Source organism: Camelus dromedarius, chromosome 31 (genome assembly GCF_036321535.1).
Source record: "Camelus dromedarius isolate mCamDro1 chromosome 31, mCamDro1.pat, whole genome shotgun sequence".
NCBI lineage: Eukaryota > Metazoa > Chordata > Mammalia > Artiodactyla > Camelidae > Camelus > Camelus dromedarius.
Window position 1 is genome coordinate 17,992,114 of NC_087466.1, and position 117,745 is coordinate 18,109,858.

General features: G+C 41.8%; 2 protein-coding genes across 5 annotated transcripts; one reads left to right on the top strand and one right to left on the bottom strand.

The window, feature by feature from the left end:
* The first annotated feature begins 2,064 nt into the window (after positions 1 to 2,064).
* On the top strand, positions 2,065 to 21,271 carry ANAPC7 (anaphase promoting complex subunit 7). Of its 2 annotated transcripts, none has more exons than XM_010995873.3 (11): positions 2,065 to 2,265; positions 5,879 to 6,065; positions 8,001 to 8,120; positions 11,347 to 11,458; positions 11,779 to 11,932; positions 12,680 to 12,822; positions 14,514 to 14,631; positions 15,223 to 15,419; positions 17,651 to 17,875; positions 18,539 to 18,689; positions 20,405 to 21,271. In XM_010995873.3, exons 1-11 carry the CDS (start codon positions 2,066 to 2,068, stop codon positions 20,592 to 20,594), a joined length of 1,797 nt encoding a protein of 598 aa, XP_010994175.1. In that variant the 5' UTR covers position 2,065; the 3' UTR covers positions 20,595 to 21,271. The 2 variants fall into 2 exon arrangements, with proteins under 2 accessions (XP_010994175.1, XP_031298540.1); XM_031442680.2 differs by having other exon boundaries at positions 2,138 to 2,265; positions 5,854 to 6,065.
* Positions 21,272 to 35,928: 14,657 nt separating this feature from the next.
* ATP2A2 (ATPase sarcoplasmic/endoplasmic reticulum Ca2+ transporting 2) lies at positions 35,929 to 88,939 on the bottom strand. Of its 3 annotated transcripts, none has more exons than XR_004133610.2 (21): positions 88,259 to 88,939; positions 87,525 to 87,542; positions 87,356 to 87,438; positions 80,106 to 80,210; positions 77,040 to 77,178; positions 59,959 to 60,039; positions 57,899 to 57,984; positions 56,574 to 57,038; positions 52,516 to 52,604; positions 51,916 to 52,018; positions 50,951 to 51,082; positions 46,496 to 46,618; positions 46,179 to 46,397; positions 45,159 to 45,494; positions 43,955 to 44,175; positions 43,323 to 43,525; positions 41,903 to 41,988; positions 41,515 to 41,648; positions 40,801 to 40,918; positions 39,128 to 40,711; positions 35,929 to 36,730 (listed from the first exon to the last, which is right to left on the bottom strand). XR_004133610.2 is itself a non-coding variant. In XM_031442673.2 (21 exons), exons 1-21 carry the CDS (start codon positions 88,374 to 88,376, stop codon positions 36,717 to 36,719), a joined length of 2,994 nt encoding a protein of 997 aa, XP_031298533.1. In that variant the 5' UTR covers positions 88,377 to 88,938; the 3' UTR covers positions 35,929 to 36,716. The 3 variants fall into 3 exon arrangements, 2 of the variants coding, with proteins under 2 accessions (XP_031298533.1, XP_064337304.1); XM_031442673.2 differs by having other exon boundaries at positions 40,591 to 40,711; positions 88,259 to 88,938; XM_064481234.1 differs by having other exon boundaries at positions 35,929 to 40,711.
* Between the last annotated feature and the right edge of the window lie 28,806 nt (positions 88,940 to 117,745).

Below are 117,745 nucleotides of genomic sequence, written 5' to 3' on the forward strand. Positions count from 1 at the left end.
AGTAATCATGGCACAGTCATTTTGTTTAACAAGGAGTCTTTCTCTTTTAGAGAATACTGAAATATTTGTGCATAAAATTATATAATGTCTAAAATTTGCTTCTCTTTTGAAGTAAATTATTTTATTTCATGCCTGGGGAATGAAACAAGATTGGTCATATGTAGATAATTATTGAAGCATGGGGACTCAATACACTAATATCTAGTTTTCAATATATTTCAAATTGAATTATTTAAAGTAAACCGTAGACATCCTTTCTTCCATAAATGCTTTAGTATGTTTTATTACTTTCTCATATACTATTTGTATTACTTATTACTGTTTGTGTTCCCTCATTGGAATGTCAGCTCCATAAGAACATGAATTTTGTTCCGCTATATTCTTATTGTCTAGAACAATTTGTGGCACTGAGTAGGTGCATAATAGATATATGTTGAATGAATGTACAGTGAAGAACCAGAAGATGGGAGGCAAAATCAATTAACAATGAATGTGTTATGATTTATTACATTCATATGGTGTTTCAGGATTTATAAAGCATTTTTACATATAATTAAGTGATGAGGCAAATGACTCATGCTTCTCATTCATCCATTATCAGATATTTATTAAACACCTACTATGTGCCAGACATGGAACACAGAATTGTGAATAAGATTGAAAAGATTTCTGTTTTCTGAGTTGCCAGTCATCCAATTGGGTGTAGGATTGTCAGGAATGGGAAGAAGCATACCACACTCTTCCCCCTTTCATGAAACAAGTTTTACAGAGATAAGAAAAGTTAACTAATAACAACAGATTTAAATATAGTGAAAAAAGAGGTATTCAAGGCAGAGAGGTCATTAGTTATCGAATGAATTGTCCAAACTATAATTTTCATTCAGAGAATCAAGGGGTTAGAAGAAAGAAATTATTTTTTTTAGGAAAACGTATAGTAATTTCAACTAAAAATGTTTCTTGAGTGTATGAGTGTTGGCTTATTCCAGGTCCAGCGGATATGTGACTTTGCAACAAAATATCAATCTAGATATGAACCTGACTATATTTTGCATTTACAGTGCAGTATGGAGAAGGTAAAGTAAAAAGTATTAATTCATTATTTTTTTTTTGGTCCTAAAATCTTACTGACATCATTATTTCTGGCTATTATTATTAATCATTTTATTTCAGGATTATTCTTGAAAGTAAAAGAGAGGGGGGTGGTCAAGAGAATAAGAACACCAACCACAGACTGGGAGAAAATATTTGCAAAACATGTATCTGATAAAGGACTGCTATCCACAATACACAAAGAATCCTGAAAACTCAATAATAAGAACACGAACACCTTGACTAAAAAATGGGCAAAAGCTCTGCAGATACCTCACCAAAGAAGATACACAGATGGCAAATGGGCATATGAGAAGCTCAATTTTATTTATCACTAGGGAATGGCGAATAAAAACCACAATAACACTACAAACATAAGAGGACATCTAAAACTCAGCCTAGCCTTTATTCACTCTGAGCTAGTGAGTCATTTCACAGGGTACAAATACGCCTCTTTGCACCCAGGGCGTCTATCCAAACCGTGAAGCCCGACTCCCACAGGTACGCACAACACCTGAGAAGAGGGGGCGTGGCATTTTCAGCCTAGTGCTCAAGCGCTGCTGTAGAAGCAGTTAGGACTGTCCCTGGCGCCTGATTAAAAATTTTAACTCCAGCTTTTGGAGTCTTTTCTTCACCTGCACTCTACTATCATATTAATTTTTATTTATGATAAATGTTAATACATTTTTTAATTTCTGAGAGACATAAATTCCTCTGACTCGTTTCAATTGAACATGTACTCATCCTGAGGTGTCTCTTCTTCCCAGCTCATTGTGAGCCCTCAATAAAGTTTGCAGCTTAGAATGATGACATAACTTTTGCTAAAAACAAAAAAACCCAAAGCCAAATTGTTTCGCCTTACGGGGGATGGATTGTAGGGGTAGGGCACGGGGAGGCGCTGAGAGTTTTTTTTTTCCCCCCTCAGGCATTTCAGTAGTTGCCTATCATCCTGGGGGCGGCGCCGCGTGTGGACCTGATGGACCCCGGCGAGGCCGCCATTTTGGAGTCTTCTCCGAGGAGCTTCAGCCGGCTTTTCGCGCTGTTGCCGCAGCTCCCCGCGGCTTTGCTGGGCAGAATGAACGTGATAGACCATGTGCGAGACATGGCGGCCGCGGGGCTGCACTCCAACGTGCGGCTCCTCAGCAGCTTGTTACTTACAATGAGTAATAACAACCCGTGAGTTGAGGCGGGGAGCGGCCTGGGGATGAGGAGAAAGCGGCGCCGGTTTGGGAGAGGGGGTGAGGGGAACCTGGGGACTGGCGGGAAGGAGCGGCCGCGGGCCTCAAGCTGAAGTTCCGGGGTCAGCGAGGGCCTCGTCCGGCGGAGCCGACTTCGGAACGCCCATTGAGCTCACTGGGCCCCCGCGTTGTGCCGGGCGCCGGCATGAGTTCCCTGCGGGGGATGCGGCGAGCGGCGGCCTGGAGAAGTGGAAGGCGGAGGCTCTGAGGACGACCCTGGCGAGGGTTTCCGGAAAGTTGGGAGCAGAGGTTTTCCTGAGGCACCTGTCGCCAGGCATAGAGATTGTTCCATTTCTGGGCTGAGTCCTCCCTGCTCGGTTCTTTCCCGAAGGACGTTTTCTTGCTCGCTGAGGCTCAAAGAAGCCCAGTCCCCTGGTTTTAGACCTTCGTCCCACACCTGGGTTGAAGTATTTTCCCCCCTTGAGTGTTTTAGTCGGATTCACTTTCTCGGCCCCGCAGTCTCTGACAGCGGGAGACTTACTTGGTGGATGGGAGTGGCGCTTTTTAAGGACTCGCCGTGCCCCTTTCACGTTTTCAGAGCTGCCGTTGACCTAGTCTTATTACGGATGAAGCATAGGGCTATCTCTAGGCTTGCGTGGCTGTCGCCCCTCTGCTTTAATTTCTCCATTGTTCTTAAATTAAAATTCCTTCTCACCGCCTATGAGGCCAAACATCTTTCTCCCCGACTCTATAGCATTTATTTTGCTCACTGTACTCCAGCTTCCATGGCTGTTCTGTTAGTTAAACACACCAACCTCGTTCTCACCTCAGGGCTTTTGCACTTGCTGCTCTGCTTGGAGTCCTCGTCTCAGAGCTGCCTCCTCATTTAGGTTTCAGCTCAGATATCCCTCCTAGAGAACTCTTCTCTGGCCATCAGAATTGTCCCTTACCATCACCATTCTGTCCCTTTACCCTGTTTATAGTATGCATCACTTTTTTAACTGAGATTTAATTGACATGTATTAGTCTCAGATGTACAATAATCATTTGAATTTTGTGTGTATTGTGAATGACCATAGTAAGTCTAGTTAACAGCTATCACCACACATAGTGAAATTTTTTTCGTTTTCTTGTGATGAGAACTTTTAAGATCTATATTCTGTATCACTCAACACCTGGTGAAATCAACACTGCGTTTGTGCAGTAAGCACTCAGACGTTTATTGAATGTGCTAGGGAAGTGCAGGAAACCTCAGGAAGGCGAAATACCATGTTCAAGTTCATACATCTAGTAAGTGGAGGAGCTGCCATGTCTGGATTTTGGTCTTTCTGAACTAAAGTCTCCATTCTGACCCACCACAGTGTACTGTGTCTAAATGGCATTATAAATGAATCTTCTACTAAGGGTGGACCCATGTGTTTGGCCTGTTCTAGAAGCTGCCTGGGTCAGAAAGGAAAGGCCCCTTAAGTGCATTGCAGCTGCTTTCTATTTCATTTCCATTAGTGTGCTTTTGGACCTCACCACGTGAGACCCATCATTTCACCACCATCCACTTTAGTGTTGACAGTGAGGAGCCCTGGTCTGTGTCAGCCTTCTGTGTTTATTCTGGAGCCTTTCACCTGGTTCTGAGTGATTGTCAAAGCATACAGTGTTTCCCAGTGGGAATCTATGCACCAGTTAGTTACTATTGTTTCTCAAAGATGTTACAGGATAGTTAGAAGCAGTTTGATTGTCTGATTAGGCTTAGCCCATGCTTCTTCGTGTTAGATTAAACTGCCAGGTTCCTAGTTTCAGGAGGTGTTTAAATTCTGACCTTTATCGTTTATATTTTAAAATTTCTTACTAAATTGCCAATACACAACATTAAAAAAAATCAAACAGTACTGAAGAGGTATGCAGATAAGTGTCTGTTCCTGAGTTGTGTCCCTCACTCCACCAGTTCCCTTCTCCAGGGGCAACAACTTAACAGTTTTTCATGAACTGTTTCAGAGATAACTTGAGCATTCATAAGTAGCATTCATATGCTGCAATATGTAAAAATACCTGAATGCTTTCTCTGTAGTATTTCTTTCAAATCAAGTATTTTCTTTTAAATCTTTATTTCTCACTAAATACACAGTCTCAGTTGAAAGAGATCTTAATGTCTGGACTGTTCATTCACTCTTTGCTTTCTTTGGTAACTGTATCCAGTGCTTAGCCTTCCTATCCTTTTTAAAAAGATTTTTAAAAAATTAAAATTCACATACCATCAAATTCACCCTCTTAAAGAATACATTTCTGTGGTTTAAAGTATATTCACAGAGTTGTATGGCCATCACCACGGTCTATTCCAAAATGTTTTCATTACCCAAGAAAGAAACCCCAAGTCTATTAGTAGTCACTCCCCAATCCCACTTTCCCCAGCCCCAGGCAACCACTGGTCTAGGGTACCTATTATTGAGTGTCCTTTGTCTGTTGAGAATTTAACAGTCTGCAGAATTCTTTGACTATTCTTTCATTTTAAGTGGATGTAGCTTTTCCCTGTCAAAGAAAAACATGTAAACTCTAACTGGGGAAGGGATGGGATTAGAGATTAAAAATGAGTTTCCCATTAAGAATGGTGGCCAGTTCTAGGCAGTTATAACACTTGTGAGCAATATTCAAGGTTAAAGAAAAAGTTCTGAAATATATTGGTTCCTTTACGCTGCCATTTAAACCCCTGAGACTCAAGGAAACAAAAATTCTAGTGCTAGTAAAGTTTACTTTTATTAAAAAAAAAATTCATCTAATAACGCTAATCCTCTTTCATTCTGTCCCACTCTGTCCCATTGGCTTATCCTGTTCTATTCATACTTCAGTATTTGAGTATTCCCATTTTCTTCAGTATTTGAAGAGTTTTTGGTTCTGTCCAAACCTCTTTTTGTTCGGCACTTAGCTAAAAGGGATTCAGAGTAGTGAGTTTCTCTTATCCAGGTTCTTTAACCCTTCTTTGATGATATTCGTTAATATTAGTTAAGTTGTGTTTTGTGTTACCCTAAAAAGTCGTGTTTAATATGAGTATGGATATATATCCAACCCTTAAATTCAGAGGGTTAGAGAAGGGGAGGAAAAGAGGTACAGTTAACCCTTGAATTTGGGGTGGGGGCTAGGGGCAAAAATCCACTTATGGCTAATAGTTGGCCCTCTGTATATGCATTTCCTGCATATTTGCAGGTGCGCATCCACAGATTCAACTGAGGATGGTGTAGTACTGCAGTATGTTTTACTGGAAAAAATCTCCATATAGGTGGACCCTTGTTCAAACCTGGGTTCAAGGGTCAACTGTATTGCATTTCTCTTTGTATATCTCTGTATTACTGAATTTGATTTAGAGGTATCATTGCTTTTATAGTAAATAAAGGAAAACATTTAAACAGAACAGTTTTAAGGCAATTTTCTACATATGTTGACGATATTAGCATGAAGTACAACTCATGTCTCATTTTAGGGACTAGCACTTAAGGTACATTGACTTTTTTGTAAACTGTCATTACGTAAGGTTCTGTACTAGTCTTATGTAGACACTAAGGAGGGTGTTCTTTGTAACATTTCAGAATAACCCATGTAGGGGGTGTACTTTCTTTGTTTTCTAGTGAGTTATTCTCCCCATCTCAGAAGTACCAGCTTTTGGTGTATCATGCAGATTCTCTGTTTCATGATAAGGAATATCGGAATGCTGTGAGTAAGTACACCATGGCTTTGCAGCAGAAGAAAGCTCTAAGTAAAACTTCAAAAGTGAGACCTTCAACTGGAAATTCTGCATCCACTCCACAAAGTCAGGTAATTAGAGATAGACGTGTGATGTGTTTTTGTTTTGTTTTTGTTTTGAGAGCAAGAGAGGTTCATGGAATTTAAAAGACCACTGATTAGATGTAGACTAAAAGTAACTTTAAAGGGGAGCTGACTGGAGAACCAGAGATGAAAAACCACTTAGATGCAAGAATGCATTCAACCAAGCATTAAGGACTAAAAGCAAAATTCACTTTGTAAATGAATCTAAAAATAGAATTAAATGTGAATTATCTGGACTCTAACCAGAGTAATGCATTGTTCCTCCCTTTTATACAAACACCTCAAAATCTAAAGTGCTTTTTTTTTTTAATGAAGGTACTTGGGATTGAACCCAGGATCTCATGAATGGAAAGCTTGCACTCTACCGCTGAACTATACCCACTCCCCTAGAGTGTTTTTATAATTTTAATGAAAGTACACTTTTAAAATGTAACTCAGTTCTTGGGACTGTGATTACCTGGGGAAATTTATATAAAATAATCTTACGAATATCCTGCCAGATAATTAGTTAAGTAAATGAAGCGGAGAGAACTCTGATTTCTGCATCATCCCATTGCTAGACATTAACCCTTAATAGTAGGTTCACAAAGGTTTACAGGGTAGATAAATAACTAAGGGTGCTTAGTGAAGCATTGTTTATAACGGTAAGAAACTGGAAGCAAAAGTTTTCATCAGTAGGGTCTAGTTAAATTATAGAATAGCCTTAAGAGGGAATGAGTTGGAAATGTTGAAGAAAGGAAATACAAGATAGAGGTGTGTGCTCATTTGGAAAGAACTGTTATGTATTAGTAAAGAAAATAAGGTTTGAAGCAGTGCATTCAATATTTTTGTTTAAAGGGGGTAGTTTGTAGATACATATGTATGTCTAAAATATATGTGGATAATATGTGAAAGATTGTGCGTGTGTGTGTGAAGGAAATAAATTTAATGGAAAGCTTAAGGGAGAGGGGAACTTTTACTTTTCAGTTTGAACCTGTCTTTAGATTTAAATTATACATATGCAACTTATATTTAAAAGGAATGTCAGTAGAATTAACTGGGAGTGAAATTGTAAGTCATGTATTGTTATGTAAGTTATGTATTTTTCCACATTAAAAAAAGATGTAAATTAATGTAGTTGCTTTTTTTGAAAACCTGCAGCTTTTCATCTTGTGTTATTTCTCTTTATGTAAAACCTTTATTTTTTATTATTAAAGAGCTGATTGCCAGGATTTTCCTCTGTTTTCCAACACTAAATGGGAGTCATGTGTATTATGATCCACATAGGCTCATTCTTAGAAGCAGTTAACTTTTTTTGAGCATTCAGTATGCCATGCACCATACTAAATCTTTCACGTGAATTAAACACATTTAATCTTTAAAGAATTTTTTAAAAATTGAAATACAATTCACAACATACAGTTCACAGTTCAGCGAGTTTTAGGAAAGTCAAGAAAATTTTGCAACCATCACCACTGTCTAATTCCAGAATAGTTTCATCACCCTTGAAAAACCTTGTGCCCATTACATCCTCAGCTCCTGAGAATCACTAATCTTTCTGCCTCGATTTGTCTGTTCTGGGTGGAATTGTACAGTATGTGGCCTTTTGTGGCTGGCTTCTTTTACTTAGCATAATGTTTTCAAGGTTGATCCATGTTACAGCATGAATCAGTTCTTTTTTCCTTTTTATTGTGGAATAATGTTCCGTTGTATGGAAGTGCCATCTTTTATCTGTTAATTAGTTGATGTGCATTTGGGTTATTTCCAAAAGACTTTTTGTTTGTTGATGCTGCTGTGAACATTTGTGTGCAGAATTTTGTGTGGATATATATTTTCAGTTCTCTTGGCTGTATACGTAGAAGCAGAATTGTTGGATCATATGGTAACTATGTTTAACATACTACTGAAGTAATATTTTGAAGAGATGTTTTCATTTCCTCTTAGTGTCTTCCATCTGAAATTGAAGTAAAATACAAAATGGCTGAATGTTATACAATGCTAAAACAAGATAAAGATGCCATTGCTATACTTGATGGGATCCCTTCAAGACAAAGAACTCCCAAAGTAAGTTGAATTAATAATTTGTTACATATTTTTCTTTTCCCCAGTCCTTCCAGCCCTCTTCCTCCGTGTTTTCTCCGTGCATTAGGGAGTCCATCTGAACGTTTCACCCTTGTCTCCAGTTCTCACTTTTCCCCCTGTTCTTTCCGTTCAGAGATAGAAGAGTAACTTTCTTATGAGAACGTGAAAATTCGGCTGATGAAAATGGTAGCTGAAGAATATAAATGTTTATTCTTTGGTGTTTCTTGTTGTAGGAAATATTATTTGCAGTACACTTCCAGGTGGCAACAATACTTTTTAAGAACCTCATTTTTTTGCATTCTCTAGGTATACCCATTTGATAATGTGTATTAATCTGTTCATTTTCAGAATCAAGACTACAACATCTGTTTGTACTTATTTGTGTGTAGAATTGTATTTGTATTGGTTTAGCAACATATTATAGTGTATAGAACACCTTCAACTGAAATGAAAAGATCTGGTGTTTTGTCTGAGTTTAGGGCATACAAGCTGTGTGCAGTGTGAAGTTGGGCAAGTTATCAATCTGGCTTTACCGTGTTTTTTCTTACTTATAAAATGAGGATACTACTACTTTCTCTGTTATAAATTAAGTTCATGAATGTGAGAATACTTTCTAAAGTATTCTATGAGGAGTACTATATTGTGCATCTTTGATTACAGTCTTTTTTTGAAGTTCAGTTTAGAAAAACAAAAATCTCTGCTCTTAGGATTGAATTCACATCAGTATTTAGTATTCTAACACATACTCTCATGTCACCTGCCTTCCTCATTTCATTGAAAAGCTGTTCTGTGAAACTTGTACTTAACAATAAGGAATTTTATATATATGATACCTGTGTACATTTTCTTTCCCTTAAAAGAAAAGAAATCTAAGCAGTAGGGACTTGGTGTGTTTATTAGTTAGTGTGTTTTTCACCCAGTGTTGCTGAATTTTAAAAGTAACCAATCAGACTTGATGAGAACGTGTTTAAGCATCTGCTCATGTTGAGGATTTACATTTACATTTTTAAAATTAAGCTATTTCCTCAGTATGTTTTATGGTGGTAGCTGTTATTAAAAACATCTGTAAGTACGTTACAGACTAATTTGTTTCATAATAAACTGGATGCTATATACTAACTTACGTTCTGGTATGCTACGAAAGTCTTGTCCCAAGAGTAACTTTTTGTGCATATGAAGAATGTCTTCTTTTAGAAAATGTCATTTGCTTATAAACTTTGAATGGTACCTATTCCTTACCTGATTGGAAATGTACTGTGTTTTCCTCCTTGATGACTTGAGGGAGTTTGGGGACATTTTTTGAAAATGATTAATGACGAAGAAGCTTTGTGGTATCCAACATTTTGGCGTTTACAGCCATCATTTTAGGAGGGGCTAGAGAAGTCCACATTTGTTAGGAGTACATATCCTTCATTCTGTAGAGCTATTGTAGCCAGGAGCAAACAAAGATGTGTGCTCAAACATAAACATATAATATTTACAGTTTTTCTTTCTTGTCCGTTAGGGAGTTAACTGGCTTCTCAGTCTGTGTAAAGGACAAGGAAGTGAGTCAAAATACGTCTAAATGAACGTCTGTTAATGTATGGTAAACACCACCACACATTCCTTCACATTTTAAAGGAAAATTCCAGTGTAAGATTATTATATCTTGGAAAATCTCCAACTTTTAACAGTAAACATACCAACAAACAATTTCTCACTCAGTTTTTAAAAAAATGACTGCTTGTGTTTGTAACTGGCAGAACACAGCTTTATGATGTACCCAAGTAAGGATCTATTAAAAAATTGACTTTCTTACTAGGTAGTACTCAAAACTCACTCTTTCAAAGTGTTAGGTAGTTTAAAGGGAATTTTAATATTTGTTGAGACAGGTGGTTAGTCAGTCACGGTTTGTTAATAACAAGCAGTCAAGAGAGAATCTTAAATTTGCCTTTTATTCTTCTAAAGTATTGATACCAGTACTGGAGTTTTCCTTTAAGTATCTTTTTTTTGCATTTCAACATAGCCTAAAATGGAAAAAATCTGAGGCCAAATAAAAAGTAGTTTTTATTTCTACTATTTCATTATTTCATTGTTTGAATCAGTATGGATTAATGCCATACTAGATTGTTTTATATACTATAAGTTCGTAGTTGGAACAGATGTTCTTCATCTTCAGAGTCACTCTTTTGAGTAAATACCTGGCATACCAAGCTACAGATAATTGAAGAGATTGGGGATTGACTTTTTTCTTTTGTGCCCTCACGTTGACTACTTCCTTAGGTTAATGATCTGGCAAACATTATGTTGCATTTAAGATTTATTAATTTTAAATTGGAATATTGTGTTTTTCTCTTTGTACCATTGAGATAATTAATCCCTTCCCTGTAACTTCTACAATCTTTGGAACTTTTAAGTTTTCTCAAATTTCCCCTATTGTGTTTTTAGGAAGGGTTATTTTAATAGTTTTACTGAGTTATATATTTGAATTGTGCTAAAAGCGCATTTCCTGGATTTAAATAGTGTAACTAGTCTCTGGATCATTGTTGCCTCTAGAGATTAGTTAGTTTGACTTTCGTAGCATGACTTTGATGAGTCAGACAGTACCTATGGGTCAAAACTTTAAGCACTAGAAAGGCTAGAGTCAAGCTGCTAGACTACATGTCAGAGAGAAGCCAAGTATTTTACTTCTGTATCTGTCATTTCCTTTTTTGGGGAAAATTCGTCTGATATTTTTTAAGAAGCTATGTTAAGAATTCCTTACTTTCTTATGCCTTGATATTAATTACATTTAAAATATGTGAACTTAAAATATAAAAAACAAGTAAATAATAAAGTAATGTAAATAAGCACTTCTAGGGTAGTTCATCTTCTGTCTTAAGATCAATAAAGGATCAAGGTAATTAGAATTCTGTAACATTTCTCAAATGAATGTTACTTCGTTTCCAGAGGCAGCATCTTTGGTCCAGATATTATTGGACCTTTTGGTTGGGTAAGTGAGAGGAATTCGACTTTCCTCTTAGAAATGGGAGGACATAGGAGAAGCAAAGGTAGTAATTTTGTCTTTGGTTTGAAGAATGGGGTTGGACTTTGTTTATTTCCACAGGGCTGTGGGTAGATTTTCTGGTAAAAAGTAGAGTAGCTGAAAATAAAAATCAGGACTTATTGATGGTGAGTTTTTTTTTTTTTTTTCAACGTACACTTACCATACTGTCTGTTTTTATTACAGATAAACATGATGCTGGCAAATCTGTATAAGAAGGCTGGTCAGGAGCGCCCTTCAGTCACCAGCTATAAGGAAGTACTGAGGCAGTGCCCATTAGCCCTTGATGCCATTCTAGGTATAGGTCGCTCTCTGCCTGTTTTCGTAGAGTGTTGACTGACTCTAAGATAATAGCTCTCAATCTTGGCTGTATATTAGGATAACTTTACTTTTTAAAAGTTGCCTATGCCTCTCACCTCCAGAGAGTGAGTCAGTAGATTACTGTTGTCATGAATTCTTTCACTGATCAAGAAATACTGTAGTTCTGTCATATGCATCTTGCTTAGACTAGGGAAAGAGTTGCCTTACAGCCTAGGGAAAGGGTGACCTGTTGCTTCCTGCATCATAGAAAAAGGATGCTATGCCTCACCTTCTTTCTTCTGCTTTCCATTGGATTAGGTTTGCTGTCGCTTTCTGTAAAAGGTGCAGAAGTGGCATCAATGACGATGAATGTGATCCAGACTGTGCCTAACTTGGATTGGCTCTCTGTGTGGATCAAAGCGTATGCTTTTGTGCACACTGGTGACAACTCAAGAGCAATCAATACCATCTGGTGAGAGCCACAAAGTTAATTCAATATTCTTGGGGCCCTTTCTTTGCTTGAAGGTCTGATGTATCTAAATTAACAAAACAAAAATGAGATGCTTATCTCATGGTGTTACAGCCAGTTGTCCTTGGGCTTTGTTAGTCTCTTAATATACTGAGGTCCCAAATGTAATAATCTCTTTTGAGGACCTGCTAAACATAAATTTGAACTGAGTTCAGCTCTGAACTTGCAAAAGTAGTAACCCTTGCAAAACAGATTGCCATGGTGTGTCATTCTTGAACCTAGAAGAAACATCTGTTTGGATGCCCCAGAAGCATGGTTTATTGCAGCATCTGAGCTGAGTTGCCTCAGGACTGGGATTTTCTTTCTAGTCAGGTAAAGTCCAGGGACAAAAGAGTACAGTTTGTGTTGTGTAAAGTCATTTGGTTGACATTACATTTAGTGCCATGTAGTGTATGTTGTCCTCTGAAAAACTGTAACCAGAAAGTTCTTTCTAGGTGATAAGAGAGATATTTGCTTTATTCTGATATAGAAAAAATACTATTTATAACTTTATTGTATCATACTTTGTATAACTTGTTTTAAGTTATAATCTCAGAAAAAGAAAATCTAGTAAAGTGGTTTGTTTAGAAGTTTTTTTTGTGTGTGAAGAACTTCATACATAACACAAAATACCCAAATGCTCATCACCCAGATTCAACAACTGAGAGGATTTACAATAGATTTTAAGGTTCAATATTTAATATCTTAAAGTTCACTAGAGAAAAAGTCCTTATTGAGAGATAACGTGGACCTGCTGGGAAGCTTAGCAGACCTGTACTTCAGAGCTGGAGACAATAAAAACTCTGTCCTCAAGTTTGAACAGGCACAGATGTTGGATCCTTATCTGATAAAGGGTAAGTAATTCTTGGGGCAGGGTGGAAGTGGCTGCAGAGGGGCAAGTCAGAAGATAGGGAGAAAATGAGGCATGATCTTCTGATAGCATTTTTCATAGAAATATTCTATAAAATTTATTGCAGTAGCATTTTACCTTTTTTTTAGCTCCTGACACATGTGTCTAACACTTGGGTAATTCCATTTTGAGCAGTTGTTTTTGCTTGCATTCAAGTGTCATCTCCCCACAGATCATTATTTGGCTTTTTTTCTTTGGGGAGGGATCATAGCCCCTCCTTATGATTTATAAATTTATGATGTGCCTGACTGAGAATTTGGATGGCATCCCCAGAACCATAATATCCTTTTAGGGAATTTAGCTTTACTGTGTCCTTAAATATAGTTAAAAAGGAGTAAGTGACCAGATATTAAGAAAGGGATAAGGTGACTAGAGAAAGTAATTAGAAGTGAACAACAAAAAATCCTTTATCTAAAAGATGATTGCTGCTGAAGGGGCGTAAACCACAAGGACTCCCAGAGGATGGCTGTCGTTGACTGGTAGTGAAGGATATGTGCTTAGGAATAGTGGTGGGAAATAAGGTCGGGTAGACAGGCAAGTCTGCTTGTATAGGCCCAAAAAAGGCCATGAGAAAAATATGGCCTTGTGACAATAAACAGTTTTGTAGACTCTTAAGCCACAAGAATGAGAGAGCAGGGAGGGGAACTTCACAAGCATGTGGATGAAGAAGCAGATCCAGAAAGATGCATTTGTTTGCCCAGGGTCTCTCTCCTGCCCAGTGCTTCTTTCTTTCTTTCTTCCTTTCTTCCTTTCCTTTCTTCCTTTCTTTTTTGGTGGGGGAAGGGGGAGTTAATTAGGTCTATTTATTCACTTTCGGAGGAGATACTGAGGATTGAACCCAGGACCTTGTGCATGCTAAGCATGTGCTCTACCACGTGAGCTATACCCTTCCCACCCCCACAGTGCTTATTTCTCTTCCCCAAACTCCCATAGTCTTAATGAAAATGGTGTTTTAGAAGTACTAGTCTGGCAGTAGTCAGCAACTTGAATTTGCTCAGATCTGATTCCAGGGGCCAGCAGGGAGTGTTGTAGTAATCTGGGTTTGAGAGACATTTTCCTGCAAATCTGAAGGACTAGCAAGGAATGGAGGGGAATGGTGGTAAGAGATGGGTGACAGTGAACATGGAGCCGTTTTTATAGATCATGAGTGAGACTAAAGCGGGAAGTGGGGTGGAGGGCAGGGGGATGATCTTAAATGAACTAGACTCCGGAAGAAACTGGATACTTTTTGTGGAATAGGCTAATTTTTTCTGAGACTAACTGGCATATTAAATGTGTACTCCTGACTATGCCTAGACCTCTTGGAAGAGAGAATTTATTTGGTGCCTTTTTTTGGGCCTTTTCTGGTTATGAGTTAGGATGGCTGTCTTACCACACCACAGGATGTAGGGCCAGATAGTTCCTGAAAATAACAAGCTTTCAAGTTGGGAGGTAGGTCCTCTCTCTCCTTTGCTTTTTTCCCCTTTGGATGCGTTTTCTCTTTTAATAGTCATTCTGTAGGAAACAGAATGCTGGTGGGAGGAGCTCATGATAGCAGAAAGCAGACCCTGCAGGAGCTGGGGCCTCAGTGTGTGGGCTCCAGTGCTGCTTCTTTATAAAGGACCCTTGGTGCTTTGTTTGCTTCTTCCTTTGTAGGAATGGATGTATATGGCTACCTCCTGGCACGAGAAGGGCGGCTGGAGGATGTGGAGAACCTTGGCTGCCGCCTTTTTAATATTTCTGATCAACATGCAGAACCCTGGGTGGTTTCTGGGTATGTTTATGCATTCATTTCTCTTCCCAGTTTTCAGTAGATTTCTTTAGGAAATTGTGGTTCCTCCTAAGTAGAATATAGGTTGAAATCACTGGTTTAAGGGTAATCAGACTTGGATTCAAATCATGGGTCTCTTTGCAACTTTGGAGGCATTATTAACCTCTCTGTTTTCTCACTTGGAAAATGAAAATTAAAAACCCTGCCTTGTGGGGTAGGTATTAACTGAGATTGTGAATGCATCATGCTCAGCACTGGACCTGCTTGCGGGAGTCAGTCAGTCCTGAGCAGGCCAGGAGCTGTGCTGCTGTGTTACTGCCCTGGCTTTACAAATTCTCTGAACGTCTCTCATCTGATAACATATTCAGATCATTTTTTATAATTTTTCCCTTTCCATATCAAGAGTTCCCCTTTAAAAATATTCAGTAGATTTTTTGTTCTGTTTTTTCACTAATATCTTAGGCTAAAGTTATAAGTGGTTTGTAGTAAGGATCATGTAGAATGCCTTCTCTTTGGTTTTCCTTCTCTTTTACTTTTGGTTGAAGTTTCTTTACAGTCTTCTTTCAGATAACATTTGGTTGTTTTCTCCTCCAGGTGTCATAGCTTCTATAGTAAACGCTACTCCCGAGCCCTCTATTTAGGAGCCAAGGCCATTCAGCTGAACAGTAATAGTGTTCAAGCTTTGCTACTTAAGGGAGCAGCACTTAGGAACATGGGCAGAGTCCAGGAAGCAATAATCCACTTTCGGGAGGCTATACGTCTTGCACCTTGTCGCTTAGATTGTTATGAAGGTAAGATGAAAAAATAGATGAATAATGTGAATCTGTAAGTGTGGCGACAGCACTCAGATGGAAGGTTTTCTTGGGCTAGCAGTTCCCAAACTTTGTTGAGATTGGAGTCCTCTGGGAGAACTTCTGAAAATCCTGATGCCAGGTCAATCCAGTATCATTTAAGCCAGAATATTGGGGGTTGGGATATGGGTGTCAGTATTTTTTTTTAAGATCACAGGTAATACCAGTGTGCAGAAATGTTTGGGAACCACAGCATTAGATATCCTAAATTCATTTTAGGGCTTTCAGTGGACTTGTCACTCCATACTTTCAGAATCTATTTTTCTTGTTCTTTTTTTCCCGTGATTTTTGGTAAGGGTGGGGTGGTTTTTTTGTCCTTTATTGTTTTATTTTGTTTTGTTTCTCAAACATGGCCCACTCATTAATGTTACTCTCTCTGCTGGCATTGTGCTAGATTACTTGGTTATGTCTTTATTCCTTTTTTAACAGTTGCCTTACTTTGGGCCAGAAGTATTATTCATTGGATAACTCCATATCCATATGACAGTGTTCATTGTGGGAACTGGTCAGTTCATTGTGACCTCCAGATTGGGCATGATCAGGGTCAGACTTTGTTTCGTTATGTACTATTTTAAGTTCATGTGAACTGACCCTAGGAGTTCAAAGCTCTGCCAGCTTCAGCAACATTTGGTGACTCTGTCACAGATGTTAAAATAGATCTTACAAGATGCAGTTCCTCCAAAGCATATTTTTACAAGAATTTAAAAATAAACCCAGGAGTCTAGAAATGATTTGCTCTTAACAGGAAGGTGAGTTCAAATTTGAGAAAACTTGAAAGTTGAGGGAAAGAACAAATCTGCTTTGATAGCCAGAGAACTATGCCAGTTGTGGATTTGTTCTTAAACTGCAGCAAACCAAGCTTTTGGTTTCAGATTAAATTCTTGATCCTGAAACTGTAGCTTCCCTAGACTCTCAGCTGCTTTTATCAGGCTAACTCCTGTCTGCTGCGTGCCTGTTTCACAAGAGCCCAGGAATGCAGTTGAAGAAGTCCATCACCACAGTGAGTGCTTGGACGCAGGGTGGTTAGAATTGTTCCCCAGTTAGCCTATGAGGCTTTATGGGCTGCCATCACTCAAGCTACAGTTTGGAGATTTGGATCGGAGTGACTGGTTATGCCCTCTTAGTGCTTCTTGCAGCCTTCAGCTGAGCTTCCTTTACTGGTGAGGACCCTGAGTTAGTGAGGTGCATTCTTAACATTTCCCTCTGAAGTTCCAGTGGGGCTTTAGCAGGAAAATAAAGTTATGCAATAAGTAATTGCAAAGAGCCATATTCTGAATCCAATATACTACCCTTAGGAGTTAGGTAATTTCTGGTTAAGTAACCATAGTGTGTGGTAGAATGTGCACAAGAGTTATAAATGCTGCTAGGGTGGAGGAGTATGCCGAGAAAATCTGCCAGGGAGTGTGTGGGTTTGGGGTTTAAGCTGTTTTTTTTGTTTTGATGAGTGCTTTGTACCAAAAAGTACTTCCTCTGTTCCCCTTGACTTCTTGGCATGAAGAGTTGAGTTGACTCTTCTTAAAGTGTCGCCATGGAGCATCTTCCCGTAGGTATGAAAAGAGGCAGGAGCTGTTGGTCTCAGTATATTTGGTCCATCTAGTTCAAGGAAGCCATCAGCAAATGTCTTTTGAGATAATTTCTATGTTTCAATTGTATAAGTCTGCCTTTCTTCTTAGGTTGTTCCCTAGGTCCTTTAGTTGTGAGATCTGGACATTCACTTTAGACTGTAGGACCCTTCCCCCTGCCCCGCCACCTTAAAGGTAGGACTAAAGGGGACTGAGCACAGCTGGAAATTAACAGCTTGTTAAGAGGCAGTGAAACCTTGGGTTTTGTTGGAAACCTCAACTTTGGTGGTTTCAGTTAATGAAAAGTGTCACCCTTGTTCCTCTAACACTCAGCTAGGCTGCCTCCATGCTATGGTTTACTTATGCATATTTCCTTCACTTAATGAAGGTGCCTTTGCAGTGCAGGCTTTTTCCACATCCATCAAGTGCTCTGGGGAAGAGTACTTCTTAGTTATTCCGTCAACATACCCTCCAGTCTGATCTCACTGTCAGTTTTCCCCTGGCCTGCCCTTTGAAACTTGGAAGGTTTGCAGTTTGGAAGTCTTGTCAGAGTGGAAACATGACTGGGAATGGTAATGTGGTTGAACTTTCTGTGTTACATTTTTTCAGGTCTCATCGAATGTTACTTAGCCTCCAACAGCATTCGTGAAGCAATGGTGATGGCTAACAATGTTTACAAAACTCTAGGAGCAAATGCACAGACCCTTACCCTTTTAGCCACCGTTTGTCTTGAAGACCCAGTGACACAGGAGAAAGCCAAAACTTTATTAGATAAAGCCCTGACCCAAAGGCCGGATTACATTAAGGCTGTGGTGAAAAAAGCAGAACTACTTAGTAAGTGTATCTTGTTTTTTTCCGAGTTTGTCATCGTTAATTGTGTAAAACCTAATCTCAATTAAATTACTCAGTTCCAGCTGGTTACAGATGACCAGACAGGTGTGTGCTTTTGCAGCAGGTCTGAGCCCGTGTGAATTGGTTTATATTTAGCACAGCCAGATGTAGTTGGCTTAGACCTGCATGGATTGGCAGTGACTGAGTTTTATGGAGTGGCTCAAATCAGCTATACTTGGTTACTACCTATTCAGCTCACTTTGTCCTGAACTAGTTTGGGCTGAATATAACTGATTTTAGCCAATTTGCATTGTTTTGACCCATATAGATTCTCCTATGACTTCCCTTTTAGCTTGGTTTTTTTAAGTCCTGTTTTATGATGAACTGAATTTGGGCCACTTTGGCAAATAAAATGCACTTTGGCTTTTCATTTGAACTTAGGTTAAGAGTATATTTTTAAAAATCAGAACTCCAACTACAGATTTCCTAATGGAATAGAAATTCAGTGAGCTTGTTCTCACTTCCTGCCACACCACTGTTCTCTTAACATCTATAAGTAGATGTCGGATTATGGTCATTATTGTGGTTTTGTGTATATGACTTGATATGGGAATATATTTTCAAAATGTTGTGTAAGTAGGAAAATGCGGGTCTTTTTCTTTTCAGGCAGAGAACAGAAATACGAAGATGGAATTGCTTTGCTGAGGAATGCTCTAGCTAATCAAAGTGACTGTGTCCTGCATCGGATCCTAGGAGATTTCCTTGTAGCTGTCAATGAGTATCAGGAAGCAATGGACCAGTATAGTATAGCACTAAGGTAGGCACTTAGCCTCCCGCGGTGGGGAAGGTCGATGAGGGGTAGGAGGCAGGAGACAATGTAACAGGAGTTCTGGAAACACAAGCTTTGTGCCCACGGTTGAAAACAGAGTAATAGTAGTAATGGTAGAAGAGCTGTTTGTGAATTTATGACTTCTAAAAATTTTTTCTTAAGGTATCTTAACATTAAAGAACTCTCACTCAAACCAGCCACACCACTATAACATCTGTTTTCATTTGTGTAGATCATCTTCCTGGCCTTCCTGGTCAACACATATACATATTTTTATAGGGTTAATATGTAGTATATATTTTATATTCTGCTTTTTCAAATCAAAATATTGTAAGTACTTTCCCATGTTTCTATCTACTGTAGTAGTTAAGAACTTAAGCTCTGAAGAATACTACCTTTACCACCTGTTATCTTGGGCAAGTTACTAACAAATTTCCTTGTCTATATCTATCTACCTTATTAGGTATTAAGTGATTAAATAAGGATTAAATGATTATTTCATGTAAAGCTCTTAGCACTGTGCCTGGTACATAGTAAATACTAAATAAATAGTGGTATTCTTACTGCTTAATACAGAAGTGATTTCTTTGAGGGTTGTCTGTGTGTCTATAAAGTTATGGGGGAGCCCTGTCTTTAATCGAGTCTGATCACATCCATTTATTTGTTCAGCAATTGAGCACCACTCATGTGCCTGGCATCTCAGTAACCACTGGGGATGCTGCGATTCCGGGAGCTCTCCGTCTCAGACTTGCAGACTGATTGATACCACGTGCTAAGTGCTTTCATAGCAGTCTCTAGAAGGCAAGGTGGGAGTGCAGAGGGTGGGGTGCCCTGGGTGTGGGTGAGAGCTGTATGGAAGGTTTCAGAGAAGAGGAGATGTTACAAAATCAACCTACAGTTATATAAGTAGGAACAGGATTCCAGCATGGGTTTCATCTGCTTTTTGGGAAGCCCAGAAGCAAATGAGAAATAAAATAGCAGACTTTCATTAGGGACAAAATTTGCTAGAGATTGGACACTGGCTGGCCTAGGTGTTGGTCACAACAGGCAAGAGGAGAGAATGTTTAGGAGCCAAGTAAATAAAATGTTCTGGAACACCTGAACTCTGAGGCTTTTTGGCACATGTAATGACTCTCAGCTGCTGAAGTTGAATCCCCAGGTAGGGATAGCTTTGGGTCCTGGGGTCTAACCTAGGAGTTGACAAATCTGTTCCATGGTAGGCATGATGATTTTGGTTGACTACTTAAGTGTTGATATGTTTAATTGTATCATAAGAACATGGAACAATTTTACTCACAGAAAAATAAGTATTTTTTGTAACCTTGTAGCTTAAAAAACCCAATATTGTTAAGAAATTACAGTTGAAATTTTCTGTTAATGATTGCTTGCTACTTTTTCATTGTGTTATTTAATATCTTCCTCTAGCAGAATGCTAGGGGTGAAAAGTGTGAAAAGGTTTAAGAAATACATGGAGAAAACTCAAATTGAGAATTCTAAAACTTAGGACAAGATGCCTTTTTTCACTTCTAGTGGTGGATTCCCTCAGTCCTGCCTATGGAGCTGGAGTTGTTTGGAGAGGCCGGGCATTAGCAGTTTCTCTGTGACTGGGTGGTCATTTCACTGCCGTGCCAGGGAGATGACACATCAGCCAGCAAGAAGCAAGGCAGAGATTCAGGCCTCTCCTTTGTTTTGTTGTCCCCTAGTTTGGACCCCAATGACCAGAAGTCTCTAGAGGGGATGCAGAAGATGGAGAAGGAGGAGAGTCCTACGGATGCCACTCAGGAGGAGGATGTGGACGACATGGAAGGGAGTGGGGAAGAAGGGGACCTGGAGGGCAGCGACAGTGAGGCGGCCCAGTGGGCTGACCAGGAGCAGTGGTTCGGCATGCAGTGAGGCAGGCAGCAGCTCCGTGGCCACACTGGCCTGCCCTGCTCTGAGCACTTCCATGGACTGAAGGAACCTGTAGGAGCCCGCTCTCTGGGAGGACCATGATTCAGCATGTGATTGCAGCAGGGGTCTCTGCCCCTTGCTCCGTATTACTAGTAGCGACTTCATTTTTAAAAACTGAGCCTGACCAACCTTCCATATATCTCCATCCTCCCCTGCTCCAGCCAGGGAGGACCAAGTGAGCACTCAGAGAGGCCCGTGGATGTGTCGGGGCTTCTGGGGCAGAGTGCTTTTTCTAGAACGAATTTCTAAATCTGAAAGCTCGAGGAATAGACAGTGTTTTTGTCTGTGATGTTGTGGATGGGTTTAAAAGAGTGACCTGTTACCCAGAGCAAGAGTGTCATCTCCCAACAGCAGCATGGGCTGGCCCTTTCAGAGAGGCTTTCCTCTTCCAGAAATCATCATCCTGGGTTGTCCAAACTTTCCCAGTAACCTGCTTCCTTCTGCAATGTTAGTAATGCCTTAAGCTGACAGTTGCTATTTTGCAGAACAATTTTCCTATTTGCTAATCTAGTAACTTGCCTATGAGCCTGGCCTGGATCTGAGAAATAAGTGTGACCTAGAGCATGAACAAAGGCCGCACCTGGGGTAATTAACTAATAAAACTGTTTTTTGTACAGTAATGGTGTTGGGTTGATCAGAATGGAAGCCTTTATGGATTCTTTTTTTGGTCTCTTATTTACAGTGCATTGATTGGGCCCTAGAATTATTTGCCATAAATAGACTTCCTTTCTTCCCAGAATGCTGGGAGCCTGGAGGACTCCCAAATGGGAACCTCAGGTGATAAGCTGTTTCATCCATTTGCATTTTCAATTGGTGAATTCCCCAGGGAGAGTCCTTGGCCAGATTTTAGACTGATTCTGACCATCTCTGTCAGGGGTGCTAAAGTTGGTGTCTGGTTTTAGTATTCTATTATGGGGTCAGCAGGGGAGCTCATTCTCTGGCTTGGATACCGGGAGACTTTACCCAACCTCTCCTCCTTGTTTAAGACGCAGTACTTTTGATTATATAGTTAATTTGGAGGTGAAGGTGGTGGGAGTGGTACAGCTAACCCCAAATTCTCATTGAAACAAAATTAGTGAAAAGTACAAAATGTGAATTTGACATAAATGGAAAGTTCTGTCCTAAAATAAAAACAGAAGTGTGCAGTAGTTTAGGAGCTTAGAACATCAGATAACTACGATTTAAAATGGACAAAAAGTTACTGTTAATTCAGTATGAGAACCAAAGCCTGGGCAGCATCGTTTTTGGTGGAGCAGTTCCTAACGAGCCCAGCAGGCAGTGGGAGTCATGCCAGGGAAACCTGCAGCCCAGAGAAGACACTGCTCATTGACTTTAGTGCTCACTGCAGGATGCAGCCTCATGTCCCTCCTCAGCTCGCCTCTGAGCAGCCTTTTTCAGTCAGTGCTCTGGGAGAAAAGGTGAAACCTCCTCCTCTTCTCTGGGAAGAAGCCCAGCCCCACCCTCCTTATCTTGTTTCTGCATGTCTGGCTCACCACCATAACCCCTGAGATTCCCTCGGGGTCAAGCTGTGCCTTGGAGCCCAAGCCTGTGTGTCGCGTTCCATCAGCACCCTCATCCTCCCCTTTCATCTCTGCCAGGACCCCCTGGATCAGTCTGGCCTGTCCATCCCAGACCCCTCCATCCCAGCAACACCCTGCACTGGATTCCTCAGGTCCCTTGCACCTGCAGCATTTCCACCTTGGCAGTCTTGGAATGACAGCTGGGTTGAAAGAGGCAACTGAAACTATCTTTCTAGAGTACCTGACGTAGGACTGAAAACACTCTTGGTCCACCTGAAAGACCCTGCCACCATCACTTGAACCTCATGAGGGTGGGGAGCTCCAGGAATTGGGGGCAGAATCAGGCTTTCCAGCTCTGGCTGTCCCACTGAGCTCCCTGCCAGGAGACCAAGCAGCCTGATGAGGGATGGCCTTCCAGGTGTCTGCAGTCACCACAGGTACTTTCTGCTGTCTGGAGTTTCACGCAGCCAGTCTGGGGATGTTTTAACTGATTCCTGTCATTCCCCCACTCTCTTCCAGTGTTTGAATTATAGGTTTGGAGTCAGTGGGTTGGGTTCCAAAACTCAGCTCACTTGTCAGAGCTGTGGGTCAGGGGCCAGGTAGTTAGTCTCCAGCGTCTGGGCTCCCTCTTCTACCTCTGGGCTGAGCACTGAATAATCCCGTGAGTAGTTCGCCATGGTCCCCGTTGTGAACATTGTCATCCCCAGGGTAATGGTGATGCCAGACTGTCCATTCTTCCCTGGGGGACTGTGGGAACTGATGATATCACTGAAGCCTTTTTGCTCTTTTCTCCTGGCGGTCCCTCTGCTGATCAGGGAGGCAAGGTCCTAAGGAAGGATATTTCCTTCCCTCCAGCTTGGGCCTTCACATTCTGCTTCTGAACCCCTGCTGTGCGCCAGGGACCTGGCAGTTGTGGTCCCTACAGAGCTAATGTCAGGAGCTCTCCTTGCCAGCTTTACTTTGGAGGCCACACTCCTGTCTCTGAATTCTTTCTCAGAGAATGAGGTTAGCCTTTGCCCAAATCTGTAATTCTGAAACTTGAGTATGCTTCTCAGTGGTGCAGATTTCTAGGCTTGGTACCAAACCTTAATCCAAGTTCAGGGCTTGGGCCCAGGAGTCTGCATCTTTAATCCAACCTCAATTTACTATTCTGTGTAGCTGTTCCCTGGCCCAGATATTGAGAACCTTGGGAGGAGGGGGGTTGAGGGCCCCAGAAGCTATAGGCCTGACCCTGAAAGGGTCCCCTAGGGCCCCTACTCTGCAGTTGCCTGTGGGTGGGGGCAACTCCCATGATTAGGGCTCTGGAGCCTATACCCAGGCCTGCTTGAAGCTGTGGGCACTGCCTGCTGCTCAGCGACTGCATTCTCTCTCCTGATGACAGACAGGCCTGATTCAGCAAGCACCTCACCTCGGCCTCCAGGACAGCGACCACAGCCAGGCCCGCCAGGATTCCCTGGCACTGGGAGGGCCCGTTGAGGTAAGTGCCTTACTAAGGTTTTCCATTTCCCTTGGGAACCTCCCTTTCCAGGAGCAGTGGAAGGAGGTACCAGCCACAGGCCACAAAGGGCAGGCTTCTATCATCTAGATGCTCTGACCTGCCTTGGCTGCACCTGGACCTTCACTAGTCGGGGCCAGGGTGTGAGCAAGATGTTGGTTGCTAGCGTCACAGAACAGGTTATTTATCTCACCAACTACATGGTATCAGGAACACCAAGAATAAGCCAGAAGCCCACAAGTCAGTCTCCTTGGCAGCCATTGAAAGAAAGTTTAGAAATAACTACCCTCATGCATTGCTGGTGGGAATGTGAAATAATACAACTGGTGTGGAATACAGTCTGGCAGTTCTTCAAAAATTTAAACATACACCCATATAATACAGCAGTTCCTCTTTTGGGTACATACCCAAAAGAATTGAAGCAGGGTCTCTGAACAGATATTTGCATACCCATGTTCATTACAGCACTTTTCACAATGGAAATCACCCAACTGTCCATTGTTGGATGAGTAGATAAACAACGTAGTCTACATACAAAGGGACCTTAAAAAGGAAGGAAATCTTACCACATGATACAACGTGGATAAACCTTAAAGACATCATGCTAAGTAAATTTTCTGATACTACATTTAGAAAATTAGTCTTGAGCATTTACCTAATATGTATATGAAAGCTACACTAAAGTAGTCATGCTGTACACACAGAAACTTCTGCTGGCGGTGTCTCTGGGATCTTGTTTATTTTAACAGTTCCACAGAATCCCATTCTATGGATGGAATGGATTTGGTAACCCTTCTACTATTGGTGGACCCCTGTTTCCAGCTTTGTATATAATTATTACAGTCTGCACTGTCATGAACATGTTTTGACATGATAGTCCAAAGACATGCTGAAGTCAAGTTCCTTGCAGTGAAATTTCTGGATCTCAGAGTGTGTGCATTTAAGGCTTTGATGGATGCTGTCAGATTGCAATAGATGGGAGTGCTTGTTTCCTGGACCTTGAGTGTGATAAAAACTCCATCATCTTGGTTTGCTTGTGCTATTTCCTGACATTCTTATGAACTGGGCCACAAGGCCAGCCCTATGCCGTGTTATCTCATCTTAGCCTCATACTTCTGAGGCATGAGTGGAATTAACCCCATTTCATAGGTGAGCAAACAGTCTCTGATGGACACATTGGCTGTTTTCATCTGTCCAGGATTTCTCACCCTAGAGCTTTAGTATGTTCCTAACTGTGATCTCTGCAAAATTTTATAGTATGTTAAGGAGAAAATGAGCTCTAAGTACCCCTTGCTGTCCATCTCAGTTCTTGGCCTTGCTGGATTTAAAGGCTGCCAGACCATCTGGCAAGGCCAGCACCATCACGATGTAGCTTTTGCTGGCCACTTAAATCTTCCAGTGTCTGTCTCTTTATAAACAACCTTAGTGTGACCTCCTTTGTGTGCACAGCTTTTTTCCTTCTTTGGGTAAATTTCCTGGAGGGGGATTTCAGAGTGGAAGGGTATAATCTTTTTTTGGAGCTTTCATGGGGGCTGACTAGCTGGTCCTGTCTCTGTAGGCCCTGGCCAGCCCTGCGGCTTCCCCATCCACAGTCGGTGTGCCCTAGCTGTCCCAGTCTACCATCCATTGGCTTCATGTTTGGGGCAAAGTTGAAGCTTTCCAGTCTCTGGAATTCCCACCTCACTTCCCCTTGCTGCAGTTGGGAGCTTGTGGTGGGCTCTGGTGAGGCCTGCTGAGGCCTCGATCCTTGATTTCTCAAGACTTTGGGTTTTGGGGCCCCTTACCCCCATAGGACCCCCTTTGCTGGCTCTGGGTTGGAGAGTGTTACCTGGACCGAGGCCCCATCTCTACTTCAGGGCTGAGGGGGACTGTACTTGATGAGGTTTATTGTGTGTGTGAGGGTGGGGGTTGATTGGTGGCTACTTGTGTCTTACTCTGAGTCCCCATACTTCTTTCAGTTCCTTCTCAGAGGAGTTCCATCCTCCCTATTAGGAGGGATGAACCTCTTGAAGGGAGGGCCTCTCTCTACTACCAAGCAGAAGCCTCAGGTCAGTGGCCTGTCACTGGCTGTGTGGCCCTGGGCAGCTCTCTTAGCCTCTCTGTGCCTCCATATTCTTTTAGAAGACAGCTCAGAGTTGGGACCTCTCTCTTGGGGTTGTCAGCATTTTAGCCTTGGAGTGGGCTGTGTGGGAGAGGAGTGGCCTCCTAGGGTTAAACCTTAGTCCTTTAGGGGTCAGCATCCCTGTGGACATAGCCTTGCCCTCTGGCCCGTGGGCTGGGCCTGGGCCCTCTTTGGTGCTGGATCAACAGATTTGCCTGGAACCCTTCTCAGTGCCAGGTCTAGTCCTACATGGGCCGTGGCCCAGGGAAATTATTTTTAAAATTTTGGATCATCTTCCACTTAAGACCTTGGTCTACTCTGCCCACTGGCCCATCTCCTTTGTCAGTCCCCTGGGGGCAGTGGAGATTTTTGTCCAGGAATTGAGTGGGAATGGTAGCAAGCAGGAATCCATCCTGAGAGAGGCCTCTGCCCTCCTGCCTGGGTGGTGCCTAGACTGAAGCCCCACCCTTGATGGGCTGAAACAAGCTGATCCCCCAAAGCCCCCCAAAGCCCCCCAAAGCCCGAGCTACTCCCCAGTCCCATGCAGCTGCTTTGCTGGGCTTGATGTTGTTTGAGGGGAAGGGACAGAGATAACCCCTATGCACGGTCCCCACCTGGAGCGCCTCAAGCCAGCCATGTGTTGACCAGAAAGGCAGCTTCTGTCAGCTCAGGGGAGGCCGAGGGGAGCCACCTCAGAGGACAAGGCCATGTGGAGACCCCTAGGCTGATCCAGGAGAACCATCTCTTGCAAAGAATAATTGTGCCCATGCACTATGGCCAGAGCCTGCTAAGCGGCCAGATAAGCTTTTTTTTTTTTTTAAATAAAAATGTAAAATTTGTAAAATATAACATACATAAAGAAGTATATGAAAACATCACACGTGCACTTTATCTAGGACAAGAACTGGAACGTTTCAACAGTCCCTGAAGACCCCTGTGTGCTCACACCTGATTGCACCCCTTTCCCTTCCTCCTGGCCTCTAACCCCAGCCCTTGCCGGACGTAACCACTGTTCTGCATTTTGTGTTTATATTTTATTTTCTGACCTTGGAAGTTCTATGAACATTGAGCAAACAGTTTATTTTTCTCATCTGTAATATTATTTCATTGTTTTATTTTCAGTTTTACCATGTTTTTATCCTGAACATCACATTTATTTGCTGTTCTTTAAAATTTTTTTGTAATGGAATTATTGGGAATTGAACCTGGGACTTCATGTATACTAAGCACGCACTCTATCACTGAGCTATATCCCTCCCCCCTCATGTGCTGTTCTTGAACTTTATGTAAATAGAGTCACATTGTCTATTTTTTTAATGATACCTCGCTTAACACTTTTCGAATTGATCCATATTAATACTGTTTACTAGGGGAAAGGTATAGCTCAGTTGTAGAGAGAGTGTTTACCATGCACGAGGTCCTGGAGTCAATCCCCGGTACTTCCAGTAAAAATAAACAAATTAATTACCCACCCCCCAAATTAAAAAACTATTATTGCTTGTTCATTTTTTATTAATAGACATTTTTAGAGCAATTTTAGGTTTATAGAAAAATTGAGTAAATAGCACAGAGAATTTCCATATACCCTGCACACAGTTTCCCTGTTAACATCTTACATTAGCATGGTACATTTATTACAATTAATGAAGACTGATAAAACTTTTGTTGTTATTAACAAAAGTCCATAGTTTATTGAAATTTCCTTTAGTTTTTACCTAATATCCTAGTATTCTTTTCCAAGATTCCATCCAGGACACCCCACTACATTTAGTTACATGTCCCCTTAGGCTCCTCTTGGCTGTGAAAGTTTCTCAGATTTTCCTTTTTTTGATGACCATCCTTGACAATTTTAATGAGGACTAGTCAGGCATTTTGTAGGATACTGCATTTTCAGTGCTATATAATATTCCAATACGTGCATCTGTACACCCCCATCTTATTAATTCTGCCATTGATGGACATTTCAGTTGTTTCTAGTTTTTTTTTTTTTCAAGTGTTGCTGCTATGTATGTTTTTGTATGTGTCTTCTGTGCATAAACACAGATTTCTGTGGGGTTTTGTCCAGAGATGGAGTTGATGTGTGTAGGGTATGTGCATGTTCAGTTTTAACAGATTTCTGTCAAACTGTTTTCCAAAGAAGTTGTACAACTTTACATGCACACCTGCGGTAGTTCTTTATTCCTCACTGGCATTTGGTATTATCAAACCTTAATTTTCTCCTGGCTATGGTGTGACAGTGATTTTGATTTACATTTTTCTGTTTTTATAATAAGACTATCATTTCACATATTTAGGAGTTATTTGTGCTTCTGTGAAAAAAACTTTTTTTGCCCATTTTTCTATTGGGTTGTTTATTTTTTTCTTATTAATTCACAGAAGTTCTTTATATATTCTAGATGTAATTCAGAATGTGAGTTGCAAATGTCTTCTTCCAGTTGCAAATGCTTTTTCATTCTGTTTATAGTGTCTTTTGATTAACAGATGGTCTTAATTTTAATGTACTTGAATTTACTTATCTCTTTCTTTATGGTTGTATTTTCTAATTCTTAAGAAATCTTTCCCTATTTCAAGGTCAAAAATATATTCTGTATGTATGGTGTGAGGCAAGGAGCCAATGTTACTGAGTTTTTTAAATTTATGTTTAAAATGTGTAACCACCAGTTATTGAAAAATTACCTGCTTTCCCACTGATCTATGATTCCAACAGGGTTGCAAATCAGGTATTCACAGACTGGCACCTCTGTTTCTGAGCTCTCTTGTTTCACATCACTGGTCAGTTCTTCTATCCCAGCACCTGTCCCTTACAGTCTTAATTACTATAGCTTTATAAAAACGATTGATACTTGGAAGGTCAAGACCCGCTGATCTTATTCTTAGCAGGTTTTTGGCTATTCTTAGCTCTTTATACTTCCATTAAATTGTTAGTATCCTTTGGTTTAATACAGTTTCTTAAGGTAGATTCACAGTTTTCAAAAGGACATAAAGTGAGATTTCCCTGTTCTCATTTTTTCTCCTATTTCCCTCCTCAGAAGCAACCATAGTTACTAGTTTCTTGTGTATTTTTCCCAGAAATAGTTTGAAATTACGTAAGTCTGTGTATATACCAGCCCCCTTTTTGTAGTTGCATGATTCATCAGCAGAGTTTATTTAAAAAGTAAACTCTCCATTTTCAATGAAATTTTTTTTTAATTTATGTATTTTTAAAAAATGGATGTACTATGGATTAAACCCAGGACCTTGTGCATGCTAAGCATGCACTCTACCACTCAGCTATACCTTCCCCTGGAAATCTGTTTCTCAACAGGTCATGATGTATAAATATCAAAGAGATATAAATGTTAAACTTTATACACTTCTAGTCTTGAGTTAAAGCATTTTGAGTAGTTTCCAAACTTACAAAATATATTTTATAATTTCTACTAATTTTGATGACAGAGCAACCAATTTCAGCTTCTCCATTACTTCATAGCTGACTGCGGGACATGTTTGTCTTTTCCTGCTGCAGGAAGCATGGATTGCTTTTCAAAATAGGAGCATCCTGGTCATGCTGAAGTCACTCTTTCAGAAACAGAGCAACAGGAATAACATATTTAGTATCTTCTTCTAATGTAATAATTACATTTGGGGTTGGCTCTATCATTTTCTATTATCCTTTCTGTATTTTAAAATATCTTTTTAGGTTTCTTTCATTTTTTTCCCCTTCCGTTGAATTGTTAGTTTTATCTCTATTTCTGTCATTAGTGTTTACCCTAGGAATAGCAACATGCTTGTCACTGTTACCTACATCTGAAACTTGCCAGTGTCTTTACCGTGCTCCTGGGTGACAGGCCTGCAGATCACTTAGACTGCGTACTCCTGCCCGCATCTATAATTCCCGTAGTGTGAGTCTGCTGGTGAAGAACTCTGTTTTTGTTTGTGTGTCTGAAAATACCTTGATTTTCTAATTACTGTATATTTTCTCCAGATTTAGAATTCTAGGTTGCCAGTAACTTCAGCACATGAAGCTATCATCCCACTGTTTTCTGGCCTCCACTGACTGTTGAGATGTCAGCAATGGGCTGATACTCCTTTAAGGTAGTGCCTTTTTTCTTTTTATTTTTCTTTCCTTTCTTTTTTCTTTTCTTTCTTTCTTTTCTTTTTGCCTCTGTGGCTTTTAAGATTTTCTTGTCTTTGATTTTCTGCAGTTCACTATAGTATGTCTAAGTCTGGATTTCTATTTATTTACACTTTGGGGGGTTTGTTGGAATTCTTGCATCTGTGGATTGCTGTCTTTTATCAGTTACAGAAAATTCTTAGCCATTCCCTCTTCCGATAATACTCCTCTCATACTCCTTTCTCAATTTGTTTTCCAGGTATTTTAACTCTTTTTCTGTATTTTCTAGCTTTTCTTTCTTTCTCTGCTGCGTTCTGGGAGTTTTCTTCTCATCTTTTTCCACTTCATTTGTTACTTTGCAGTGTCCACTCTGATGCCATGTCCGTCCATCAAGTTTTTTTGTTATGTTTTGTTTTTTATTGAGGTGTGGATGATTTACAGTGTTAGGTGTACAGCAGAGTGATTCAGTTATACATATACATACATACTTTTTTTAGATTATTTTCCATTATAGTGTATTTTAAGAAATCGAGTATGGTTCCCTCTACTATACAGTAGGTCCTTGTTGCTTATCTATCTTATATATAGTAGTGTGTATTCATTAGGTTTTTGATTTTGGTGAATGTGCTTTTCATTTCTAGGATTCCATTTAATTTTTTTCTGCTATGTTCACTTTTAATAGTTTCCTGTCTCCAGCAGATTTTCAAGTATATCTGTTTTTCTTTAAACAAAGTAAGCATGGATATTTTATGATTTATATTTAATACTTTCAATATGTGAAGTCTGGATGGAGCTGTAATGTTTATTTCTGTTGGCTCTCACTCATGGTACCTTGTTTACCATGTACTTGGTTACCTTTTACTGCGTGCTGCTTTGAAAAATAATTGTGTGCTTCTCCGAGACAACATGAAGGTGCCTTCCCACAGACAGGATTCACATTTATTTCTGCTTAGTGCTTGGGGAGTGCTGCCAGTGACTTTACCTTCGTGCCTTGAGGGTTCACAGCGCCTCTAGTGGTGGTGTGGCTGCAGGTGCTCACGAGCCAGTGTTTGCCCCCCCCAGCCCCCAGGTGGGCAGCTATCCTGGTTCTTCTCAGCACCAAGGCAATGCTGCCTGCAGTCCTTTGAATTTGGGGGAAGGAGGGCAGCTTTACTTCTGGTTTGCCTATACCCTGAGGTGTTAGCCCTTTGGGGTCACAGCTTAGTGTCCTGTGAGGTTTCCCACTTTTGGTGGGCCCTGGCTTTTCTTTGCCTTTTGTGCTTTGTGGGCCCTCAAAACCCATGCTTGCTTTCACAGCTTGGTTTATGTGGCTAGGTAGATGCCGCCAGGGGAAAGGTGACCTTGTGTGTTCTGATTCTCTCTTGCTGTCTCGTAGATTTTGGCCTGGAAATTCTCTACTATCTTGTAGTTATCTGATGCTTCTATGAGGATTTAAAAAAATATTTGGAGAGTGGCCAAAATGGCAGAATAAGAAGACCCTGAGCTCACCTCCTCCCACAGCACACCAAAATCGCAACTATTTACACAGTGCCTATTGATGAGAACAACCTGAAGATTAGCAGAAAAGATCTTATACAACTAAAGACATAAAGAAGGAACCCTGAGACAGGTAGGAAGGGCAGAGGCGCAGTATAGTGAAGGCCCGTTCCCCTGGGTACGCAACCCAGCAACAAGAGGATGATTATAATAGGAGAGGTTCTCCCCAAGGAGTGAGGGGTCTCACCCCACATCAAGCTCCCTAGCCCAGGGGTCTTGCACTGGGAAGGTGAGCCTCCAAAACGTTTGACTTTGAAGGCCAGTGGGACTTACTTTTGGGAGAGCCAGAGGCCTGTGGAAAATAGAGACTCCACTCTTAAAGGGCACACACAAAATCATGAAACAAGCTTTACAAGTAGATGAATGGATAAAGATGTGTGTGTGTGTGTGTGTGTGTGTGTGTGTGTGTGTGTGTGTGTGTGTGTGTGTGTGTGTGTGTGTGTGTGTGTGTGTGTGTAATGGAGTATTACTCAGCCATCAAAAAGAATGAACTCTTGCCATTAGCAACACATAGATGGACCCGAGGGTATTATGGTAAGTGAAGTAAGTCAGACAAGGAAAGACAAATACTGTATGATTTCACTTATATATGGAATCTAAAAAGACAAATGAACAAACATAACTAAGCAGGAACTGTGTCATAGACATAGTTGCCAGCAGAAAGAGGGATGGGGAGAGGAGATAAATAGATGAGGGGGTTTAAGAGGTACAAACTTCCAGTTATAAAAAGGTGAGTCGCAGGTATGAAATGTACAGTGTGGGGAATATAATCAATAATAATGTATCTTTGGTGACAGATGATAGTTAGACTTAACATGGTGATCATTTGAAATAGTTCAAAATAGTGAATTACTGTGTTGTGTACGAGGAACTAATACCGTGTTTTAGGTCAATTGTAATTAAACAAACAAAATGGACATTTATTTTATACTTTGGATTATAACCCAATACTCCTTTCTTTTCTTGCTCAAATTGTTCTAACTTTGGCCATTCAAAGCTTCTTCAGTTGGGTCCTGTGTCCCTTTGACATAACTTCATCTTTGTTCATTGTTTTTGTTTTTGAGCACTTCCTTCATTTCTGGCACTACAGTGTTCTCCAGGCATTCGTGCATTCTCTGTCCCAGTCCTAGAATTAGCCATTTCTCCAGGGAAACTTGATTCCTTTTATTGGAGAATGGCATTAGAAACCTAAAACTGGAGCTAAGTGTGCTCATTGCTACTGAAGTGTCCTTGCTTCTTGGCTCACTCAGTTGATAGTGCAGTACATGTTTATATACACATAGCTAGAAATATTTCTATCTAGAGTTGTCTATATTGATATTAATCTAAATGTGAGTTCATCCTGGTGTCTCCGACTGTAATTCATTACCACATGGATTACCCTAGCCTTCTTCCCTTGCTTATCTGTAACCTCCCACTCCAACAGTAAGAAAACTGGCTACTGCCATCTGCCATCTGTACCACAGCATTTTCATTTATTCTCAGCAAGCATCATTACTGGATACTAAACTTCCTCTTGTTTCTTAAAACAAATGGTAGAGTATTACTTAGTCTCTACATGTTTCTTTTTTTTTTCCTTGAAGAGTTGATTTCTAGTCTAATAGCATTGTGAGAAAAGATGCTTGCTATGATTTCAATTTTCCTAGATTTACCAACGTTGGTTTTGTGACCTAACATGTGATTTATCCTGGAGGATGTTTCATATGCACTTGTACAGAATGTGTATTCTGCTGCTTTTGGATGAAATGTCATATATATATGTATGTGTGTGTGTGTGTGTGTATGCACACACACATATTCATCAAGTCCAGTTGTTCTAGCCTATAGTTTAATGACTGTTATCAAAAAGACAACAAATAAGTGTTGGTGAGGATGTGAAGAAAAAGAAACCCTCGTGTTCTGTCAGTGGGAATGTAAACTGGTGCAGCCATTGTGGGAAACAGTATTTCTCAAGAAATTAAAAATAGAACTACCATATGATCCAGCAACTCCATGCCTGCATATTTATTCAAAGAAAACAAAAACACTAATTAGAAAGGATTTATGCCCCTCTGTTTGTTGCAGCATTATTTACAATAGCCAAGATAAGGAAGCAACCCATGTGCCCATTAATAGATGAATAAAGATGTGGAACGTTACAATGGAAGGAGTTTTATTCAGCCATAAAAAATGACATTTTGCCATTTGCAACAATATGGATGGACCTGCATGTGAACATTTCACTGGGCAGACAGCATATATTGGACATCGTTCCTTGCTGATTCATAGATCCACCTCGCACTTTCTGAAGGCTGCATAATATTCCACGGTATGAATGGTCTCAGTTTATTTAACATTTTTATTATTGATGGGCAACCAGATTATTTCCAATCTTTTGCTCACAGCAGTGCAGCAGGATTGTTTGTTTTTATGAAAGTGTGGGAGGATTTCACCAAAGTTAAGTGCTTGATCAAAGAGTATAGATGTTTAAAAATCTCATAGATAATGTCAAATTGCCTCCCGGAGACTGGGCCAATTTATATTTTCACCATCAGCATGAGCTGTTTCTTAATGCCAGCTGCAAAGGAGAGATCAGTATCAAACTTTGATCTTTGCTAATCATATGTGGAGAGAACTTGCTGTCATATTCATAGCCCATCCATTTTCCTGACTCTAGAGAGGTGTATTATATTTCGAATATTTTACATGTTTATGCAATTTAGCATTCTTCTGGGATTCTGTGTCATACTTAGGCTTTTTGTCTTCCATGTTTTCTTCTAGTACTTTATGGTTTACTTAAAAAAAAAAATCTGAGATGTGCAGTCATAATGAACCTTTACATACATGGCACCTAAGCATTTACAGAAGTAAAACTGCCCTCCTTCCCTCTTAAAACTAACCACCATCCCACTCACCACTTCCTGTCCCTGTGGCTGGTGTCTGTGAACTTGTTACTGATGTTTGCTCCTAGTCCAGAGGTGAGGAGCTTGCACTGAATGTAAATCTGTCGCAGAGCTGTTTAGGCGACTTTCTGTGAGCTAGACTTTCTCAAGGAAGCTGGTGCACGTGCCTTTGTGGGCACAGGCAGGCACTGGCCCAAGGGCCAGGCTGAAGACTTTAAAATATGCAAAACAAGACCATATCAAACTATACACTCTGCACTTGGTTGCACTGTGCAGGGAGACTTCTCTCTGTTGATACCTGCAGTTCATTTACTCATTTTCATTGCTGCAGAGTGGTGTCAACATTCCTCAAACATACATAGCAGTTTTCCTGCTGCTGTTGGTCATCATTTAGGTCGTTTCCAATGTTTTTCTTTCACAAACACCCTGTCATGGCCTTCCGGCCATGTGTGAGGAGTTCTCTAAGGTGAGTCTGAGAGTGGCCCTGCTGTATGCTGTAAGTTAAGAGCCAATTGCTGTGCAATGTAAGGATGGCCCATTCTCCACATTCTTGGTATTAGAAGACTCATTTTTTGGTCAGTTGGGCATGAAATGGCGTCTCATGAGATAAATTTGCTAGTGGGGTTGAACACATTCTCTTATTTATAGTCATTCAAATTTTGTGTCACTCAGTCGTCTTTTGGGGTGTAGCTTCATTTTTCGTCTTTTGAGCTATTTGAAAATGACTGGGTGCAAGGGATACAGCCTCTTTTTTCCCTCCCAGAACAATCACCAACATGAGTAACCCAACTTGTACCAGCTAAGCTAAAATGCCTTTCTCAAATAATGCATTTAATGACTGTCGCTTACACCTGAGAGGTTTGGTATCCTTCTTTGCCCCCCTTGCATTTTCTCCCTTCACTTTTGTTAGAATCAGCGTTTGATTAAAACCCCTGTTGGCATTTTTATGTATCATAAATGTATGACATGTATCATTCACACTAAAATGTCACTTCCCTCTAAATTACTGAACTTTCCTAAAAACGAAGTGTCCTCGTTGATCCAGTATGACCGTTGCTCCTTTCTGTTCACTCCTAGGCCTTTTTCCCCTCTTGTCTGACTGCAGTGACTCCCCAGCACAGGGCTGAGTTGTGGGCGTTGGTGGACGGTGAGTGTAATTCTGGAATTCAGCTCTTCTGGCTTTTCCCTTATGTCATAAAAATGGGAATTACGGATACTTCAGGTTTTCCTTTTTTTGAAAGTCAAGAGTGGATGCTAAATTTGATCAAATTCTCCCCCCTCCCATATCTGTAGAGTTGATTTGTCTTTTTGTTAACAATGGGAATGCAGAAATTTACAGATAAATTTTGTGTATGAACAGTATTACAAGCCCAGTGCTTTGTCTCCAAGCTGCTGACAAGTTTTTAATCATGTTAATTATCTCTGAAAAACCCTAGCTTCCTCATCCTTGAAGGGAGACAGTGGAGCCAGGGCAGGAATACTGTGTCACACAAGCAAGCAGACCTCCTACTGTGCTTTCCTGCCCAAGGTCACTGGGAATGCGCTGTTCCTTTTATCCACACAAGGGCAAAACCGTGCAGGGTGCAGGGTTGGAAGCCCTCAGTGCACATCACCCGCCCCTCCCAGAGAACAGTCAACAACACCACACTGTGAACTTATCATAGAATAGATTTATTTACCTGAAACCATGTCTGTGCGATGCTTGTTACCAGCACAGAAATAAACTGATCTCTATTTACAGTCTAAAGTCAAACATGCGTTGTGATAAATTGACATTTAGCATTTTATTAATATAAATGCATGACAATTTGTATTGCACCATCATCTGTCTACTGCTTCTGATTTCATTAAATAAGTTACATTTAATACAGTGCAAAATAGCTGTTTGCACACTCAAAAAAATAGCTAAGTTATGAACTGAAAGCCTACATTTTAACCATTCAACACCTGTAGTGTTTTCAATATATTTATAAATAAGCAAACTGTACAGGGCCAATTAAAAAGTAGCATATTTCAATGACACCACAGAGAAATCTGGCTACTTACAACTGAAGGCATGCATTACAATTGAATATTGTACATTTATTTAAGTTATGACATTTTGCAGAGAAATATGGAGACTTGGCTGATGGCTTCTAAGTTCTTGGATAAGGTTTCAGAACCTCATTTTTCTTGCAGCAAAGAAACCAAGCTTCTCTGGAGAGGCTTTCTGATTCATTAAGCTAAATTGTACATTTGTAATTAGTTTCATTTAAAAGCTAAAAACTCCATTGGTAGTACACGTTTCCTCCACATAACACACGAGTTGGGGATTTTTCCCTAATTTTCTTTTTCCCCCAACATCAGTCATGCAGAGGGCTGGTAGATGTGTTGCTAAAAAAACGCACATGCACGCAACCGAACACCCTTTTATTTCTGCAAAATGGTTTAGGAAGCGGTTACTCCAGTATTGCTGAAAAGGAAAGAGAGAGGAAATCAGCTTTATGAAATACAGGGAGGAAATGTTAGAATAACTATAAAAGACTAAGATTAATAGTGACAGATGAAAAAGGTGAAAAAGGAATATTCAGTTTGATCTCTTAAGATTTCAAGACCAGCATTTCGGATTAACTGTCCCTGAGGCGCTGCCCGCACAGGGTAGCATCTAGAAGCACTGGCTCACAGAACCCCCCCCCCCCCCCGTGTCGTCTTGGCTCCAGAGCAAAGTCACCCCTGGCTCACAGGACAGTCCCACCAGGTACACTTCAGGTGTAACAGGAGAAGGAAAGGTCTCGGTTAGCAGTGCGGAGGGTAAGGAGAGTGAGGAGCGTGGTAATCAGCACCGAGCCTCGGGCTCCCGCCCCTCCCTTCCCTGGGGGGCCTGCTCATTATCATTCCCTTTCAAGAAAGAAGGTGGCAGCTGACCCTTGTAAACCAGGTTAACCCGGTAATCTCAGGGTGGTGGTTTTGACAGAATCTGGTGCCTCCAGGCTGACGAAGCAGGCGTGGCAGACACTGAGCTAATGCTGTGGCCTCACACATTCCTGAGGTCTGCCCACCCAATGTCCGGGGGCAGAGGGCCCAGCTGGGTGGTGATGTGGCCGCAGCTGCTTGTGAGGGAGCTGGCAGCTGCCCTGGTCTGAGCTCCTGTAGTTGCCCCTGCCCAACAGGTCACCTGCCTTGTGCAGATGCAGAACGAGCTGCCGGCATGGGATCCGTTTAGGGGTCATGTAAGATCGCCACCTTCTGGGTAAAGGGCAGAGTTCCATTAAAGAGGTGGGACCAGGCATGTGGTGGCAAAGAACAGAACGCTTTGACAGGACAGATCTTTAGCCCACTTGCTTGTGGGGAAAGGACGTGAAGCACGTTGCAGGCAGAAGCTGCCCGACGGCACTTGCACGGCCGCCCCACCGTTAACGGCCATGGCAGAGCGGGCCTCCCTGCAGGCATCTGGTGAGGGGCCGGGCAGCTCCACCCTCTAGAGGACGGAGGCCAAGGCTGTGCCCACAGCAGCACGGTTGCTGATGAGGTGTCAGTGCAGACGAGGTTTTCGGTGGCAAAGACTGAAGCAGACCAGACAGAGGGACTCTGCTTGCAGCAGCAGTGGTCTTCCCCACTCCCAGCTGTCTGGGCTGAGGCAGGTGGGTGCCCAAAACCACCCCTGTGGGCCGGACAGGTCTGAAGGTGAGAAGCCGCAAGGCAGCAGCCACCCGGGACCATCTAGGGCCGTGCACGTCTCCTGCAACAGCCCACACCATTCAGCTTGTTTTGTAAAGGTCAGTAAATCAAGGAACTGACTCAGGAGAAGTCGACTATTAGGTTAGTTTGGTTTCCACTGAACAGCACCCCACCCAACAAGCTCAGAGAGCCTGTTCTGGTTTGCAGCCAAGACATGCTCCTCGCATTTGACCCACTCAACCTGTTTCTACACCTTGTTAAAACCAGCAAAACGTACCCGCTCCATTCTCTGCCGAGCAAACCAGCCTCCCCTTCTGAGAGCCAGGCCAGGACTCTCTGCATTAAGACTCAGTCTCCATGTGCCACTTCCACCCCCTTACACTGGGACCTCAACTTGGCAGCACCTCGTCCTGCTCAATAACCTGTTAACCTTTCCCCAAACTCCCAGCATTTACATCATGTCTTCTGACCGGGCCAGAAACCAGGTCCCAAGTACCTTCATGAGGAGACCTGAGGCTTCTCGGGGAGGGAGCTACTGCCTAGCCTCCTTCACCCTGGCTAACAACCTGATAACTGTGCTGTAATGTACCCTGAGAGAAAAGCTAAGTCCCAGCCACACGGATATGACCCAGTTGAAAACAGGTGGCCTATTTAAGATGAACCAATGGATGCACGAGTTCACTGGTGTAGTTACCACCTCTCACTTGCTTTTGGCTCTAAACTCCTCGCCCCCCTTAGCGGAGGCACTGGGGACTGAACTCAGGACCCTGTGCACACATTCTACCACTGAGCTATCCCTCCTTCCCCGCTAGCTTTTGGCTTTTTAGTGAACCAGAATTAGCAAAATTCTGGGACAAACCCTTGCAGCTAACAAAGAGGTTTCTGTAAACCCTCATCTCAGCACTTGTGAAGGCACAGCTCCCTCAGCTTGTCAGTCTGACTAAAGCAGTTTTTCTTCCCCCAGGCCCTCCCCTGCCGTCCGGCTGTGCCACTGTTATGGCGGTGTGTGGGGTCTAGGACAGCACTCTTGGGTCAGCCGGCCCGGCCCACGTCTGCACAGGTACCACGTATCCTGCATGCGCTGCTCTCGGGGCACCTGGCACAAGATGCTCATTTGTTAGCGTCACACAGCCAGCTCACTTGGTGGCAGTCACCTTTAGGCTAAAGCATCCAAATTTCAGGGAATACTCACGTTAGTTGATGGATGTTGGAAGGCATTGGAGGAAAACACCACGGTTAGGACTGTTAATGACTTACACACTGTTGGTAAGACTGATCTCCAACATGCACAAACATGTATCATAGTAACAGTGGTGGTTAGTGCCACATTCAAATAAAAATAGTTCTATACAATATGTTCATTTGGTCATGTGCTATTTACAGATTTTACAAAACACACACACACACACACACACATACACACACACAAACACACTTGCCCTTATGCCCCTCTACACCAGGCTAAAACCGGCCAGCAGAGACTTGCATACAATGTATCACAGATGACAAGTGGTGCCTATGCCTTAAAAATAAAATTCCTACAACGACCTATATGCAGCAGAACAGGACCCTTCTTCCCCTTGAGCACAGTAAAACTGAAGTTCTGAGCTAAGGACTTAAGAGAAAAGCTGGACACACCTATTAGTCCAAACTAAGTCACTTAAGATTTAAAAACAAGACAGTTATTTTTCTCTGTCCATTTAAAAGGTTTTATTTTTCTTTTTAAACTAGATTGTGAAGTGCCACTGAAATAGGCAATATTGGCAAAACAATGTCTGTTACAATAAAATACATTAGACGTTTAAATAAATAACCTTAAAAACTACGTGAGGGGACACGAACCCAGTCGATTGAATCTGGAACAATGTTTTCTGCACAAGCGAGAACAGGCATACCTCTTGTTAAGACTGATGTAAACAGAACCATCAAAACCCTACAGGAGAAGCAGCCGAGCGGGGTGAGGGGTGGGGGTGAACGAGGGCTGAGAGGGTGAAGGGGTGGCAAACCAAAAAATACTGACTGAGGTAGCAGTACTCTGCTCAGTGCAGAAAAATTGGCTTACGAATAAAAATCAGACTGTGATCTCAGATTAAATCCAGATGACCATGCAAAAGACACAACACATGCTATTTAGTTTTAGAAAAAACAACACATTCATTTCCTAAAATCTGCTGCCAATTAATTTGCTGCCAATGTCTGCTGGCTCAACTATTTTTTTATACAAGGATGAGTATTAAACAGAACACTGTACATGCTGTTTCATCTACAAAAAAATATTTGCATAAAATAGTGTTAGTTCTCTGTACATGTCAATGGACACTTTATGTGTATAAAAAAAGGAAACTCTTGCCCCACTGGAGTCAGAAAAAGCAAAACAAAATCTAGAATATGAAACCTCCTTCACCAGCCAATATGTTCATGTGAAAATTCAGCAGAAATAAGACAGTTGCTTTAAACAATAAAAAAATTAATTAAGTTAAACATCTTCTTTATGTAAAACTGTCAGTCAAGACCAGAACATGTCACTAAAGTTAGTGTCTGTGCTATAGACCCAGATCACCAGGGGCATTATAAGCAGCACAAAGGGCCAGGAAATCCCATCGGTGCATGCCGAGAACGAGCAGGATTTGGTAGCAGGCTGCACACACTCTTTACCAGGTTCCAGGTAGTTGCGGGCCACAAATTTGAGGGTCTCGTCCATTAGAATCACGGGCAAGGAGATTTTCAGCACCATCAGCCACTGGGTCACATTCAGCGGTGTGATCTGGAAGATAAGCTGAAAACACAAAGAAGCCTCGTCAAGCCCCCAGACTTGCTGGACGGGCAGCCAGGCCAGGCCCCAGCCCGGATCCCCGCACCACTTACTGGCAAGGGTTCCACGTAGAGGATTAGGAAGTGGAGCGACATGGACAGGCAGATGGAGCCCACGAGCCAGATATTCTCCCAAGGGGGCATCCTCAGTAGGGACTGGTTTTCAGACAAGCTGCAGAACAAGGAGAGGTACATGAAACGTGTTTCTGCTGAAATACCCAAGGCCCACGTCTTCACCGAGAGACCGTTCAGAACTACACTGCTCTGCACTGCTCGCTGACCTAAGTCTATTGACTTAGGTTTCTACAGTGACTAAATTACAGAAGAAAGTTCAGATGTAGGACAGATTCCAATTTTAAATCCAGGCTTCAGCACAGAGATCCCATTTCAGTGGGTTCAAAGCTGCTCAATTCCCCATGTCACTTAGGCTATTTTGAAATTTCCATTTTTATCACTGGCTTAATTGGATTATCGATACCGTTTGTCTCAATGCTGAAGGGCAGAGCACCTTCCCTGTGGGCACTGGCACTCGGGTGCTCAAGTCCCTATTTTTGGCCTCTGCTGTCTCTTAAGGACCACGTGGCTGAGCACTCCCACTACTTCCTGGACGTGATAAGGACTTAAGCTCTTAAAACCGGTGCTGCTCGTTCTTTCTTTTGGGAAGGGCGGAGCTTTCCTTTGATTCTCAGTCAACCGCGACACACACACAATCCCCCAGCGCCCTGGCTGTCCGGTTCTCACCCCGGGGTGCCGAGAGGACTCACTGACCTGTTGAGGGCATTACACATCTCTATGGTGACTAGAACAGACAGCGCCATTGTCATCGGGTACGGGGATTCAAAGATTGCACAATCCACTCCTTCGAAGTCCGGGTTGTCGTCTTTACACTGTAGGAAATGACTCTGCAACAACAGTCCCATCAAGTCTGTGATCGGCCAAGTGCACTTCCCAAAGCCCACCGCCCCATTACGCCCAGAACACAGACCCACAAGATCTCACCCCATCTCCCAGAGAAGCTCTGGTTCTTCAGAATGACTAACTGCTTATGCAAGCCTCATGACTGCCTGACATCCAACCCTCAGAAAGCTCAAGGACAACTCTTTGTGAAGGCTTAAGCTCTGCATCTATGGAATAGAAATGAAAGGTGGCTACGTACCAGCTGGTAGAAGGTCACCCTCGGACCACCATCGGCAGCAATGAACCACCAGGCGGCAGCCCCCACAGTAGCAGCGCCAACATAACCTGGGAACAAATATCACAACGCTGACACACGTGGGTTTACAGCCTGCAGCATCCCTGCAGGGGATGCCTCGTGGGCCAACACCTAGGACGGAGATCAATGGTAATGAGCGGGTATTAGCCCAAAGCAGCCAGACTGAGGGTTTCTTCAATGAGAACGCTGTCTGTGGTACAGAAGAACCAGGTACTTTTCACCTGGAAATGGTAGGACCTTCACACTAGCCCCGCCCTTCTCTACCAGCAGTCAATACGTAAAGGCTGCAGGCAGTGTCATCTACTTAAGGCCCTGCTGGGTTGGACCAGATCACACCATCCATGACCTTTAGGCAAACTCATGGTACCACCTGTACACTTATTTGCTCCATCAAAAGTCTGGCAGAACCTTTACATGGAAAGGCCATTAGAGAAATTTGTGCCAAACGCTGAGCACATGGCAGTTGCTGGAGCCAATTGTGCAGCCATCCCCACCAGTCACTGCTGAATACAGCAAACGGCAAGTTTATTACAAAGAAGCACCAAAGGGTAGTGGAGAACACAAGGAGAGTAAGAGACTGTCCCAACATTGCAGCATCCACCACAAGGTCCAAGTGCAACACCCTCTAACGCAGCAATTACAACGGAGTGGCAGAGAGATGACACACAGGAACGAGGCGGCGACACCTGTACTGACGTGAAATCAGCCACCAAATAGGGAGAGAGACAGAAAGGTTCAGCATACAGGTCTGTACAGCAGGCCATCGCTTGTGAAAAGACTACCCAAAATATATCTACTTGCTAGAGTGTCCCTGGAAGGGCATGTGAAAACTTAACGCAAGAGGGGAACTGGCCGAGAGCCTTCCCGCTTTCTCCCTGCGACCCTCGGGAAGTCATTTAACCTCTCTAACCTATGGAACAGGGAAGAGGGAAGCAGCACCCCGGATCAGGAGGATGAGGTCTACAGACACACGCAGAATCTGACCTGTGGCCGGGGCGCTGTGCGTTCAGACCACTGCTGATGAATGCAGTGATCCCTTCTCTCACTTCAGGAAAGTGGCGACTTAGTTTTTTATCTTGGTGAAATAAGGCCTGAGTTGTCCCTGTATTTCCTTTGCCCACAGGTTAAATCTGAAAACCTCATTCACAGAGGCCTAAGGAAGGATGAGGATGCTAAAACAAGAGACTGGCTTTACTGTAAACTGGGCATACACAGCTCGTTAAGCTGTAAGAGGGCAGCCTCCATGTTTTACTACCCTAATATGGAGATAGAAGGAAAATGTGCTTTTATGGGATGAATCTACAAAATCTTGACTCACGAACATTTTGTTTAAAAATTAAGAATATAAAAAAACTCTACTCACAGCCAATAGCCAGGTAGCGGAAAAAGAGCCACCCGCTGATCAGCGGTTCCTTGGGGTTCCGGGGTGGTTTGTTCATAATGTCCAGATCAGGAGGGTTGAACCCCAGGGCAGTGGCAGGCAGGCCGTCTGTCACCAGATTGACCCAGAGCAGCTGGACAGGAATTAATGCCTCAGGAAAGCCAAGGGCTGCTGTCAGGAAAATACTGTCTCCACCAAAGGGAAGAAGAGAAAGATCCCATATTACTTTTGACCGCTATTTAAACAGTATTACCATCTTCTCTCCTCCGTAAATATCAATGGACAGCAACCATCACTCGAAATAACTTTTTTCTGGGGCAATCAGAAAACTCTTATTATGCCCAATTTCGAATTAACTTTTATAAAGCCAAAAATTTTGTTACCTTACATAATTAATTTAAATCCATTTCTATGTTAAAGGGAGTCCTCTGCACACTGGGGTGCCCATGGGCAGCCCTCCTGAGGGCCGGACGGACCTCTACCTTCACAAGGGCTTCCTTCGTCCGGCCTGGCCCTCCCTTGCTCCCGCTGCACTAAGACCAAAGCTGCAGCCATATGAAGAGCAATCTGGAAAACAAGCCAAGGAACACAAGTGATCTGCCACAGGAACCCACCAGACAACCTCCCCCACGTTGGACGAGATGAGGTAGCGGATGAACTGCTTCATGTTGTTGTATATCGCCCGCCCCTCCTCCACGGCAGCCACGATGGTGGAGAAGTTGTCGTCAGCCAGGACCATCTCAGAGGCAGTTTTAGCCACCGCGGTGCCAGAGCCCATGGCAATGCCGATCTCAGATTTCTTCAGAGCGGGAGCATCGTTCACACCGTCCCCAGTCTGGAAGGGAAACCGACCGCTGGTTTACACACACCTGCCACCTAATAACACACGCCTCGCCCTGACCACGCTCAGCCGTCCTCAGCCCGGGGATGAATGGAGCTGTCGGGCCTCAGGCCACAAAACTTCTCTGGGACAGTGTTTGGTTTTGTAAGTTGGTGTCACAAAACATATCTGACCTAGGAGATTTAAAATTGCCAAATGAGTTTATGGGTGGCACTTCAGAGGGAAGTAGAACAAAGGGGACTTCATCTGTGTTTTCTTTTTTTAACCAAACAGCGCAACCTATGTGCAGGCAAGATGGAATACCAGTGTCCACATGGAGAAATCCCAGGTAAAGACACAGACTCCAAAAAGGTTTAAATAATAACGCACCATATAACGGTCAAAAACAGGCAAAAATACTGAGGCATTTACTGTCTACAGATACAAAACTATCAATCTCACGTATGTTTTCTTGACTTCTACTAAACACCTAAAACCGAATTCAGAACAGTGCTTTCCCCTGGGAGGGAGGAGGACAACTGTAACAACTGGTTTCAAACAACAAAATCCACCTGTTTTACAAAGTATAAAGTCTCACAGACAAGCAACGGAGAGCAAATAAAACACCACGTTCGTGTCTGGGTGAAGAGTAACGCGGGGAAGAACATAGCGAGTGCTTCATCAGCGCGCAGCTCTCCACGCCGCGCAGCACGTCTAACCTCAGGTCAGGCCACCCCGAACTGGGTGACAGAGCGCCCAGCACTTGGTCCTAAGTCAATTTTCAGACTTCTAGGTCTTCAGCTACTCTAGAATCTTCCACGCATGCAACATACAGCATGCCAACTACCAGTCAACAGAATCCTAGAGGAACAGTCCAGATCGTGACAAAAATAAGGAAGTTCCAAATACGGGAGCTACAACTAAAAATTTATGAGTCAGAATTGAGCCTAATATTTTGTTCTGCAGTTTGTCACCTGCGCATGTCCACAGAGACTCACCATGGCTGTAATCTCATCAAAAGACTGAAGAAATTCTACAATTTTAGACTTGTGGGAAGGTTCAACCCGAGCGAAACAGCGGGCGTTCAAGCAGGCTTCTCTCTGGGCGGAGGGACTGAGCTCATCAAACTCCCGACCCGTGAAAGCCTTCGTGGTCACATCCTCGTCCTGCCCAAAGATGCCGATGCGGCGGCAGATGGCCACGGCGGTGCCCTTGTTGTCGCCTGTGATCATGATGACCCGGATGCCCGCCTGCCGGCACAGCTTCACAGAGGAGGCTACTTCGATCCTCGGAGGGTCCAGCATGCCCACGCAGCCGACGAATGTCAGGTTGGTCTACGGCAAAAGAACCGCCTCATGTCAGAACAGGGAAGTCGGCTCTTCCCCTAGTGTGGAGAGCAAAGGTTTCTGTATTTCCCTACGACAGAGTTCACACGACTGGTATAAATCCAATGAAGAACAGTATTAATTCCAATAAATCAAAAACAAAGATATCACTACATTCATATATCAAATCATTCTTTGGCTCTCATAGTAATATTCTGGAATGAGTAAAAAGGATATTGAGGAATAAGAACATTTTGATAACAGCCATTTGGTGGCCCATGATACCCAAACTTGTTCCTTGTTCAGGGCTTCAGGAAGTCATATGCCTGATACGAAATAATTCATTGAGGGGGAAAAGTAGATGGACTCTCTCCACTTGGATAATTTGACCTTCAATAACTATTTTTAAAAATACCCTCAAATTAAAAAATATCTTACTTTACTTGAGAGTTACAAAATAGGTTCTTTGCCTCGACGATTCTGCTTTGAAAAGTAACAGGCCTGTGTTAAATTATTAACTATATATGTTTGAAGCAGCAACCTAAAGCACAAAAGTGATGCATTCCACCCGCAGGAAATAAATGACCACACCCCCTTCTTGGCAAAAGCAAGACTCCTTTGACCTTTTACTGAAGGAGTGCTGTTTAAACACAATGAATGTGCCGGGTGTGGGTGAGCCTTTCATTAGCTAACCTCGTATTTAATAAAGTTGGCAGAGTCCTCAAGGTTCATTTCTTCTCTTCTCAGGGGGTTGTCGTGAGTGGCCAGGGCCAGGCATCGCAGTGTGTCGCTGCCGCTGCCCCACTCCCGGATGACAGACATGATCTTCTGCTTGACTCCAGGAGTCATGGGGATCTTCGTACTCCCGACGCGGATGTGAGTGCACCTGTCGATGACGCCTTCAGGAGCACCCTGGAAATGTCACCGATTTAGATCAACAGTCTTACTTATTGGCTCACCCAGGGTTCTCATCCTGGTAAGAAATCTCAGTTGCAATCTGCAATACTTGCCTTCACAAACATCTTGCTCATGGATGTCCGGCTCGGTTTGTTTGGTGTACAATAAACTGACATTGATTTTCTATCCCGTGAAAACTCTAGAGTAAATTCTTTTTTCATCAACTGTTTAATGACCTGTAAAGAGAACATATATGGAATGTTATTAGATGGCAATTTCCATAAGTTTTTCAGTTACTAAACAAATGTGCCAGGCACTGGGGATGTGCTCACGGGCAATTTAAACAGGACAGACGGTTCTTACCCTTGTGAAACTTGCCCTCTAGTTTGGGGAAGACACACTGTGAAAGTAGATTGTAAGTGCCATAGAAAAAAAAACTTTAAAAATAAGGCAGAGAAGAGAGAAAATTATGTCTAGATTGTAATTTCATACAAACTATGTACAAGGCAATGTTTGAGTGAAAACATGAAGGACGCGTAGTGTGAGCAGAGAGAACAGACGTGCAGGCTGGCAGCCTGGCTCGCTCAAGGAGCCTCCAGGCCACCGTGGCTGGAACAGAGTTTGCGAGAAAGCAGCGAGAGGTGTAACAGCAGGGGTGGCACAGGCAGGCTGTTCAATCTTGAAAAAAATCACTGTAAGGCATGTGACTTTTTTAACAAGTGAAACACAAGATGCAGGGTTTCAAGTTCTGGCAGTTGTGTTAAGAATTAGCTGAAGTGGGGGGGTGCGGCAGCAAGGATCACCACTTACATATTCTCAATAGATTTTGACAGCTAGTGGCCGCTCTATTAGCTACCACCCAATAGATGAGATGTCTTAGTCATGAGCCCAGAAGAGCTCCTGGGGCAGCTGCAGACAGGGAGGACTGAGGACGGGCCCCAGAGCCGCCTCACCCCCGGCGGGGTACGGGAGAGCCAGCCAAGGGGACAGCAGTGGGGACAGGGACGGAGGGGGGCGAGGGGAGTTTAGAACTCTTCCAAGGAGGGAGAGACTGACAAGGTAAACTAGCAGCTCAGGTAAGTTACCTTTAGATTCAGATTCTGTTGGACTGCCTATATTCACAATCACGTTCCCTAAAAAATGAAGATACTTCTTCCTTTCCAATTTTTGTACCTTTGACTTTTTCTTCTCGCCTTCCTGCATGGACTAGGGCTGCCAGTGCAACACAGAGTAGAAACGTTGAAAGTGGAAACTCTTCTGTTGCCATTAGGTATGATGTTAATGCAGGCTTTGTATAAATACACTGTCAGCCTGAAGATAAGACTGCTGGTTTTTATCATGAACTGAGATTAAATTTTATCACGTCTTTTCTGCAACTAGTTAAATGATCTTACAGTTTTCTGCCTTTATTCAATTATGTGGTGAGTTACACTGACCCCCACCCCCGCAACTCAGACACATACTTAATAACTGTAGAAACCCCACAGAAACTTGGCATCGATGCAGGCAGTTCTGCGTGGATGGAGCCTGTGGGCTGGCTCAGCCAGGCTGGGCGCACTACCGCCGTCCTCAGCCAAAGGACAGTCACCATCGATTCTACGTTACCTAACTGATAGTTAAGCATTAGTACCAATGGCTCTAGGAAGACTGAAAGAATTTGCAGTGATTCTGAGTAAGCAGGACCTGAGCACCAGATACATCCTGGGGGGAAGGACAAGGCTACTTCTTTCAGCATTAGGACAGTGAAAGGCCTCTCCAGGTGGGCCGCTAGGCCTGAAGACGCTGGTCCTGCCCTATTCACCTCAAGTGTGAAAGGTTCTTGCTTTCTGTGGGGGTGGGAGCTGGTGCAAGTTCCTATCTGGGGACTTGTGGAATGAGCACCATGAGTCATTTCTGATCCCCTCGCTCAGCTGTTGTGGCCAAAAAATGAAGCAAAGGAGGCCATGGAGCAAGGAAATGAGAGAAGGGACAGGCCTGCCCTTGTCTGCAGTGGTCACTGCAGTGAAAATGTATCACTTTTGAGCCCCTTGTTTGAGCTTCTACTTGTTTCCCTTCACTGAGCAGTTACAAGTCTAGAATCAGACAATTCAGTCTCAGTCTCCGTGAAGCTGAATCTTCAGGCTGCCTCTCGGGGACCCAGTCACAACTACTAATAATAGAGCTGTCAGACAACGCGACTCTGCAAGGATCGGCGCCCTGCTTAATGACAATCAGGGAGTCAATGTCCTAAAACAGAAACAAAGGGCCTTCCATTTCATAAGAACCACGTTAAGTCGGGGACGGATGCCACAGGAGCTGCCCGAGAGCCCCGTGGCCGTGAGATTCCTACTTGCGAGGCATGAGCAGGGCTACTGTGAAAGATTCCATACCTCAGCCAAGACATCCTTGATTCCAGTGCATTTTGTTTTCTCAGGATATTACAAAACCATGTAAAGGACAAAGGGTGCTGGAGCAGGCGCCCAAGTCTGCATCACGCTGCAAGTCACTGGGGGCCTCAGTTTCCCTACCTGCCAGTGTGAGACTGGACTAGATGGTCCTAAAGTCCTTTTTACAGCCTGAGATTTGGTGTGGTCACTAAAATGCTTATACAGCTGAGATCCTGAAGAAAATGTGTGCTGTCCCCCACCTTAGGTGGCATGCACCATGCGGTGCGAGCGACCCTACTCCCCCCAAACACACTGCCTCCTCATCTGCCCTGAATACAGGGAAGGATGACAGAAAGTCAACGGAGTGGTAGAAATGAGCCTTGCTTCTTTCCGCGTAACTAGAAAAGGCTATTTATGCGTTTAGCTCTGATTTTCCCATCTTCTCACCAGAAAACCCTGACTAACGAACAAAGAAGTGCTACAAAGAGGAGCCTCGAGTACCAGTTAGCAGCCACCTGGAGGTGACAGGTGCACAGGTCTGACACTAAGATCACGCATGGCAGAACCCAGTCCCACAGGGATCGAGGCTCCAAGGCTGGGAGGCGGCAGGCACTGGGATTCGCTCTGGAGGCCCCACTGCAGGACCTCATGACTACACAGACCCTGCACTGCATGACGGTGTTCACTCCGTCAGGGGGGGGCTCTGCTGTGTTTAGTGGTTTCTTGTGGGGGCGGGGCCAGACGCAGGCCCTGGGCCTGACTTGTTTCCTTCTTAGGTCTCTTCTGCTCCTGCCTGGCACCCCAGTCCGTTCTCCAGCTCGCCCTCTCTGGCTTCTGTGGTTCCCACTTCTGAGCTTCCTCAGCTTGCTGCTTGGCCTCAGGCGTCTTTTCCTCTCTTTCTGCTTCCACCTGCTGCTGCCCGTCACTCTGACCTGCACGGACTGGACCATCTTGTTTGAACCCTGCTTACGCTGCTTCTCATCCAAGCACTCACTCACCACTCTGGCCAGGACAAGGGAGGTTATCATTTAGGTCCAGTGAGCCGGCATCACCATGACCACAAGTGAGAAACTGGCCCGAAAAAGCGAGGCCTGAGCCTCAGCAACCAGAACGAGGTCCCTGTCAAGGAAATGCTGTCCTACTTGAAGTCACCATGCTCAACTGTCCTGCAATATACTGTCATTGGATTCTGTGGTCTCACACACCTGGTGAAGCCAGACCTGAGGAAAACAATGTGCGAAAGCTGCTGGCAGACACTGGCCACGTGCTCAGCCTCCAGCACCCAGATCTCCTCAACAGACTGGTCCACGCTTGCGCAGCCCAAGAAAACCCAAGCTCCAGGGCTCCGACAGGCAGGAGGAAGGTGGCCGAGGGCCACACATCTGTCTGATGTTCTCGCACATGACAGACACGCCTGCACCCTCGCCACTGCCACCCCGCTGACTGACCTCTGAATGTTAAGCTAGCCCTGTCGTTGTGGTGATTCTGCTTGAATAGAGTCACAGGTTTAGTGTATTACTAGACTCAATCTGCTGGTGTGGTGTCGAGAATCTCTACATCTGTATTATGAAAAGTGTTAGTTTGTAACTTCCTTGTCTTGTCTTGTCTTGTCCGAGTGGGTGTGCACACGTAAACACCTGGACCATCGAGCACAAGGTCATAGGCGACTGACTGTAAGAGGCAAAAGCTTAACTAGAATGGACTCAAGAAAATGGAAGGAGTGAGATAATACAATTTACATGAAAGGAGCTTTTTTGAGAAGTTTTACCGTAAAGGAAAAGCAGCAGGGTGCTAAAGTCAAAAGAAAGTTTTCAGATAAAAGACATGGTACTATTTCTCTAACGAAGATCCTGCAGAGATAGGAAACTGATAACGCAGGAGCGAGATGCTGGGGCTCACAAGACAAGGAGCAGCCGGTTTCTGCGAGAAGCAAGGGCCCATTCACAGCACAGGGGAGAAGGTCAACCTTCTGGGCACAGAAGGTTGCATGCAGAGAGAATCTACTGATTACTTTCATTTTCTTGATCTAAGTATCATTTTACCAGATCATTTTACCTGAGAGCGAGTATGGGGAAGGAGACAGAGCAGGTTTGAGGAGATAAGGTATATATTTAAGTTACCTAAAGTTGTGAGAATAAATGGGCTAAATATCTGGTTTGAGTGCTGGGCAGCATAAACAAAACACCAAGCTCAGATACTGACCGAGTTGCAGGCATTGGCTCGTTCTATTTTAGAAAGACCCTTCAATTCGGTATCAAATACATTCATCTTCTCTACCAGGCAAGTGAGAGCAGTCTCTGTAGCTTCTCCAACTTTTTCATACACACCCTTCGCCTGTATTAGTTAAAGGTACAGAAGTTACAAAAAGGGAAAAGTAGTAAAAAAACAAGTAGATTCTCTATAATAATGACTTTTTCCATAGGAGGACAATTTGTCCTCCACTGCATCATTATTCTGTGGGCTGTTTCTATCCTACTCTGGAGCACATGATCCGGATAATTCAAAATAAACATTAGTGTGCATTTTATCTTTTTCTAATAATTACGTTTTTCATTTCCCTTAACTATAAGAAGCTAATAATCACAGTATTAATTCAAATATAGAGAGCTTTCAAGTAGCATTTGTAATTCCATGTCATCATCATTCTAGAGAGTTTATACTCAGATGGGGACCAGCTTGTCTTTTGATAGAAACCAAACGATTTATCTTACTATTATTAAAAAGGGAGGAAAAAAGGTTTTCTGTTGGTTAAATTTTATATTATTATATCATCATCAAAACGACCCTTTAAATCTCAGCACGTTCTTAAGGATATAACGCTACCCATCTTAAAAAGCAGGATCAACACACTACACTTTCAGGAGAAAGCATCCTGGGTTTTATTCATTTACAGAAACCAGACTATAGAGAGCAAGCCCCGTGCACGCAACAACTCCCAGCTAGTAGCTGCAATGCTTAGGCACATAGAACACGGGAAAGGCTCGCAGCTTGCTCTGGGTAGGTCCCGCTGGCTCTGACAGAGACATGCTCTTGAATGGAAAGGGGAAATAGAATCAGGAACCTGTATTTTCAGAAAGGGAGGAAGGAAGGCTGAATTTTCATTCCACCCACCGCACCCTTGAACTGGGAACAGTCAGGTCTAGTTTCTCATTTACGAAGAGCCTTACCTCATTATAATCCAAAGCAGAGTCATTACAGAGAGCACAGATTGTTGCCAATTCCACAAGACCATCATACTGATGACACTTCACTAGTTTATCATCTTTATGTCTGTCAAAAGAAAAAATAACTATTATAGCACAGTGTGGTTACCTCTATTGATTTTTGTTTTATTATTTAATAATATGAATATAATTTTGAGGACAACAGACTGGCAAATATTCAAAACGTTCTGAGTGATGGCTCTTAAAAATCTGAAGCTGGAGAGAATAACAGAATATTGTCTCTGACACCAGGAGTTACTCAGTAATGACCGGAAATTCTTAATGAAATTCCTCTGTCATTGGTATCAATCAATAAAGAACAAGCAGAAACCCTACTTGAAGATTTGGGCTTCAACAGATGAAAAAGGGCTGCCAGTTTATATAACCTGTGTTTCCTCTTTCCTAGTGTGTATTATCAATTCTGCTTAGGAAAATTAATTACTCTAACAACCGACAATATGAGGCACATTCAGAAACCTGAAAGTTTTAGAGACACTGCAAGGCACTATACAAGCACCAAACTGACCCAGCGGAGCCTTTAAAAGACAAGGAGGGTTTACTCACATTTCTCCAATAGGTGCATATGTCGATCCAGTTATGGTGAACTCATTAAGGGAACAAGTATCACCTTCAACTTTGTCCAGAATGAACATCTACAGGAAGAGTGTTTAAAGGTATTAAAAAAATGCCAGAAAGCATATAATCCTTGTTAAGACAAAAAACCTTTCTCATTTAAGGTATCAATTTTAATGAAATTTATTAACTGAAGCTCAGCACCAGAAATACTGTCCCTTGAAGGGATATGCTGTAGAATGCCCCAAATTCCAAATTTCAAATGGCTAGCTGAGAAATGAAATAGGTTCTCCCACCCTGGAGCTAAGATTTACTAAAATAAGCCTGGGAAGAATAAACTCCCATTTCAGAGCTGCATAAGCGTTCTCTTAAGGAAAAGAAGACAAACTGCTTCTCTGCTCCTTCCATGAATTCTTCTTGTGGCAATAGTTCATTTTCTATGAAGCTGCACAACCACACGTATGCAGTAAGGAGCCCACAAAATTGAATGAACTGATGTCACCAAGACAATACAGACGAAAGCATGCTTAGGAAAGAATTCTTACTTTTGGAGAATAATAAAGTGACACAAGTTAGTTTTTTTAAAGATGAAGGTTATCCCCCCCTTGGTTTGCTTTCCAAAAATTATAACCCAGGAGCCTGACTTGGAGGACTTGCGTTTTCATTGCAAACTGAAACTGTAAAGCCTTCTCTTAAAAAAGAACAAAATACAGGAAGAAGTGGTACTTCAACTATACTTTATCATGCTAACGTCTCTCTGAATATGAGCGATTAAGAATATGATCAAACCATTCTACAATAAGAAATTTTAAAAGGTTAAATTCAAGTAAAAAAGGGCCATGTAATGCTTTAAGATGATCTTTTCGGAGCATTCTGATTCATATACAGTAAGAAAATCTGCTTATCTTTATTTTAAAATAACTTTTTACTTCACAAGATTTGCATATTACATAGCTTATTTTATTTATTTATTTATTTACTTATTATTTTTGCACATACTTTTAAGAACTCCAAAAGTTTCAAAAGTATACTCAGAACTAAATCAACCTTGGAACTGACCTAAAGGTGTGAGATATACAGGATTGAAAACTGATGACTCATGATAAAAGACTCGAGTTCAAATACATAAAACTGATGTGTCAAATGAGGAAAAGATTCATTTCCAAGGTCACATGCAGCAAGATCACCAAATTCTAGTTTTTTTCTGACAGATACAGCACCTAAAAAAGCTTCACAGAAAGCTTTTTCCAAAGACGAAGACGTTTGACATTTTACAAAAGAGGAAACAAACGGCTAGAGAATTTAAAGGATGTGATCGAGGTTACACAATTATTAAGTGGAAGAGCGACAACCAGCTTTCCAATCTTTCCTATCAGAAAACGCGATTTTACCCTTTTGTTAAAAGTTGTGTGACCCTCAGACATGTCACAACTTCTCAGAGCTGAAGTTACCTCTTGAGCAGGATGACCATATGATTCAAATAAGGTCACATGTGAAAAACACACTGGCTGCACTAAGCCTTACCAAAGCAAGGGGGCATTATTACTACTATATAGCAATGTTGTTGTTTATAAAAACTGAAACTCTTTGGGTCTATACCACAGTCCAAAATATTCTAAGAGATTCAGAATTCTAACCCCATCAGACCAAATCTGAATGCATGATGCAAGCATCCCGAAGCCAAGGGCAGTTACGCAATCTACTGCAAGAACCCTCCTGTAGAATACTGATCAGCATCAGCCTTCCGTCACTGACACAGAACAAAGAGGCAACAAGCTGTTTCTTTAATAGAACATTTTAAGTCAAACCATTTAAGGGAAAATACAAAAACAAAAAATTATCATGGATTCTGTTTTAGTCTTAGTTTGAAGTCTGATTTGCTGCCACAGCTTTGAAATTAACCATTTTTTAAAGATTACAATTTCACACACTGCTTTACTTTCATGGATATAACGCCTGTTCCGAGGAATTAAAGCTTTCAGGCTAAGTTTAAACAGCAATTTCCTGGGGGAAACCAAACAGGTAACTTAAAATTCCCTTTCTCTCCCCTAATCAGCTTTTAGCCGACAGCTAGCTTTTTAGAAGATATGTCCAAACTTTTTTGGTTCCAAGGAAAGAGAACTTAGGTAGCTCAGTTAAATCACCTACTTGAGAAACTCAAGACAAGCTAGACCCTTCGCACTTGACAGCACTCCAATCTGTTTTAAACACCTGTCCATTCTAAATCTGGGTTTGGACTACACAAAGCATTGGGGGTACATATCTAAATGTTTTCTTGAATTTAAATTCGGTGAGAAAAAGATTCAGGTTTTACTCGTATTTAAACAAAAGCAACTTCCAATGCTTAAAAAAACATTATTTAAAATGTGGAGATAAAGCCAAGAGGATGTCCTTTCAATGTCATTCAGAAGCGTTCCTTAACAGGACCACTCAAAAATTTAGTGTTCTGGAAGAATTCAACACTGCTTCACTGTGCTACTTACTATTAATTAAGGGTGCATGTTTTATGAAGTTGTAAATTTTTGTCCTCTAGAAAAGATAACCTTTGTTTTATTCCCCTAAGGATATTAACCAGTTTTTGTAACCTAACACAGACCAACTCTATTCTAATACCGAGGATTTCCTCACATGCTCTTGTAACCAGTTTTACCACCTTTCTGATTTCCCCTTATTGAATTAATGAGCCAAATAGGATCTCTGATGTATGTCCACTCAATTATTTGTATGAGTTGTGTACCGTTTTGGAAAATTACTTTGACACATACAAAGAAGCAGTGGTAGTTGTTGTTTTGCATCACTTTAAAATTTTTCCTTCCAGTTTATTGAGATATAATTGACACACAGCACTGTGTAAGCGTTAAGGTGTCCGGCATAACGATGCGACTTTCATGTAACATGAAAGGATGACCACAAGTTCAGTGAACATCCATCACCTCACAGGTACAAAATGAAAGAAAAAATTTTTTCCTTGGGATAAGAACTCTGAGAATTTACTCTAACAACTTTCACATATAATGTACAGCAGTCCTAGTTATATTAACACGTTGTACATTACACCCCTAGTACTTATCTTGTAACTGGAAGTCTGTACCTTTTGACCACCTTCATCCAATTCCCTCTCTTCCCACCCCCTGCCTCTGGATAACCACAAATCTGATACTTTTTCTTTTTCTTTTTTGTTTGAGATATAATTGACCTTCAACACTACGTTAGTTCCTGGTGCACAACAGTGATTTCATATTTCTACACGTTTCAAAATGATCACCTTGATAAGCCTGTCATCTGTCACCATAAGAGATATTACATCACTACCGACCCCGTTCCCCGTTCCGTACATTTCATACCCATGACTCACTTGTTCTGTAACTGGAAGTCTGCACCTCAACTTCCCTCATCTTTTTCTCTCATCCTCCAACCCCAAAGTTGTTTAAATAAAACCTAGGGAAACTGAATTATATGAAAGAACTTAACTCAGCTTAATTCAGCTGTTCTTATTTTGCTAAGAGCAGATTTAGTTTCTTATTTTACTCCCAAGTGATGGTCAAAATAACCTAAGAAAGGAAGGATGAACACATAGAATGGAACAAATTAAAGGAAATGATTTACTTTTCAAGAAGAAAACATGTCTCATTCAATGTGTTAAGGAAATACCAATTAGAATTTTAGGTAGGCAGGTAACTAGATGTTTTACAGAACTCTTCCCCTGAAGCTTGTCTGTTAACAAACACCCATTTAGAGACAGAGGAACAGGGAAATAAAAGGAGCTTAGTTACCTAACACTTACAGCTGCCTACAGTTACTTCCCCAATACAAATATGTCAGCCATGCAGATATCCTTTATTTCATGAAATAGTTTTAGGAATTAAATGATTAATTCCTCTTAAGTGTAAGAAATTACCTTGGGCTCAGGCTACACATACAACCCAATTTGTTTAAAGCACATAAAAAGGTATCAAATTTTAAATCAAAGGTTTTGATGGCATAAGGGCATATTCCCAGGATGAATCAACAACCACAACGGGAAAGACTCTTTGACTACTCCCACTTACCCTACAGACTGACATCTGGTTTGTTGTAAGCGTACCAGTCTTGTCTGAGCAGATAACAGAAGTACAACCGAGGGTTTCCACAGAAGGGAGACTTCGAACAATGGCATTTTTCTTTGCCATTCTGCGAGTCCCGAGAGCCAGGCAGGTGGTGATGACAGCAGGCAGACCTTCAGGGATGGCTGCTACAGCCAGGGCCACAGCAATTTTAAAGTAGTAAATAGCACCTCTGATCCAGGAGCCGCCGTGAACTGGGTCGTTAAAGTGCCCAATGTTTATGATCCAGACTGCAATGCAAATAAGGGAGATGACTTTGGAAAGCTGTTCCCCAAACTCATCTAGTTTCTGCTGGAGGGGCGTTCTCTCCTGCTCCGTCGCCACCATTTCATCTCGGATCTTGCCAATTTCAGTGTTAACTCCAGTTGCCACCACCACTCCCATGGCTTTGCCAGCAGCAATGTTTGTACCCTAGGACAGAAGTAGAGAACTGGTCACAAGATTACCACCACCCCCAACTTAAATACTGCCTAGTAAACTCAGACTTGTGTGGATTTTGAGAGAGAACCCAGATTCTCTCACTGCATTCCACTGAGCCTTCCAGGTACTATTATTCAGGCAACCAGCCACCCAACTTTCACGATCAACATCTCGTGCAGGCCACCTCTCCCTCGTTCTCCACAAAATGAGAATGGAAGCTGCTCAGCCCAGAGCAGCTCTATACTGACCCACCCGGAGTCCCCATTCACACCACTGCCCTTGGCCCGCAGACCAGCTCTGGGCTGGAGTAGAGCTCTAACCCCTCTGTGTTCCCAACTTCCAAACTCCCTAGGTTTTATTTAACAGAAAAACTGTAGTACAATGAACATCCGTTTTACTTTTCACTCAGACTCACCAGGTTTTAATGGTTTGCCACATTTACTTTCTCTCTAAAACACACGTTTTTACTGTGAACTACACACAGATTATCATCCACATCATTTTGAAAGCAATCCTTTGTAGGCTAAACCTTCCCCCCCTCAAAATCTACTTTTCTACTATGTTTATAAAGAGCTTAAAGATGTTTGATCTGATCTTTTTAAAAAATCCTCAAAAACTTGCCAATTAAAAGACACTTAGGTCACATGTTGAACCGTTCGTTATACATTACAGGTGTTTCCTGACAGCTGAGACTGACCTTGCAGAGTGTGGTTATCTGATTATCCTTTGGAATAATAGCTAACACTTTCTAAAGTCTGCCCACTGAAGGTAGGCAGTAGGAAAAAAAAAATCTGCAGGCTTAAAACTCTGAAAATGTGTCCAAATAAAAATGCACTTGATAAAGTACTTACAGAAAAGAGCATGTTCTTCTTATCCTGGTTGACAGCCCGTGGGTCAGGGACAGGGTCAGTGTGCTTGATGACAGAGACAGATTCACCTAAGCAGGATGTGATACAGAAGGTATGTTTAGATCTGTGCGTTCTACACCCAGAACCTCAGCTCCCTCATCCACTCGTGCCACCACCACTCTCAGGAAAAGTATAAAAAGGCCCAGTTCATTCAAAGGATATAAACTAGTAAGGTTTAGTAACAGAAACTAATTTTGGGGGGTGGGATTCTAAATAAAAGGAACTTAATTTTGAAGTGAAATCCCAGACAATTATCTTTATTTTCTTAACTATTCAAATTCAGTTCCTTATCAGGTATCATCTTATACTCTACTACTGTAAACACAGATTTGTTGTATATTTATATATACAAACACTCCAATACTTAAAAAAAGAGGTGAAAGTATATTTACTTTTAATAAACTGAACAAACTGTAGACACATGATATGAATAATGAGGATCATCCACTGGAAAGACTGTGTTTGTTCAATCACGCCAAAGATGAGAAATGAAAACACTTTTCTAGGAATATCTGCATGTACTAATCTGACTGTTCTATTGCAATAAAACAAAACTGAAAGAGACAGCAATCAGCATTTGCACTAAAAAGATCACATGGTATAAAGGACTGCTTCTTGGAACTTTCACAATGTCTTACTGACATTTGGTTTCAACTTTACATCATTTATGAAATGCAGCTGATTCCTAAATAATGCAGGGGTTAGGGGTTCCAACCCTCTACACAAAAATCTGCATAAAACTTAATAGTTGGCCCTCTGTATACGCAATTCCTCTGTATCTGTGGTTCTGCATCTGTGGATTCAACCAACTGGTCTAGTGTAGTACTGTGTATTTACTATTGAGAAAAATCTGCACTTAAGTGGACTCATTCAAACCCAGGTTGTTCAAGGGTTAACTGTATGCAACCAGGGTCAGGTTGAATGATGTGATATGAAACATGGCCCCAGTTTTCAATTTCAGGCTGCAAATTTCACACTAAATATTTGATTTAAAAAAAAAATCGGCTTCTTCAATCTAGCCTAAAACTACACCATGATTTTTAAACAAAAATGACACTCAAGAAACTATGGAAGGTTTTAAAATGGCAGTTTTTTTCTGTGGACACAATACGAGAATTTCACGTATACAACCAGTCAATTCCCTGTCGTCGTATGGCTTAATCAGCTTCCAGGCTATCGCTGCTAATGGGAGTTTTAGTAGATAAGCTATTCACAAAGAAACAATAAAAAATACAGAGCCCAGGTATGCACAAGCCCTGCCTCTATGACATTAGCTGCTTTTCAAAACTGATTAGATAAATCTTGATAATCTCTGAATTTTATATTTACTTTCTATTTAATTCAGGCTGGCATTGTGTTTAAGTTAATCTTCTGACCACCTTACTTCCAGTTAATATGAACCCTCCACCCTAGACTGTGCCTTTTTATCAAACAAAAAAAAAAATGGGAAAATGTTCCAAACAGTGCCAAATCTAAATGTGCAAACTTTAGGGAGTCAACACTCACGATTTTTAGAGGGTGCTAACTTTTGTTAAAATTGTACATTTGATTATTGCAAAGTATGTTAGATGTGTGATTAGCATTTCTGGAGCCTATTTTTCCTACTTGGGAAAAAGAACATTAAGCAATTAATTCACTTTCTACAAAACAGAGACAACAACACAACTTTAATATTATTACCTCTGTTAATGAAGGAATTTGTAACCTTTAAAAAAAAAAGTAATTTAAAAATGATGTGCCTTTAAAAATCAAAACTAATTTTTAATAAAATTAAAACACTGGCCTTATGAGATGAGAGCCAATTAAAACAAAATTTAAATCATTCCTTTACTCCACATATTGGCCAAAAGCCTAACTGATAAGGCATTAAGAAATAAGTATCTTACAGAGGATTAAGATGGGATACCATAAAGGGACAGTGGGGCAAGAGTTGACTTAATTATTAGCATGGGACCTGAGAGAGCCTTCAGAAATTCAACAACCTGCCAACATGTAATATTTACCTGTAAGAATTGACTGGTCGACTCTTAGGGTAGTAGATTTGATGGAAGTTAATCTTATATCAGCAGGAACTTTGTCACCAACTAATTGGGGAGAAAAAAGGCAGCTAAGATAAGAACTTTTACAATCATGTTACGTAACAATAAACTTATTTCAAAATCAGTTTTTTGAAAGAAAATAAATAGCCTGCATATAGCACAAATATATAAAAATCTGCTACAATAAGCAAGATAATCAACTTGTCCTCAGGGTCATAGAAACTCTTTCACTAGAGAGATACAAGGTTTGAATTACACAGGAAGAGAACAATGCCTGGGCAAACAACTCTAAGTACACGTTATTTACACACACGTGGCCTGGTGAGGGGGGACTGAACTGTACGAGCCGTGGTTCATTCCACTGGGAAAGCTAAATTATCTTGAATAGGAAACAAACGCCTCTAAAATGGTACTCAGTTAATCTCACTCACAAGAGAAAGGCCAGAGAAAACTACATGGAGATACCACTTTTCAAAACTATCAAATTGATAAAAGGTTGAAAAAATGCACTGAGTTGAAAGGATCTATACAAACAGGGCTTTTCATGCAAGATGACTACAAGATCTGAAAACTTCAGTTTTAATAAGCAAAAAACAAAACAAAACCAGAGGCACAAATCACTTAGAGGCAAGTCCCTGAGCAGATATTAATGAAAATTCTGTTCTAGTGCACTGCTAACCAGGACAAAACTGAACATAATGTCGCTATACATACCATGTAACATTAATAGTCCATTTGGTATTCTTATTTCAACTACATTTCCAGACTCAGTGACCACTCTATATATGCTGCTGAGTACAAAGAAACTTATAAAACTTATATAATCTCTAGAAGACAATCTTCAATATATATATATATATACACACACACACATATATATATATATATCTCCAAATTGCAAAGCAAAATCTCTTTACCCCATAAATTCCACTACAAGAAATGTTTTCTAAAGATACACATAGTACTGATCAGTTTATCAGCAGCAGACTGAAGAGACAACTCTGTTCATACTAAAGTGAACGTTTCCTCTAAGATACACTGTACATTAAGTGGGGGAAAAGCAAGCGTGAAGCACTGCGTACACAGAGCTGCCCTGGTATGAGGAAACACCTCTGGGAAGGCGCACCGTGAACACTGGTTCACAACCACTGTTCAGGTGACACCCTCCCACTGGCATTAGTGGGGGGAGACTTTTTACCTTGTACCCTTTGGCACCTTTTGATATTTGAATTATCAGATATAAACCTCTTGCATAACCTCTAGATCTTTAAGTCAACTGAGTCTTCCTTCTGGGCCAGAGTTCCTTTAATAGCTCTTAAAGGGCCCATGTCTTAGCTCCTTTCTTTGATGTGTTTCAAGTAAATGCTACAACGCAGACTGAGGAGCAGATAAAGTCAGAACAAGGCCCACAGACTACAGGTGCTCAAGTATTAAAGGAGGACGGGTCAGTACCAAAGCAACTGGACAGTAAAAATAAGTGTACAGCTTCCCCTGACTTTCTGAAAGGTACTAAGGCGGTCTGGAAGTCTTACGCAAGGACAGCTAAAAGTTGTAACAAATAAGCATGGTCTCTCCTAGAACTGCATATATTTTTAAGTCAAATCTTAATTTTCCAGATTTATCCTATATAATGAACTGCAACTCCATCACCGGTTACACACAGGCTGGCAAAACAGCCATCTGTCCAAGTAGCAGATTTCTTTCATTTGTTAAACCTTCAATTTAGTTCTGATTTTTCTGTTTCAGAACTTTTAAATTCAGGGAGTATGATGTGTTTTTTTTGAGCTCTACTTCATTAAACAACCCTATAACCTAAGTAGGAAATATGGTCACAAGGCGGAACAGAAAGAGACTGTCAATATAACCTCAAGAGGCAAAGATCATCCGTGCATCTGACTGCAGAGACACATTAAGGTGAAATTCCTGCTGGAAATGCTTATGCAATAAACAGCAATATTCAGACTGAACAAATGACTCTTTCATTTTAATGTAATTCTGCTCATAATGACAAGAAAGTAATGATATTCTTAACTTCAGTGACCTTCAACAGCTAAACTATCCTAACAAGATGAAACTTTAAAGATCAATTTTAAAACTTTTACTACATTACTTCTGGTTGTCATAATTAATCTGATCCTGCATGACCCTGAAATGAAAAGAATACAAGTTCAATGATTACTGTATCACCCTAAATGGAAAACTTATTTGAAAACGTTCCTTTGCTGTCTGAGGCCATTTATGTCATGACTCTACCAGAGCAGAAGACTTGTAACAAGGCGCGTAGGTCCCCACGACCTGTAAGCATGCCTGCACTGTAACAACTGAACATACGACAGCAATCTAAAAGCAGGACATTCCATGTTATACTGCAAGAAGAACCTCTTCTTTTCCAACAATTTCATACGTAAGTCCTAGGTCATACTCTCTTACACCCAGCCACAGTTAACTAAGGCCAGCAAATCTAATATTCAAATTGAGGATCAACCACAAGAGGACCCAAAAGCAGTATCTTCGCATTTATTTTGCTGTGTTTCACTGGAAGGTCAGAGGATTTGAAATGAATGAAAAATGTGTTTTTGAAGCAATAAACACCAAGGTTAAGTTTCTTTCCTGGGTAACAGTCAACATTAAAACTAGTGGTTTAAAGTGGGATCAATACTTTATATGAAGCATTTAAAATTATCCTTATACTGACATTACAAAGAAACCAACTATTTTTCTCCAAAAAGTCTATTTTAAATATATGAAGGCTGTCTCTCTGCTGTACTAAAGTCGTACTGACATACATTTAATTATCTGCCAAATATTCAGTAATGAGTCAAACAGGAAATGCTAGGGGAACAAGTGACTGGGAAGTCCTTACAAACTGATGTCAAACTCTTCTCAACTTTATTTCCATCCTACAGCCATTCTAACTGGAAGGCAATTAAATATTTAGGAATTAAAAGATGACTTGGGGGCCTTTTACAGAATCTCAGAACCTGCTCTTTAAATAAGAGTCTGGTTCACTGCATTCGGGTTGGGGTCCAGTAATCCGTATTTTAAAGTTCTCCAAATAAAGAAGAAAATTAATACCAGGAAACAAGCACGCTTAATAACTGGTGTCACAGATCCCATGAAAAGCCTTTACTAGGTGCTGTTTCTCACGTGCCAAGCATGCCACGGCTCCAGGCCAAGAAGACCCCAAGTCCCCAACACCTGGGACGTGTACTACCTTGAAATTCTACATTTAATTTGTCTCCATTATAAACTGATCTCTTTGGAAAGATACTAAATAACAGAAATTCAAACTGGTTTTTAAAACCTGTCAAATTCCACTGTTCTTAGCTAGAAGGACCGTTCCTCACATCACCTTGACCAACACAGCTTACGTCCTTGTCTCAGACAGGAAACTAAGCCAGGAAGCAAACGGAGCCTGGCCTAAGGAACCTCAGTTACCGAAGGAACTCCTTTGCCTTACTGTGTGACTCCGGCTCATGAATTTTCTAAGTGTCACTTTTGGGTTAAATCTATTAGGAAGCAGGTTCTCTAAGGACGTGAAAGATCCACGAAAGCAAAGAGTCGATGAATACTTTTCAACCAGCACAATTTTCCTTTGTCTGCAGGCTTCCGTGAATTCCAGAGTTCTGTGCTTGAGGAGAAGGCAGCCTGTGCGGATGATCACACCCAGTGATATTTCCCTGATGGGGCATGTCAATGCCCTCAGGGTAAGTGGTAGTGGAAAATTCTTACTCTTGCCAACGGGATGCTCTGCAAGTTTTTCCTCCAAAATTTTTTTTGTCTCTTGGGTTCAAGCAGTGTAATAAAAGAATAAACTCTGCTATAAACTACCTTCTATTTGTTTAACATCTGACACATTTCAAATTCAGCTCTTGGCTCCTTAAGTCTGTAGCTCTTTAAAACCTGCTATCACAATACAGATTTCCACTCTGAACAAATTCCTCAATGTATGCTTTATGCTAGGTAACCAAGAATGCAAGTAAGTCACTTAAAGGAAATTATTACTTGGCCACATTTGAGAACTGAGCGAACACAAGTCTTCTTTACCTTAAAACCTAAGAAGTGTTTATAAAGCCACAATACTTTAAGATTGTTTACATTATTATGGCAAAAATACTGTTGGTAAAAATCAGCATTACTCAGAAAAAGCTTTTTGAATTGGTTACTTGTAAGGAAAAAAATTTATTATGGCAAATTCTACCAGCTATTCAAATCTTTAAGAGAAAACTATATATAAGATCATAAAATTACCTCCTAAATACCATTATTGTTTCTGAGCTTAAATGGCTCTGAGGAAAAGCAAGCCATAATAGAATTAATTAACCTAAATTACTTAAAGACTTAACTGTGACTCAAACATTTTCACTGTTTCCAACTTGAGTCATAATTTTGTAGTCAGGAAAAATGAATGAAATACTTCACTTGAGAAGCCCTACTTGCCTACTTAAAGCCACTTCCAGGCCTCAGAGTGAGCAAGGAAGGAACATTACGAATTGCCACAGTATATACTGTATTTGTTCCCAGTTTGTTTTTGGGGGAGTATGTATTATCTACGATAAGACTCATCTTTTAAAAATGCAAATATATCATTTTCTTTTTTAAAACCTTTTAAGAGCTTCTTCCTATTAGACTTCAGATAAAGTTTAGTACCTTAACCATGGTTTATAACACCCTCCATGACCCAACTGCTGCTTTTTACTACTCTCCTCACCCACTAAGCTTCAGACACAATGGTCTTCAGTTCCTCAAAGTTCTGAGTCTTCACACAGCCTCTAACACAAGCAGCACAGCTTTCCTTGAACTTCCAAGATTAGGCTGGTACCCCTTACAATGTGCCCACAGAGAGCTGTCCTTTCTCTTCCAACACTCAGCACACTAGATATTTTGTTTTGTTTTCTTTTAAATCGAAGTACAGCCGATTTACAACGCTGCTGCGCTGCACTGTACAGTAGGACCTCGTCCACTTGCACAAGTTTGATGTGTCTTCCCCTCTAGACACTCAAGCTCCACGAAGGCAGTACTTGGTCACCACTGACTTCCCAGGCCAAGTCTTGTGCTGGCACACAGTGGGTGCCAAATAAAATATTTGTTAACGAATGAAGTTCCTGCACACATTATTTTTTTTAATAAACAAGCACCAGAAACATAATTACCAAGCCGAAGAATGTCACAAAGATAGGAACAATGAAAAAAACAAGGATCCAAGGAGATCTTAGACATGATTGAGCTGAATGAGACTTAAGTGACTGCTGCTCAAATTCTACATTTGGACTGAAAACAAGAAACATGTATGCTAGGAAAGGATTAGAGATGTAGTAGGGAAAGAGAATGTGTGAGAAAGACTCGGGGGGTAGCTGGTAGGGCAACTAAGACTGCCAAGGTGTCCCTACGCTTCAGAGTGGAGGAAAGAGATCTAGAATAGAGGTCAGACTCTGTTTACATTAACTGCATTCAAGTCTGGGCAGCAAAGAAAGTCATCAAGATGGTAAAGGGTTTAAAAATAATTACATGAACAACTGAAAGAACTAAGACCAACTCGGAAATAAAAACTGTAGATACACACCGCTCTGTGAACACCCGGGACTCCTAGTTCTACTATGAACTGCCACACGCTTTTGGACAAGTCCCACATGCTCAGAGCTCAGGTCCCCTCTAGCTCTAGAAGGGGAATGAGTTTCTCTCTACCTACCTAGGGGGCCATCATAGGAAGAGGAACCAGACTTCTATGTGCCTCCAAAGTGAAAAGCTAATGTACAAAACAGACAAGTTTATTTTAGCTCCTTATAATATTTTATAATAAAACTGTCGTAACATATAACTGCCAATAAAAATGGCATGGCTGTTCCTAGGCAGGCAGACTTCCGGTTACCAGAGTGGAAGACCACGGCGCTTGAGACGCTGCAGAGGCAGACATCACTGAGCACGGGTGCAGTATACAGCATCTGGGATTACTCCTCTTTATTACAGAAGGCGGGCTCTTAAAAGGTAGAAGAGGAGGAGGGTATAGCTCAGTGGTAGAGCACGTGCCCAGCATGCACAAGTCCTGGGTTCAATCCCTGGTACCTCCATTAGAGATAAATAACTAAAAACCTAATTAACCCCCCAAAAAAGTTTAAAAAATAAAAGGTAAAAGAAAACCCATTCCTGCCTCCCCTCATCCAGACATCCAGCTGTTAACATTACTTACCATCTACACCTTTCTCTAAGGATAACACTTACTAAAACTTCACTCAAATAAAAATCACAAACCTTTTCCATTAGTATGCCTGTCTCATTCTTTCTTAATAGCCGCACAGTAATATCTAGAGCTAAAGTAATCATCTCCAAAGCTAAGCTCTGGAGAACACTCACTCTACACCAAGTGCCACCGTAACAGCTTTATGGGTTACTAACCCTTCATCATCACAATTCTAGGGAAGGTATGATTATTTTCATTCCCTGTTTACAGACGAGGAACCGAGGCAGAGGCTAAGCTGCTCAAGGCCACAGGTTACGGATGGACTGACTAGGCACCACTTTCACGGCCAGTGAGGTGTCTCTAATTTTCCTATTACGATGTGATGACATGGTGAACACCCTGTGCACTATTGCTTTTGGAGGGAAGACTTAGAGAAACACCTTTCCTACAAACGCACGCCCTTGCCACCCCGCTCTCAACCTGGTGCTTTTCTCAGAGCTTAACACCAAGCACTTAGTGTTTCAAAATTATTCTATCTTCAAAATAAAAGGTACGTCTTTACATAGTCAAATCTGGTGATCTTGGTGGTTTTGTGTCACGTTTAAGAAATATGCTCCCTATACCACGTGGTTTCCTCTCATTTTCCCAAAATCTTAATCACAGTGGTAAGGATGGAAAGGTTGGCACTTTACAGGTACCGTGACTACCGCTGAGCCACGGGGGTGGGGGGGAGGCGATTACAGGAAATCAGGAAATGCCAGCCCCATGAAATTCAGGTCAGGCTTCAAGATCAACAGGTCCATCGTGATCTGATGGTTGGGGAGACCTTCCCAAGGTCCTTATTTCCCATGGCTCTTAATGTCCTAGCTACTCTGACAGTACTAAATGAAGGGCCCTAGGTCTCAAAACTCTCTGCTTCTGATATATCCACACTGACTTCTGTTTTCCACAATTTGCTATTCTGCTTATATACAAGTTCTTAAGATTAAGAACTTACATCTCCACGAAACAAAGATGTAACTTACACGAACAACTAACACAATGACTTCCACTGTTACCTGGATACAGCAGGTTCAGGTATGCGTCTCTAACTAGCCCTGCTCCCCCTTTCTTCTCACTGTGAAACAACTCCATTCGGGGTAGAAGGAAGAAGACAACACACCTGCTCACCACCCTATTTGGTCAAACGTCTTTGCTTCCACTTCTCTGAGCCAAGGTTATCATTTCAGGAACAAGTGAAAACTGTTTACTCTAACAATGTTCCAACAACACCATCGCTGTTAAACTGTAATTCATTTTCCCCATTTTACTGAGATAAAAACCAACCTGTAACACTGTATAAGTTTAAGGCGTACAACATGATTTGATACGTACATACACTGTGAAATCACCCCAATCAGTTAATATCCACCCCCTAACAGTGTTACGACTTTTCCCTTATGATGAGAACTTAAGATCTACTCTTAGCAACTTTCAAATACGTAATACGTTTTGTTACCTACAGTTATCATGCTGTGCGTCACACTGCGTCCCCAGAACACCTCCGTCTTGTAACTGGGCTCTGTGCCTTCTGAACACTTGCACCCAATTTCCCAACCCCCTGCCTTCGGCAACCACCAGTGTGACAGCTGTTTCTCTGCGTTTACCTTTTCAAATATTTTCGAAGTAAGATTACACAGTATTCACCTTTCTCTGACTTGTTTCACTCAAGGTCCATCCGTATTGTTGCCAACGGCAGGATTTCCTTCATTTTTATCTGAATAATATTCTAGTGTACACATACCACATTTTCTTTATCCATTCATCCACTGATGGGTACTTAGGTTGTTACCGTGTCTTGTCTATTGTAAATAATGCTGCAGAGAACACAGGGGTGCAGATATCTCTTCAGGAGAGTGATTTTACTTCCTTTGAATATATACCCAGAAGTGGAATTGCTGGGTCATATGGTGTACAGCCATACCCCGGAGAGACTGTGGGTTCAGTTCCAGACAACCACAGAAGCAAATATTGCAATAAAGCAAGTCACATGAAAGATATGTTTACACTATGCTGTAGTCCATAAAGTCTGCAACAGCATTGTCTAAAAAAAAGTACGTACTTTATAAAGACTTTATTGCTAAAAAATGCTAATCACCTGAGCCCTCAGTGAGTCAATATTTTTGTAATAGTAACATCAAAGATCACAGATCATCATAACAAATAAAATGAAAAAGTCTGAAGTATTTCAAGAATTACCAAAATTTGACAGAGACATAAAGTGAGCAAATGCTGTTGGAAAAATGTCATCAATAGACTTGCTCAACACCACAAACCTCCTATTTGTGAAAAAATATAGTATCTGTGAAGCACAATAAAAGCAGGCACGCTTGTAACTTCACTTGTAAAAATCAAATAGCTAGAATCTTGGGGTGGATTTCTAGGAAGGAGGGCAAAAGAACCCCTCAAAAATTGCACACAAAATTTTGAATGTGTGTCTTTGGGGGAAGAGTCCACAGTTTTTATTAATTCTTAAAGGAACTGTGACCTAGAAATGATTAAGAACTACTGCTGCAGAGCTTTGGTAAGGTTCATTTGGAAGCTTGGCAGAAATGCAGAATAATCAGGCCTCTCTCCAGACCCAGAGACTCAAATCTATACCTTAACAAAATCCCCCTCCACATGAAGTTAAACAGCTCTAAGCAGCTGGCCAAATCTGAAGGCCTGTTTTTGTTTGTTTTAAAAATAGCCCTCAAGCCAAGAATGATTTTTACATTTTTAAAGGCTTGTTTAAAAAACATTTTTTCCCCCTACAGAGACTGTTTGGGCCAACAAAACCCCAAATGTTTACTGGGTGGCTCTGTACAAAAAGAGTCAGCCAACCCTTCTGCTCTATCTACAGCACAGACTTTTCTGATATTTGTGTTTGGAGGTTCAACAGATATGGATTAAGTGTTTGCTGACTGTTCAGTCAGGCTGCTCCAATCCTTTTTTTTTTTCCTAAAAGCAAAAACGTCCATGTGGACTCCTGGCCCAGGTAAACAAATGATACAGCCACATGATCTGAATCTCGCATCTTTTGGAACCAGAAAGCTCCTTAGAAGAGCCTACTCCAATCACCCAAACCTGCAGAGGTTAAGCTCACCTACAGTGTCATATGGAATTAGCACAGTGACAGATTTGTACATGGGTCAGTCATTCCGCTGCTTTATCTCTGTCTTTCCTTTTCCCCAACGGCTTGGAACGCCACATCATACATGTTACTAAATCTCATTACTCCAAGTTGACTTTCAAAAGTGACTTTTCTTCCCTTAAACAGTTACCAAGCTTAAGAACTATTCTTTTTATTGAATAAACCGTGAAACTGCTGGCACTACTGCTGAACATTTAGTCTTCATTTTAGGAAATATAAAACCAATTTCTCTAGACACTAAATAAAGCAAATGCAGTTTTATGTTAAGATTATGTCATTTCTAACACTTACATAATCTTAAAATATGATTTGCTCCAGAGTACACTACAGGACAGAAGTCATCTGAGGATATTCACGTCCCTGTGCTATTCGTCAACTCTGGGTTACCAAGATACATCAGCTTTGTTTCAAACAATTCTGAAAACAGTGGTCTTGAGAAGTCAATAACACGCCTCCAGTACCTATACTGAAACGCCCCAAATTCTGAAGGTAAGACTTTTATGACTATCATACCTTGATTCACCTCGATAATATTAGCAGAAAATACAGAACACACAAACACTGATGTTCATTTCTCAAAATCTTACACCTGATTTTAGTACTTTTGGTTTCCATCTATTCAGAGAAATAGTTTCCTGGCATTAAGATAATACAAAATTTATCTTACTGTGGCCTCAGAAGATGAACATATGGTTAACTGTCGCCATACTTTTACTTGCCAAATCAATTTTATTTGGCTCCTGTATTCTAGATAATTATAAGTTATACGTAAGAATTTGCCACACGTGCTTATACAGTGTCTTCTTGGGGAAAGGTTATTAGCCAGTATGGTATGGCAACATCTAAAATTTAATTCCCTTAACTCCTGATTGCATCTCCCCCTTAAAAAGCCACTCGGTCTGGTCTTCAGAAAGTTCAGCAGAACCATCCTAACAGATGCCTTCCAGAAGCTAGCCAAACGAAGTTTCATCATCTGAAGCTAGATGATCCTTAATCCACCCAAACAGTGACTACAAAAATGTCTCTTTCCTCAAGTATCAAAATAACACCTCCATACTTCCTTCTTCTTCAAAATAATTCACAATATTCTCCCGTCTTTCAATTCATCAGAAAGAACCTCTTACTCAATTTGATAACTTAATGTAGGTCCACATTGAGAACTGAAGTTCATTTTACAGTTTCACAGAACTAAATTACTGGTTAAATGCCAAATTGCAGTCAATTAGATTACTAATCCTAATAAAAGTAGAAGTTAAAAAGCTTCAACATGCATAGTCTTCAAAGTCTTAATAAAATAAATACCTATTTATCTGGCCCAGGTCAAGGAGTTACATATGTTTTTTCAAAACGTTTCATATAATTCACTTTAGAAGTTTTAGGATTACATCTGGCCCAGTTCAAGGACCCATCGGTCCTATGAATTTAGCAAACTACCGCATCTAATTTGGATATAAACATACAACCACCACGGGAAGTCACCAGAACAGACCAAACAAGAGCGTATGGAAAACCCGAAACTGTGACCAGGCCTCCTTGACATGAAGAGGGCATCTATAAAACCCACAGCTAACATCACACTTCATGGTCAAAGAGCGTTTCCCCCCAGGACCAGTAACAAGACGAGGATGTCTATGTTTGCCATTTCTTTTCCTTTTTTTTAATTAAAAAAAAAATTGGGGGGGGGAGATTAGGATTATTTATTTACTTACTTATTTAATGGAGGTACTGGGGACTGAACCCAGGGCCTCGTGCATGCTAAGCATGAGCTCTACCTACTGAGCTCTACCCTCCCCACCTTGCCATTTCTTTTCAACATTCTATTGGAGAGTAAAAAATAAAAGGCACCCAGGATGGAAAGATATAAAAATATTTGTTTTTAGATGACATGGTCTTATGTAGAGAAAATCTTAAGAAACCTCTGAAAAATTAGAAGAGTTCAGTAAGATTGCCAGGGACAAGATCAATACACAAAAATCAACTGTATTTTTACATACTAGCAAGGAACAATCTGAAAATAAAATTAAGAAAACAATTCCAATTACAAATAGCCCCGTCCCCACAAAACCCCCAAAAACAACAAAATATTTAGGAATAAACTTAAGAAAAGTAGCACAAGACCTGTACACTGAAAACAACAGTTTTAGAAAGAAATGAGACACCTGAATAAATGGAAAGGCACCCCATGGCCATGGATCAGAAGATTTAATATTGCTATGAAGGTTATATTCTCTATAGAGTCAACATAATTCTTATCAAAATCCAAACAGGCTTTTTTTTTTTTTGGCAGAAATTAACAAATTAATCTTAAAATTTACATGGAAATGCAAGGGACTCAGAATACCCAAAATAATCCAGGAGACAAAAAACCAAAGCCAGAGGACTCACTCAATAATTTCAAGACTTACTACAAAGCTACAGTAATCAAGGCAGTGCGGTACTGGCATAAAGACAGACATACAGATCAATGGAATGATAGTCAATTTGTAGTGGAAAATGTACTCGACTGATTTTTGTCCAAGTGCCTGGACAATTCAAACAAAGGTCTTTTCAACGAGCGGTGCTGATACCACTGGATACACAAATGCAAAAGAATGAAGCTGGACCCTATTTCACACCACAGACTAAAGTGTGGTGACTTTAGATTACCCAACAGTTTCTTAGATGTGACACCAAAAGCACAAGCAATGAAAGGGAAAAAATCTACCAATGGGACTTTATCAAAAATTAAAAATTTTATGCTACAAAGGACAGCTAGTAAAAAAGAAACCTACAGAATGGGAAAAAATTTTGGCAAACCCTATCTGATAATCAGGATATGTAAAGAATTCTTACAACTCAACATTAAAGACAAACCGATTAAAATGGACAATGGGTTTAAACAGACATTTCTCCTAAAGATGACATACTAACAGAAAATAAGCACATGACAAGACGCTCAGCATCATTAGGAAATCAGCAAAGTGCAAATTAAAATCACAGTGAGATGTCACTTCATGGCTAAATTCAGAAAGACAAGTGTTGATGAGGATGTGGAGACAATGGAACCTGCACACACTGCTGGTGGGAATGTAAAATGATGCAATCACTTTGGAAAACAGCTGGGAAGTTCCTCAAAATGTTCAACACACAGTCACTACATGCTCCAGCAGTTCCACGCCTAGGTATAAACCTAAGAGGGTGACAGCGTATGTTCATGCAAAAACTGTACTCAAATGTTCACAGCAGCATTCCTGATAGCCCGAAAGGGGCGAACAACCCAAATATCCATGAACCGATGAATGAATAAACAAAACATGGCACACCTAAATAATGGATTATTAAACTATTAAGAAAACAGTATAGCCATGAATGAAATATATGACACATGCTACAACATCAGTGAATCCTGAAAACAATACACTAAGTGAAAGAAGCCAGTCTCAAAAGGCCATCCCTCACATGCGTGATTCCAGTTACATACAATATCCAGAACAGACAAACTCCCAAAGACAAAGTAAACTGTGGTTGCCAGGGACTGTGGAAAGGAGGGCAGGGGAAGTGACTGGTAATGGGTATACGGTTTCTTCTGCGGGGGATAAAGATGTTCTGAAATTAGATAGTGTTGATGACTGTACCACCCCAAATATACTAAAAAAACACTTAATTGTACACCTCGAAGGAGTGACTGTTATGGCATGGGAACTATTATCTCAATTAAGCTGTTCTAAAGAAACCGTGAACTGGGCCTCCAACAAATTGAAACATGACTGATACACATGCTGTGTATACATCTGCTAAGTATACCGCATGTTCTCTAGCAAATTACCTGCAGCTGAAGACAGAAGCGATAAACCAGTTTCAACTGTAACAGCACACGTGTGTAGAGTGGCTGATGGTTAAAAACCAAGCACTAGCTAGTTTATCACTGTACCTGGCACACACCTGAAACTTAAGTTATTGACTTCAAATTATCTGTTTTGCACAGAAGTTGCACAATAAGCAGGTTTACATTAGCTAAACCTACTCTATACTTCTGATTTCATGTTTATTACTCACTGAGCGCTTGTTACATGCTCAGCAACAGAGCTGCAATGGTCAGTGTGACACAGTTCTGCCCTTAAGGTGCTCACTGCCTAGCAGTAACAAAAAGTTAATAAAAAGTTCTTATCTCTCTAAAACTGGGTATCACCTCTGTTCTCCATCTCTCAGAATGGACAGAGCCAAGAGCAGAATACAAGAGCCTCATGTCCGAGCACTGCATATGCTTTCAGGAATTAGCATGCAGTGGGGGCAGAGTTGGAGGAAAAAATGTTAAGTATCCTCCTAACGACGGACTCTTCACAAAGGATTCAGAAACGGGTGACAGCGGCGTGGGTCTAAACATGCACACTGCTCAGGACAGTTACAGGACTAGCAAGTGCATTCACTCAAGAGGGGGATTTAAACTCATCTTTTAATATGTTTTTTGAATATTAAAAGGAAGGCAGTGGTTGCGAGGACCTAGAGGAAGGGAGGTAAAGGGAAATTACTCAAGTTTCAGTCTGGAAAGCTGAAACAGTTCTGGAGACGGGTAGTGGTGACAGCCGCGCAGCGATGTGAACGTACTTAAAGCCACAGAACTGTACACTTACAGGTGGTTAAAATGGTAAGCTCTGTATTAAGCGTACTTTACCACAACATAAACGAACAAAACCAGAAGGGGATACCACTCCCATGTCACACACACTGTGGCTCAGTCATTATCTGTCCTTCCTGAACTATCAAGAGCAACGTATAAAACTCCATACAGGGAACAGCACTCCACAGCGAGCAAGAGACGTCAGGCACAGCTGGGTTATAACCAAAGCTTTGCCACTGTTAGATCTGTGCGCTGGGCAAATTAATAAAGTACGTAACATTTGCTTAACCACCAAAAAGGCCAGGTAAGTTTGGCGGTATTGAAAACTGAAAAAAGGGGTCCTACACGGCCAGAGCACAGGGAGTGGGTAAGAGGAAGTCACAGAAGCAGGCGGGCGCCATACAATGCAGGGTCACTCAGGTCCAAGAAGAATTTTATATTTCTGGTGCAAGAGAGAAGCCACTGAAGGGTTTTAGCAGGTGAGTAAACGTGACCTCTAGGAAAGTCTGGCTGCTGTGCAGAGAAAAGACTGGAAGACAAAGGAAGCCAGAGCCTTGCTGAGACACAATGACAATGACAGTGTGAGGTGATGGTGGGACAGGCGTGGTGACTGAGGAAAAAGAAGTAAACAAATTTGGGTGTGTTTTGGGGACAGAATCAACTGGTCTTAGAGAGAGAGTGAGAGAAGGAAGAATCAAGATGACTCCCAGGTGGTTAGAGTGACTTACTGAGATGGGAAAGACTGGAGAGAACCAGAATTCAGAGGAAGAGAGAAATAAAAACCACTCTCACTGAAGAGCAGTAGGTCTCAGTTTATCTCTTCAAGAGGGAAGATGATGCCTGGAGGATCAAGGTTACAGTTTCCTCTGACGCTATAAACCACTGCCATCTGCTGATGCAGGCCAAGGACAGACACTTTGGGGGTAATTTCTTTGTTTTCAAATAACTCAACACACCAAAATAGCCTAACTAGCATAAAAATTCTTACAATATCTTAATTTGAGAAGCTGAAAGCATATTACCAGATTAAGCTAGAGAAATGGAAAACATACAAAGTCAAACAGAATCTTATGCAATATTTATGTGACCTGCAACTGCACCTACTACACAGACGGTGCAAAGTCAAACTTCGTCAGTGGTTCCTTCCTCAGTTACTAGCACCGTCACCACCCAGTCACCTAAACTAGAAACCCTGTCAGTGTCTCTGATGCTCCATCCTACTTCCGTCCACCCCCTCATCCAGCCATCAAGCCTGCTGCTTTCACCTAAACCTGAGGTTCACTTTTCAAACTATACATGGCCGTAATTCCATGTCCAAGGGAGATTCAGTTAATTCTGGGGGTTGAGACCTGGTTAAAACTTTTAAAAGTGCTTCCAGCTGATTCTAATGTGCACATCTGCTTAAAAGCCACTATTTATAAATCCAAAATCTTTCCCTCATTATTCTTAATGCTATGGTCCGTACTATCTCTTGGTCTGACTTATTTTCTGCATCACCACCAGAATTCCCTAACTCATGTGTGTGCTGTAAAATCCACTGTGACAAAAGGTAAAATCTGAGTAAGGTCTATAGATCAGATAACAGTATTTCATCAGTTGTTTTTTTTTTTTTTTTACTTTGATTTGATTTGAGTTATATTTAGAGAATGCTCTCAATTTTATAAAATAAGCATTCAAGTGTTTAGGAATAGAGGCATCATTCCTACAACTTACTCTCAAATAGTTCAGAAAAAAATGTGTGAATATAAAGATACAGACTGAAAGAGGGTAATACCCATGTGATAAAATGTTACTATTTGGAGAATCTGGGCAAAGGCTATGTATATGGGAACTCTTACTATTTTTGCAACTTTTAAGTCTGAAGTTATGTCAAAATTAAGCTTAAAAAAATCCACTGATCAAAACACTTCATTCTGAGTTATACTTTTGTTAACACTATTAAGTAAGCTGTTAGGTCATTTACACACACTTTGCAGTCCTAAGTAATCAAAATGTTGGTATACAGGCAACACTTCTTTTTCTGGGAAAAAATAACAAAATTTAGTGATAAAAGAATACCTATGACAGGTAATTTACTTTCAGAGGCTAAAACTGTAGAGCACAGGCCAAGAGACATAGCTCTGAATTTTCATTAAAATAAGTAAAACAATGAAGACAAAGCACACTTTCCCAAGTCAGTGTAAAAGTGTTACTATAAGACAATTCACAAAAAGAAAAATATTCTGAGCTCAGGGGTGTGTGGTAATTTGAATAACCCAATGGAACGATTCCCCAGCAAAAAGATTAGAATGTTCTGCCTGGCTCCAGGGGTATTCTGGGCTACCTGAGAACATGGCATTGATCAAGGGCAATGAGGATATGGACCCCTTTGAGAACTGTGCAGAGCTCTGGCCTTGCAGCAGATTCATGGACTCTTAAGAGCCCAAACACAGATAGCTCCCAGGCTGAGATCCCTGGCTCAGTGCAACATCAAGTATTTTTAAGTAGAGCTTTTAAAGTCATGAAATTACCCTTAACCATCAACTTAGTTTGACCGTTGCAAATATGACTTAATATTTGTGCCAAGAACCAAAACAAGAAAAATTATGTAGCCATTAACAAACTACTCACTACAACTAATTGTCAAATCAAGACTAACTTCACTGTCTCCCCAGCACTAGTGTTCTACAACGCACTAGAAGTAATAAGCACACTAATTCAAAACACCTTTTTTTTTTTTTAATTCTAAATTCTAAATCTGTCTCTAGTAGTAAACATCAATAAACGGCTGGAATCTCACAATAGCACTGCCAGTCACACACCATATTTACTATAATATTAGATATGAACAGGTCAAGGCTTAGTCACACACAATTTTTCTTTCCTAAGTTTAAGATAAAAGATGTAGAATCAACATTTTATCAACAACACGAAGGGAGGAGCCAAAACACTTTGAAATAATTTTACAGAAAACATGACTGGTCTGGATGGCACAAAAAAATCTGTTAATGTAATTGATATGTATGAGCGTAACTTTTAAAGCAGTTATGAGTCTTGAGAAAAGGACTGCATTCAGATGTACAATCTAAAATAAAACAAAAATGACAAACTCAACTCACCAGCAATTTCTACAATATCACCAGGAACTATGTCTTTAGCTTTAATCCGCTGTACACTCTTTCTGTCCTGTCGATACACTTTGCCCATTTCAGGCTCATACTCCTTAAGGGCTTCGATTGCATTTTCAGCATTTCTTTCCTGTAAAAAAGAAAACAAAAGCTAAAAGTAGTAAACACAGCCTGCCACTGCAAGTACTTCTAGCCCTAGGAATCAAATTTTAGAGTTCCAATCTAAACTTAAAAAAAATAAAAGCCTCAAGAGATGCACATTAATGACACCTGTAGTAAATGATTCACACCTTAAGGTATAAACACTAGGCCCTCATGATTTTGTATTAAAAATGAAGAAATAAGCTCCCTAAGAGGGGTAAGGACATGAAATCAAGACAGAAAAACAGTTCTAGAACCTGCTGTCCCTAAGCACACTGCGACATGGACCACACCTTCAGCCACACTCATACTATTAAATCAACCTCATCTCCCATGAAAGGTGATGGGTCTGGGACTGGACAGCCTAGGCTCATTCCAAGCTTTTCCACTCGACACCTGTGTGACTGTGGACAAGTTACATGACACACAGGTTTACTGCCTACAAAACCAGGACACTAAATAGTACCTACCCTCAAGGGTTATAAGGGTTTACAAGCTATATGCAAAATGCTTACAGTGTGTTTTGGCACAAAGCAAATGCTTTGAGTGGTGAATTAAGAAAATCAAGTTTCTTCTCACAAATTCTAACTCTCTCTCCAGTTGTAAAGACCAATAAATGGCTGGAATCTTGTAATAGTGCTGCCAGTCACACACCATATTTACCACATTATATATGAACAGGGCAAGACTTAGTCACACACAATTTTTCTTTCTTAAGTTCAAGATAAAAGATGTGCAATCAAAATGAGTCATGCTGAAAAAAACCTAAGAGGGAGGGAGAGAGGGAGGAAGGAAAGAAGGAATGAAGGAAAGCTTCTTTGCCAAATTTGTCTTCTCTCCTTTCAGAAAATAAGCAATTAGAAGTCAAGGAGCAAATGTACAAAGCACATGCCCAGGTAAGGTTACTCAATAGATGAAGTAAAGAATTTTTTCATTTCTCTCATATTTTTGCCCTCCAATTTAAAGCTCTTCAATTTAATCTTTATTTGAATAAAGTTTATGCTCAAAATCATGTGATCTCATTTTTCACCTTGTGGCAAAAATTATAATTTGCAGGTTTAGGGACTTTTCACAAAGAGAATTCAAATGACACAAAACTAAAAGCTAATGACATGTGTCTCAATTTTTATGTACGCCCCTGAAAAAGTATAGAAAACCCTAAATGTGCAAAATTCATGATAAAAATAATTTCAATCCCATATCCGATCTGCTTAAAGAATCTGCATCACCTTATAATTAACAGAAATACTAGAATATGTAACTCGAATTAATGTTACTGCTAAAAGGTCCTTCAGGCTAAGTTCAAACACTAAGGATATTGCAGAAACAATAAATTCTGAGCATTGCTGCTATTCAGTTAGTCAAATTTAAAGCTTCTTATTCCTCAGGATTTTCTCCCCCTCAATTTATGAATTGTGGCACTTTTACTTCTTTCTTCTCTTCAGGTAGAGTTTAAGTGGACTGATCAAGGTTAAGAAAATTTCCCAGGAGCACTGTATTTTATTCCTACTGAAAAATCAGCAAAGGTACACTTAAACTAGAAGCATAAACCTTTAAGATAAATCATCTCAGACCCCAAGGACAAAGATGCCAATTAAAATCATTTAAAAAGCTTCCCCCAAATCAAACTAGCAAGAGGAGTATTTATAGTATTGGGGGTGGAAAAGGAAAGCAAATGACCATAGATTCAAATAGGTTATATTAAAAACAGATCAGCTCGGGGAAATAGAAATATACCTAACTTACTACAAAAACTTAGAAGACCTTCTAAGGTTTCCTTTGTTTAAAAGCTTACAACTCTTACCTCCTCCACTCAAACCCAAACAGGTCTAAATGTCATTCCTCAAACACACTTTGTACGTTTCTGCTCATGTCGCCCCCACTCTGAGTATTCTCCCCAATCTCCACCCACAGAACTCCCATTTCTCCATAGTTCCAATTTCTTGTCAGCCTTCCTTGATGACACTGGTCAGAAACACATGCCCCCCCAACACTACCTTATACTATAATTATACTTGCCCTTACTTCCAGAAAGCAAGAACTCTCTAGTACTGCTCGCACCATTCTGTATATTACGTAAATAGGATTAAGATCTAAGAATGTTAAAAAAAAAAAAAAACCAACCTAAGAATGTTATTTTTTTCTTTAAGCTAAGAAAATATCAAAAAGTCCTGTATAAACTTATATAAAATTTCACTCTGAAATTCAGATCAGCCTGGGCCTGGATTCAAATCCCAGATACTCTATGCATGTACTACCTGCAGGGCCTTTGATGAGTGAATCACTCTGAACCTCAACGTCACATCTGTCAAATGGGAATATCTTCTGCCGTACAAAAATCACTGTAAGTCAGAAGTCTCAAACTAGCTATGCGCAGAAGACCAATCACGTGAATGTGTGATCCCACTACGTTTCTGTAGTAAAACTAGCTTCCACTCTGGGAGTAGGAAAGGCCTGGGCACTGGGCCATTAAGGGAAAACAGCCAGGAGTATGCTTTGAAGGTAAAACAATTTAGGATTTAAACAATTTTTACAGCTAAATTCACAAATAACAAGAAAAAAATCCAAGGAGAGAAAAAGAAAACACTGATTTTTCCGAAGTTTTTCACAGAAGCAGCTAGGAAATATGAAGACAGGTACTGGTTCAAATTTTCTGGTTTTTCTTATGTAGCCTCTCTCACCTACTGTTTGTTCTTAACTCCATGCTATCATGAAGGATGAGCAATTTTAACTGCAAAGTACACATGCATAAGAGGTCTAAAATTTTGCCATTAAGTAAATTAATAGAAGAAAAAACACGTTTAGTTCCACAGGCATTTTTAGTCTGTAACAGACGAGGTAAAACATAACAGAAAGACTAGTAGTTTAAAATCACATAAACTACCAAAATTCAGCACTGCAGTAATTTTTGCTTACCTGCCATACACCCACAATTGCATTGGCTACTAATATAAGTAAAATTACAAAAGGTTCTACAAAGGCTGTAATTGTTTCTTCACCTTCTTCAAACCAAGCCAAAACCTAAAAGACAAATAGCATATATTAGAATTGCAATGTGTTCTTACGCTTTTACAACAGAAGCGGTGGCACTAAAGTAATTATAATATACAAAATCTCTTCTTACCATCCTTAGAAACAAATGGTAGCAAAATGTAACGACAATCAGTTAAGCCTTGTTCCCAATAATTCTTAAGAATCAAAACTACAAACTTAAAAAAAATTGAAGTATGGTCAATTAACAATGTTGTGTTAGTCTCTGGTGTAAAACTATAAACTTCTTAACAATACCCTTAAAAAGCTTATTAATTTTTTTGTATAATTGTTTTAAAATAATTTAAAAAATACTCTTGGGAGACTAAATCCCACATTTTATATTTTTTTCCCAGAAGAAATAAAACAAATTCCTGATTCTATTAGAGGAAATCATCAAACTTTGATAATTTGGTTAATATTCATATCAAATAATATCTATGTGACATAAATTCATAGTAAAAATAACTTGATTACTGTCTCAAAATTAGAGTATATAAACTGTTAACGTCCCACTTATTTTCAGTGGTGTTACTAAAGGTCGTTACTGCAAGGTTGCTTGGTGATCAGGAATGTATTTTGAAGGTTATCCTCCATATGACATCCAGTATAGCAACACAACACTTCAGAGGGGACGTTAAGTCCAAAAATGTTATAACTGGACACAGAACACTATCCCAAGAAAAATGAGCAGAGAATTAACTTCTGGGAATTAACTTCTGGGTCACACAACCATAACTCTGGGTAAGATTTAAAAGCTGCAAGTTAAGAGAGCCACACTGTACTTTGTAACTCTAAGATGGTAAGAGATGATCCAACACAATGAATCTTAAAATAATAATATAGAACATGGTAAAAGAAACATCTAAATGGTTAAAAATTTAACAACTAATTTTTGTGGAAAACTGCCAATCCAGAAAGGATGTTAAATGTATTTAACGATTCAGTCTGGGAGGTAAGATTTGCCTTTGCTTTTTAACATTGCTCAAAATGTTTGCATATTTCACAATACACTCTTTTAATATTGTCAGATACAATTTATGGCAATAATAAAATCACCTGATTGTGTTTCTACTTAGTAGAATACTATAAGTAAGCTTTTACACAAATAGCAAACAACCCAGAAAGGTAATTATGGCAAGGCCCAACATGGGTTTTGCAAGTAAAGAGGGTAACAATGAATTAACAAGAAATACCAATTTGCGAAGGAAAGAAACCAGGAGACACAAGGACTGGGTCCTGACAGATGCCAATCACTACTGACAGCTAATGAACCAGAGCAGGCAGAAAACCAGAATTAATATAAATGCTGCTGCAAGCTTTTAGCAGGGCATTCCTGGTGTTAAGGCCAGGTCTAATGCCAGAATGAAAACTTCTCTAGGAAGTTATAAATTTTGATAGATGCAAGATCACAGCTGCTTTGATACTAGCCTTTCAAACACTTGCCAAGGAGAGCATATCAGAAATAAGAAACTTAATTAGCTCTTGGGGGAGAAAAATTGCTCAACTTGAAGAGTAACTAGGACCTTTCCAAAAGGTCAGTGAGGCATTAGCAACTGTAAGATAAGCTTCACACCTTGTTAAAGCGGGAATGAATTTCCCTCTTGGCAGCTAGGCCTGAGGAACAAACTTAAAGCAATATCCTGTACCAGCTGGAGCAAAGGAAAAGACTAAGGCAAGCAGTGACAGGATTATCAAGGCAAATCTCTACCTTCTAAGAAATGTGCGGTTCCTTTGCCTAAGTGAGATTCATCAACAACATAACAACCCTCATTTGTACAAAATAAGAGCCTTTTCTCCCCCTATGACTTAATTAAAAAAATTATTATTGTGGGGGGCAGGTAATTAGGTTTGTTTATTTTTAGAGGAGGTACTGGGAATTGAACCCAGGACCTTGTTGTACATGCTAAGCACACGCTCTACCACTTGAGCTATACCTTCCCCTCGCCCCATGACTTTAATGTTTATGTGTAAGAAACGCAGGCACTCACAGTTCTTCAAAGGTTCTGTAGAATGTGTAATTAACTGCTTGATAAGAAACTAGCAGGCAAATTTCTTAGTGTGGAAGGATGATGCTGAACCTGTTTAACACTGACAACTACCAATTTTCCAAATACTTAAAAAAATATATCTATTTTTAAACCCACAAATAACCCAAAGAATTAACTAAAAATGAAGACCAACCATATTTCATTTACTGCCAAGAACCACTCCAGTCAATCATGTTCAAACCACACTGTGCAGTCCTTCACGGTTTTGTTCTATTGAAAAGAAAACCTCTTGTGTAGAAGGGAAGATTATGCCGACAAATGAATGACTCTCATGAGATGAGGAAGGGTGTAGCGAAAAGAAGAGGAAAGCTGGATGAGTGACACGTTACGTCTTACTAGCATTATGGCACAGACAGCTCGTAATTACAGTTTACCAGAAGTTATACAAAACATATTTATACAGGGGAGAGGAGAGAGAATGTTTCTAAAAATCTTTATTGAGAACAGGTTGAATATGAAGGATTATTTGTTTGCATTTCCTTTTGCTCACTACACTATCCCCAGGGGCCCAGAAGAGCCTCCGGTACATAGCTGATGCTCACTACATTATTACTGAATAGATGCATGAATGAATTAAACAAAATCTCATACAATGTCTAAGGTACAACTTCCTACCTGGCAGTATGTGAACTAATTAAAAGAGCAAAAAGGTAACCAACCTCATCAACAATATCAAAGGGGAGTGGAAGGAAAGGCCACTGCAGTATAATTGTAGGCACAAAATGTTTTTTCTTTCTTTGCTTTGCACTATTAATACAGTAACAGTACTTCTGGGGCTTACATTATTCAGCAAGTTCAAAGTTTCAAACTTGTCAATCCTATTCAAAGTAACCACCTGCTAGGCGAGGGTATCCTCTTAATTGCTATATGTGTAAGACTCATCTGCATACATTGTGGTAATTTCTGACAGTACAGCCAAAAGATGCTAGAGAGCAGAGTTTAATGAACTAAGCAAATTTTAATCCAAGGTAAAAGGTAGGTTCTGGTGTAAACTAGGAGACAATCATGGTACTGTCACTCAGTAATCTATGATAATGTGCCGAGTTCTTAACAAGACCATAAAAAGAAAAAGATCATAAGCACAATCTTAAAACTGAGGGTCTTAAAACATATTTGAGGTCTGCATTCCTCCTTGTATCCTTCGAAATCTGCAATACCTTCAGGCACACGAACACTTGTTCAATGAAGGAAGAAATCACATGGAAAAAATTTTATAAGAAATAGAAATTAAACGCTTCACAAAGAAAGTATCACCAGCGTTATGGCAATTTTCTGGGATGAGAAACAAAAATTCTTCCAGTAATTGAAAACAGTATGAATTAGGCTATATATTCTCTTTTGATCCAGACACAAAGCTTATGTGAAGACACTTCAGTAATTTCAGACTTGAGAATACAGTTTCTTCAAACAAAACAAAGAAAAAACTCCATACACATTCACCTTTCAAACCATATTTTAAAGAAAGGCTGTAAATAAATTACTCATACCAATCAGTAAACTGCCCATTTTATCCCGTTTTTAAAATAAGAAATTAAAAGAAACACACAAAAAAAATTTAAATCACATTATCAAATGCTTCCTGAATATATCTGAGAAAACCAAAGTAAATGAATCTCATGTATTTTGAAAACGCTACAACAATCTCATCCAATTGTTATATCAAAAGCACTGAGGCTCTAAAAAGGCATTAAGAATCCCTTTAAAGGGTCCAGTAGGATTGACACAACAGTGTAAACTGACTGTACTTCAATTAAAGAATACAAAAAATGAAACATTAAAAAAAAAATCCAGTAGGAAGAAATTATTCAAATGTAAATGAAAGCTGAGAAGTGCGTTTGTTGGTCTAAGAAAGTTCTATCAGCGTTTAGAGTCAATCCATGAGGCTGAGGTGGGGAAATCAGGGTGGAGGGTAGAGAAACTTATGCAAATTGTGTTACCACAAAGGACTTTATGATTCAGACAAATGAGACAAGATCCTCATGCTCGCCTCCTGCAGGTAAATGTCACCTTGGAGGCCTTTCCTAACCACCATATCTGAAAATTACACTCAGTCCTCCCAACTCCCCTGTTCTACCACTGCCCTCCTCCAACACCTTATTTTTTCTCCACAGCACTTATATATTTTACTCTTATCTGTCTCCACTAGAATGTCAGCTCCAGGTAAGAGACTATTTTGTTCAATGCTGTGTTCCCCAGTGTCTGTGCCATGTACCAAAGGCCAATGAAGCAGCGAGAGAAAGAACAATCCTTCCAGTTAAGCAACCATAGGATGTGTTACGAAGGGCAAAGTTGGTGACCAGGGAGGACGGAAAGACAGAGTGAAAGGATAGAAAGGTCGTGAAAGGACCTTAAGGAATTTCTAACGTTACTTCGTATACAAATGGGAGATATATAGGTCACTTCTTCCAATCCAAGAGACCTTAAAAAACAAAATAACTATCTTGGTGACTATTACAAGTTAATTAAACTTTATCCCTACAGGTCACAAGTGTAAAATATTAAAGTTGTTTCCTACTTTCTGCCACAGCAAAATATTAACTATAGTTAACAGTTTACTACTTAGTTTGATATTTAAAATAAACCATTAAAGCCTCGCATTTCTCTTTAACTTGAGCAGAACCTGATGATGCGTCATGTATAGCTTATAAAAACTGCCCATTTGCTCCTCTAAAAGAACATGTATACTTTACCGTATTTTTCCTGTCAAGGAAGAGTAAACTGACTACCACAAAAAAGACTCTGCTCTTTTGAAAGATAAAGAAATGAGGAATGAAAAGGTAAAGTACGATGCAGCAATAGTGCCAAACCCATGTGAAGACAATCGGAATCAATGAAACAAGTTTTATATAGCAATTTCTTGATCAAACAAATCAAAGTAAATTAAGCAACAGTACTCCCGAAACAATAAATGTTTATCTTTCTGTTTAGCAACCCATAAAGTAAAAATGTAACGTAGTTCACTTCCTAAGCAGTAACTCCATGTAGTTACCAAAAAGGTAACTCAAATTTCAACTCCAAAACACAGCTGTATAAAGCTATAAAAGGCCAATATCCTACAACAAAATTAAAGCATTTATTTTAAAAACCCATTTGGAAATGCCTAGAAGCTATAAGCTCCTTCCTTCAAAGTAAAAAAAAAAAAAAAAAAAAAAAAAAAAATCACATCATTACTTCAAGTATTAATATAGTCACTCAAACCGGCCACTTGAGAGATCCTATATAACCCAAATAGTCAACAGCTTGTTTACTGGAAATGATGCCACTGATGTTACAACACTGCCTTCAGTTACACACACACGGTAACTCAATAAAAATTTATTTTATCTGTGGCATGTATACCCCAGCTGATTACCTTCCAAGAGGTCTCCAAAGACCTTACTGAACCACAGTATTAAAACCACCAAAGTTGAGACTACCTTAGAATTCTGTAGCCAGCTTAAATATAAATATATTAGTGCAAACATATCTGTTTTGTCCCATGACAATGTATGGAAACTACATGGAGTCAATCAAATGGCTCCACTCCTGCATCTTAGCTGGTAAAACAGTGGTCATTGAGGATTTTTTTTTTAATTAATCAAGAAAAACAGACATATAAAAGGTGTGGAGTGATTAACTCAAGACACTGAATGGTTTGCTATGATACTCTCTTAATTTTTTTCAATGAAAACCACAGAAAAGATTCATCAGGAATTAATTATTAATGGCTACACATCCCTTGGCTAACATGGTGCGATACATTAAAGTCTCATGGCAGAAACTGTGTACAGAAACTTTCCAAAAAGTTCACCTCTTGCCAATTTTTTTCCTTTACGTAAAGTAAAGAAATGCCCACTGCTTTGTTTATTTAGTTCTCAAAATAGCCCTCTATGGTATGGTTGTCAATAAGGACTGAGGTAAATCCCTGGGGCTTGCACACATACAAACATACAAAAATGAAACTTTGAAGCTGTCAATCTTGCAAAGCCTGAAAAAGTATCGCACCAACTGAATTTCACTTCCCACCTTGGTTTTTATAAAAATAAAATACTGTAATTTAAGAACAAAAGGCATCTCACGCTGTTAGAATTAGGGACATCTGTATCCTATTCATGACCATTTTAAGGAAAACTTCGTAGTCCACTGCCCAAGAAAAAAAAGCAATAAAAAAAATATTGAACAGAAAATAAATGTTAATAACCTAGAAATATCCTTGCCAACCCCCATCACCTTTCTTCTGCTGTAGTTCTCTGCATTTCACTAGTTTCTTAGCAACCATACAGGACTCAAGCACGTAAGTACATACAAAACAAGAAAAATTATTATGCTTTTATTTTTTCTTTTAAGATCTAGAACTAACTGTACTGAACCTTGTTCTCTCAACCTAGGAGTCACTCAAGACAGGGGTCCAGTTTAGATAAATATACCACCCTAAAGGTCAGTGACCAAATTTGGTCAACAATAGTGCCATCACTGCCGTCATCATTCTTGTCACTGTCAGAAACAACTGTCACCTTGCCATTACCAGGAAGGGAGAGCAACTGGAATATTCCTTTTGTAAGTTCTATTTACAGACTACAAAGAGTCCAACATCATCTTAGTATGATCTTACACAATGGAAGAACTCAAAACAGAAAAGGCCTTCCAATAAAGAACTTTTTGATATTAAAGGTTGATAAACCACAAGAATTTACAAGACCTTGCCACATTTGGATATAATTTCTAACTGCACTGTAAATTTCAGGCATCCATTTATTTTCTGTGCACGAATGGCTTCAAATGCTTTGTTTCTAATTTTAAAATACCTAGGTTTTCCAAAAAACCAAAAAACACCACTACAAAACATGAAGACACAGCTTAAAATTCCAAATACAGGGTGCAGGGTATAGCTCAAGTAGTAGAGCGCATGCTTAGCATACACAAGGCCCTGGGTTCAATTCCCAGTATCTCCTCTAAACATAAGTAAGTAAACCTAATCACCTCCCCCAATTAAAATAAGTAAATCTCCAAATATAACGCTTGCACTCAACAGACATTAGTTTCCTGGTTTTCCATCTAGGTATATTCTCAACTTTTGTGGAAGAAAATAAATTTCTTTATACTTACAAAAGATATACATGCTGCCAACAATAAAATTCTAACTAGTAAATCTTCAAACTGCTCAATTACAAGTTCCAGCAAGGTTTTTCCTGTTAGAAACAAACATATTTGTTGTAAATGTCATCTTAACAATCAGCACACGGGGGGGGGGTAAAAACATGTTACGATTACTTACCTTCTTCAGCCGGTAACTCTGTAGAATGTAGAAATCCGCCAAGCAACATGTCAAAAGGAGGAAGGGAAAAAACATTTTAGCACTGTCCTTACAAAAAGAACTATTAAATTATCACTGTCTTTCAAAGAGATACCCAGGTATATGAACATTCAACCATTTTTAATGGAAACCATACTAAAAGAGTACCCCAAGAAAAAAATGCAGTATTTGTTGCATCGGTCTACTCCAAAACGTGGAATCTCATGGCCACCTAAACAGGGCTCCTGAAACAAGGAATCATTTCAGCTCTGTCATCACTTCAGCCAGATGTGTAAGTTTGGGTAGTACAGGAACCGTCAGAGGCATTGTCAAACTAGTGACGCCTCATAAACCGGCTGGGGACGAGAAAATGTCTCGCAGGGCTGAATCCAGCTGCAGGAGACTCCCCTCCCTCCGCCGGGGCCAGCTGCTGCTGGTGAGAGGCCGCCAAGCTAGCCGCGTGCGGAGAAGGTCAAGGGCTGGAACCACGCTGGAACCACGAGGAGGTCGAGAGGAAGCGCAGACCCAACCCCGGCGGCCCCCGCCTGCAAGCCCTCTCCCGCAGGGCGGGCGCGCGGGCTCAACCCGCCGCCTGCAGCCCTCGGCGGGCGCGGAGCCGAAACCCACGAGGTGGAGCCCGGTCAGCCATCTTCCCTGGCTCTCGGGCCCGCGCCGAGCCGCGCGGGGCCCCTGCACCCCCGGCGCCGGGCACCTACCGTTGGAGCCCCATTTCTCCTTGAGCTTCTTGACCTGCTCCAGGCTCAGTCCTGTGCTCTCGTTGACGCCGAAGTGGCCCAGCACCTCCTCCACCGTCTTTGTGTGCGCGTTCTCCATGGCTGCGGGGGCCCAGCCGGCCTCGCCTCCAGTCCCCGCGGCCTCCTCGCCTCCGCCTCGCACTCGGGCCGCGGGCTTGTGCCACCCCGGGCGCCCAGGAGCGGACTGGCCTCTCCCCCTCCTTCTCCTCCTCCAGCCGCTTCCGCCTCGCCCGGCGCTGAATCACCCCGCGCCCCCTCCCCCAGACAACCACCCCTCTTGCTGCCCGGCCCTCGCCGGCGCCCGCCCCGGGCTCAGCTGGAGAGGGGGGGGCTCCCGACCCTCCCTCCCTTGGTCAGAAGGGAGGGCCTCCTTCACTCTCAACCGCCCGCAGGGAGCGCAGGCCGCGGCCCCCGAGCCCCCTCCCCGTTCTCTTCAGGTGATTCTCGGGCCCGCCCGGGCTGGAGGAGGGGGTGCTCGGCCGACCCCTGAGAGCGGAACGGAGCGAGGGAGGCGAGCCGGCGGGGTGGTGCGCAGCGCGCTCGCCTTCTTCCCTCAGCTCCGCACCCCCGACAGCAGCGGAGGAAACTGCGGCGGCGAAGGAGGTGGCGTCGGGGACGGCTCCGCGGCGGCTGCTCTAATAGCATTTATCCGCCGCTGCCTCCCCTCTCGCCGCCGCCGCGGCATGTGGACGCCGCTCATTGGCCGAGAGGGCCCAGCGCGGCGCGGACGGCGCGGCCCCGCCCCCTCCCTCCGGCTCCCTCCCTCCCGCGCGACTAGCGCCCACGCGGCCGCGCAAGCCCCGCCCCCTCCCGCGCACCGCCCCCAGGAACCCGGATCGAGGCCGGCGCGCGCCGCGCCCGCGGACTGCGCTCTGCGGCCGGCGGGCCCGCAGAGGGCGAGCTTTGGACCCCGGTCTGGCTCGTGCGGTTCTGGATCTGCGCCTCTCCAACCACCTGCAGACGTAGAACCCAGGGAGTGGCGGGCTCACGGTGGGCTCCCTGCATTCACCGCCCCGAGGGAACTGCCTGCCCTTCAGGGTTGGCCTTGGGCTGGGGTGGGTGACTGGGAAGGCGAGACGGAAGGAACCTAAGAATTCGGTCCCCACAGAGCTTCTTGAAGCGCCCTGGGGTTAGTATCCTCGGCTCGCCCCCTCGCCCTCCGCCTCCAGGGCCGCGTTCTGCATCCTAATCTGTTTCCTCTTGAGCCCTCTCTGGAATCAAGGTGGGGAATTCCGCAGTTCACTTCCCACACGGCTAGAATCCCTCATCAGTCGCTTCAGGAACACCGCATCCCACACCCCCAGCCGAGAGCTTCACCGCATGCAAATACCAGCCCTTCCCCAGCGGGTTCTGTGCTTGGAGGGAATTCCACTCTTAGGAAGAAGGAGGTTTCATTTTATTTTTAATATCCCACACAGCCTTTTACATGTCTGCATGGAAGTCACAGATTACGCTACTGTAACAGCTAAATAGCAGCAAGAGTTGTGCTAGAAGGTGCTTCGCTTGGGTATTAAGATCAAGGCTATTTTCGAGACCTCCGCTTTACCCAATAGGGACTTTAATCTAAAAATCTATCCTTAAACCACAGATAATTTGCTCGTGAGGTCTGTAGAAAACCTAGGAAACAGCAAGATAAACGGAATTTTGTCAGTATAAAGAAGTTTACTTAACAGCGAAAGGGGCCTTCGTGTTGAATTTATGAACAAAAGGTGAACATATTCGCATCACAAAGAGCAGTTTCCTTAAGGGACTATGTCGCAGAATGAAGCACTTAGTCCACTTCTGTGTTTCGCTACCGTGCCCCATCCACATGGGCCAAAGCAGAGCAAAAGTCACCTGAGTTGTTCCAGATGTCTCAGCCTCAGGACTTAAAGATAAAGCCCTTTAACAGATGCAAATAACAGTGCATTATCAGCCAAAAAATTAGGCGTGTCATTTCATTTAATTATTTCCAAGGAGTGGAGGCTGGCATGCAGTTTTGATTGATACTTGGAAAAGGACCAACAAAACCTTACACCAAACACAAAAAAATTCTAGTGTATAGCAGTGCACTAAGAGAAGCAAGGTGGAAACTGGTTAGGTCACAGAATTGGAGCCTCTTCCAGGAAGGACACGTGACTGCATGCTGGGGATGGGGTGTGGTAATGGAGGGCTGGTGGTTCTTTTCCCTCTCAGACCAGGTCTGCACCATTTCTTTACCAGTTCTTCAGCCTCACCTCGGCGAAGATAAAGGCACTCCAGGCAGGAGAACTGTTACCTTTCTCAGCTTGAAGTATTTGATTTAGGATCTCTGTTCCGTGGCTTGGTTTCTGCCATGGGATATTTTCACATTCACTTTGGCCCATTTTCGTAGTGTGCTGCGGTCCTCTGGAGTCTTCATCTTCAAGTGATGTTTTAGCTATACACTCAAACTTGGGTTACACACAAATTTGATACTCATGACTTCTGACTTCTATGTCTTGATCCCATAGAACTTCTAGACATTCATCCCAGATTAGAAAATAACCAATCAAGCTTTTGCACAGCAAAGGAAACCATAAACAAAATGAAAAGACAACCTACGAACTAGGAGAAAGTATTTGCAAACAATGCAGTTGACAAGGGCTTAACTTCCAGAGTATACAAACAGCTCATAAAACTCAGTAACAAAAAAACAAACAAACAAGCCAATCAAAATACAGGCAGAAGACCTAAACAGACATTTCTCCAGTGAAGACATATAAATGCCCCAATAGGCACATGAAAAGATGCTCACTATTGCTAATTATCAGAGAAATGCAAATCAAAACTACAGTGAGGTATCACCTCACACCAGTCAGAATGGCCATCATTCAGAAGCCCACAAATGATAAATGCTGGAGAGGCTGTGGAGAAAAGGGAACCCACCTACATTGTTGGTACGGATGTAATTTGGTGCAGCCACTATGGAAAACAGTATGGAGATTCCTTTAAAAACTAAAAATAGAGTTACCACATGACCTAGCAGTCCCACTCCTGGGCTTACATCCGGAGAAAAGTCTAATTCAAAAAGATACATGCACCTCAGTGTTCAGAGCAGCACTATTTACAATAGCCAAGACATGGAAGCAACGTAAATGTCTGTTGACAGATGACTGGATAAAGAAGTTGTGGAACACTACTCAGCCATTAAAAAGAGTGAAATAATGCCATATGCAGCAACATAGATGGACCTGGAGATCGTCATTCTAAGTGAATTATATCAGAGAAAGGCAAATGTCATATGATATTATTTATATATGGAATCTAAAAAAATGACACATGAATTTATTTACAAAACAGAAACAGACAGTCATAGAAAACAAACCTATAATTACCAAAGGTAGTGAGAGATTTGGGGAGGAATACATTAGAATTTGGGATTAGCAGATACAAACTACTATATACAAAATAGATAAACAAGGTCCTACTGTATAGAACAGGGAACCATATTTAATAGCTTGTGATAACCTATAAAGAAAAAGAATATATATGCATAACTGAATCACTGTGCTGTACATCAGAAATCCACAACACTGTAAATCAACTATACTTCAATTTTAAAAAAATGATCCTTAAGTCAAGCTGACTCCATCAGGTGCTCAACCAAAAGAATCATCTGTACAATAAAGTGTTACCAGGGGTAAGGAGGCAGGAGAGTGCATTATAAGATTTTCACTTTCCTGACTTTGGAACCTATAGCCAAGTTGATTAATAGCAATTGAACAATTAAATCCAGTTGTTTGGTTATTTTCTGTATGTGTATTTTTTTCTTATTTTTCCTCTTTTAAAATTTTTTTATTTTTTGTAATTTTTCTTGTTTAATTTTATTATATTGTATATATATATTTTTTTCATTGAAGTATAGTCAGTTTACAATGTTGTGTCAGTTTCTGGTGTAGTGTACAGCATAATGTTTCAGTCATACAAGAACATACATATATTCTTTTTCACCATAAGTTACTACAAGATATTGAATATGGTTCCCTGTGCTTACAGTATAAACTTATTGTTTATATATTTTATATATATTAGTTAATATCTGCAAATCTCAAACTCCCAATTTACCCCTTCCCGCCTCCTCCCCCACCCCATAACCATGTTTGTTTTCTATGTCTATGAGTCTGTTTCTGTTTTGTAAATAAGTTTGTCTTTTGCTTTTTTTTAGATTCCATATATAAATAATATCATATGACATTTGCCTTTCTCTGATATAATTCACTTAGAATGACGATCTCCAGGTCCATCTATGTTGCTGCATATGGCATTATTTCACTCTTTTTAATGGCTGAGTAGTGTTCCACAACTTCTTTATCCAGTCATCTGTCAACAGACATTTACGTTGCTTCCATGTCTTGGCTATTGTAAATAGTGCTGCTCTGAACACTGAGGTGCATGTATCTTTTTGAATTAGACTTTTCTCCGGATGTAAGCCCAGGAGTGGGACTGCTAGGTCATGTGGTAACTCTATTTTTAGTTTTTAAAGGAATCTCCATACTGTTTTCCATAGTGGCTGCACCAAATTACATCCGTACCAACAATGTAGGTGGGTTCCCTTTTCTCCACAGCCTCTCCAGCATTTATCATTTGTGGGCTTCTGAATGATGGCCATTCTGACTGGTGTGAGGTGATACCTCACTGTAGTTTTGATTTGCATTTCTCTGATAATTAGCAATAGTGAGCATCTTTTCATGTGCCTATTGGGGCATTTATATGTCTTCACTGGAGAAATGTCTGTTTAGGTCTTCCGCCTGTATTTTGATTGGCTTGTTTGTTTGTTTTTGTTGTTATTGAGTTGTATGAGCTGTTTGTATATTCTGGGAGTTAAGCCCTTGTCAATTACATTGTTTGCAAATATTTCCTCCCAGTTCGTAGGTTATCTTTTCGTTTTGTTTATGGTTTCTTTTGCTGTGCAAAAGCTTGTAAGTTTAATTAGGTCCCATTTGTTTATTTTTGCTTTTATTTCTATAAGGATCATGTCATATCAAAAATACATACTTACGTATTAGAATTAGAACTGGCACCATAAGGTAAGTGGGAACTAAGGCCATCCTACTTAGTCACGTCTGCTGTCTCTTACTGACTGGGGAACACATGCTTATTGAGCAGAATGCTGGGCAGAATTGCTACACTATTTACATTCTTTGCTATGTAAATTAAAGTCTTGACTGAGGGATATTAGTCCACTATAGTATTATCTAGCCCACATTTCTCTACTGGTCCATGAGAACTTCACAAGAGGACTCTGTTGAATGTGTTGCTAAGATCCAGGTAAATTGTCTACAACAGTCCATATTCTAGAGGTCTTTTCACAGAAATGTGCCCAGTTTGGCATGGCTTGTGTTACTATAACTGTAACATCTGAGAATTTGCCAAACTTAACAGAATGTCTTTTCCAGAATTTGCCCCTCCCCCATTCTTTTGATGCCTAAGTGTCAGAAAAACCAACTGATTAGCTTATGCTTATGAAAGAAGGACTTATTGGGGGAAGATTCCAAATTCAGAACAACAGCTTGATCCAGGCGCTCAAAGTAACTGAGAATCTCTCTCCATCCTTGACTCTGCTGCTTTCCTTTGCTTTTTACTGTCTTGTGGGCTCTCTCCACATGGCAGCAGACATCACCCTGAGCATCTCCAGTTTACAGCCCACCAAGTTTAGCAATTTCAATGGAAGGAAAGGGCTATTTTTTCTGGGTCATGTGCCCACCCCTGGAAGCAGGGATTGTGGTCAGTCCCACCTGAACTACTTGGACTGACAGTTGAGAAGTGGGTCCCAAAAGCAGTGATTTCAAACTTTGGCATGCACCAACATCACCTGAGGGCGGGTGAACACACAGACTGCTGGGCCCTCCCTCTGGAATTCTCATTCAGTAGATCTGGGATGGAGCCCAGGAAGTTGCATTTCTAACAAGTTCCCGGGTGATGTTGATGCTGCTAGTTCAGAACCCACGCCCTGGAAAACAATACCCCAGAGGAAAGCTATGATGCTGTTACCAGAAGGAGGGGAACGAATGTTGGGCAAGCAAAACAAAAGATGCCTCCTTCACTGAGAGAAGTCAAAGATCTGACCGGCGTGGAGAAAGCAGAAGTCACTAGCATATAACACTGGAAACCTTATTTGGAGATGCCCTAGATCCTTCACACGTAAGAGAATGACAGGTGGGGGGGGCGGGGCTACCCTCCCTCTGAGAAGTGAGCCATGAATAATACACAGCAATTTTGCATATTCAGAGCTGAGAACAGCATTTGGGGCAGAAGGAAAAGCAAATGGGACACACATATGCCCAGGACTCTGTTATTACACTTATCACTAGCACTTATTCACTGGATTATAAACTCCAGGAGGACAGGAATCATACGCATTTAGAATACAGGCATAATAATGAATGAATGCGAGGCAATTATCTGCTTTAAGGACTTAGAATGTTCCCTTTACTTTGTGTCCCCAGTGCCTAACTCAGTGTGGGGCCAGGTAGCAGGTGCTCATTACATGTCTACCAAATGAACCAATGAGGCCCTTCCCTTCCTTTGCTATAACTGCTCAGGGGGAAAAAAGTTACCATTTAAAAAAAAATTAGAAAAGAAACCCACACAGCAGTGCCAAACAAAGTACTGGGGAATGGTTTTCAAAACCATAGCTCCCTGATGGGATAATGTTGTTTAAATATAGCAGCTATTTTTCCCTCCAGTCGGTTTGTTCTTTGATTTTTGTGGAAAGATTTCAAAAGTTCTCCTCCATTGCCCTCCTTCCTCACCCCCTAAAGTGCTCAGAACTTAAACAACGAAATGCTTAAAATGCAGACATGACGCGGCTTCCTGAGGCTGGTAGAAAAACGAACGGTGATTAAATGCGATTTTAACTTTAAAGGATGAGTTACTCCGATTCTGCCTTCGCTGCCGGGTGCCAGGGTGTTGCTCTAGCAGTAGTGGAAGCACAGTGAGCAGGTAGAGTTTCCGTCGGGCAGAAATCCAAGAACTGTGAATGCAGCGAGCAGATAGGGTTGCAGTGGACAAATTCCTAGAATAGGATCTTTGTTCCCAAGCTGACCAGCTTGCTCCCTTGATGTCCCACAATAGAAAAAAAGGGGGTGGTGGTGGCGGAGGCATGTTTAGATCTCCTATTGTGATCTCGCTGTAGTTACCTGATAGTTGACAAAAGATCCCAGGAGGTTGGCTGCCCTCCCAAGTCACCTTGTGATTCTCTCCTAATTTGGGAGAGGGGGAGGGAGGGGGACACTGTGTATCCTGAGGGAAGCATGTCTGACAAGCCTGATTCGTTCCATCTGGGAGGATGCATCATGAGCCCCATCTGGCTCCAGCAGCCTGCCGAGGCTGAGGCAATGGTCCTCTCTGAGCACAACCCCGCCACGCCGGTGCCTCTCCAGCCGGCTCAGCCTTCCCCTTCCCCTGAAAGACACTCCTGGCTTCTCTCAGTAGCAAGACTTCCCCTCTCGTCCCAGCTCTTGCCTTCTTTTCCGCAGTCCCCTTTGCTCCTTTCCCCTACCCGTGGCTTCTCTCCACGCAGGAGAGCAGTGCTTCCGAGCAGGCCCCCTGGGGACAGCCCTGTTCGTCCACTTAGTCTTCCTGCACCACCCAGATCATGTCCTGATTTGGAGACAGATACACCCATTGTAAGGTCCTGTTTTGTGTCTCACATGCTAGAGTCCAGAGGTACAAGACAGCTGCCTGCTCTTCTCTTAGCTGCTTTCCATCTCAAAAGGTGGTAGATCCCATGGCCTTTGCTTTAGATTTCAAGCGTACATTGGAAACTTCTCAGGTGGGTCCAATCTGCATAAGTGGGGGATGGGTGGAGTACAAGAAAGCGGAGGCTTGGCGGGAGATGTCTGCAAACATCCGACGTTTCTCTCCCATGACTCATCAGAGGAGAGCAGAGTCCTCTCTCTTCCTGGAATGCAGCAAACCCTTGGCCAACTCCTACCCCCACCCCAGCCCCAAAATAAAGCAACCCCCACATAGAGCTTTGTCCTCAAAAATCAGGTTTCCCCCAAAGATCTCACATGGCAGTTTGGAGAGGGGGGCATTTTGTGGCCTCAGAACAGACTCTAAGAGGATTCTCTGCCCGAGGAGAGAGGGGGCTGTAGGAATAGCCTGGTCACAAGAAAGCAAAGAAAGTGCATGCATTGTTAGGATGGGTCTTTTCAAGAAAAGTGCCTTCACCCTCTCCTCACTTCCCCCAACCTTCCTACTTAGTAGCTTTCTAATATAAAACCTGGGATAGACAATCTTTGGATCATACAAGCCAGGCTTGATGTCAATGGTGGTAGGTTCATAAAAAGTTCTAGAAAAAAAAAATAGGCTGATGCAGATAAAAAGGAAGAAAAGGAGACAAAAAGGAAGACATCATTTATCAGACACAGATTTGCCATGCATGCAATGTGTCATCTCATTCCATCCCAGGACAAGCCTGTCTGGTAGGTATCATTATCATCCCTATTTTTCCAGACACTGAAAGCTGATTCTCTGAGAGGTGAAGTCATTGGCTGAAGTCCCACGATTAGAAATCACTATTCAATCAGCAGTGGGAATAGAAGACTTTTTTGTATAGAAAAGAGTATAGACTGGATCTATTCCTCACACCATGAAAGGCAGCCAATTTTTCATGGGAAAGTTAAACAGTAGGGAAAAAAAATCTGTAAAACAATTAAAAGGAGAAACAAAAGCATACTTGTGTGGAAGGGAGATAAATTTCTACATACTTATGATAAAGAATCATTTAAAATTTGCATTAAAATGTTACAAAACAAATGGAGGGAGTATATGCATAGATTTTTGGAAAGAAACTAGACAATTCCTGAAAAGTCTCTTGAAGCTAGGAGTCTGAATTGAATCACGGTTGCACAAATGCACTCGGAGAAAGACACAGGTACATAGATCTTGCCTGTTGCAACTATCTCTGTGCCTGGTCCTTGGACCAGGGTAGTTACCTGGTCCCAGATCAGTCCCTACTCCCACTATGGTAAGGGGAGGGGATCTTTCTAAGTCCTGCAGAACTACATCCTCCCCAGTGTGGGGAAGGGACAGCTGATTCATTCACTGCACAGGGAGCTGAGAAAAGAGAGGCAAGCAGAAAGTTACAGCCACTGAACACTGCACAAGGCGGCTTCCGCCAGCAGAATGCAGTGACCTGAGCTGGAATTCTGCCAGGACAGTGGGATTAGCTTCCCGAGTGCTGGCCAAAAAGGGCCCCGGGATTTTATTTTTATTCGTTTTCCATTACAACTGCACGGCAACGCAAACAAGCCCCAAAACAACGAGAGCCACCGGGAGTCATTTTCCCTTGTGGGGTGCCATCTCGGTACCACACACGCTGCTGACTTTATACTACTGAAGTTTATAGAATCAAGAGTTTGCTCACTTCCCCACCAACGATTACAGGAGAAAGGCGTTACCATTGCCCAACTAAAGCAGTATGCACACACAAGGGGACATAAAGCAAAATGTGCCCATTGTAACCAAGAATAAAAATTTGAGACGTCGGTGGAATGTAAGAAAAGTTAGGTCTAACTCTCTCAGTCCCCCAAGATCAGCGACCTGTAGGCACTGGGATTTAAGGAGATCTGATCACAGGCAAATAAGTGTTAATTAGAAAAGAGCGTGGGGCGGGGAGGGAAGGGAAAGGCTTAGCGTGCTAGACCCAGACTGCAGGCTACTGGGCGCTCTGCATGCAGCAGATGCTAGGGATGCTGTACCTTGTGACTTGCCCTTTCCTTCCAGCTGTGTGGTTCTGTGTCATCACAAGTCTTTAAAATACCACCTTTTGGAAATTGTGGGGAAATAATTGCAGCCCCTTGGTAATGGAGGTATGCTCTTAGACAAACTACTTAACCTGTGTCCCTAGTTCCTCACTGGTCAAACGCGGATCTACAGCCTTCTACTGGATTCTAGACAGGATCTACTGCCTGTAGCTTTCCTGAGAGTTAAATGAGAGATGGCACGTGGAGTGCAGAGCACAGGGCCTGAGAGAGCTGGTAGGGACACACCTTATCTCATGCTCATCTTAAGGTTCAATGCCCTTAAAAAAAACATTTGGTTTAATCTCATAACAACAAACACATCATTAACATAATTATGATTATTATGTTATAGAGACTTCATTTTTTTTTAGTAAGAAACTTGCCAGACGTATAAAAAAGTACCATAATAACATAATATTTACCCACCATCGTGTCAGACATACATGATTGGTACCATGGGGGTTTCTTTGAGCTCCTTGAACTCATTCTCCGCCTTGCCTTCCCAATTATAACCTCCACCCTGAACTTGAAGTTGGTCATTCTCATGCATATTCTTATATTTTGACTACAGATATATAGATCCCAAAACGATTTTGCAAACTGTAGTGCTTTGCATTTTTCAGACCATTACGTCAGCCTCACCAGTTCTGTGCACGTTCTTCATCTTGCTTCTTTTCCTCACCATTATGAGTTGCTGTATTTTTTTAGGTTTATCCACAGAGATATATGTAGCTCTGGTTACTTCACTTTTGTTGCTATGCAGTTATGTATATTTTTAAAATAAACAAGGACAACAACACAGAAAGAGCTGAAATCTTTGTTGCTCCCTTTCCCCCACGGTCCAGATTATGAATCATCCCCAGTGTGAGGCTTCCCGCTTGACACCGGGAATGAGCACTTCACTTTCTCCCCCTTCCCAAAACACTTAGCTCCGTTTGTTTTTTTTTCCCTCTGCTTCCAAAATTGATGAGACTTCATTTAAAGCTGCCAAATTTGACACTGCAGGTGCCTGTATATAGACTGTCTGGTTTCACACTGTAGAGAACTCCTCTTGGTGTGATCTCAGGTCCCACCCCCTCTTTCAGACTGCAAAGGCTGCTCCTACCTTGAAGGAAGCTGAAGCCAGCATTGCCATGAGGTCTGACACTGCAGGGACATTGGCTGATGACAATTCTTCAAATGTCAGGCTTTTGATAGTCTTAAAAAAGAATTTGAGTAAAACCCGCAGGTCAGCAGGAATTTTTCTATCTACCCCTACCCCCATTCCCCATTGGGAATATTTCAGTTATCTTAAGGGCAGAATGAGTGCCGACATCTATGTATAAACTTTCCTTCTGGTCTCTCCTCTGAGCTACCTCAAAAATTCTTATGCTTTAGTTCGCCTGAGAGTTACTATATGGGAGGACTGTTTACACTAAATCATGGAGATTGTACTTAGTGGCAATTTAAGAGACTTTCAGGGGTAGTTTTGACTATAGTTAATTTTCACCTTGTTCATCACATATAATGTTCCTTTGTGTAAGTTTTCAATTAATGCTAGTTATTACTATTGTTATTATTGGAGACGTGCAGTATAACAAAATTTGCAAAAATATGGGAAGAACAAAATCAACCTGAAGTATCATGGAAAATGGCCGATGCGTTGAAGATGATGTTTAAGGTCTTCCAGAGACCATGTTCCAGGGTGGACCAGGTGGCCAGATGAGGTGTGACAGGGAAGCCTGCCCTGCCCCATGCGTGGGGTCCATCTACACAGCAGACAGGATTTCACCCCAAGTTTTGTTACTGAGCTCACCCTTTGGCACGTGTCTAATTGAATTTTATTGTGCCCTCCCTCCTTTTTTTTTTCTTCAAACTATGGTAAAAAGCATAACATAAAACGTACCATCATAATCATTTTACAGTGGACAGTGCAATACTATTAACCATATGCACGTTGTCATGCAATAGATTGCTAGAACTTTTCCATCCTGTAAAACTGGAACCCTACACCCAGTGAGCAACCTCTCCCCTCTTTCCCCTCCCCCTAGCCCCTGGCAACTACCCTTCTGCTTTCTGTTTCTAAGAGTCTGACTACCTTATATACCTCACATAAGTGGGATCGTGGAGTACTTGTCTTTTTATGACTGGCTTACTTCCCTTACCATAATGTCCTCAAGGTTCATCTACATTGTAGCAGGTATCAGCATTTGTTCTTTTAAAAGCTGAATAAAATTCTGTTGCGTGGACAGACCACATTTTCTTTAGCCATTCATTTAGGACATTTAGGTTGCTTCCATCTCTTGGCTATTGTGAATAATGCTGCGATGAACATGGGTGTGCCAGTATCTCTTTGAGATCCCATTTCCAATTCTTTGGGACATACACCCAGAAGCAGGAATGCTGGATCATATCATAATTCTATTTTTAATTTTTTACAGGAAACTCCATACTGTTTTCCATAGAAGCCACTCCATTTTACATTCCTGTCCCCAGTAGTGCCCCACCTCCTTCTGATCCTTGCTCTATTGTCTGGCTTTGCGCCTCCACTTTGGTGAGCCTACCTTTCACCTGTTCTCCCTACCCTGCTAATTCAACTCGCTGCAGCAGGTGCTCGAGGCACCAGCAGCTCTGCCCTTCAGTCCCCTTGGTTTAGCCTCCGAGAGTGATTCCAGATGGATCAGGGCTCAGACCATCTCAGACTCCATATTGGCTATTTTTCACTTTCTAAATCTGGGAAGAGTGGCCACTTGTTTCTTATTTCCCTCCTCTTTCTTGTAGGAAGGGAGCTGTAACTATCACCAGGAGTTTGCTCGCCTCATTCTGTCATTTTTTTTACTCTTGAGGCCACTGAGGTAGATGAAATGGGCTCCCAGAAGCCCAGGTGCACAGACCCTAAACCTTTAGTAGAATCTTCCTCTCTGTTCCTTTGCTCCTCACCTGTGGCTCTGAAGGTTTGATTGGCGTGAGCTCTCAAAGGGAAAAGCCCAGAGACATGCATGATTCAATTTCCAAGTCATAGAAAGATGAAATCCTTGCTCAGATCTTTCCCTTAAGCTCTGTATCAGACCAAAAAGTTAGTTTATTTCTTTTTTTGTACAACCACCCCATCAAGGGGCAAGCTGGCTCACTGCTAGTCCTGAGCCTGGGATCCTGAATCATCTTCTAACCAGGGTCAGTCGAAGCACCAGCAGCTTCCCACCTATGCCTGATTCATTTGGCTTCAGCTATAGATTTGACCTGTTGGAGTTCAGAGGTCCACCTTAGACTTGCGGGAAAGGTGCCAGTCACGGAAGGAGGCGCAAAGACCTTCACACATCATTCTCGCCCTCTGGAACCTTATCCTCCAGTTTCAGTGATGGATAGAGTTGAAGAGTGAGGAGAGAGGAAAGGTTCGATACAGACTTCTCCTTCAGCCCAGAGTTCTCAGGCTGAGTAGTTACTGATGCGGTCTGCTGGAACCCATACCACTGAGCTGACCTACCTGAATCAGCCTTGGAAAAATGAGGTTTCATCTCTAAAGAGGGTTCATGATGAACCTAATTTCCCTCTCTGGATCTTAAGTTTCCACTAAACAGACACCAGTTGGGGAATCTGAGAATAGGGAGAGATAATGGAAACCTGATTCTATGGGTTGGCAATAATAAATATACTCACATATGTGAGTCTCATGCTTTGAAAAAGCATGTTGACCCAATTCTCTTTCCATTTATATTACTGATTGGTACCTTGATGGTCAGTTTTATGTCATCGTGGCTAGACTACAGTCCCAGGTATCCAATCAAACACTAATCTAGTTGTTGCAGTGAAGGTATTTTGTAGATGTGATTAACATTCACAATCAGTTGAGTTTACTGGAGGCATCACATTTCCTAATTTAAAATTATATTACAAAGCTATAGCAATCAAAACAGTATGGTATTGGCTTTAAAAACAGATGTAGGTCAATGGAACAGAATAGAGAGCCCAGAAAGAAACCTGTACATATATGGTCAATTAATTTATGACAAAGGAGCCAAGAATATACAATGCGGAAGGACAGTGTCTTCAATAAATGGTGTTGGAAAAACTGAATAACTACACTCAAAAGAATGAAACTGCACTACTATCTCACACAATACACAAAAATCAACTCAAAATGGATTAAATATATGAATGTAAGATCTGAAACCATAAAACTCCTAGAAGAAAACACAGGCAGTAAGCTCCTTGATTTTGGTCTTGGCAATGATGTTTTTGGACTTGACACCAAAAAGCAAAAGCAACAGAAGCCAAAATAGACAAGTGGGACTACGTCAAACTAAAAAGCTTCTGCACAGCAGAGCAAACCATCAACAAAATGAAAAGGCGAGCTCCAGAATGGGAGAGACCATTCGTAAACCATTTATCTGATAAGGGGTTAATGTCCAAAATAAAGAACTCACACAACTCAATGGCAAAAAACCAAACTACTGAAGGGAGGAAGTGTTTGGTGGTCCAGGAGCAGCAGATGGGATGGGGGTGACTGCAATGCGGGAGTAAGCTCAAAGTTACCACACCTGTCCGGATAGGCATTTCAGGCTAAAACCCAGGTCGAGGAACTCTTGTGCAAACTCCTCCTGGATAGTGAGGGTGCACGTGACTGACCTGCTGGCACCTGCCTCTCGTCAGGGCCGGCTGTGCCTTCTGTGCTTTCCTTGCTCCAGGCAGAAGAAGGGATTACACAACCTGTCGGAAATGACAGTGCATTCCTCCCCAACTCAAAGGACCAAAGGGCTCTTCAAAGACAGGGGTCCCTGTCAGAAAGCTCGGTAGGGAGAACCGAGGCAGCCTCAGCCAACGGGCTCATGAAAGCGAGTTTTTTCTTCTGGCCCCCATCCCTTTCTCACCTAGCCTGAGAACAAAAGGAACTGAAGTTTCTTGGGAAGAGAAAGCAGAGCTCCAGCTCAGTTACTTCCTGAATAAAACCACACTATCTCCAGAACAGTCTGAGATCGGGCAGGCTGAGCTTCAGTTTGTCTGAAGGGAAATCCTGAATTCTGACCTTTGCTCTGGGGTGGGGCAATTCTAGGGGAGCTACATAGTGTGGCTGGGGCTGAAAGGACAGAAGGAGGGTGCAAAATGGGGACACCAGTCCTCTTTGAGACCGAAGTCCTACTGGCCATGTTGAATATGAAACAGTTTTTCCTCACTGATGCACCCCTAAGTTATCTGGGTCCAGAAGGAAACTCAAAATCAGCAGAGAGAGTGAGGACAGGGAGAGAGACGAGACATGCCAGCAGGAAGGACGAGTTGCTCTCTGCGACGACTGCCGACAATTACTCATCGGTCTACGACTGACTGATGAAAGCCTGAGAGAACAGTTCAACCTCACCAGCAATCAAATGGTTGTAGAAATGTAAATCAAATCCGAGAGATGCAATTTCCACCTACCAAACCAAACCGTCTTTAAAGAGGGTCTTCTCTTACACATGCTGGTGCGAGTGTACACTGGCTTTCTGGAAAGTCACTTGGTAATAAGTAACAAGCCTTGAAAATGATGACTCAGTCATTCACTTCTAGGAAATGACTAAAGAAATCACAAGAGATGTGAACAAAGATGGTTTTATGCAAAGATGATCACTGCTTCATTATAATGACAAAAATAACTTAAGTGCCCAACACAAGAGAATGGCTAATCATGATAAATCCATATTGGAGAATAGTCATTAAATATGGTCACCGGTATAGGCAATTTGGCACAAAAATATGTGTGAAATCCCTTGGGTGTTTGCTAGCTAGGACAAGTTCTTCACCTCTCCAAGACTTCACTCTCCTTACTTGTAAAATGAGTTTATCAAGTCTATCTACCTGGGAGAGCTGCTGTGAGAATTAACTGTGATCATGTATAAAAAGTGCTTAGTAGGGTTCCTTACTGATTATAAGACTCAGTCAACATGAACAATGATTATTTCACAATGGCCATGTGTAATTTTTTTTTTTTTGAGTAAAGGTTGATTTATTTAGAGAGATGCATACTGCATAGGGTGTAAGGCAAGAGAAAAGCAAGGAAAGAGGTGTGGGAGTTGGGTGCTCAGGTTAAAGTACAAGTAGGTACACACTCCACAGACAAGAGTGCAGGCTGTCTCTGAAGGGGAGGGAGCGAAAAAGGGCCAGACATGTATAATTTTTTAATAAAGAAAAAACCCTAATTCATGCTACTTCAAGGTAATATTTCAGAAGAGTTTTTGATGAAATGGAACATAAAAATAACATGTTAAATATAAAAGCAGAATACAAATAACACGTGTGCAAGTAATCCCACTTTTGCAAATGTGCACACATGTACATAAGTGCACATGTCCACTTCAAAAACATGTAAAGGAGCTATCAAAATATTATCAGCAGTTAAGTTGTGGGTTACAGGTGATTTTTGTTTTCGCCTTTACAAGTTGGTGCGTTTTCAAAATTTCTACAATATGCCATTGACAGGTTTTAAAAAGTAAAAATTTTCAAAAAGATTCCAAATCTGCTGGGGGGAGCACACAGGAGGGAAAACTGTGACCTCCCGCCGTGAGTGGCCCCTCAGTTGGTGCCCTGCTCCACTGAAAGCCGCGTCACCCCAGTGGGGCCCGGGTGTCCTGTGAAATCTACAGACCAGGGTCAGACCAGCTTGTGACGCGTGATGGCCTCGGCAGACCTTTCCGGGGAGTGGGCACCCTGCCATCTGGGCCTGTATCATAATGAGATAATGTTTGTGGAAGCACTTTGCCAAAGAGAAAACTCTATCCAGATAGGTGATTCTGGGGCTTATTCTAGAGAAAGGAGGCTCTCAGAGCACATTCCATTAAGGAATTTCACACTCTGCCTCCTCCTCCAAACTCCTCTGTTTCTCCCTCCCCTGAGCAGAAATATATTTAGTAACCCTATCTAAATCCTCTTCTTTCCCTTAATTTGATTAAGAAGCTAGGGGAACAAGGGATGAAGTGGGGGGTGAGGAGAGGGGGAGATTGAGTTGTGGGGAAAGATTAGAGGAGCTCAATGGATATCTCGGGCCGAGTGCTGCCTGAGTGTGGACAGGACGAGGGCCTCCAGGTACTTAGTACAGAAGCACAGAGGACAGAGGGAGGGACACAGCTGATCACGGAGCAGCCTCTCTGGGAGAACGAGAACCAAACCAGGGAGGGTCAAGCTTCAAGGGTTAACCAGGAGAACGGAGGACATGTCCTACAGGAGGCACAGGACCTCTTTCTGTGTCTCTTCTGGATTCCTGGGGCTTCAGGGGCGTCAGATTCTTAAGCAGTTCCAAGGGGCTCAGGTGTTAAACTTCTGCAATGTGTGAGGTACTTTCACATACATCAACTAATGTACTCTAATTAATGTAACTTATCTCCCATGAAGCTGATGCTCAGAGAGGATAGTTTTTTGCCCTTAAGCACACCGTTGTCAGTGGGTAGGGAAACAGGGGTTCAAACCCAGCTCTCTTTCCACCAGCCTCCCTGGCACATGTTATCCTCAGAAGGGAAACAGTCACAGGCAGCATTTCTTTAGCCCTATGGAGCCTTACAGATAAGTGCCTTTATTTAATCCTTGTACTATCTCTAGGAGGTAGATCCTGTCAATAACCCCATTTTACAGATGAGCAGTCTGGACCTTAGAGTAAGCTAGAGGGACTGAGCTAGTAAGTGGCGAGGAGAAGGGCCTGGGAGAGCCGGGAAGGTAAAGGAACTCAGCGGAGAGGCCTTCTAAGTGAGAGGGGCTCCCGTTTACAGGTGTCTCTTCTAAGAGCAGGCTGCCCTCAAGGACGGGGACTTTACCTTGTTTATTCTTGTCCCCAGCCCCAAGCACAGTGCCTGGAACAAGAGGAACGCTTGCTGCAGGAACTAGTGGTACTTGCTAAGTTTGGCCAAGCGACAGGCTCCACTGGGGGCCAGCGTGGTGAGGATTAAGTGAGACATATTTGTTTAGGGATTTCCAAGTTTAAAATGTCACAGTGCTGGGCTTCGGAAAGGGATCTGCTGGCAATGGGGATCCCTGCAGGAGGCTTTAAAGGTGACCAGGACCTTGACGATGGGCAGGCCCGGGGAGAGGGCTGCAGCTCCCCTTGTGGGGCTGGATTCAGACCAAAGTGACAACGAGGGGGGATAGGGCACCTACTCCCTCCGGGTTCCTTCCACAGGGACATCTCAAGGACATCTCCAAATCTTGGGGGTAAAACATAGTAAGGGAGATGAAGGTGGGGGTGGGAAGAGTGCCGTCTAGGCAGCTCAGAAAGACAGGAGAGGGAGGGAAGTGGAGAGCTTGGTGCTTTAATTAACAGGGGCCTGAGACTCTTCCAGAAATAGGTTTGAAAGAACAAAGGGCAGAAATTTGGTTTCTTCTGGAGAGGACTAATATTCTCTAGGAAGGGTCTCCCATTGATAAATAAATATCCCATTGCCTTACTGTCCACAATGGCTTTAGATGAAGCATTCATGCTTCTCTTCCTTCTATAACCCGTGAGCAAGGCTACCAAAGGGCAGAGAACAGAAACGGCCACCGAGTTCTGGGCCAAGTCCAGCGCTTCCTGGCCTGTATTCAGAGCCTCGGCCTTTCTCCCCCTCCTACAGCAGTTCTTGGTGTCCTTATGTGAGCTGCTTATTAACCAGAGGCTATGGGGACACTGGGAAGGGAGAGCCAGTGCTGGCTGCCAGTGAGTGTAACTCAGAAACTCAGACTGGGGCAAAGCTGGTGTGTGCAGTCCGTGTGACGGAGGGAGCCTGGCAGGATGGAATGAGACTCTGGTCACCATGCTGGAGCATCAGACGAGAGGGTCCTGTGACCCGTGGGGGCAGCCAGGAGAGCGAGGGGTTCACTACCAACACTGCCTATTCACAGAAGAGTTCCAGCAGCCAGGATGACGGATAAGGAGGCAGCTGGAGGATTCCTAGTCAGGGTGGGACAAGGATTTGACAGACATTTCCCAACAAGTGGAGGGAGCTCTTTCAATGCTGTAGGAACTCCTCTACCACCCACCGTTTCCAAAGAGACTACTTTTCAAGAAGCTTCCCAACTAAATATGAAAATCTTGGGCATCCTCTCCCCTCTCTTCCAGTAGGAGAAGTATTCCTCTTAATAGAAATACTACAGAAATACCGTGAATGGACTGCATCAGCCAGCTGACCCCTTGGGGTCAAACCAAGGAAGCAAAGCCCCCCTGGGCCCTGAGATGGTTCTCGATATTAGAGCGCAGAATGGCTTCCTCCTGTGTCTAAAGAAATACTGCTTAGCTAGGCTTCAGTTGGGCTGCAGTGTTAAACGTCTTGGGTTTCAAGTTGGTACCAGCTGCACTGAAGGGAAATGGTTGGGGAAATTCTCCCATTTGGCTTCTTTCCACATGGAGGATGGCTAAAGGAAGAGAGAGCTTAGAGCTGCTGTGCTGGTGCTGGTGCCTTAAAAATAATGATATAAACACAGCCACAGAGGTCGGCCTGCGGAGTCCCTGATGGGGACCAGAGAAGAAATGTTGTCCTGACTTACCCTTCAACCCACGCTCCGCAAACAGAAGTGACCCAGCCCTCATCTATCACCTCAGAAGCTAAACAACTTCCTCAGATGGCCCCATGGAATATAAATCAAGAGGGCCCTAGCTTCCAAGAAACCTGTACACAACTGTAGCCCTCAGAAATACTTGTCCTCATAATCTTTCTTCCTCTATGTTCAGAATAGGGTGCTGGAAAGTCATAATCACCGATGAACAAAGCAGATTACCTTACGTATGTTACTCAACTTCTCTGAGCCTGGGTCCTCACCTTTAAATGGGGATCATGTCATGCCTACCTCATGGGTCTGTGGTGGAAACTGAACGAGATAATTCAAGGAGAGCGCTTAGTGCGGGGCCTTGAGGAATGTTAGCTTCTATGGCATCATTTCATTGGCTGAGGGCCATTCCTAGGTACCAAAAAGGAAAACACACAAACAGATAACCTCCCTGCTAATTGTCATCCCAAACAAGATGGGCTGTGGGCTAGAGACTCAGTGATTTCATAATGCACAAAGCTTCTTTCTGCTGCTCACCCTCATGCCAAGTCTGTGCCAGACCTGGTTATACTTGGCAACCTCAGTGGCCTCCAGCTTGTTTAAATTCTCACAGAGATTCCCAGTGGATACTGGGACCTGCTGAAGCAGGGACAAATTCAAACATGCTGGGCTGGCAGTGAAACATAGTGTAAGAAATCATCACAAAGAAAGTCTGTTGTAGTTCTAAGAGTGATTGAAGAACTGTGGTTTACACAGAGACCCCCCCTTTCAGACAGGCAGCTTACAGATTCCTTCCCCTCGTACTTCCTTCCACAACAGCAGCTTCACACGCGTAACAAACACGTTTGGCTCCCAACTGAACAGGTAAAGACATGACGGCATTTCTGTTTTAAAGCGACTGAATGCCAAAGCCTTTGCTTCTGCACAGGTGTCCTAACCTTACCTGCCTGGGAATTGGATCTGGGGTAAATGGGTGACCCAGCAGGCACAGAGATGACAGATTCCTGCATCATGTAGCAACGCCGGGACAACCTGGGGCATCTGGCCTGGCAGGCAGGCGGGCAGGCCGGGAGAGGCAGCTGTAAGTACACCGAACTTTGTCCCCATTTGCTCTTGGAGAGGGCGGGCCCTGCCAACACCGCTCTCTTCTTTCTCTCCCCGTCTGCCTGGGACTCCCGCTAATCCAAATGTTCTCGGGGACCTTAGAAGGCCTGACCCTGGTGGGTGGCAAGTGGAGACCTCTTCTGGCAGTCAAAGGGCGCTCTGAACCTCGCTCCAGACACGGCCGCACGGGGCTCCCAGGCGTGTGTCCACTCCTGCCCCCTAAAGAAATCTCTTCCCTTCTGGCTTTTTCCCAGCTACAGGCTTATCATTAACTAGCCATCTACTCCTCTAGAACACTACCTCCTCGGGGCCTTCTTCATTCAAACCACTAAGGGGTCCAAGGGAATATAGTAAGAGACAGGGCCCCCACCAACCTGAGCCAGGTGGGGCTGCTTTCCTATCTGCAGGGCTTGTCCTGTGAGGAGGGAGATGCCCCTGTTTCGGCCTCGCTCACTGCCAGTTAAGCAGTGTTCTGAGGAAAGTATGTGCTCTCTTCTAGCAAGGTTTTTCAGTCCTCCGGTTGCCCTGGTCAGACACAAGGAAGGTGACGGACACACGTGTCTGATGGGGAGGTGGGGGTGCTCTGTGGCTCTTTTACAGTAAATCCTCCTGCTTTTTTTTTTTTCCATCTTTAATTTCCCTGAATGATGCTGCTAGGGCTTGAGGCAGGTTGAGCCAGAAAAGTCATTTTTCTTGGTAAAAGTCAGAGTTTTCTCTTCTGAGTAGGAAATTAGGCCCTGGTTGCCTATCCCCTTCACCTTACGGAGGGCACTACGCCTGCCAGTTCCCTTCCAGCTGGCAGGGGAGCCCACGGTCAGAGAGAAGCATCCTTCTCTTTCACAAATAAACAAATCCAATCCATGTGCTAGAGGACTTAGGGTATATTAATAGCCAGATATTTTGTTTTCCTATTCTGGTGCTTATCCCCTGCACTAGTATGAAAGATAAGAGAACACAAAATGTTCTCCACCAGCCACCCTTTTCCCCTCCCCCAGGGAGAGGCAAGCCAGGGGGCAGGAGCTACTCTGTTTAAAGCCATCGCTGATGTACGAACTCTGAGAAAATAGACTTAAAAGTTTATATTCGGTCTCTCTTGGCTACTGTTGCTGCTCAGCAAAGAAACTCTATATTGTTTAAATCCTCCAGGCAAACGGGTTGCAAGGCAACCTTCAAACAATAGAAAATACCCCAAACCAAAAATACAGGCATTGAAGGATAGAAAGGATGGTGGTGCCTTGGGGAAATGATTCCAAAATTGGGGTGAAGGAGAAAGCTGTCAACTAGGCTGCTTTTATGTCATATCAGCCTATTTGCCTGTTTTCACCCTTATTAATTTAGTTTCTTATAATCCAGACATATTGGGTCTCTCTTCTTTTAAATCCTGGACTCAGTTCTTTCCATGGTTATCAACATGTTTATGAGATGAGGGGGCTCAAAAGGCCTATAATATCAGGCTGCCCCCTGTCCTAAGAAAAGTCCCAAAGACTCTAGTCAATGTAATTCCCTACTGGCCCCCGGGCCTGACAAAGACTGCAACCCTTATTCCTGAGAAGTCCTTAGAAACCCCAGAAAGAAGAGGGCTGGGGTTCAACTTAATCACAAGAGTCCTTGTGGCAGGAAGGCTGAAGGGTCAAGAGTTAGACGTGATGACGGAAAGAAAGGCTGGAGAGATGCACTTGGGAGACAGATGAAGGGACCACAAGCCAAGGAATGCAGGTGGCCTCCAGAAGCTGGAAGAGGCAGGGAATTGGATTCTCCCCAAGAGTCTCCAGAGAGAACGCAGCCTTGCTGACACCTTGATTTTAGCCTCATAAGTCTTCTGATCTCCAGAAAGGTAAGAAAATACGTTTGTGTTGTCTTAAGTCTGGTCATTTGTTACAACCACAACAGGACCCAATAACGCAACTGAGAACCCAAGGATCTTTTATAAGAACGAGAAACCCACTGTTAGTGCTTGGGCGCTCTGGACCCTGGTAGTGCAGGCAGAAGACTGGGAAACCAAGGTGTTTCCTTCCTGATGTACTGTGCCATGGATGACCAGACCATCAGAGGGACTGCCAGCTTCCTTTAAACAGACACAAATCAATAAAAAGGCTACTCTTTAATTTTTACCCACTCACAGGGCAAGCTGATCAATATACTATCCACTAAGCAGACCTGAGCATCTGGGACATTGTTTTCTCCCATAACCTGGGCCCCACCCCAACCAGTGTCACTCAGAGAGATCAGACCAGGGAGGGAAACTGGAAGAAAGAAAAATAAACCACCTCTATCTGCCCGCTCCAGGTAGCTGGCCAGAAACTACGAAAGAATCTCCTGGACCTGTTTGGAAGGAAACACTTTAGAGACTTAAGGCTCTCTTCTTTTGTGAGCAGGTTTGCTTTTTTCCAGACTGCTATCTGATTAAATGTCTTCTAAGGGCTTGCACAGAGAGTCTAGGAAACCCTATCTCAAAAAAAAAAAAAAAAGGAGAAAAGTACAGGATTCCCTTAGTTCCTTGTCTCCTAGAAGCAGAAGCACTTGAAGATCATAATTTACTCTGTCTCATGACATTTCTAGGAGACAAGAACCATCAGTCCCCATTTTATAATTTGGGACCCTGTGTATTACAGAGAGGGCAGCAGCATGGGTACAGTCACCCAGCAAGGCAGACTGATCTGCCCAAACCAGAACACAGCTCCCAGCCCCCGGACTGGACTGCCCTCACGTTCTCATGCTGAGTCTCAGGCCTGAGCGAACCAGGCCAGTAGATTGTAGCCTCTGGGTAGGTGGTCTCCGTGGAATGCAGAGATATCAAACCATTCAACCTGTCACCACAAGGCAGCACTGAGGCCCCAGTGGAAAGATTTTCCAGACCAGAACAGAGCTTTGAATCACTGTGTGTGTCTGGGATGTGTGCATATGCATGTGTGTGTGTGTGTGTGTGTGTGAACCTGGAAAGCAGCCAGGGGTGCGAAGCAACTGCCAGGTCAAGGTGTTTGTGCTGACCTTACAGAAGTAAACCTATGAAGAGCCTTCATTTTTCTGCAGCATCACGAATCTTTTTCTAGCTTCTCTCTCATTTGTTCCTCCTCCTCTCCCTCCCTCTACCAATCTTCTGAGAGAGCCTGGAATCTAACTTTAGGAGCAAAACTAATAGATTCCCCAAACTCCCTGCAAGGGGATCATGCTGGCTTATACTGAATGGCTGCTTTGGCTTCAGAGCCAGAACCATCAATGCCCACAGCTCGGTGTGAATGCTGAGAAGTTCTGCACGTGGTCCACCGCTCCCACCGCGCTTTCGTGCACAGGATGTGCCCTGCAGGGCCACTTCCACTTCCTGCCACCCACATCTGTGACTCTCAAAGACTATGAAAGGATGTCCCTCTCTTTTCTTTAAGGTGTAAATAAAGGAGAGTGAAATGATTTGGTTTAACTGTTTTAAAAGTGTACCAGACTCCTAGTGGGGTTGCCGTATAAAACCGGATGTAAAAATTAAGCTGATATTGCCAGGTTCCTTCCCTAAGGCCCCACGTGGACCCTGTGCCACATCAGACAGAGAGCAGAAAATGGAAGCTGACAAAAGCAAAGCCAATGACCCTCAAAGTCTGAGTGGAGGAAGGTGATAAAACAGAACCATGGGGTCCAAAAGTGTCAAGGCAAGGTGAAAGGAAGGACCGGTGGGACATGGTACTTGAACTGGTTAATACTTGAAAAAAATCTGAGCTATTAGTGGACTCAGGTCTGGGTTTGACTGACTATTCCTTAACCTTGTATTAGTCCTAAACTAAAAATAACCAGTGCCCCCACATCTCTTATGCTAGAAATACGCACACACAGGGATGACAGGATAGAAAAATGGGTTTTATTGGTGAGAAGTGCGACAGGAAGACTGGGACCCAGGGCAAAGGATCAGGCGGGAACCAGAACCTCTTTATAAGGTTAGCTTCTAAGAAGAAAACTACTGAGAATCTCGAAGTAATTAGGTCTGCCACATATAGGCAGACACATTATAAAAGATGTGTAGCTGAGGTGACTGTGAACTTCCAGTTACTGGGCTAACGTCTACCCATCATTTAGGTCTTTTTATACATGACAACTGGGGCCTCCTCACCATGGAAAACTCAAGGAAACTGCACCTTACTCAACGACCCTCTAATCAGACTCAAGAATCCGTACCAACAAATGGAGAGATGGCCTGCAGCATACTGACAAAAGGAGACCTCCCTCCACAACAGGAATCTGACATTATTTATATAGTATTACGTGGACAAGGACAAGACACAGGCCCCTGGTCAGCGTTCTGGCCACTGCAGAACTGTACTTACATATTTGGAAGTAAAAACACCTTAGAGTCTGTAGCTACTTTCCAAACTCTCTATAAGAGCTTCTGATTACCAACTGGGTATCTCAGAACCCTTGATAACAGGAAAAGAGGTAGCTTGGGGGCTAGACAGAAACATTCCAGGCTCTGGGATCTGGCTTCCAGATCTGCAAAATATTTTTTAAATTGTGGCAAAATATACATAACAAAATTTACCACTTTAACCATTTTTTAGCCTAAGTTCAGTGGCAATAAGTACGCTCGCACTGTTGTGCAACCATCACCACCACCCTAGATCTGCAAAGCTTTTCATCAGATTCTATAAAGTAATGATCACAGCGAGGGGCCGATTTCCCTGGGAAGGCCCTTCCTGAACTTTCTTTGTGACATCTCCTCTTTCTTAAACTGTAACAGTCCCCCAAAGGTAACAAAAGTCCTTTCAAGCTGGAAGAGCTGGAAATACCAAGGGGGAGATAATAAACCAACCTGGGTGCCATACCAACTCCCTATTCCGCTTTCTTTACAGGCTCTACCATCCCTACCACTTAGCAATGATTTCTAGGCCGATCCAAATCCGCACCGGCTTCATAAATGCCTGTTTCCAAAGTTCCCCTCCCCCAAACCTACTCATCCCTTTTGGTTCCCCTGAGTAATTGCCTATTTAAATGGAAATCTTAATGGATTTAGACCTAAAGTGGAAACAAACAATTGAAAGATTGAGGGGAAAGGGTTTTCAGCGTGGTGTAGGCAGTTTCATAATGGCAAGGTTTTCAGAAAATGACAACATGGGGGAAAAGTGTGGTCGGGAGCACCTATGAAGTTGTAAGGAAATAACCTGAGAAAGATTACTTGAGGGGGAATCCAAAAGAGTAGAGAAGGATGGAGGATGGGATGGGAAGGGGTGGTAAGACCTACGAGTTCTTGATTCTCAAATCTTTACCTCCGACCCTAACCTCTCTTTGGAACACCAGGCTGCTACCGGACAATTCCTCTTGTATGTCCGATAGACACCTGAAACGTCACATAGACAAAGTAGAACTCTTTCTTTTGACCCACTTTACCTAAAGCTGCTTCTCTCTTAACCTTTCCTGACTCAGTACATGACAAAAATCTGGAAGCCATCCTTGATACTCCTTGCTCTGACACCCTACCTGCGGAAAGTCTCACTGACTACCTCCAAACACATCCCGAATCTGTCCAGTTTTCTCCACACCCACCGCCACTGTCTTGGTCTAAGTCACTATCATCTCTCATCTGGGTTACTACAATGGCTTCTTCAACTGACCAGCTTACTTCCACTCCACAACCCCTATATTTTTTTAAATTAATTAATTTATTTTTGTTGCTTTTGGGGAGAGAGGTAACTAGATTTACTTTTTTTTTTTTGTCTTTTTTTTAGAAGAAGTACTGCGGATTGAACCCAGGACCTCGTGCATGTTAAGCACGTGCTCTACCACTTGAGCTATACCCTTCCCCTCCACAAACCCTATAATCTACTTTTTACCCAGTAGTTAGTGATCTTTTAAAATTCAAATCAGATCATATCACTTCCTTCCAAGAAGACTTCCAAGGTCTTCTCAGTATTTTAAGATACAATCTTCTTACCCTAGCTTCAAAGGACTTCAGAACCTTGACCCTGTATACTTCTCCCATCTCATCTCGCATCCTTCTTCCTTGACTCTGTCCTAGCCATGATGGGTGTCTTGCTGGGCCTCAAACACACAGAGCCTGTTCCCACCCCGCAGCCTCTGTACTAACAGTGTACTCTGTCTGGAATGCTCATCCCACATATCCGTCCATGGCTGGCTCCTACTTGTTTATTGGCTTAAATGACACACCTTCAGAGAAACTTTCTCCGCTAAAGAAACATCTCACCTAAAGTGGGCATAATATACTTTATTACTATGTGATATTACCTTGTGATTTTTTTTTTTTTTTTTGCTTATTTAACATGTCAGTGTCTTATCCCTCTAGAATATAAACTTCATAAGAGTAGAGGACTTTGTCTTTTCTACAAAGAATCCCTACTGCCTAGAATAGTGTCTGGCACAGAACAGGCATTAAATAAAAATAGTTGAATAAGCAAGTCAAAAATATAATCATTCCATGTAACAAGCAAGGATCAAAATTAAGATAAGAAACCAGACAAAGGCATCACAGGAAAAGTACAGACCAAAATTTCTCATGAATACTGAAGCAAAAAATCCTCAACAAAATACTAGCAACCTCAATCTAGCAAGATATAAACATGACTATATACCATAACCAAGTGTATGTATCCCAGGAATGAAAGACTGGCTTAACATCTAACATCTGCTGGGATTAACAGATACACATTACTATATATAAAATAGATAAATAACAAGGACCTACTGTATAGCATAGGGAACTACATTCAGTTTCTTGTAATGAGCTGTAATGGAAAATAATCTGAAAAAAAATACATGTATAACTGAATCACTTTGCTGTACACCTGACCCTAACATTGTAAATCGACTACATTTCAATAAAAAATAAGAATTAAAAAATCAATTAATATATACATTGTAATAATTGAAAGCCAAAATCCATATGCTCTTCTCAGTAGATGCAGAAAAAGCACTGGACAAAATCCAACATCTTTTTTTAATAGAATAAAAGGGATGGTAGGGAATAGAAGGGAAATTCCTTAATCTGATAAATTAAATCTCATAAAGGACATCTAGCAAAATCCCACAACTAATTATACATAATGGTGAAAGACTGAAAGCTTTCTCCCTCAGGAACAAGACAAGGATGTCCACCCTTGTCACTTCGATTCAACATTGTTTTAGAAGTTCAAGCCAGGGCAATTAGGCAAGGAAAAGAAATAAAAGGCATACAGATTAGGAAGGAAGAAGTAAAATTCTTTCTATTCACAGATGACATGGTCTTGTATATAGAAAATCCTAAGGAATCTATTAACAAACTATTAGAACTAATAAATGAACTCAGCAAGGTTTCAGGTACAAGATCAATACACAAAAAACATTTTTTGGTGTTCAATAGCTATGAACAATCTGAAAACAAATTCCTTCTACAATAACATCAAAAAGGAGTAAAATGCTTAGAAATAAATTTAATAAAAGAAGTGCAAGACTGAAAACTACAGAAATTGTTGAAAACAATGAAAGAAGACCTAAATAACTGGAAAGACACCCCAGATTAATGGACTGGAAGACTTAATACTGGTAAGATGGCAATACTACCTAAACTGATCTCCAGATTCAGTACAATCCCTATCATTTTGCAGAAATTGACAAGCTATTCTTAAAATTCATATGGAAATGCATGGGACCCAGAATGGCTGAGACAATCTTGAAAAGCAAGAACAATGTTGGAAGACTCACAGTTCTTGATTTCAAAACTTACTCCAAAGCCACAGTAATCAAGACAGTGTGGTACTGGCATAAGGATACATATGGATAGATAGGTCAATGGAATAGAATTAAAAGTCCAGAAGTAAACCGTTACAGTTTTGATCAATTGATTTTCAACAAAGGTGCTAAGACAAATCAATAGGGAAATAACAGTCTTTCAACAAATGATGCTCGGACAAATGGATATCCATATGCAAAATAATGGAGTTGGATCTCTTCCTTACATCATAAACAAAAATTAACTAAAAATGGATCAAAGATCTAGATATAAGAGCTAAAACTATGTAAACCCTTAGAAGAAAACAAGAGTAAATCACTGTGCCTTTTGGTAAGGCAAAGCCTTTTTAGATATTTAACACTAAAAGTACAAATGTCAAAAGAAAAAAATAAATTGAACATCGAAATCAAAAGCCTTTGTGCTTCAAAGGACACCATTTAAGAAAGTGAAAAACATTTAAAAAAAAAAAGGGAAAAGGCAACCTAGAGAATAAGAGAAAATATTTGTTAAGTCATATGTCTAATAAAGGACTTGTATTCAGAATATACAAAGAACTCTTATACTCAATAATAAAAACACAAGTAGTCCAATTAAAAAATAGACAAAGGATCTGAATAGACATTCTTCAAAGAAGACATATAAATAGCCAATAAATACATGAAAATTAGCCATCAGGGTAATGCAAACAAAACCACAATGAGATACCACTTCATACTTACTAGGTTGGTGGTAACAAAAAAGATGGACAATAACAATACCTTTTCTCCAACGTCCTTGGTGAGGATGTGTAGAAATTAGAACCTTCCATACTTTGCTGGTAGGAATGTAAAATGGTACAGCTGCTTTGAAAAAGTTTTGCAGTTACACAAAAAGTGAAACATACAGTTACTGTATGACTCAGCAATTCTAAGGTAAATGCACAAGAGAGCTGAAAACATGTCTATACAAAAACTCGTATATGAATGTTCATAATAGTATTATTCATAATTACCCAAAGTGGAAATAACCCGTGTTCATCAACTGATGAATAGGTAAACAAAATGTGGTATAGCCATACAATGGAACAGTATTCAGTCATAAAAGGGAATAGTGTAGAAAGGAAATTCTAACAAATGCTACAACATCAGTGACAAGGTTATTGAGGATATTATGTTAAGTGAAACAAACTGGTCACAAAAGGATAAATACTATATGATTCAACGTCTACGAGGTACCTAGAGGAGTCAAATTCATAGAGACAAAGTAGAATGGTGGTTGCCAGAGGCTGGGAGAAGGGAAAATGGGGCACTATTGTCTAATGGGAATAAAGTTAAGTTTTAGAAGATGAAGACAGTTCTGGAGATTGGGTGCACAACCAATGTTAAGGTACATAAAATACTGATGTGTACACTTAAAAATGGTTAAGTTATGTATATTTTTTCCACAATTGAAAAAAAA

Coding starts and splice junctions, on each gene's coding strand:
- ANAPC7 (XM_010995873.3), top strand. CDS start 2,066: ATGGACCCCGGCGAGGCCGCCATTTTGGAGTCTTCTCCGAGGAGCTTC. Junction 8,121..11,346: donor CAAGACAAAGAACTCCCAAA/GTAAGTTGAATT, acceptor TTTTTATTACAG/ATAAACATGATGCTGGCAAA. Junction 14,632..15,222: donor GAACCCTGGGTGGTTTCTGG/GTATGTTTATGC, acceptor TTTCTCCTCCAG/GTGTCATAGCTTCTATAGTA.
- ATP2A2 (XM_064481234.1), bottom strand. CDS start 88,376: ATGGAGAACGCGCACACAAAGACGGTGGAGGAGGTGCTGGGCCACTTC. Junction 52,605..56,573: donor ACCAGATGTCAGTCTGTAGG/GTAAGTGGGAGT, acceptor CTCTTCCTGTAG/ATGTTCATTCTGGACAAAGT. Junction 41,649..41,902: donor GGGTGACCTTCTACCAGCTG/GTACGTAGCCAC, acceptor CTGTTGTTGCAG/AGTCATTTCCTACAGTGTAA.